This window comes from Salmo salar, chromosome 01 (assembly GCF_965601325.2).
Source record: "Salmo salar chromosome 01, fSalSal1, whole genome shotgun sequence".
Classification (NCBI taxonomy): domain Eukaryota; kingdom Metazoa; phylum Chordata; class Actinopteri; order Salmoniformes; family Salmonidae; genus Salmo; species Salmo salar.
In genome coordinates, this window is record NC_138291.1 from 34,482,767 (window position 1) to 34,626,945 (window position 144,179).

Below are 144,179 nucleotides of genomic sequence, written 5' to 3' on the forward strand. Positions count from 1 at the left end.
CACTACATTTACATTTTAGTCATTTAGCAGATGCTCTTATCCAGAGCAACTTACAGTAGTGAATGCATACATTTCATACATTTTTTCCCATACTGGTCCCCCGTGGGAATTGAACCCAAAACCCTGGTGTTGCAAACACCAAGCTCTACCAACTGAGCCACACAGGACCACTAAGTTGACTGTGCCTTTAAACAGCTTGGAAAATTCCAGAAAATGATGTCATGGCTTTAGAAGCTTCTGATAGGCTAATTGACATCATTTGAGTCAATTGGAGGTGTACCTGTGGATGTATTTCAAGGCCTACCTTCAAACTCAGTGCCTCTTTGCTTGACATCAAGGGAAAATCAAAAGAAATCACGCAAGACCTCAGAAAAAGAATTGTAGGCCTCCACAAGTCTGGTTCATCCTTGGGAGCAATTTCCAAACGCCTGAATGTACCACGTTCATCTGTACAAACAATAGTACGCAAGTATAAACACCATGGGACCACGCAGCTGTCGTGCCGCTCAGGAAGGAGGCGCGTTCTGTCTCCTAGAGATGAAGGTACTTTTGTGCGAAAAGTGCAAATCAATCCCAGAACAACAGCAAAGGACCTTGTGAAGATGCTGGAGGAAACAGGTACAAAAGTATCTATATTCACAGTAAAATGAGTCCTATATCAACATAACCTGAAAGGCTGCTCAGCAAGGAAGAAGCCACAGCTCCAAAACCTACGGTTTGCAGCTGCACATGTGGACAAAGATCGTACTTTTTGGAGAAATGTCCTCTGGTCTGATGAAACAAAAACAGAACTGTTTCGGCCATAATGACCATCGTTCTGTTTGGAGGAAAAAGGGGGATGCTTGCAAGCCAAAGAACACCATCCCAACCATGAAGCACGGGGGTGGAAGCATCATGTTGAGGGGGTGCTTTGCTGCAGGAGGGACCGGTGCTCTTCACAAAATAGATGGCATCATGAGGTAGAAAAAATATGGATATATTGAAGCAACATCTCAAGACATCAGTCAGGAAGTTAAAGCTTTGTCGCAAATGGGTCTTCCAAATGGACAATGACCCCAAGCATACTTCCAAAGTTGTGGCAAAATGGCTTAAGGACAACAAAGTCAAGGTATTGGAGTGGCCATCACAAAGCCCTGACCTCAAGCCTATAGAAAATGTGTGGGCAGAAAAGAAAAAGCGTGTGCGAGCAAGGAGGCCTACAAACCTGACTCAGTTACACCAGCTCTGTCAGGAGGAATGGGCCAAAATTCACCCAACTTATTGTGGGAAGCTTGTGGAAGGCTACCTGAAACTTTTGACCCAAGTTAAACAATTTAAAGGCAATTCTACCAAATACTAATTGAGTGTATGTAAACTTCTGACCCACTGGGTATGTGATTGAAGAAATAAAAGCTGAAATAAATAATTCTCTACTATTATTTTGACATTTCACATTCTTAAAATAAAGTGGTGATCTTAACTGACCTAAAACAGGGACTTTTACTGGGATTAAATGTCAGGAATTGTGAAAAACTGAATTTAAATGTATTTGGCTAAGGTAAACTTCCGACTTCAACTGTATGTACAGTCACTGTGAGTACAACGTCGTCGATGCATGTGGTAAACTCCTCAATGCCATCAGAGGAATCCCGGAACATATTACAATCTGTGCGAAACAGTTCTGTAGCTTAGCATCCACTTCGTTGGACCACTTCTGTATTGGGCGCATCACTGGTACTTCCTGTTTTAGTTTTTGCTTGTAAGCAGGAATCAGGAGGATAGAGTTATGGTCAGATTTGTCAAATTAAGGGCGAGGTAGAGCTTTGTATGTGTTTTTGTGTGTGGAGTAAAGGTGATGTAGAGTTTTTTAGCCTCTAGTTGCACTGGTGACATGCTGATAGAAATGAGATAATACGGATTTCAATATCCCTGTATTAAAATCCTTGGCCACTAGGAGCGCCCTGCTGGGGGAGCATTTTCTTGTTTGTTTATGGACTTACACAGCTCATTGAGTGCGGTCTTAGTGCCAGCATTGGTTTGTGGATGTGACTAAACACCTACCTAAAAATATAGATAAAGTCTCTTGGTAAATAGTATTGTTGGTGGATGAGATGAGTTCCCCCCTCTTACAATGTAAAGAACTTTGAAACAAGTAATTACAAGTGGACACCGATTGTATGTCAATACAATCCAGTTTATAAATACAATCCATTGACACTGGTGATCTATAGAAGAGTCGAGGTTCAGGGACTTTTTTGTAAAAGGTTTCAACTTGGTGGCTGCAGTGAGCCTTACATTATTTCCAATTCTGCATTAGCTCTGCATTACTGTATATAGTGAAAAGCTTACTTTTTATTGGATATTAAAACACAAATTCCAAGCCTTATTAACCTGTACTGAGAATCCCATGTGTCAGATCAGGGTGGTTTCCCTCACCGCTGCCCAGTCTGTTTAGTTTGGGCCCGTAGGCCAAAGGAAGTCTACAATCCGCTCTGAGCTGTGTCTCGTCTTGGCCCAATCTCCCCGCCGTTCCCGCTGTTTTATCTCTCTCCAACCAAGCTGCCAGATAGACTGCTGAGACAGAAAGAGCGAGCAGGCGAAAAAGAGAGACAGACTTCCTCAGCGGTCCTTGGTTATTTATGGTGAAGGAGCTCTGGCCTGAATCTGCCCCAGGCTTCGAGATGCTCTTCCATGGGAGTTTCCCTGCCTGCTCAGCCTCTCCCCACCAGGAAGAGATCCACTGCTGGAAATAAATAAGGTTTCAGATTGGCCCAAGCCAGGTCCAGAATAAAAGCATGTTTTGGAGATGGGTCGAGTAACATCAAGGGGAATCGGTACTCTCTCAATACAGGCCTCCAGTGGAAGATTTTTTAAATTTCACATTTCTGTTTGTTAACAGTGCCACTAATCAAAGTTTATTATTCAAAGAACAAGAATGACTCATGGGAAAAGTGAGATTTCAAGATTGACAGTTTGATTACTAGTTTGGTGGAGGCCTTATTGACAGGGTAGGGGGTTCCATGTGTGTTCGAAGGGAAGCTGGACAACGGTTACACATCCAGGTCAAGTGGATGAAAGGGGGTAGAATGACTCACTGACAATGTGGGACAAGTAGGGACACAGTCCTCAGCTTTGGGAGAGACCAGACGTGATAGGAGATCACATGCACCTCAACACTACCCAACGCTTGGCCACTAAAATATTCCCATTTCTGTGATGGCCTTAAATGAGCAGCTTGGTGTATCGGTTTAAGCCCTTCTGGTAACATAAGTCACTTCCTGTTAAAAGTGACCTCCAGTTAGTGGAAACCCAAATATCTGGGATGTGCATACTATGTTAGAACGTTGAAAGGTGTTGACTGGGGCTTCTTGCTAAGTGAGGTATTGAGTTTTAACTCGAGTGACCATTTGTAAAAACAGTGAGCTTGAGGTGTAGCCATGACTTCAAATAAATCCAAGACACATATTTGGAGTTCCTCCTTGTGCGGTGTCATACACTGTGTGTCTGTATGCATCGTTAAGGGCCATGATGTTTCTTTCAGGCTGAAGCTGATAAGCCGTACATCGCCATATTTACTGTGGCTGTATTTGCTTGTCGGCTTTGATTTGTCCCTTTTGCTGTAAATTGTATTGACGTGGAGGAATAAAGAGGAGGAGAAGAGAGAAAGAGACCTTTGATTGGAGTGGTGGAAGGAGTGAGGTTTGGTTTACGGTGGTGATGGAGAAAAGAGGGTAAGGGGGGTAGAGAGAGAGAGCCTGCATGGAGGCTGCAGCAGTAGCATTGCCCATCTGAAAGGTCAGACCCCCTGAGTGGCATTTGGACTCTGACAGAGGTGACCCAGATAGTGTGTCATCTCTCCTTCCCAGCGTGGGTCCAGCCCAGACCCGGTGACCTACCGGCCCACACCAATGCATGGGGGAAGGGAAGACGACTAGGGGGTGGGGGGGAATAGGTCTTTCTGACATTTTAAAAGTAAAAAAAAATGAGGTAGGAAAATGTGATTCTGGGAGGTGGAGGGAGGGGGGGTGAAGAGGTGATGGTGGAATCTGATACAGGAAAAACAAACGCGGGCAGACCCTCCCACTAGCCCTCCGATTGTGAGCGCCAGAGCCTGATGAGAGCTGTCACTGGCTTGTTATTATGAAATAAATATACTTAGGAGCTGGTGGAGGGGTGGGGGAATGATGCTGACGCCGATGGTGGCCATGGAGATGGGGGGGGGGTAGTAGTATTATGGGCTGTCTCAACCACAGGCTGTGATTAGTGACGATAGCAGAGAGCAGAGCCTCGGACCCGAGACAGAGCCCAATCAGAACCCGCTAATACTGTTGATAGCAGGGCCTGCCTCTCTCTGCGTACTGCACCACCCCACTCACCCCACTCACACTCATTCATAAATACGTAGCCTAGCTTTTGTCAAAACCAGCCCTGTGATCATTTATCAGTGTGTGATAAATCCTGGCCAGAGATCCTAACACTGAGATGAGACATTATGTACTGCCCCTGCTTCGTTTTGGAACTGTTTGAAAAGGCAGATGTGATTGGTTATTTTATTAAATTGTTGCCAGTGGGAACATAATATTTTTGTGCTGGAAAATTGTGGAAGGGCAAGGGTGGAGGGATGGAGGAGCGCTGGAGCTAGACAGGAGGCTAGCCGGAGGAGTGGAGACATGGAGGGAGGGGTGGGGATGTCTTTTTGGTGATGTTTTATGAGCATTTTGTTGGGCCTGGCTGTAGCGAACAATTAACTGTTTGGCTGCGAGCGTCGTGTCGGCTCCTGTGCTCTCCGTCTGAGAAATGGGGGCAGTTTGTCACTTTTACAACTCATTTTCAACCAAAACACTCCACCACCACTCTGGGGCTGGATCCAACCTCGCCACCATATCCTTGAGTTCCCCGTGACAGATAAATGAACACCACACCAACACATCCTGTATCTACTACAGTTGACTTATGGGAGGTCACCTTGCACAGGGATCACTTGTGCCATTCATTTTTAGAGATGCAATGATGTCACATTGCGTTGGAGGTTTATGGGCCTAAAAAGACTTGTTGCTGCGATATAAAATAATCACCATTACTGTTGTCTACATCTGGTTTTGTTTGCATATGCAGATAACGTAAACAATGGACGAATAATGAGATGTGAAGCATCTTATTCAGATGTCACAGCTCACTTAAACCCCATGGCCCTGTTGTAAAGGAGTTGTAATGGTCTGTTCCCAGTGGGTTAGAGAGAAACCCTAGCCAGGCCATTCAGGTGTGCTGCAATAAAGTGCTTTTCACTTTCTGAAGACTTCCTGTCTCCAGTGGCATCCTCCGTTTCCTCCCCCACAGTCAGACAACAGGCTTTCTATTGGCCCAGCCACTCTTTATAACAATGGCCTAGTCCCCCAGGTATTGCTCTACCTAGACACAGATAAGATAGCCTCTCTTTGCCAATAATAAGAGCTATCTGGATATTGACAGCAGTTGAGAAACAAGCCTGACTTGTTTGCCATTCATCCAGTTTTTTATCATTGTGGAAGACTGTGTGTTCAAAGCACTGCGCCCCTGTGGAGTGGCTGGAGACCCAAATAGCCTTAAGTCATAGTTTGGACATCCCCCGTTGCTATTTATTGCCACCAGCTGTGGTGATGGGCTAAAAAAAAAGTTATTGACACCAGCCATTGCTTTTCAGCGCTGGAGCTTCCGACTGCTAACAGGCTCCTGCTATCTGTGCCCTCGGCCTCCCTGCCTCCCTCGGACCCCACTCTACGCTGGTCCGCGCACACACACACACACACACACACACACAGGATGGATGTTGCAGATGTAGGTGTTTTTTTTCTGTCTATGACATGAATTAGCCATGCAGGATAACACACCTCTACAACAGTGTTTCAGTGACTAGATACATAAAGGATGTAAATTAGACCTAACATTACTAGTCATGACAGGAAAAATACACTGTCTGGGTTTTTTATTCAGGTGCTTTTTAGGCTACTGAGTTGAGAGAACCTGCTGCTGAATGGATTTGGCCTAAATAAACTGCTCATCATTAATGACTGAAGTATAATGGCACATTTATAAGGAAGTCGATTCAATTAATGAAAATGGGCAGGCCAGGGTTTTAAAAAAATACACCGAGGTTTTGCTGGTATCTTCTTCCACCTCCCAAAGTAACAGTATTTCCGTTGAGATTAGAAAGCCCGGCAGGCTGGGGGGATGCCTGCCCCGGCATAATGCATTTTCGATTCAATCACGGATTGTTTTGAGTGGACATGTCTCACACGCACGAACGTGGATGTCCTAAATTAGCGACCAGCTCACCCAAGTCGAATGACAGCGTTGACATGCTGATTTAGGGTGGGAAATGTCAAGAAATAAATTGATTGACATAGCATTTATTTGATCGAAATGATAAAACATATTAAATCAAATCTCATTAAGATTGCTTAGCTGCAAGAAGTTCTAAGACATTGAGGCTAATTTATATAGTGTGTAATATGCATCTATTTTAATGTTATCCGACGCATCCTAAATGTCATTCTTTAGGCCTATCTTAAACTTTCTGCTCAGTGTTTTCTAAATATGACGGGACATTCGATTATTTAAGCATTATCTTTTAATATCTTTTCCGGGGTTGTGTGCGGTCGTTAACTAAATGGCCATTCCTAATTTGACCAGATTTGTCTCGAAAATGTGTGCTTAATCTCGTTATGGAGTTCACCGCTGATTTTACCATTTCTGAGTATAACCGTTTTTTTCCCTCCGAGTGAGCAGGCAGAAATGTTGGATATGAAAGTACCCCCAAAATAATCTTGTAATATGCGTTTACACTGTTAATCTTTAGAGAAAAAAAATGTTCTAACAAATTTCAGTGGCTTTAATAAATTCATTCAGTAGCCAAGTGCACAATATCCGTATTCATTCATCTTTACCCTAAAATGTTGCTATATTTAAAAATAATAATAACGAATAATAATATGGTTAATAATAATAAAAAAAAAACGTGTTATTATTTCCCTTGGAATATTGTGTATTTAACAAAGTAATGAAATCAATTTATTCTCTCTCTATCCTTTAACATTTCCTCTCCCCTTAAGGAACATGTTGAAGAGGGAAATGTATAAATCAGATTGGGCATGTCCACGTTCAAGTGGCACCGACTCTACCTCTTCCTATCTGGTTTCTCTCTCCCCCTCTATCTTTCGCCTTGTTCGGGTACACCATCACTATGTTTTGAAAAATAAGGAGCGGTTTGTACTGCCATCCGAGAAGATAATGGTTACTGATTCCATTCTTTCAGTCATAATCTTAAAGTGTGCTAAGATTAATGGTCGTCGCGTTAGCTACTCGGCGCAGGGTGCTTCTGGTTCACTGCTGTGTGACTTTAGCCATGCTGTTTACTCTTGAGCCTGACAGTCCTGAGTAGACATGGCTCCTTGCCTGGTTTGGTTATGGTGTTTGAAACCTCACTAGAATACACGAAGGAAAGGGTTGGCCTACTACACACCGGAATGAGAAGCCTCGCATAAGGAGGTCTATACCTGTGAGTAAATAGATGTTAAGAGTCTTTAGGGGTCATCTATATGAACAGGATCGTCGTAGCTGTGGACGCTGAGACTTCAGATAAACCTATAGGCCTATTGACCATTGTTTTGGACAATTTTGTTTACGTTTTAATAAAACGTCATGGCCACCAAGAAGCAATATGTGGTAAGGATTGTGTGACAAAAATGCATCGAAATGCTTTGCAAATTAATGATAAATCATCAATCACGGGGAGATATGTGATTTATATGTAGGCTACGGTATTTGACTTTCCTAGTAAATGCTAAATATGAAAGCAAGCACCAGATTTAAAAAAAATACTAGGCTATAGCAAAGTACGCACTCTCAATAGGCCTATTTGCTATACACAAACATTGCAAGAAATAACTTTCCAAAATGTTGTCAAATTTTCGATACGCCATATTTAAATGAATCAAGATAACCTAATTGGAAACATTATAATAACATGCGTGTATGGGGAGGAAGAACAAACGCAGCTCAGTGCAGTATGAACACATTATTTTCTCTTCCAGAAGGGGTCGCCATGATGTTGCACAGTGCCCAGGGGTCCGCTTGTACTCTGTAAAGATGGGGGAAAGAATCTCTCTCTTTCTCTCTCTCTCTCTTGCTGCCTGTCTCTGCTCTCACTCCCTCTCTCCCCGTATCTCCTTCTCTCCTTTCTCTAGAAGCGCCATTCCATTGCCAGAGCCCTTCTGTTGTTTACAGTTGTCGTGAAATGTCTCACTTTGCTGCCCTAAACTCCCCGCAATATATTTTTTTAACCTTGTTTTTGTTCAAATAGGTGTAATAATTAACATAAATCCATGTTAGGTACACAACGACGAATTATCAACATTTTTCCGCCTGTTAGTTCCGCCAAAAGAGGCAAGATTTATTTGCAGAATCTTGAAGTCCTCGAGCTATGAACCACGATTATTTCAGTGGAAAACTGTTGAAATGTTGAAAACCTTTAAGCCCATGTAACACTCAGCATTACGGAAGGCAACCTAATGAGGAAATATCAGATCGTCCTGCCCGAGGCTTGCTTAATTAAATCTTAACTCGTTCAAATATCATTCAAATAACTCCCAGCTATTTCATTTTATTACGCTTTATTTATTCTCCACTCACACGTGCAAGTCCCTTCTATTTTCCCAACGCACCGACTGACCATTGCACTGCAGTTTTCGATGGCCAATTCTTCCCCCTTTAGCTATGTGATTTAACTAATTATACATTTTACATCATTGAGTTTTAGGGGAGAGGAGGAAGAGGGGGAGAGCAAAATATGTCATTCATTTTTAAATAGAGAAGCACCACTGGAGTGTAAAAAAATCGGCTCTAATTCAAAAACGCGACCAAGCGCAAAAAGTCCTCAACATTAGCCTGCTAGTTATTAATGTGATTTTCCCCTGAAACAGAATTCCCATCGTTAGTTTTCTCTCCTTTTCCACAACATAATTTGAATGCATGTTTCCACTCGCCCATAGATTATTAATGGCCTTACATGTAAGTATTTACTATTTAGGCTGCGTGCAGTGGGATGCAGGTTGCGGTATTGTGGCAGTGGTGAAGACTTGACTGTCTGATGCATCTCACTAGTCCATCTTGTCAATCACAATCATGCTTCTGAATTTCAATGCACGATTGGTGACATATATTTATTTATTGTTTTATTTATTGTAGAGTAATTTTATGATTTTAAGCACATTTCTAAAGAAAGGCCTATTATTAAAACAACTAGTACGCCTATTATTAACCATATCGTTATCATGAGGTATTATGATCAACGTTTTAATAACATTTTTATTTAAATTGTATTATAGGTTAGTGTTATTATTGTTTGGCCTACATTGCTGTATTTGAGCTTTCGGCTAGAGCTCTATTTCTTTCAAGTAAAAATGGCCAGTACATATGCGGGGTGTTTTCTTTTGGTTGCTGCAGGCAATGTTTGAATAAAAAGAAACGCTTCTATTCGGATACAGTAGTTGTGTGAAAATATAATTAATGATAAATAGGTTGTAGCCTATGGAGCTGTCTTCAGTAGACGCGTTCATCAAGGGTAAATGGGAGCTGGCAGAGACCTACGGAGAATTAGGAGAAAAAGTCAGCAACATTCCTGCAGGGGATAAGTTGTTGACAATTAAAAACACACACACACACACACACACACACACACACACACACACACACACACACACACACACACACACACACACACACACACACACACACACACACACACAGAGGAGAGAGATACATCGTATGTATGCTGATAAACACACGAGTATTTAAACACATCCTTTTCTTCCTTCATATCCTAACACTGTGTGAAATATGCGTAGGTCCATATTGAAGTTAAAGTTAACATACTGCACTATGCTGTAAAACAGCATTTCTGAGGCCACTGAAGGCTTCTGTTGTTCATCCAAATAAAATGATAGGCCTATGTGTGCTAGGTTATATTCAGTTGGGAAATGTTTAGTATTAGAAATAGACCCACTGAAAATGTATGCATCTCATTTTTAGATAAATCGACATTTTTCCATCCTCATGGAACAAACCAATAGCAGAGCCGATTAAAATATCTCCACATAGTCTAGTCGAGGCAAAGCAATCAAACAATATCGTCTCTACATCTCAAACGCTCCCTCTGTCAAAGTGAAGTTTGTTTCAAATCCTCCTCCAACTCGATATCCTTCCCTATTCCCCTCTAACCCAGTTTTATCAAACAAAACAACAAACCTCCCCTAGCCTCCACAATCCTTTTACGTGTGCTATAATAAACCATTTTCCTCGTGCTTTATTGATCAGTCAGTCCGAGCTAATGTAATTATCCTCATCAATAGGGGACTGCAGGGAGAATCATTATGCGGTTGACATTGATAAATGATCACCGAAATGCGGCCTTTTCTCCCGGGGACCCCCGCCTCTGGCCCGCTCACATACACAACGTAGTCATAGAAACACCTTATGGCAAAAATAGAGAACTGCTGAAATGTTCAAAAAGGAGGGCAACAAAAAAACGAAAACAGAGCGATAGAAACCCGCCCTAAATAAAAACTGTTCCCAAAGCAAGGCATTTTTGGGAGGCCAGATGCAAAGTGAAGGACGCGCGAAGCCCCACCACTCATGCGCTCACTTCCAATGCAGCATTTCGAAAGAAGAAAGCTACAAACTTCGAGCAATGAGGGTTTAACTTGACACACAACTGTGATTCTAAAATACCTAATTATTTGCACAAAACCATCTTAGTAGCAATGGCATTTTTGTAGCCTTTTTCTTGACTCACTCCAACGCGCCTCAAACTCTGCATCCCCCCAAAGCCTGAACCAGTGTTGCAGATCGAATAACCTACTGTGCTTTTCCAGGTGAAGAAGAGCCCATATTATCATAAGGTTAGGGCTTTATTAACATGTTGCGTGTGTACACATAGGCTGCACCCAGCCACCGCGTCGTGTTCTGCAGGGTATTGTGGAAATTTAATATCATCGTCTGAGAATGGGAGAGGAGATGGAAGGTGCCATGGAGGCCGGGTGGTGGTGTGTTGTGCAGAGAAAGCAGTGCAGCGGGACTATTCCTTATTTTATTCCTGCAGCAGTACCCGAACTAGTTTTGACAGGGAGGAGATGAAGGGGCGGAGTTGTTTAGCTCGGCTGGATCATCCATCATTCCTGTCACACCGAATCGGCAAAGGGAAGCAGCAGAGGCAATCTACCTTCTGTCTCCTCGAAAAGGGAAAAAGGGAGAAAAAAAAACTATTAATATTAAAATCCCCCCTCCACCCAACACCACCATCCACAATAATCCAGGCGTTTTCTCTCTTTTAGATCAGATCATCTCCACACAAAACGGAGGGCTTCTTCCGTTTTATCCACATAGAGGATGATAAAACATCTTATAAACTTTTAAACAATTCAAATGATACATCATCAAATGCGTTGTGAACGTGGATGAAAAATGAACAGTTTGCCCAACCTGTCGAAGGAAGGCCCAGAAAAGTGTTTTGTATCTTAATTTTACGCAGTTTTAAAACATTGATGTGTAGAATATTTTTGCATGTTTACTTCATTATTTTATTTGGTTTATGTTTCAATATATAGGCCTGCATATTTTATTCCTGTAATATTGAAATACTCATGAAACTATTTGTATTCTATTACCAATGCAATCTTCCATTTGTAAATGTTTTTTATTTTCACGTTTTCAACTGAAACTCTTGGATGCTGCACAGTTGATGGAATAAAATAGATTGACCAAACTATTTGAAAACAAAATAATAATAAACCTTATCAAAATGATTTTGGATTTGGAAACTTTTTTCTCTCGAGGATGTTGAATGATTAGAAATTAAATAAATTACTATCAAGCGATGATTATTCAGCGGATTGGAAAACTGATACAAAATATTGATAATCACATAAACTAATTTGTGTTTTTCCTTCATGTTTAAGATCATAAGGCATTTCGAAGTTTGTAAGTTGCAATGGAAGTGAACATAATTAACAGCAATATTTCCCTTTTCCACCAGCCCTGTGCTTGTTCTGGCGCAACAACCCAATATCCTATATAGTCTTGAAGTCACCTAGGCTACAATAACGGGTGAGCGGTAAATAAAAGGGAAATCCCTGTAGCCCTAACCGTTCTCTCCTATTCGAATAACAAAATACCACGTGTATGGTGTAGTGACAGTGGGACCTTCAAATAAGACAGCAAGTATTAAATAGATTTCCTGTAATTAAAAACATATGTATTATTATTTTGTATTATATGCCTATTATCAACTGCTTTCGCTGTGTGGAAAAGAATAACACAATCCACTATGTTTTACAATAGCATAATGGACAGGAGTGTAAAAATAAACCCAGTCCATTACAACACTGTTGGAGTTAAAGCCGCTATCTGAAGGGCAGAAAGATTTCTTCCTGCGAGACAGGGAGATTGTCATTTCTAGTTTAAGGCTATGACTTCTATGGCCGCGGGCAAACTGGCAAAGAGATATCAAAAGAATGTGAGTGAACCCGTGAGCAAGTCGGATTATGCCGGCAGGGGTCGCTGTAAAGCGGCGGAAATATCCACTTGCAGCACATGTAGTTGACTGAGGAGCTGTTCTCAGTTGGAAACGGCTGCAGCACAAGGGAAGAGACAAATGAATGTTCTATTGTTTGGAGCTAATGCAATTATTTGTCTGTGATAAAACTCAGGTGATTGTAAATAGGCCTATGTTAAACTTTATCTAAATCGATTATCTGTTTAAAACTCTACCATAAAGGCATGCAAATCATCTCCACAAGTCTTTGCACCTCCTAATTTCCACTGAAAAAAAAGGAAAAAGAAAACAAACCATTGCAAATATAATTTAAACACACATTTAAAATGAATATTAACTTATTAATTTGTTTGGTTGCAACAGGTTGCATTATGAAAATCATAAAATCACATTATGCTTCATTCGACTAAAGTGGCGCAACTCCCTTGGGGGTTTTGCAACTATAAGCCTTGACAGGTTAGGTAACCAAAGGGTGTGGAAATGCTCTGTCTTTAAATGCACAATTGAGTTTAGTAGGATTACCTTAATATTGATATTGCCTAGCTATTTAGCCAAACATTGTTAAACATTTTCTGTCAGCACCATGACAACTTTGCAATAATAATAATAATAATAATAATAATAATAATAATAATAATAATATACAACCTATAATAAAAAGTAAACCCACTACTACATAATTACTATTAGCCTACTCTTAAAGTTATGTTTAACACACAGCACACAAAAATCTAACAAAAATCAAAAATGAAATATTTATTACAGCATTTGTGACTGAACACCTTTTAAACATTACGTCACAGTCCTCATACAAGTATTTAATGTATTTTTGACAAAGCTTAAGGGAGACGGCATTTTATCATCTAGTGAGGAACACGTGCTGAAAAAGGAAGGAATTCATGGACATACAATATCAATGCCACAGCAGATCTGAAACTAGCAAAAACATTCTTTTTCAATTGAGGTAAACACATAGAATATCTAACATGAAACAATTAATAGACTGAACTCTGTACGAAGTTTGTTACAATATTCTCTTAGCTTTTTCCCAAAGCTTTGAGTTCATAATTTAAGTTCTTTTTTTTTCTTCTTCTTTGAAGTTTTAGGTTTTTGGGTGCATCTACCATCAATTGCTTCTCCCAGTGCCAAAGAATCCACCATTGTGTCAGTATTGTCCATATGGCAAGTATGTTGATCCAGAGGCAAAGAAGCAGAGTAGGATGCTGCTTTTCCACTATTACGTTTCCTTCAATAGGCTCTGTCAATGAGAGTCCAGGATACAAAAAAATAAAATAATAATCAAATAAAAATGTATAAAACCAACACAATCCAGTGCTTGGGCAATTCAAACTAAGAACTTTTTTGTATATACCTACAGGGTAACATTCATTCATGAACCAACAAAAAGAGGGGCATTAAACATGTTCAAACTGAATCTTCTGGAGAGATCAGGTGTCATTTAGCAGCCTTTTCCCATCATGCCCTGTTCTTTATGGGGGACAGGGCCTATTCTGCCTGTCGCTGTGGTTGGGAGCAAGTGGGCGTCCGTTGTTGAGATGTTCCATCTTTTCTTTTTAATAGTGCTGCTGCACTGCCGAGACAGTTTCTCCTCCAGGAAGGAGCACACACAGTGTGAGAGAAAGGGTTAACCTTTTATTCTACAACTAGCTCAGGAAATTGAGTGATCAACAAAAAATGCAAACGTTTTAACTTAGTTGCTATACTTTTTATACTACAGTAGTTATAACTCTTGGAGTCTTTTTGTCTTTTTCTTTTTTCTCTCAATCTTCCAGAGTGATTCCGTTTTGAAAAATGAGTTGAACGTGTCACTGGAGAGAGTGTGCGCTGTGTGTGTGCGAATGCGTGTGTCTTAAGTGTGTGCGTGTGTCTGTGTTTGCGCACGTACGTGTCTGTCCTCAAAACATCTTCTGTTGATCTTTAACAAAAGCCCAAGACTTTACAAAGTGTTCTTGTCAGCTTGGTCCTCCATTTGGATGAAAGTAACAAAATTGAAAAGTAAAAAAAAAACGAAGAAGAATCATCACAGCTCATCTGGAATTCTGTTTTTACGGTCTAATAATGGTCAAAAGGGTTCTGCTTTTATTCAGAAAAATAGTCTGAAGATATCTTTGTTTTAGGGTTGTTGATGTTTGTTTTCTTCTCTTAGAAGCTACTGTTGTTGTTGATGTTGTGGTAGTAAAGTTTGCTTATACTATTGGGCATGGATGTCCAAGCCTTGTCCTCCAGCGCTGGGGTCAATGGGGGTCAGCAGGGGGGGGGGCTCTCTGCAGACATGGTGATTCCTGGGTGAGAGGGGGGTCCTCCGTGCATCAGCATGGCGGGGTGATGAGGGTGGTGGGGGCCAGGCAGGTAGGAATGGAGGGGGTGTCCATGTCGAAGCTGGGAGGGATGAGGGGTCATCTGATGAGTAGGGTTGTAACTTGGTGGGGCCATGCTCATGCCCATAGGACCAGTCTGAGGTACGTACTCCCCTGGCATGCCTTGCAGACCTGAGAGAGAGAGAGAGAGAGAGGTTTAGAAACAAGCACTCACCATTTCTTACTACCGAATTCCATTAATGTGACTTTGACATAAAACAATACATTCATTTATACTTTGTGTAAAGTGAGCTCATCTTGTGGTGTAAAAATAAAGTAAAAAAAACATACTAGCTACATTTAGGATTACACATATCCCAAAAGCTACTTCAGAGATTTGGATTCAAGGAGCTAAAAAAGCGATTGTATCACTCTATTTTAGGTGATGGAGAGTCCTTCACAATGTCAATAGAATCATGGGCAGTTCTCAGGGTGGAAAGTGATCTCCAACCATCCAGACACTGTCGTTTTGGATTACGTATGGAGAAGCTAGCAGCTGTATTGATGTTAGCAGCACTAATACTTTTACAGGCAGAACAGTCAATTCCCCCACTGAATGTAGTGACAAATCGAATAAGAGGCATTTTCTCAGGGGGACGCGCTACTGGGAACATATTTGATTTAAAACCCCTTAAAGAAGTTATTAAATAATTTAGAGCTCAGTTAACTATCACAACATGCCAGTCTAAGAATAGCGTTCAAGGCTTTGCGTTTTCCCCCTCCAATAAGAGGCACTTTTAAACAAAACAAAGTGCTGCTCTTGGAATAGAGGGAGTGTGGGTTTAGGAGTATAATGACAACAACTGCTAAAGCACAGAGACAGCAAGAGATGGAGGCACAGAGAGATAAAAGGAGGGAGAGAGAGATGTAGAGCGAAAGACAGAGGGAGGGAGGAGGAGGAGGAAAGAGGGAGAGAGGAAGGAATATGCTGATGCAATACCCCTTGGTATGGAGAGTAGGACCCTGTGTTGATGTGTGTGGAGACCCCAGCCTGTTGGCATTCCCTCACACTGTGCCTGGGTGGTGGAGACAGAACCTGCTCAGTGTTGCCTCTGTTTGGGTATTCAGGGGGGGGGTTGTTGTCAACAGACCAGAGGGGAAGTAGTGGTGGTGGAGGAGGTGTGTGTGTGTGTGGGGGGGGGGGCTGGAGTTATGGGAACAGGCCTGGTCCAGAGGCCTGGACACTCGGGAGGGAACAGGCAGGGAAGCGCAGGCCTGGGCCTGGGGTTGGGTACTTCTGGAGCTGGAGCCAGTGGGTCCTGGACCAACCCGGCCTGCTTTGTAATGTGAACCCCTGGGGAATTAACCCTGCTGAGGAGAAGGGGTGGGGGAGGAGTAGCAGCAAGGTCACCAGGCATGCTCACTCTCCACATTCCTCCACCTTAATACGCCGCAATTAAGAAATGACACAAGAGGGCCCGGTGAGGGGAGGGGGAGAAGGTGGGGAGGGAAGGGAGAGGAAAAAGGACAGCAGAGGCAGAGATTAATGACCAATCTCATTGGCTGAAAGCCGGGCAGCCATTTTCTAATACTCGCTACCCCTACTATCCAGATCAGTTCATTGGAAATGCACATGTTTGTCAGAACGCTCTCTTAAAACCTCACTATTGGGGTCATAAAATAAGTAAATCAATCTGGGCATGCTGGGTTGGGCTGGGCCGGGCTGGGCCGGGCTGGGGTGTGAGGCGAGGGGTATGTGAGGGGTGCTCTCACCTCTATATAACCTGGAGCGCCTCCTGTTAAAAAGCCCAACAGATGTTTTGGACACTGTAAGCTGGTAATCTCCAGTCTTGTAAGCTGCAGTCATTCTGTTAAGTAGATCTGTGGCCCCCCCTTTATTAACAGGAGTGGTACAACCATATGAAGACAATAATGGTGACCAGTCTCTCTCTCTCCCTCTCTCTCCCTCTTTCTCCCTCTACCTGTTCAGTTCTGTCCTGTTCTGGCAGAGCAGGCCTGCTCAATGGCTTGCGATAATTAAGTACCAAATATACCATATTGTGTGGCAGCTTAATCGTATCAAGAGATGATAATATTCCTCTGTATTAAGCTATTAATGTTATTGGTCATGAAGCATAAAATATGTTATGTAATTAAATAGTCCAAAAATTATATAGCCTATATTAAGAATTAGCCAAGCTGAGCAAATGTTGTCTCTATCTGCCTGTTTTAGGGAACATTGCTTCCTGAAGGGTTTTTATCCCTGATGCCATTAACAAAGACAGGAGAAGAGGAGATGAGAGAGGGAGGAAAAAACGAGGGGTGAAATGGGCTCTGTCGATAGAATGGCTATGGTGACCCTATGGAAAATCCAGGCCCAATTTACATATAAAGGGTTCTTTTAATCAAGGTAAGTGTTATTATATTGTGCCTCATTGGGCAAAGGAGTTTGGGTGTTCAATAAAATCTCTTCTGCACCGCTGCCTTTGGGATGTGATATGTCTTGATTTCTCAAATGTCAGCGATGTGGTGCTAGCGGGAGGCAGAATGGCCAGGCTTAATCAGACGGCAGCCATTTAGTGTGTGTGTGTGTGTGAGCGAGAGATTCCTTCCTTTATAACACAGCCATTTAGAGTGTGTGTGTGTGTGAGCGAGAGATTCCTTCCTTTATAACACAGCCATTTAGAGTGTGTGTGTGTGTGAGCGAGAGATTCCTTCCTTTATAACACAGCCATTTAGAGTGTGTGTGTGTGTGAGCGAGAGATTCCTTCCTTTATAACACAGCCATTTAGAGTGTGTGTGTGTGTGAGCGAGAGATTCCTTCCTTTATAACACAGCCATTTAGAGTGTGTGTGTGTGTGAGCGAGAGATTCCTTCCTTTATAACACAGCCATTTAGAGTGTGTGTGTGTGTGTGCGAGAGATTCCTTCCTTTATAACACAGCCATTTAGAGTGTGTCGTGTGTGTGAGCGAGAGATTCCTTCCTTTATAACACAGCCATTTAGAGTGTGTGTGTGTGTGAGCGAGAGATTCCTTCCTTTATAACACAGCCATTTAGAGTGTGTGTGTGTGTGAGCGAGAGATTCCTTCCTTTATAACACAGCCATTTAGAGTGTGTGTGTGTGTGAGCGAGAGATTCCTTCCTTTATAACACAGCCATTTAGAGTGTGTGTGTGTGTGAGCGAGAGATTTCTTCCTTTATAACACAGCCATTCTTTAATGTCTCTGGTCCTTCAAATGGATCTGTGTGTGTCTCATGTCGGGGCTAGTCAATGCCCCCCTCGAGTAAAAAACATCCAAACACACGCCCCCCCCCCCCCCCCCCCCCCCATCACCCCCCCCCTACTCGCCACCCCCACCCCACAGTGAAGGATAGGCCATGTCACCCACGGCCCGTATATCTCACCCGGGGACTGTAATGTACTGCTGCGCTCCGTCTTTGCATATAAGATAATTTGGGCATCAATCGTTCCCCAGACAGATTTATGTCACTCGGAGGACAGTTTCACGTCTCCTTCTTTATTGCTTCACTGGAGCCTGCTTAATTTCTCCCCGCCAGACCCTGCCTCTGGAGATGTTATTTTTTCCTTAAATGTCCAACATTTGCATTGGCTGTCGGAGATGGGGAGAGCGATGGCCCTGTTGTGATAAATAAATGTGCGGCATCGGTACATGCCATGCTAGGCCAGGGTTGTTGTTTGGGGTGAATGTTTTCCTGTTGTCTTGGCTGGCGCCACAAGTCCCCCCCTCTCTCCCAAGGACCGACAGGAGAAAGCCTCACGACATGGCGACTATTCTCAGTCCTTCCATTCATCCTTCAGTAGCTAGCTAACCCCCCTTGGTTACCCCCCTTTCTCCCCTTAAAGCACCATGCTACACCAATCACACTCACTGGTTGTCGTGGGGGATGCTGTGGGGGAGGTTGTTGTAAAATTAGGGTGCGGATGGGAGAGGGATTGTGGTGGAGTAAGGGGGATTGTGGGTACAAACCACAAGCCCAGAGGTTTGAAAAATACATCCAAGGAAAAAAGAGCCCAGTTGTACTTACTTCCCCTTTTTTCTTTGCGTTTTACTTTACAAGATGGAGGTTACATGTAGTGCCATTGCCCATCCATGCCCATATTCATCCCCATTCCACTCATAGGCCCTAGAAGAGGGGGAAAACGCCAGAGAAAAGATCAGCAGAAGGTCAAAGGTTGAATCACAGATGGGTCAGAGCAGACAGACACCCTGGTAGAAGTAATGATTGGTTAAGTCTGAAGAGAAAACAACAGAGAGAATGGAGGAAGAGGAGGTGCCGTAGTAAAGAGTCTAAAACCGTTAGATAGTTCAAGTCCCAACAAATCTCTCCATTTGTTACAAAGTCAGATGGGCGAAAAGAGAGACAAGCAAGGCAGGCAGCAGGCAAAGGGTGATACCCAGGGGAGTTGGAGGGTGGAGTTGAATGAGGGGACTTTACTAGGGTGCAGTGATATCATCAGTAGTGTTGTGACATTGGTTAGTATTGGGTTGATGATGCTGTCATGTACAGTACAATAGTCAGTGCAGGGGTGATATTTCCATGGCTAGAGTGTTGGTGGGTGTTCCTGTCAGTCTACAGTAGTCACAAAGTAAAATGGGTTGCATTGGTGACTGTACACATACAGTCCAGTGACTGGTATGCAGGATAGGAGGGGGGGGGGGGGGGCTTACCAGCTGGCCGGATCCCCATGTGCTGCTGGCCATCTAGCACGAAGCTGCCCATGGGCTGGCCCTCCGGACTGTACGCTGCTCCTTGACTCACTGAAGGATCAAGAAGAAAACCTGATTGTAGTCAAAACGTGGACACAAAGGAAGGGAAAGAAAGAGAAGACACACCACACAATCAGCTTATTGTCCCAGCTCTGGCCCAAACATACTGCAACACATTGTGTCCCCGATGACTGATGCATGACATGCAAACACATACAGTATGAGTACACACACACACCAGAGACACACACACTTTAACACTAGAGAACAGAAGAGATTAAGCATTGTTCTCTAACAGAGAAAAGAAAGCATGCAGTTTGACGAGATCAGGGTGTTCTGTCAAGACCATCACCAGCCATTCCCCAAGCAACAGGGATGTTATGGACAAATATGGGACATCATTGAACAGGGCACAATATGGGACATCATTGGACAGGGACACAATATGGGACATCATTGGACATAGACACAATATGGGACATCATTGGACAGGGACACAATATGGGACATCATTGGACATGGACACAATATGGGACATCATTGGACATGGACACAATATGGGACATCATTGGACAGGGACACAATATGGGACATCATTGGACAGGGACACAATATGGGACATCATTGGACATAGACACAATATGGGACATCATTGGACAGGGACACAATATGGGACATCATTGGACATGGACACAATATGGGACATCATTGGACATGGACACAATATGGGACATCATTGGACAGGGACACAATATGGGACATCATTGGACAGGGACACAATATGGGACATCATTGGACAGGGACACAATATGGGACATCATTGGACATAGACACAATATGGGACATCATTGGACAGGGACACAATATGGGACATCATTGGACATGGACACAATATGGGACATCATTGGACATGGACACAATATGGGACATCATTGGACAGGGACACAATATGGGACATCATTGGACAGGGACACAATATGGGACACCATTGGACATAGACACAATATGGGACATCATTGGACAGGGACACAATATGGGACATCATTGGACATGGACACAATATGGGACATCATTGGACATGGACACAATATGGGACATCATTGGACAGGGACACAATATGGGACATCATTCGACAGGGACACAATATGGGACATCATTGGACATGGACACAATATGGGACATCATTGGGACATCATTGGACAGGGACACAATATGGGACATCATTGGACAGGGACACAATATGGGACATCATTGGACATGGACACAATATGGGACATCATTGGGACATCATTGGACAGGGACACAATATGGGACATCATTGGACAGGGACACAATATGGGACATCATTGGACATGGACACAATATGGGACATCATTGGACAGGGACACAATATGGGACATCATTGGACATGGACACAATATGGGACATCATTGGACAGGGACCCAATATGGGACATCATTGGACAGGGACACAATATGGGACATCATTGGACAGGGACACAATATGGGACATCATTGGACAGGGACACAATATGGGACATCATTGGACAGGGACACAATATGGGACATCATTGGACAGGGACACAATATGGGACATCATTGGACAGGGACACAATATGGGACATCATTGGACATGGACACAATATGGGACATCATTGGACATGGACACAATATGGGACATCATTGGACATGGACACAATATGGGACATCATTGGACAGGGACACAATATGGGACATCATTGGACAGGGACACAATATGGGACATCATTGGACATGGACACAATATGGGACATCATTGGACATGGACACAATATGGGACATCATTGGACAGGGACACAATATGGGACATCATTGGACAGGGACACAATATGGGACATCATTGGACATGGACACAATATGGGACATCATTGGACATGGACACAATATGGGACATCATTGGACATGGACACAATATGGGACATCATTGGACAGGGACACAATATGGGACATCATTGGACAGGGACACAATATGGGACATCATTGGACAGGGACACAATATGGGACATCATTGGACAGGGACACAATATGGGACATCATTGGACATGGACACAATATGGGACATCATTGGACATGGACACAATATGGGACATCATTGGACAGGGACACAATATGGGACATCATTGGACAGGGACACAATATGGGACATCATTGGACATGGACACAATATGGGACATCATTGGACAGGGACACAATATGGGACATCATTGGACATGGACACAATATGGGACATCATTGGACAGGGACACAATATGGGACATCATTGGACATGGACACAATATGGGACATCATTTGCACAAATATGACTATTTATCCCCCTGCAACTGTAATCATTTATCACTGAAAATTTAAATGACTTAAAATCTCCAAATTACAGAAGGTGAAAGGACTGATTATGATGATTATTTACAAATTAGATTCATATCACAATATTATTATAACATTATAATACTGTGTACAGTAGAAATGAAATTACACCATACTGTCCTATTATTAGACCTATTGAGTAAGAGCGTTGTGGAGTCTAGCGAACAGCATATTCCCGGACTAAACAGCCTAATCCGGAGTAATCTGTAAACCCTGAAGATTAGGGGAAGCTGTAAATCATGCTGTTTTTGGAGAGATTGCTGATTGACACACCCTAAACACATGCTCTCCCTTCTCTTTCTATCCCTCTTCTCTCTTTCAAACATTCCCAACAAACCACAGTAATTGTACTGGGAGTCAGTGCGATTTGGAAAGGCACGTCTCATTTCAATAATTGCTTAACTTCATTTGCACAAATCTCCTCCCCAATTTGTGGGGCTCTCTCTAGACTCGGAGCTAGCTAATCAACAAAAAGCTTTTCCCCCTCAGACATATTACTTGACGTTTTTTCATAGTAATGTCACAGTCGATGCGGCATAGGGTGGCTACATAAATTCCTGTACAGATTATTTGCTCAATTTCAGTGGCATGTTTATGACTCAATCTTTCAGTAGTTTTTGTTGTCTGACCATGGTAGATATGGAAAATCAATGCCTGATCAATTTACAATATGAACCCATCCTTAATCCTTTTCAGAGGAATGGACGTCTCTTCCTACGTAGGGCGGCCAGCCAGAAATCAGAGATCAATGGATCATATAAAACTCATTCTCATCCGTTAGATTGTTTTTCATGACCGGAATGAATTAATCGCCCATAATTACTAAATTGAAATGATGAAGTTCAATACAATCACATATATAGGACCCTTGATATTTCAAATCTGGGCTAAGTGAATACAGAGCAGCAGCCAGAGGACTGACACTGGAGGGAATTGAGTGAATTAAAAAACACAAAGTAGATACCAATTGAAACCCTCCTCTCTTCTTTCCCCCTACCTATCCCCCAAAAGCTGTGAAGGATAGAAGAAAAAAAAAGACTGAAAAAAAATACACAACAGCCTTAAAAGAAATCTAAATGAAAATGCTCCAAGCCTTCCTGGAGCTTCTCTTGTGTCCAATTAGTAACTCACAGAAAGGGAACGTATTGCTAAAGCACCTCTCAGGGTTAGATTGGGATATCGCCAATTACAGTTAATCACCTAACGACTCTTGTGTGTGTGTGTGTGTGTGTGTGTGTGTGTGTGTGTGTGTGTGTGTGTGTGTGTGTATGGTAATAGGGGAGTGGATTTGTAAGGAGTGGGTGTTTCTGCGAAGAGTGGAAGAGATATGTTGTATATTTAGTTGTTTCTTTACCTGCTCGATTTGACTGGTCAATCATGGGCTGTACTATTCTTCTCCTGGCGTTAATGAACCTGGGAGAGAGGAGGAGAGAGAAACACTTTAAATCACACAGCATTCATAGGACACAAGTAGAAGTATTCATTAAAAATAAAAACCGCTACAGAAACAACACCGTTTTGTATGACTTAGTAACAACATTAGCCACTGGCTAATCACAACAGAGAAACAGCAGTAACACAAGGGCAATTGTGAGCAGACTTGGGAACCCGACAAGGTTTTCTTTTAATGTCCTTATGATCTATTCCCCTTGTTTAATAAAGCTTTTGATTACATTTGGTTGCTATGGAGACCGAAGAGCCATTCTACAGGCATTAAGTGTGTGTGCTGTGGTGAGGCGGCGGTACAACTGAGGAGCTAGACCGCTCAGTATGTCACATCTCTCTCTCTCTCACACACACACACACGCTCACACACACACTCACATAGACCCTATAAACATGTTATTCCTAGCGTGTTATTGCTCATTAGAAATTCGAAATAATGTGCAAGTTCGCAAGGGGCAACATACAATTGGTTCCTTTCATTTGTCCACCCTCTCTCTCTCTCTCTCTCTCTCTCTCTCTCTCTCTCTCTCTCTCACTCTGGCCCTTCATTGCAGGGGGTTCTGCTCCCTGTCCAGCTGTCTATAAATGAGGACCAGGCATGGCCACTCGGTGCTTTCACAAGGTATTGTTATGTCACCAAGCCCATCAATTAGGCTGTGTGAAGTTTTATCACCGCCACAGTGGCGAATAAGTGCAGTTCCACAAAGCCTGCCCTCCCCGACTCTCCTCTCTGCTCCCACTGCTTTCCACTCTAAAGACAGAGGGGTCATCTGGAGGTGACTGCCAGCCAGGGCCAACCTCTTAAAGTCTGAAATGGGACGCAGGGACCCAGGGCCATGTCAAAGACAAGCCGCCTACAGCGCCCCGCCCCGGACCGGCTTTACCTTTACTGACCGAGTATGTCTTTCCATCTTCATCTAGTACCTCTCTCTCTCTCTCTCTCTCTCTCTAAGAAGTCAGAGAGGAGTGAGATCGCTAGCACTACAGGTACCCACATGTGGTTGATATTAGAGCGATGTTTCAAATCATCATGTGGTATTCCAGCATGGAGCCCTCTTGAGAAAAAAAAGACCTTTCTGGGAACGTGGAGAGGGCAACGCTACAGGACTGGTCATTAGATGGAAAAAGGGAAGGTTCTGGAACCAATTTCAGTTCCTAATCCCCCGTGAACCCCTGATACCTGCCCTTACCGTCTCCTGTTAACGTAAACGCCTGTAATCTGCCCGCTCAAAGTGCCATAGTTAAATGGACAAAACGCACGGTTGGGAAAAGAGATGGAGCCGTGCTCATTTGCAAGGGTGCACCTATAGTACAGGTAGGGTATAGGGTGCACCCAGAGTACAGGTAGGGTATAGGGTGCACCTAGAGTACAGGTAGGGTATAGGGTGCACCCAGAGTACAGGTAGGGTATAGGGTGCACCCAGAGTACAGGTAGGGTATAGGGTGCACCCAGAGTACAGGTAGGGTATAGGGTGTACCTAGAGTACAGGTAGGGTATAGGGTGGACCCAGAGTACAGGTAGGGTATAGGGTGTACCTAGAGTACAGGTAGGGTATAGGGTGGACCCAGAGTACAGGTAGGGTATAGGGTGCACCCAGAGTACAGGTAGGGTATAGGGTGCACCTAGAGTACAGGTAGGGTATAGGGTGCACCCAGAGTACAGGTAGGGTATAGGGTGCACCTAGAGTACAGGTAGGGTATAGGGTGCACCCAGAGTACAGGTAGGGTATAGGGTGTACCTAGAGTACAGGTAGGGTATAGGGTGGACCCAGAGTACAGGTAGGGTATAGGGTGCACCCAGAGTACAGGTAGGGTATAGGGTGCACCCAGAGTACAGGTAGGGTATAGGGTGCACCCAGAGTACAGGTAGGGTATAGGGTGCACCCAGAGTACAGGTAGGGTATAGGGTGCACCCAGAGTACAGGTAGGGTATAGGGTGCACCCAGAGTACAGGTAGGGTATAGGGTGCACCCAGAGTACAGGTAGGGTATAGGGTGCACCCAGAGTACAGGTAGGGTATAGGGTGCACCCAGAGTACAGGTAGGGTATAGGGTGCACCCAGAGTACAGGTAGGGTATAGGGTGCACCCAGAGTACAGGTAGGGTATAGGGTGCACCCAGAGTACAGGTAGGGTATAGGGTGCACCCAGAGTACAGGTAGGGTATAGGGTGCACCCAGAGTACAGGTAGGGTATAGGGTGCACCCAGAGTACAGGTAGGGTATAGGGTGCACCTAGAGTACAGGTAGGGTATAGGGTGCACCCAGTACAGGTAGGGTATAGGGTGCACCCAGAGTACAGGTAGGGTATAGGGTGCACCCAGAGTACAGGTAGGGTATAGGGTGCACCCAGAGTACAGGTAGGGTATAGGGTGCACCTAGAGTACAGGTAGGGTATAGGGTGCATCCAGAGTACAGGTAGGGTATAGGGTGCATCCAGAGTACAGGTAGGGTATAGGGTGCACCCAGAGTACAGGTAGGGTATAGGGTGCACCTAGAGTACAGGTAGGGTATAGGGTGCATCCAGAGTACAGGTAGGGTATAGGGTGCATCCAGAGTACAGGTAGGGTATAGGGTGCATCCAGAGTACAGGTAGGGTATAGGGTGCACCTAGAGTACAGGTAGGGTATAGGGTGCACCTAGAGTACAGGTAGGGTAGAGGGTGCATCCAGAGTACAGGTAGGGTATAGGGTGCACCTAGAGTACAGGTAGGGTATAGGGTGCACCTAGAGTACAGGTAGGGTATAGGGTGTACCCAGAGTACAGGTAGGGTATAGGGTGCACCCAGAGTGCAGGTAGGGTATAGGGTGCATCCAGAGTGCAGGTAGGGTTTAGGGTGCATCCAGAGTGCAGGTAGGGTTTAGGGTGCACCCAGAGTACAGGTAGGGTATAGGGTGCACCTAGAGTACAGGTAGGGTATAGGGTGCACCTAGAGTACAGGTAGGGTATAGGGTGTACCCAGAGTACAGGTAGGGTATAGGGTGCACCCAGAGTGCAGGTAGGGTATAGGGTGCATCCAGAGTGCAGGTAGGGTTTAGGGTGCATCCAGAGTGCAGGTAGGGTTTAGGGTGCACCTAGAGTACAGGTAGGGTATGGGGTGCATCCAGAGTACAGGTAGGGTATAGGGTGCATCCAGAGTACAGGTAGGGTGTAGGGTGCACCTAGAGTACAGGTAGGGTAGAGGGTGCATCCAGAGTACAGGTAGGGTTTAGGGTGCACCTAGAGTACAGGTAGGGTAGAGGGTGCATCCAGAGTACAGGTAGGGTTTAGGGTGCACCTAGAGTACAGGTAGGGTATAGGGTGCATCCAGAGTACAGGTAGGGTATAGGGTGCACCTAGAGTACAGGTAGGGTATAGGGTGCACCCAGAGTACAGGTAGGGTATAGGGTGCATCCAGAGTACAGGTAGGGTATAGGGTGCATCCAGAGTACAGGTAGGGTATAGGGTGCACCTAGAGTACAGGTAGGGAAGAGGGTGCATCCAGAGTACAGGTAGGGTATGGGTGCACCTAGAGTACAGGTAGGGTAGGGTGTACCCAGAGTACAGGTAGGGTATAGGGTGCACCTAGAGTACAGGTAGGGTATAGGGTGTACCAAGAGTACAGGTAGGGTATAGGGTGCACCTAGAGTACAGGTAGGGTATGGGTGCACCTAGAGTACAGGTAGGGTAGGGTGTACCCAGAGTACAGGTAGGGTATAGGGTGCACCCAGAGTGCAGGTAAGGTATTGGGTGCATCCAGAGTGCAGGTAGGGTTTAGGGTGCATCCAGAGTGCAGGTAGGGTTTAGGGTGCATCCAGAGTACAGGTAGGGTATAGGGTGCACCTAGAGTACAGGTAGGGTAGAGGGTGCATCCAGAGTACAGGTAGGGTATAGGGTGCACCTAGAGTACAGGTAGGGTATAGGGTGTACCCAGAGTACAGGTAGGGTATAGGGTGCACCTAGAGTACAGGTAGGGTATAGGGTGTACCAAGAGTACAGGTAGGGTATAGGGTGCACCCAGAGTGCAGGTAGGGTATAGGGTGCATCCAGAGTGCAGGTAGGGTTTAGGGTGCATCCAGAGTACAGGTAGGGTTTAGGGTGCACCGCTGGCCCCAGAGAGAGGACATGGAGACACACTAACACCGACATGGGAAATGACAGGGTAAAGGGTAGGTACACCGTATCAATGTTGATTTGGGGCTGTGATTTGTGATCTATTGAAGGTCGTGGTTTTGTTTGGCATATATCATAAATACTGGTTTAAACTGTTTTAAACTGTTTGTGGCTCTCACGCATTATGAGTAAGAGGGATATAAAAGAGCATCTTTGGCTGTCTATCGTTTATTGTCTACCTTCACTACGTCACTACGCCTGCAGTGCTTAGGAGAGAGACAGGCTTCCAGCATCAAAACCAGCTGAGCAAGTAAACACAGCAGAATGTCCCACTATCGCGCTCCCTCTCTGGGCAGGCTCACAGAGCAAGGCCTGCCAGAAATATATACCCTGCTTTTTATTTTTTCTCCCAAGACGGCACAAAGGATTGGAAATTATAACCATGTGGATTCCTACCTATTCTGGGACATAACCATAAACACATAAAATCAGGAATGTTCCTTGCAGGTGATAAATATTCCAATACCCGATCAGTGATGGGAAGCGAAAGCCTCAGGAATAACAAAGTGTACATGAAACAGCGTGTTTGTGCTATTGATCTATTTAGTGTAGAACCTGTTTTGATCTCATTCAACTCAACTGCTGCTCAGTATCTAATACTTAGGGCATTTATTGTGGAAGTTTACCTGGAAATATTTCCATATCAGCGTTGGTTTGCTGTCCACACTCAAATGTTATGCTGTTCTGACATGGTCATTGGAGTAGGAAAAACAGCTCTTTACAGCAGCATACACGGTTGCTGCCGAGATTGACTCCCTTCTTGTCAACACTGTCCCCATTGGCGGCCACACACACACACAACCCAACCACCATACACATGACAACAGGCTCTGTTTTTATTCTCTGAACAAGTTGCCACAGTAACGCGATTGGCGAGGTTGCGGAGGGAGGGGGGTTGCTGACCAACCAAGGCCCCCTCTATGACCCCAGATCACCTTTTATCAGTTTGAGTAAAGCCAATTGAGATTATCAGAGCCAGGCCTGATAACACTGTTTTCTCTTCTCACACATGGAGGGATGGGATGGATGGCAGGGATGGAGGGATGGCAGGCAGGGATGGATGGATGGATGGCAGGGATGGAAGGCAGGGATGGATGGATGGATGGCAAGCAGGCAGGGATGGCGGGAAAGATGGATGGGTGGCAGGCAGGCAGGGATGGATGGATGGCAGGCAGTAATGGAGGGATGGCAGGCAGGGATGGATGGATGGCAAGCAGGCAGGGATGGTGGGAAGGATGGATGGGTGGCAGGCAGGCAGGCAGGCAGGGATGGATGGAGGGATGGCAGGCAGGGATGGAGGGATGTGTGCATGTGTGGAGGTGGGAGGGACTACACTCCCAAACTTCCTGCTAACACATATACATCCACACATCAACACCATAGACACATCCACTGCCTCTACATGTCCGAGGGTTAACCAGACCAGTAGAGAGAGAGAGGCAGGTACACTAGGTACAGACAGAGGTTTCTCCAAAACCTCCAACCATGTTTTAGTATTTACCTCTGGTGGTTTCCCTTATTATGTCCCGACTCTGCTCAGTGTTACATTACCACACACCCTTACGGAAAAACCACATGAATTTCACGTGATCACATGATATTATGTGAAGTTAATGTGATAACATGTAATGCAACATTTGAGAACACGAAAACTACACATGTGAAAACGTGATCACACGGGAAGTCTTTCATGTGATTTTCCACATGTTAAATCGTGTTTTTTTTCTGTAAGGGACACACACACACACCAGACACACACACTGGCTCTCAGCATGGGAACTCCATGTTGTCTTCAAACAAATAATTCAAGTAAGGTTACGGGGTCATGGGGAGGTCATTTCTATGGATACCCCTCAGAATGCGTACATTACCCTGAGAGAGAGAGAGAGAGAGAGAGAGAGAGAGAGAGAGAGAGAAAGAGAGAGGCTGTGCAGTGCACCGTGCTTTACTAATCCACCCAGAGACACATAAAGAGTGGAAAAAAAGTTCCAAGGAATAAGCTCGTGTGTGTGTGTGTGTGTACTTGCTCATGCCAATATCCAGCATATGTGTATGTGCACACCTGTGAATGTAGCCTACTGTACATGTGTGTGTTTTCACATTCTGTACAGTGTAGCGATAATGGACCTCCACTCACAGATGCACTCCTTCACCCAGCACGTTTCTATCCACTAGGAACATAGTGTGTCTATGTACAAATACTCTGTCTGCAACAAGACCAAGAGGGTATCACTTTCAGTAGAAGTCCTATAGAGACTTGGATTTACTGCAGCTCTGGATGTTATTTTATATGGGGGGGCTTTGCAGCATAACACAATAACAGCAACAATCTGAGTGATGGAGTCAAGACAGCAGGAGGTCACTTGACCCTGGCTCTCCACTGAGCTGGATCAACACACGATCCCCAGCCACTAATTTCAGCTCACTCAAACAGAGGGGAGCCACTGCAAAGCAACCGTTTAGGTGTTAAATACCCCGGCTAGCGCGTTAGCACACTATGCTACGCTAACGCCAGACCAGAGACAGAGCGCGTGGATGAGAGGTGGGAGATTCCTGTTCTATAACAATGACTGCTGTCCCGTGTGAGCGAGAGAGAGAGAGAGAGAGAGAGAGAGAGGATCACCTTCAGAAGACCTTAGCCTTGGTATTCTCTTTCTTCCTGTGTTGTCACATGCTGTTTCTTCACAGAGAAAGAAAAGGCTCTCATAGAGATAGAGAGGAACAGAGTAACTTTGCATTTAAATCACAGCAAACCAGTCCTGCTGCTGAATATCAGAGTCTTGCCTCTCCTCTCCTGTTTTTTTTCTTCCCCTCCCTTCCTCCTCCTTTCAATCTGTCAGAAAGGCCTTGTTTCTGGTTAACTGACTCGCGGCCACACCTGGTAACTCGCTCCTGTTGTCAGCATTCCTTCCCTGAGAAAACCTCATGCCAAACCAACCAGCCATGGAGCGCAGCCAAGAGAGAGAGCGAGAGCGATAGAGCGAGAGACTCAACGAGCCAATCACAGGTAGACCTGAGGGAGCCCAGCCAATGAGGAGCGGAGCCACTTGTTTGACGAGTTGAAAGAGAGACACAGAGCGAGAGAGAAAGAGAGAGAGACATACCAAACATGGCCCTCCAAGAAACCAGGGCCATGGCTCCAAATCGAGCCCCTCCGGAGCGTGCTAAGAGAGGAGGGGTCCTTCAAATGATCGCGACACGGAAATAGTTGACAGTTTACTGCCTCCATAGCTGACCTGAACATGGCCGTTTGGAGTACCCATGCCAGAGTTAGAGTTAGGGGAGGCAGGGTTGGAGCGAGTTTCTGTTTGCCAGTCAAATTCTGGGCCTCTGCTTTTGCAGAAAGATTAGACGCGACGCAATCTGAATTGGAACAAGATTAGACTCAATCCCTGGATCATTGTTTGCCAACATCACTGTCCTCTGGTTTCTATTAAAACTCATTGCTTCCATACTTCCGCTTTCAAAGGCAGATAAACATTCTAAACTCTGAGTGAGTGGTTGAGTCACTCTTAGCTGGAATGAAAAAATGGAAGAAGAGTCTTAGAAAAAAAAAAAAGTCTGGAAAAACAGCTGATGCACTTTGACCTGAAAGTGTATGCAGATTAACTTGGGAGGGTGTGTTTAATACAAAGCAAACAAGTCCCAATTATCAGGCAGTCTGCAGGGCAGCCCAGGGTCCACTGAGCTGATACAAGGCTGATAATCTACTGTGATGTAAATACAGATGGAATCTGTCCACCTGGGCGTCCTAGACACACTGTAACTGTTTAAGCCAGCCACCAGATTGTAGCACCTATCTACGGATTTATCATAAACTATCAGAAATAATCTTTTCAAAAGCTACTCCACGAGTCGAGGAGGTAGGGAGGAGGAGGAGAAGCGGGGGAAGAGGAGGCGGGGCGATGGAACTTCCTCCAGCTATTCCTATTGGAGAGTCCCTTTCCTCTCTTCGTTTCTTCTTTAAGTTAAAACAGGAGTCAAGAGACATAAGCCGTGCAGCATTACCTCACCGCCGTGTTTGATTTAGTGCAGATGTGAAACGGAGCGAAGCTGGGAATTGCTTTTTTTGGGATGTCGGAGAGGCTGCAAAGGCCCACGTTTAGGGCAGCCACTGTGTTTACATAGTTTCTCTCTCTCGCTCTCTCTCTCCCGCCTGTCTCTCAAAATGGAATAGCTTCACCTTTAATTCTCCATACACTTCCACTGACCCGTTTCTCTTATTTTCTATAGCTTTTCTCTCATTTACTTTTGTAACATTCCTCTCTCTACAAAATATGAGCAGCATTAGCATTTCTCAACCATTTGTCTCTCTCTCCAACCCGCTAGGAGCCATTAAGAGTGGAGCGGTAAATCAGACAAAGAATTATATATTTGTTTTGCAAACTGACACGATTTAACGAGCAGCTAATTAAAATAAATCAATAGCACTGCGGCACGCTCTCTCTCTCTCCTTCGCTCTCTCTCTCTCTCTCTCTCTCTGGGGTGCAGACGTGGGGTAACTGACTGCAGATTGTGGTGCTTCACTGTTGGCTTTACCTCTGATATAACTCCCTATCAGCTATTTCCATCTGTATTATCATATCCAAATCACAACCAATCAGATGATTTATATCGGAGTTATGGGTGAGGGACCTCTCTATCAAATATATCTGCAATGGGGTGAAGTCATAAAAAATGGGACAGTGAGACAAATATTTCCTTTGCTCTCCACCAATACCTCGTCACAACTCAACATTCCCCCAAAACAAGCAAGTTTAAGGATGTCACCCCTGGACCGTCCCCCCTGTGTGGCAAGGCTGGTGTTCCTAGGGGGTAATGGGGCTGACCCCTGTGTGGCAGGGCTGGCCAGACCCCAGCTGCTGACTGTCTGTCAAAAGCACCTCCAGTGGCCAGTGGGCGGGGCCACAGGGCCAGGAAGCCCACGGTCGTCGCTATTTGGATCTGGCTAGCAGCTGCTGTTCCTGACACAGCCACGACTTTGTTCCTCCGTTCCTCCTCCCTTCTCCCTACTCTGTCTGTTTCGGGGCACGGAACAAAACCCATCCTAAACCACTGGAAAACCAGAGAAATATTTAAAAGAAATGAGGGGGGCAAAAAGGGAAAAAATGAAGAAAAAAAACCTCACATTTTTCCTCCCTGCAACGTCAACAAGCTCTGACAACTGCACCGGGGTTTTTTCTTGGCCCCAGCAGGGCTCTCAGGCATCTCCCTTTAACGCTTCGCCCTCCTTTCTTTTTAAAGAGATATGATAGTTATTGTTCAAATGCGGCCAAGCCTGCCCCGGGCGTCAACACACCTGTATGAAAGAGGCCTTATTGTAGCAACCTGGCAACGCTGCTAACCTGCACCTTGCTCTACCAGTTTTTAGGCTGTTAAGGAGGGGGAAGAGTGCATGCCACCATGTCTCTTTCTCTCTCTTTTGCTCTTCTCTCAGAAGGCACCCTAATCTTTTCCCTCATTAATTCCCTTTTCTTCTCCAGGCAGTCACCTTTGCTCTGGAATGTTTTTTACTGGTGCTATTATTTTTGATTATCACCGGCAGAGGAGAGATTAGGGAGAGGAGTTGGTCTACCTCCTCTTGTTGGCCCTCAGTCTCTTTCTCTCTATTTCTTTCCCCCCAAAGACAACATCTTAATAAGGTGCATAGGTACACTAAAGGTGTTCCTATCCCTGTCTGGGTAAACCGAGGCTCAGGGGGAACAACAGCTGTGTTTTCCCTTGTTTGAAGTGCAGTTGAAAACATCCAGCGCATGTCAATATTAGCCTCTGTCAAGTCTTTCTGGCGTGGGCGGCATGACAAGGGTCTTCAGTGCTGGAAGGTAACTCTTCATTCCTCAAAAGCCAGCCTCTCACCTTTAGGGTTGGCCAGGGCTCCCCGCTTTCATGCAGGGCCAGCACAGGCACACGCTGGCAATATAAATACACACACACAGCCACTAACACACATGAAAAGAACACATCCGAACAGAGAGATAAGTATACATATACTGCAGAAGGAGATGGTTTTAGACTTCTTTTGCTAGATGTCTCTCAGTATGTGTGCACCTCCCCCTCTCCCGCCTCCTTTTCCCTAAAGAGCCCCAGTGCAGGTTGGAGCCCTCAAAGCACCTGGGGCCAGTCAACTGGCCTCTGTCATTCAATTCCAGCCCAGCGACCAGGGGAAGACTCCACAAAACGTCTCAATTATCTGTCTTTTATTGAGTCCACAGAGAGATAGAAAGAGAGAGAGTCCTGCACTATCATTACTATGGCCCACACACACACACACACACACACACACACACACACACACACACACACACACACACACACACACACACACACACACACACACACACACACACACACACACACACACACACACACACACATTAGACCCAGCCTCCTAAAATGAGTAGGTGTTCGTGAGGTTGACCAGCTCCTTTTCTTTATGCAGCCGCCCCTGCCACCCCTGCTTTTCCCCACAATTCCCGGCGTGCTGGGGCCCTTTTGTTTGTCTCTGTGGGGAGTTCAGGTATAATCGCTGTTTTCCACGCTAACCGCCCTCACCTCTAATCGCAGGGCGCTATCGCACAAATATGGGCCTTTTTCCCCTCTCTCTCATTCTTCCGCTCTTCTCTCCTCCCTTTCATTCTGTCCCTTTCTCTTTTTTCTCTCTCTCCTCAGTAATTGAGAGAAAGAGATTCCGCAACTCCCCCCCCCCCTATTGTCAGATATCAAATGGGGCGGCTTTTTGAATTACCAGGGGAAACTGATAATGACATGATGGATGCGTGAGATTTCAAACAAAATTGAGTGTCAATTGACCGCATCGTCTAGTCAACACAAGTGTCTGCGGCATGCCAGCCAGACAGGAAATAAGGCCAATCTACTTCCTTTACTTCATTCAAATGTAGGATCTTAATTTGAGCCGGTTTGCTGCAGCAGGAAAATAATCCTGCAGCAACAGGAAATGTGAATTATGTGGATTATAATTAATGGACATTTTTTGTAGGGGTTGATACCTTTTTTCGTTAGGGAAAATGAAGTCTGACATTTTAAAGTGGAAATGACTAACTTTAGAAATCTTTTTCAACCACGGATACACTACAAGTTGCAAATTCTCAGCAACAAAATAGTGATAAAATTAAGATCCTACATCTGTATCAATCGTCTATTCTCCCTCACTGGGTTATGACACTATAATGGGCTCTCAGCTCAGGTTGCTTCTAGAAGGGGCGACCTGCAAAGAGGGGCTTCAACCCTGTGTGTTGCTCCTTATGCAACACTCACACACACGCACACACGCACGCACACACACACACACACACACACACACACACACACACACACACACACACACACACACACACACACACACACACACACACACACACACGCGCACACACACACACGCACAAACGCACACACATGCACACACACACACACACACATGCACAAACACGAAAGCGCGCACACATACTCTGATTCTCAAATGCATGTGGAACAGACAGAAAACCGAGCCAGTGGTAGGGTAGAAGGGTGCCCCCATTTAATTGTATTCTTTCTCCCTCTCTTTTTTTCTCACACTCCCTTGCTTGTAACCACGAATTTAGGGCAGTGAAAATGCACAGCAGTTTGAGCAATTAAGGAGTGACATCTAAACCTGTCTGGGGGACTGTGTGAGTTCCCTAATTCCAGGACTTTTCGCTTCTACTCCTTCTGCTCTCACGCTCTTAAAGAAGTATTGGCAGGGATGAGAAACGTGTGTATGTGTATGTGTGTGTGTGTGTGTGTGTGTGTGTGTGTGTGTGTGTGTGTGTGTGTGTGTGTGTGTGTGTGTGTGTGTGTGTGTGTGTGTGTGTGTGTTAGGAAACACTCTCCCACGGGTGGCCCACTGGGATGTCATCATCTCCTCATCATTGTGTCTGTGGTGTGTGGTAGAGAGTGTGTGTGAGACCCATATTGAGAGAATGAGTCTATGTGTAGCATTTTGTGTTAGTGGCCTTGAGAGCCATCAGTCAAGTACTGTTGGCTCTCCTCTGACTTCTCTCTTAAATAATTCATTGGACCCTCAATCACTAGAAACACACATATGGACACTCTGAGAAACCACTGTTTAGGGGTAAGAAGTCAGACATCAGTCTAGTAATATAAATAGATTTGTTTGCAGTGGAAGACTGCAGCAGCATTGACACTGTAGAGCAGTCAGACGTGTCCAGCGACTGCCAAATATCTCCTCTTCATTGCTTAAGGCTCAGAGATAAGCTACTGTCCGTGGATACATCTCATTATGTCTCCATATGTGACTAGGCCCTGAGTTTACAACCTTACAGCCACTAAAACCCCATTTCTACTGGCACTTAAATTCTCAAATTCGAGCTGGGTCGAGGGAAACCCGGGCCAGCGCAGCCCAGTTTCACAACTGGTGCCAGCTCGATTAGAATTCGTGCTGGTGACGCCGTTACTATGCAACCACCAGCTGATCACTGCTGGATGCTGACAACACGGTTAGCTAGCTCGCCTGGGCTTGTTGCTGTTAGCTAGCACATGGACAAGCAGTGCTGCAGTAGTCAGACATGACACAAATGACCACCATAGCTGGATCTTTCATTCATTTTTGCACTACACAATCAACTTGTATAAGAACAGTCAGCCCTCAAATGCTAGCTCCCTAACATTAGCTAGCAAATCAGAGTTGAAACAAGCTACCTAGCTAACGTGAGCTAGTAGGAGTTTTGGCTGGCCAGGTCGTATTGAAAGATAGCTAGCTAGCTACATCATATCAAACCTGTTGTCTGGTTTGCTTGGTTAGCTAGCTAAATACATGGCTCTGAGTCTGGTTGGCACTGGCAGGAGTATGGGGTAATGTTAGTTACAGCATGGTGAGGGGGAATTAATCACATATTGGCTACCTAGCAATATTACATAATTTCTCATTTCTGGAGTCAGTGGATACACAATTCCAGCTAGCCCACCAAGGCCAGCCCAACCCGGGTTGACTTCAAAGTGCCAATGGAAATGGGGCTTTAGTTCTCAATTCAATCAAACTCTGTAAAAGAATCACATATAAACCTATAAACCTATTTTGGTTTCTGTCAGTGACCGATCAATGGCCTCTTTATTCCTGATATTATTTATAGCACCTCGCTGACTGAGTATGAGGTAAATACAGTCCTAATGAATGAAATCATGAATACAGTAAGATTAAGAGATAGAGGGAGCAGGTGTTCTGCTGACACTGCAGATGAGCATGTAGAACAGAGATGAAATGATAGACAGAGAAAGAGAGAGGAAAGAGAGAGAGAGAGAGAGATTCAGGTGGAGAGAGTGAGCACTGGCCCCAGAGGACCAGCCAACCTGACAGAAAATGTTTGATATAATTAGTTTATCTGCTGGTTGGGGGAGATGGCTGCAATTGCGGTTGCAGTATGTGGAAGGGAGAGTTATCCACAGGCTTACAGAGGTGTGTTGGAGGGAGTCAGGGGACTGGGCGGGGCAGTGTGTGTGTGTGTGTGTGTGTGTGTGTGTGTGTGTGTGTGTGTGTGTGTGTGTGTGTGTGGTGTGTGTGTGTGTGTGTGTGTGTGGTGTGTGTGTGTGTGTGTGTGTGTGTGTGTGTGTGTGTGTGTGTGTGTGTGTGTGTGTGTGTGGAGGGTAAAGGTGACCAGGTGTGACAGAGTGGCCCTGGGGCCGTTGTGTTAGGGAGCCAGAGCGGACAGGAGACATACAGAAGCTCCTTCTTTACCTGATCCATCTAAACCCAGTGAACCTCAGACAGGTATTCTCTATCTGTCCAGGCCTGCTCTCGCTCTCTCTCTCTCTCTCTCTCTCTCTACCCCTCTCTCTTGCTGTCTCTCTCTCCTTTTCTCTCTCTCTCGTAAGCTGTCTCTCTCTCTGTTAGTCTTTCTCTTTCTCCTGGAATGGTGTCTCTTCCATAATTCTGTATCTACCTACCCCACCTATCATTCTTTCAATCTTCCTACCTCCCTCCCCCTTCCCCCTATCCCTTTCCTAACACCATTGTAACCACATCCACAACAACCTTAATATATTATTTTGATCTGTTTTGTGTGTGTTCTTTTTGAAGTAGTTATATATGGCTGGGTGCCCTATGGCTGCGAGACGAGGCCCATGCCAATAACCCCATCATGGAGGACCCTATAAATCAATACAGGCCTTTGTTTGATTCAGCAAGCTTTGCCAGGGTTCAGCTTGTTATGGATGAGGTATCAATAGAATAAGTGTGAAGCGCTGCACAGCGTGGGAGGAGAGTCCCCTAGGCTCCCAGTGCAAAGCAAGGCTAGAACAATCCACTTTTAATTGGAACGTGGCCTGAAAAGCTGGTAATTTGCAATTTGGGAGAGAGGTGAGAAATAAACGATGCAGCCCTCCCTTTCACCTCATTCACCCCCCCCCCCCCCCCACACACACACTCCTCGATGAAGTTATCAGAGGAAGCTGGAGGTATTAAGTCAGAACTATTATGCACAGCCAAGCTTAGTGAGAGAGAGATAGGCTCACAATGAGGCCCCTATCAGTATAATCTTGGATTTCCCCCCAGCCTTATGAATATTTATCTCCCCCATTATCACCAATGATGTTTCAATTGCACCTTGCACTGAGCATGTGCAGGATGGGATGCCACCTCTCCCGTTTACAGTGACTGCTGAGAGAGAGAGAGAGAGAGAGAGAGAGAGAGAGAGAGAGAGAGAGAGAGAGAGAAGGAGCAGGCATTGTTGTCCCTAGCCCCCAGACATCACTAGACGCTTTATTTTAGCCATTACTTGCAAGGGGGACATCCACATCAGTGTAATCTATGTTCATTAGTAAGGTCTGGTGAGTCTGATGAGGAGGAACAAAGCTACCTAATACATTTAGTCCCTCTGCAATACTGCATGCATGACATCAATGATTCTGGTCCCAGTGTATCAATTCCAATGCCTGTTCTATTGGTGCTTGACATTGGCAGCAAATGGTGGACTTTAGTGCTACATAACAGGCCAATATCCCTGGCCCTTCCAGCTGCAGTCTCTGAAAGCCCATGGAGAAACCATTCGTCCCAATGAGCTCTAAAGGCAAGTGGAAGCTCATAAATAGAGACTTGACTGTATAGACTTTGCATTTTATCTTTAAGCAGTTTCCACTTTTATGGGCCAGGGACCTCTCCAACCCAGGGAGGGAGAGAGGGGGATGGAGAGAGATAGAGAGAGGTAAAGAGGATGGAAAGATATAAAGAAAGGGGAGAGAGAAGAAATAGGAGAATAAGAATGAGGAAGAGAGAGAAAGAGAAAGACAGAGCAGGGTCACAAATCTTGCTGCTATTCTAGTATGTGGCATCTTCGCTCGTTTGCGGCTGCTCATTAACAAACAACACTGCTGTGAAATTGGTTTAATGACAAAGTAATAAAATTGCTATTCTGCTCACAGATGGCCCCAGGCACTGAGAGATTCTGCCAGGCTTACACTGGTTGCCCGGGCGCATTCAGCTGCTTATTCATGAAAAGGGCATCCTTCACTTTTTCTCTTTCTTTCTTTCTCTCTCCACTCAATTTTTTTTAACTCTACCTGCAAATGAAATAAATTAACCTACTTTTCCCCTTGTATTTTCCTTGAATTCTCTCTCCCACTCCTTTACTCTCTATGTGTGTGAGCCTCTCTCTCTTGCATATTCTCTCCATCTCTGGCGCTTGCTCTTTCCAGCTCTTACCCCGAACAGAAATTACCATCTTAAAATGAAAAGGAGGCTTGCCCACGCAAACGCAGCTCGACTTCATTTCAAACGCAGAGCCCTTGTTATTAAACGACCCACCAATAAAACCAAGCCATAGAAGAATAAAAGAGCCAAAATGAGATGTACAAAGACATTCTCTCTCTCTCTCTCTCTCTCTTCTCTCTCTCTCTCTCTCTCTCTCTCTCTCTCTCTCTCTCTCTCTCCCTCTCCCTCCTCTCTCCCTCTCTCTCCCTCCCTCTCTCTCTCTCCCTCCCTCCTCTCTCCCTCCCTCTCTCTCTCCCTCCCTCGCCCTCCCTCTCTCTCTCTCTCTCTCTCTCTCTCTCTCTCTCTCTCTCTCTCTCTCTCTCTCTCTCTCCCTCTCTCTCCCTCTCTCTCCCTCTCTCTCTCTCCCTCTCTCTCTCTCTCCCTCCCTCTCTCTCCCTCCCCTCGCCCTCCCTCTCTCTCTCTCTCTCTCTCTCTCGCTCTCTCTCTCTCTCGCCCTCTCTCTCGCCCTCGCCCTCTCTCTCGCTCTCGCTCTCTCTCGCCCTCTCTCTCTCTCTCGCCCTCCCTCCCTCGCCCGCCCTCTCTCTCTCTCTCGCCCTCTCTCTTTCTCTCGCCCTCTCTCTTTCTCTCGCCCTCCCTCCTGCCTTGTCTGGCTTCTTGTAGCATGTTGACCCCAACTCTGGAAAGGCTTGACTTGGTTACGGGAAAACTACTAAAAAAGGTCTTCATTTTCTATGATCAGCTGAGTGTGCCAGCTTTTCTTAAGGAGCCAACTGTTTTTCAGAACTCCCCTCTCACACGGAGGTGGGTACCTCTCTCGCCCCATGACCATGGCGTTGGGTGCGCACCTTGCCAGCCTATGACCCAATGTGGTCCTTCATGCCCAGACAAGTGGACAGGGTCTTGTTAATCTCACCCAACCATCATGGCTGGCACTGCCACCCATTACACACATGGGCAGACACACTGCCACACACATTCATCAGCTGTGACAGCACTTACTGTATGCATGTTACGCTAATATCTGAGTGTGAGAACCAGTAAATGGATGTGTGTGTGTGTGTGTGTGTGTGTGTGTGTGTGTGTGTGTGTGTGTGTGTGTGTGTGTGTGTGTGTGTGTGTGTGTGTGTGTGTGTGTGTGTGTGTGTGTGTGTGTGTGTGTGTGTGTGTGTGACTATGTGTGACTGAGCTAGACATTAGTCTCTCATTCAGTCGCACTTAGCGAAACGATTAACCAAATAAAACTGCAACACAGAGGGATTCTGTTCTGGCAAGAAGCAAAAATATGTTTTTCTCCTCCAAACATGGAAAATGGTTTAACTAAAGTGGGATTAATATTACAGCCAGATCAAATTATCCTGGAGGGAGGGGCTGTTGGTGGTGGTGGTGGGGGGGGGGGGTTGTTGTTGGTGGGAGTGAGGCACTTGGGATCTGACAACAGAGTCAATTCTGCTAATTAACTGCCAATTAGTGGTCCCTAAATGAGAGGGATCATGGTGCCCGTGTTGGCAGAGCCCGGCAAGCACACACATGCACAAACACACACACATACACATGCGCGCGCACACACACACACACACACACACACACACACACACACACACACACACACACACACACACACACCACACACACACACACACACACACACACACACACAGTGGCAAGAAAAAGTATGTGAACCCTTTGGAATTACCTGGATTCCTGTATAAATTGGTCATCAAATTTGATCTGATCTTCATCAAAGTCACAACAATAGACAAACACAGTGTGCTTAAACTAATAACACACAAATTATTGTATTTTTCTTGTCTATATTGAATACATCATTTAAACATTCACAGTGTAGGTTGGAAACAGTATGTGAACCCCAAGGCTAATGACTTTTCCAAAAGCTAATTGGAGTCAGGAGTCAGCTAACCTGGAGTCCAATCAATGAGATGAGATTGGAGATGTTGGTTAGAGCGGCCCTGCCCTATAAAAAATACTCACAAAATGTGATGTGAACCATGCATTTAACAAAAGAGATCTCAGAAGACCTAAGATTAAGAATTGTTGACTTGCATAAAGCTGGAAAGGGTTACAAAAGTATCTCTAAAAGCCTTGATGTTCATCAGTCCACGGTAAAACAAACTATCTATAAATGGAGAAAGTTCAGCACTGTTGCTACTTTCCCTAGGAGTGGCAGTCCTGCAAAGATGACTGCAAGAGCACAGCGCAGAATGGTCAATGAGGTTAAGAAGAATCCTAGTGTCAGCTAAAGACTTACAGAAGTCTCTGGAACATGCTAACATCTCTGTTGATGAGTCTACGATACGTAAAACACTAAACAAGAATGGTGTTCATGGGAGGACACCACAGAAGAAGCCACTGCTGTTAAAAAAAACATTGCTGCACGTCTGAAGTTTGCAAAAGTACACCTAGATGTTCCACAGCGATACTGGCAAAATATTCTGTGGACAGATGAAGCTACAGTTGAGTTGTTTGGAAGGAACACACAACACTATGTGTGGAAAAAAATAGGCATAGCACACCAACATCAACCTCATCCAACCACTAAAGTATGGTGGAGGAGCATCATGGTTTGGGGCTGTTTTGCTGCCTCAGGGCCTGGACAGCTTGCTATCATCGCCAGAAAAATGAATTCCCAAGTTTATCAAGACATTTTGCAGGAGATGTTAGCCTATCTGTCCGCCAATTGAAGCTCAACAGAAGTTGGGTGATGCAACAGGACAACGACCCAAAACACAGAAGTAAATCAACAACAGAATGGCTTCAACAGAAGTAAATACGCCTTCTGGAGTGGCCCCAGTCAGAGTTAAGACCTCAACCCGATTGAGATGCTGTTGCATGACCTCAAGAGAGCAGTTCACACCAGACATCCCAAGAATATTGCTGAACTGAAACAGTTTTGTAAAGAGGAATGGTCCAAAATTCCTCCTGACCGGTCTGATCTGCAACTACAGAAAACTTTGGTTGAGGTTATTGCTGCCAAAGGAGGGTCAACCAGTTATTAAACCCAAGGGTTCACATACTTTTCTCCACCCTGCACTGTGAATGTTTACACGGTGTGTTCAATGAAGACATGAAAACGTCGAATTGTTTGTGTGTTATTAGTTTAAGCAGACTGTGTTTGTCTATTGTTGTGACCTAGATGAAGATCAGATCAAAATTTATGACCAATTTATGCAGAAATCCAGGTATTTCCAAAGTGTTCACATACTTTTTCTTTCCATTGTAGATAGACAGATATAGACATCCCCCGGCTGCTACATCCTCCTGCAGTATATTTAGGAGTCCAGGGGACAAACAGAGAGAAAGAGAGAGGGAGAGAGGGTGGAAAGGAACTCAAATGCCTCTGTGTAAAACCCCAAAATGCTTAGATGAGTGAGAAGATATAAAAACACAAAACGAGGTTGGGCCAATTTCAAATTTTTACATTACATTTGGAAAATATTAGTTATTATTTAGCATTTCATGACAGCTCCTCATGCCAAGTCGGAGGGTCATAAAAAAATCCTACAAATCATAAAAAGCACTGTTTCTAAGTGTCTCCCTGGACTTTCTCAAGGGGGAGGAAAAAACTGCAGTAAGTGAAGTAACAAAAGCTAGCCTTCGTCTTGTTTTTTACCTACCCAGACACCACTATAGACACATGTTGTGTATCTAGTTATCCACACCACTAATAAGATGTTGCATGTGAATCTATAGCGGCATATGCCTCTCTACTGTGAGTCCAAGTCTGAGGGTGGGAGGGAGGGAGGGAGGGATAGCATACTGTGAAGGGAGTTCCACTGCAGTCAGGCTATATGCTAGCTAACACACTAATTACGGCAGGCTGATCTACAGCGAGCAGTATGGGAGAACAAATAGAGAAACTTTACTGATTGGCTGGATGGACAAAATAAACAGTGAGGCACAGTCCAAGACTGTGACATCACAAGGAGTAGATGAGGTGATTTGGAATTTGGACTTTCGAGGGGTGGAGACAGACCCCTGAGTCCCCCCTCTATCACCTAAGCTGTGCCTCTCCCTCTACCGTCTATGGATCCTGTCTAGCCTGACTATCTCCCACGTTGGCATCAATGGGTACTTGGCGCCATGGTCTGGAGGATATCCATCCCCTTATCATGTGACCTGTGTTCTGACAGAGGCCAAAGGTCGCCCCCGTGTCTTAATAACTCACTCATTGTATTCCTTTCTGCCGCTAATTAGAGCCTCTCCCTCTGTGTGTGTTTTCCCTAGTGCCGATCCCCAGTGAGGAGGTGGATAGGTAACAATAGAGTGTGGCTCAGTGCCCTCTTTATTGTTATTAGTGCTCCAGTGCTATGACGTTCAGTCATTATGGCCTCAGAGCCTCTCTCTCTCTCACTCTGTCTCTCTGTCTCTCTCTCTCTCTCTTTCTCTTTCTGTCTGTCTGCCTGTCTGTCTGTCTCTCTCTATCTTTCTCTGTCTGTCTGTCTCTCTCCTCTCTTTCTCTTTCTTTCTTTCTGTCTGTCTGTCTGTCTGTCTGTCTGTCTGTCTGTCTGTCTGTCTGTCTGTCTGTCTGTCTGTCTGTCTGTCTGTCTGTCTGTCTGTCTGTCTGTCTGTCTGTCTGTCTGTCTGTCTGTCTGTCTCTCTGTCTCTCTCTTTCTCTGTCTGGCTGTCTGTCTCTCTCTCCTCTCTCTCTCTCTCTCTCTTCTCTCTCCTCTCTCTCTCTCTCTCTCTCTCTCTCTCTCTCGCTCTCTCTCTCTCTCTCTCTCTCTCTCTCTCTCTCTCTCTCTCTCTCTCTGTCTCTCTCTCTCTCTCTGTCTGTCTCTCTCTCTCTGTCTGTCTCTCTCTGTCTCTCTCTCTGTGTCATGGAAATGGCCAACTGCCTGCCTGCCTGCCTGTGAGATGAGGGAATAATGAGGGGACGATTTCCTTCCTTTTTTAGGCGCTGTTGCTCTCCTCGGTCGTCTGTCATCGGACTCATCTCTCAGGGCTGCGTAATAACCCTGTGTGTGTGTGTGTGTGTGTGTGCGTGCGTGTGTGTGTGTGTATGTAGGAGTAAATAATGAATGGTGTGTTGATGGTAGTGAGCGGGGGCATGTCGTGCTGGGCCTGATGCTGAGACATGAAAGGATCCGGTCAGGCCCCATTTAGCCCAGACTGATAGAATAACACAGAGCTGCTGCATTCTGCTCACAATGACAACTGCAGCTGGATTCTACATTCTGGATCCTTGCCTCCAGTCCCCGCGCTGTTCCAAGGCATCTCTACCTGAGCCAAGGAAGGCCTGCTGATTTACCTCCTCTGCAAGGTGGAACCTCTAGTCACAACCCTCACCCTCCTTTTCAATCTCAAACGAATGTTTCAATGTTTTCCGACCACTGTTAGGGTGACGCTAATCTCCACACTGTAAGCAGAGCAAACAAGACGCTAACTAATGGTGAACTTATGTCCCCCACCACACTCTACACACAGTGTCTACTCTACACACACAGAGGGTGCAGTGTCACTCTAGCTATTAACACACACAAGGCCAGTGTTTGAGGAACAATTTACCCTGTCTCCTCCTCCTCCATTGCAAATCAGTGCAGTGATAAAGTGTACTTTAACCTGCACTGTTTGTTCCATATTAGCAACACTTGGCTAATGAGGTGTGAGCTGTATAAGCCAACAGGTGAGGTTGCAGCTTACAGTGACACTTATTAGCTACCCGCTAGCACTCAGCATATAGCTTTTAGCCTATTAGCTTTCAAGGCTAACACGTTGTAAGGCCTTGTCTTTCTAGGTAAGGGACTTGGAAAATAACCAAAGGAATACTCCACAGCTGCAATAGTCCTTCGGGGGGTAATACAGGTGAGGTGAGGGGCAGGTAAGTGTGCTGGGGGAGGTTGGTGGAGGGCTTGGCAGGGTGAAAGGGAGAGAGAGGGAGATGCGCCGTCCGTTGACACTACACAGAGCACCCTTGTGCCCTCCTCGGGCCGCGATTGTGCCGGTGGACAAAGCCGTGATTCAGGGCATCCTCCCCCAAGGGGGAGAGCTGGAAACTGAAGACGGTGGCCGTCCCTCTCGCTCTTTCTCTCTCTCTCTCTCTCTCCCGCACTCTCTTTTCCCTCCCTCCGTCTATCTCTCTGTCGCGGGCCAATAACCCGGCAGCGCCCCAAATCAAAGGAAAGCAGCACACAATGCACTCCCTCGAGCAGCCAGGAATTTCAGAGGCCGTTTTTTTCTGGCCCCATCAACAGGAATTTCATAAGGCCGAAATATCCTCTATCATATCCTGGGTGGAGGGATGGCCCATCTATCAGGGCCCTGGACCCGGGAGGAGACGACAGCAGACCAAAGAGAGAGGGGCCGGGTCCCAAACAAAGGGCCATTTAACTCTACCTCACCACACCGCCATGCCTGGTTATAAAAAAAAAAAATCTCATTTCATCCTGTCTATGGCTCATCTTTCGTGCACCGTTAAACACCAAATAACACGGTGCTGGCTCCCAACGGTTCTCCCTGCCCCCCTCTATCCCACAATGCCACCAGAGACACCAGAGGCATGCCACCAGAAGCCACTATAAGCCTCTCTAATGACTTTAATTGTGAAAACAGATTCCTGGTGTGTTTTTGTTAGCTAGCGCTAATGTATAAGTGAAACTAAGGCTCGGGCCATGGGTTCTGGCTCACGGTACGTCTGGGCTGGCTCTGGCTGGGAGACTGGGCTCGTGACGATGCATCCCGCCGAGACACATTTTCAGCCTGTTTATAAACAGATCGGCTGCATTTTTCTCTGATTCTATCTCTCTCTGTCTCTGTCGCTATTCCTCTCTCTCTCGCTCTCTCTCTCTCTCCTCAGTCTCTCTCTCTCTCTCTCTCTCATTCCTCTCAGGTTAGTAGACTATTTCTGCATTAATCACCATGACACAGGCAAGGCAACTCAATTTTCTGCTCCTGTAGGTAAGGTGCGTGGCGTCCCGAAACAGCGGCACGACGAGGCATGAAACAGGCAAGCGGGGGCTAATCTTTGGTTACTGGTGTAATTGAAATGCTATCCACACTGTAGGGTGCATTAAAGTCTGATAACAGCGGTTCCTGTGGCCAATTTAAGTAGCTTGACTTCCCTCTGCTAAAAAAAAAGGAGAGAGAGAGGGAAGGGAAAAAAAATGGTCTGACAGATAAGGCAGACAAACCGAGCTAATTCTCCAGGCATGTTTCTCATTGTGATCCCGGATAAATTAGAAAAAAAATGAATCAAGGAACCAAAAAATCAATTGACCCTCGGGTGTCTTGTCAGGCTGCGAGTGTGATAAACCTAAAAGCTTGGTTAATGTCGGCCTGCCTGTACCCAACAGATAGAGCACTTTGTAAATGAACCCGCTTTGATAAATATATTAAGGAAAGCTGTGAAGAAAAGGCAGAGACTTCTCATTTGTAAATAGAACCCTCGCTACATGGAATTAAAATGATAAAAATGAGGTTCCATGTAATTAAGTTTGTGTAAGACCTGAAATCCGTGCAAATACCTTCCCGGAATTCTGAAAGGAAGCTGTCAGTTCAATTAATCTGAACATCACCCCGAGAATGTGCTGAACAAAATTAAGCCGTAGATAAAACCTGGGCTAGTATTTTGATACGTAATTCCTGTATCATTTCTTTGCTTCTGTGATCATTTTATTTAATCCACCACCCCCAGTTATGTGCTAAGCCATCTACAAAGAGACTGCTGGCCAGGCCACTGAAACCTTAATCCACCATATAGCATGTGTAAAAAGGGGAGGGGGCGGCTGGTGGGTTTTGCTTGTGTGGCGGTGGTGGTGGTACTGGTAGTAGATGAAGGGGAGGTAAGGTGGGGGGTGCCATATGATCTCTCCTTTTTGCTTTAACCATATCCAAGTGAAAACATGTATATAAACAGACCGGTGACTTCGTGCTAAACACTTTGCTGATAAAGCCGCAACATCCTGATACCTTGCATCCAGGGATGCCACAGAGACAGAGTGTGTGTTCGGTGAGTGTGTGTGTGTGTGTGTGTGTGTGTTTTGTGTGTGTGTGTGTGTGAGATGAGGTGTGGTAGGAGGGGGGACTGTACATAAACGGTTTTCACACTTTAGGAGTCTTAGCCGTCTTGGCTGCCGGGTGAAAATGAAAGGCAGAGCGATGCTGGTGGCAGAGATAGGAGGACGTGAAGACTTGACTCACCAGTTGTTTACTTGTAAGATGGTCAGGCCTGTGTCTTGGGCTAGCTGCTTTTTCTGTTCTTCAGAAGGGTACGGGTGCTACAAGAGAAAGACAGAGAGATAGACCAGATGAGTTTCTTTGTTCAAAGAGATAAACATAAATCTTCCCGTGTCGTATCACACACAGAGAGAGTGAGAGCCGTGGCTGAGGGACGGATGTTGTATGACTATGTATTGCACTGTGTGTGTTGTGGTATAACATGTATTGTGTAGGTGAAGACTATACCTCCCATGGCCTACAACTAAGCCCGCCCTTCCTAATGTATAGCCCCCACACACACACACACACACACACACACACACACACACACACACACACACACACACACACACACACACACACACACACACACACACACACACACACACTAATGGGGAGCGCAAACCTGTCAAGAGGTGGTCGAACAAGTTTGTCAAAACTGCCAACTGCGATAACCCTTCTTCCTCATTCCATCCAACACACACACTGACAAGCCGTCAAACACACCATCCAACATGCACAGCCTCTCTCCCCCTCAATCTCCAGTGTCTTAGACTCCCGTTTGTAATACAATATAGAAAATGAGTGTGTGAAGATTTGCATTGAATCCATTTATTTCCTTGAATGTCTGAAGGGAAAACATGGTACTCTGGTTTCATAGAGAGGCCAGTGCAGCCCTGAGAGGAACAGAATGATAGGAAATGCCTCACCTCTCTCTCGCTCTCTATCTCAACACCTTTACCTGCAAATGGAATTCCCAGAGTGGAGCTGTAATGATACTATTTGTGTCAGCTTCAATATAGCAAACATGATATGATATAAATGGCAGACCTTGGGCCTGTTGTGTGTGTACACTGCTGTAGCTGCTATGAAGCATGACAAAACAACAGTGATCGCTGGTGACAGATGTCTTTAAGGGACAGATTAGGGGGAAGTGTACACGCAAACGCAACAAACGAGTCGCTATGCGTTTCATTCAGCCGCTCCGCACACACACGACACACATACATGTGTGGATGGCATGCACACACAAACACACAACAGACACGGGTTTAAAAGGTGACATCTTAATCCTACTCATCCATCGACCTTTACCCTCTCCCACCCCTCCTCCCTCCTTTACCCTCTGTCACCCCTCCTCCCTCCTTTACCCTCTGTCACCCCTCCTCCCTCCTTTACCCTCTGTCACCCCTCCTCCCTCCTTTACCCTCTCCCACCCCTCCTCCCTCCTTTACCCTCTGTCACCCCTCCTCCCTCCTTTACCCTCTCCCACCCCTCCTCCCTCCTTTACCCTCTGTCACCCCTCCTCCCTCCTTTACCCTCTGTCACCCCTCCTCCCTCCTTTACCCTCTGCCACCCCTCCTCCCTCCTTTACCCTCTGTCACCCCTCCTCCCTCCTTTACCCTCTGTCACCCCTCCTCCCTCCTTTACCCTCTCCCACCCCTCCTCCCTCCTTTACCCTCTGCCACCCCTCCTCCCTCCTTTACCCTCTGTCACCCCTCCTCCCTCCTTTACCCTCTGTCACCCCTCCTCCCTCCTTTACCCTCTCCCACCCCTCCTCCCTCCTTTACCCTCTCCCACCCCTCCTCCCTCCTTTACCCTCTGTCACCCCTCCTCCCTCCTTTACCCTCTGTCACCCCTCCTCCCTCCTTTACCCTCTGCCACCCCTCCTCCCTCCTTTACCCTCTGCCAACAACCTTTACTTTGTTTCTTGTTTCAGTTTTTCACCAGACCAATGCAGGTTATGCATATGATAGTAACTTCTAGCAATGTCATTTTGGCCCTATACTTTTCAGTATAAAATAACTTCAAAAGATAATCATTGCTCCATTTTCTCATTTACAGCTACAAGAATAGATATAATATAACTTGTTCTATCCTATCAGTAGAACAAACAGTAGAACATTTCTTCAGGTAACAATGCCTGTCTCAATGTGCCCTTTTTAATTAAATGAAAGAAGAAAAAAACATTTTAGGAATGTGCTCAATTAATAACAAACAAGGCTGGGATTGGACAAATAATGAATCAAGGCTGCAAGGAGGATTAATCTGATTTCTACTTGTGTATGCAGTCCCTTTTAATATGCTAAAATCATTAACAAAGAAAGATGATAATGCTTACATAGAAATACATTGTTTGATTGCCAGGTGCTGACATTTTCTTGGCTGAGGCAGACAGGTTTTTTTCTCTGTGTGTGTGTGTGTGTGTGTGTGTGTGTCCACCTTTATGAGTGTGTGTTTGGCTTTTCTCTTCTCATCCCTGCACAACAACACGTAATAAGACTAGGGACCTTTCCTCCCTCTCCCTCCACTCTCAGCTTCCCTGGCTTTTTCACATTAGCAATGACCACGGCCACCATCAAAACCCACACAAACACTCTGACATGAACACACACACACACACACACACACACACACACACACACACACACACACACACACACACACACACACACACACACACACACACACACACACACACACACACACACACACACACACACACACACTAATGGGGAGCGGAGGTGAGGGGAGAGGAGCAGACAGGGCCAGATTGGAAATGGGAGTGGGTCATTTACATTGCATTAAGGCTTCCTCGGCCTCTCGGGCTCAGACCCGGTCATCAATCGCCCCACTGTCAGCCGGGCCGGGTGATAAATACAGCGGGCCGTGGCACGCCGTGGCCAGCAGCACCACATAATGAATGGTTTGAACAAACAAGAAAGATGTCTCATCAAGGAGAGTGGGGATGTTAAAGCCCCTTGCAGCAAAAAGCCCTGAGTAAGGAGATTTACTCCTAACCACATTGACACCACACAAAAAAAAATCCTATTTCACTCAGCCTCCCTCCCTCCACCAGACCCCCCCAGCCTCACACACACATACAGTATATATACGCGCATGCACACACACAGTAAACGTGTGCCTGTGTCTTACAGCTTATAGCCACCCCCCTCTCCACTCCTCCACCTCACCTCCTCATCTCTCTCTCTCTCTCTCTCTCTCTCGTTCTCCCTGTTTCTACGAGTGAGAGTCTGCAGGCCACCCACAGCTTTACATTGTGGCAGGACTCTAAAGCATGAGAGCTCTGAATATCATGGCCAGACAAAATGGAGAGTGCTGCGGTCTAGGACCTAATACAGGCTGGGGTGCTTTGTACACACAACCCAGAGAACTAGGCCATCATGGCAGGCTAGCGGTTACAGGGCTACAGCAGCCGTGAAATTGGAGGAAGGGTATTTAGCCTTTTGAGCAACCTCTTCACGTTCATTTCCTCCGTAAAAAAATCTAGGGCAGTAAATCACCAATGTCAAAGAAATAATACGAAAACCCGAGATAGATATACTCTGAGTGAGAGACAAATGTGTTAAGTCGTAAATAATAAATCATTCAGTGTTTTTGATTGTTGATTGTTTTTTTTCTTTCCTTAAGATGTCTGTCCACCCTCAGAAGCATGAGTGTGACATGATTTCTTAATGGATGCAACACAAACCAAACCCACAGAGATCAAAGAGGTTATTGAAAATCTCCCTCTGCTAGCTTTGAATGGAATCAATAGAGCGAGTTACAAACACCAAAACCAATATCCTGAAAAGGGGAATTGGCCACAAAATCTAAAGCGCTCCATCCAGTCTATAAATAATTAGGCCTAGAAATGAGCGGCGTGTTTTATTGCCCAGTACAGTGCGGGGCCGGCCTCTTGTGATCGAAACAGCTCTGTTAATTACGCGGAAGTCCACTAATGCCACAAGCATGCGCTATTCCGCCACCACACTCCTCTAATTTCTACTATCTGACCCACAGATACACCCCCCACTACACACACACGCACGCACACACACACGCACGCACGCACACACGCACGCACGTACGCACGCACGCACACACACACATACACACTCGTGATGGAGACATGCTGAGGTGGATGGTGTTCTACCAGACTGCAATGTGTGTGTGTGTGTGTGTGTGTGTGTGTGTGTGTGTGTGTGTGTGTGTGTGTGTGTGTGTGTGTGTGTGTGTGATGGCTCTGTTGGCCAGATTACAGGGTGTGATGCTCTCTGTGCTCTCTGATACTGCTGAATGTAATGGCTCCTGTGGTTGCAGCACATTACCAGCTGAGCTAGGCTTCCATCATTCCTCCCTACACACTCCTCCTTCAGCCCCAGAGAATACCCTGCCAGACCAGCTTTTCCACCTTACCCTACATCCATTAGACCACTCTTACCCTTATCCCATATCCATCCACTCCTACTGCACGCCCATCTATTCAAATATACTGGATGTCTTTGCTATGGATCAAATTCATATAAATATACAGTGGCCATTCTTACAACACTCCTCCCTAATGCGACTGTCCAGCCATTACCCCCCCCCCCCCCCTCCCAACTTCATCTCACCCCCACCGCTTTATCCTCCTACACCCCCACCCCTTCACCCTGCGCCTACTGCAGACCCTAGCTGATGGATGACATCATCAGCGGCAGGGCCAGTGTGACATGAATTATAGTCCCAGGCCACAGGGTTGCAGTGTCCTGCAAATCCATTCCATGCTAATGACTCCCTCCCTCCCAGGAAATCACAGGCCATTGGCTGTTTACCCCCAACGCCATGGCAACACACCGCCAACCAACCTCCCATTTGTTTTGTTTTCCTCCCTTGTGTTGATTGGTGTAATTTGGTCCCATCGATGTCGCTATAAGCTTATTAAAACCATATATCCTTTTGATCTTTATTTAAACAATATTTAATAAAGACTCCACTTAGCAAACTGACATGATAATTGTTTGAGTGTGAAATATTTTGGACAGTATTGCTTATTGTGTTGATAGGACCGTACTGTGATAATGTGTACTTGGATCTTCTATTCTGCTTTATGCAGCAATGTATTAATCAAATGTAGGATTTCATATATTTTCCAAATTGATTGCAATCTTATTTGTTTTTTACTCAAAGTGACTAGCAGGGATAATAATAACACTCACAGTCTAAATAAAAAGAAGCAAATGAAGGCATGACATTTTAATATGTACTCTGCATAAAGTTGGAGTAAGATTATTACAGTTATGAATGAGATTGAGGCATTTCTTATAGATCAAAAAGATATGCCATACATATTTCCAATGGGACTTTTTAAAGTTATCCCTCATGACTTGATTACCGTGCACGGCACGATAGTTTTTTCCATTTCATAATGAAAGCCCTTTTCCTTGAATTGTTGGATTTAGTTCATCAGTCTGACAACATCAAATGGTCTGACAATTGACAATCTTACACTATAGCTATTTCATTATAATCAATGACCATTTGACTGCTGAAACGTAGGCCCGTATTTTTTTGAAACCTTGCTTGTTGTTGAAGCTCAAATACAAGGTTTTTGGAGACTGCGTGTTCCTATCCTCCTCTCCCTCCCTGTGTGTGTTGTGTGTGTGTGTGTGTGTGTTTTTGGGTGGGTGGAGGGGTTTGGAGGGGGGTTAGGTTCGTGTTTGTTTTATTTTCCTGGGGACTAAGCTGCTTCCTGACAACAGGGAGAAAACAGGCAAGAATGCCACATGACTCAATGACTCAACCTCTGTTGCTTTCAACTGCCTGAGACTGTGCCAGACACACACATACACACACACACACACACACACACACACACACACACACACACACACACACCACACACACACACACACACACACACACACACACACACACACACACACACACACACACACACACACACACACACACACACACACACACACACACACACGTGCACACATGTAATACACTCCCACACAACCATCCACCAACAACCAAGCCTCCATACACACACACACACACACACACACACACACACACACACACACACACACACACACACACACACACACACACACACACACACACACACACACACACACACACACACACACACACACACACACACACACACACACACACACACACCCCTAGACTGTTCTCTGAAATAAAACAGTTATCATGTCATAGACATCAAAGTGGTGGCCAGGCAGCCCTATTGTGGAGCATTAGCTTGGCTGCCAGGGCTCAGTAAAGTAGCACTGCCTGCTGCAGCAGTACCGTGGCAGCGGCCCCAGCCCCCCCTCAACTCAGCTCAACAATCACTGGCTGGCCTCCTGCATGGGGCTCCTGGCCCCCAGCCAGTCAGACTGTTTGCTCTACACCATTCATTTATGTTCATTGGAGATGGTGCAAGAGCCTGCCAAGCAAACTGTTGCCCCTGTGAAGGAGGGAGGGAGGGGAACCGGCAAATGAGGAGGTGTGGGAGTGGGAGGGGAGGAGGCATCTCTAGAGGATATGCGAGATCTGGGCTTAAATGTCCATGAGGCTATAAACCAATCACTCCCACACTCTCCGAGAGCAAGCGCAGGGACTGAGGCTCATGGGTAACGGCCTACACCCAGCAGCCAATCAGAGGAGAGAGATGTTTACGGTGAACTGTACTGTATGTCTCCTGGTGTATTACTTTTGATAACATCCTTATTATCAACTATCTAAGAAAATATCCACCGTGGGGAAGGTAGAGCTTAGTGTTACCACAGCCTTGTACTGTTTATGGTGAGCAGGTGGATGGAGTGGTTTGGGAGACCCTCATGTGAGTGTGTGTGCGTGTGTTGTTTTCCAGTCTCCGGTCTCAGATGTGGCCCGCAGCCATAGAGATGGGACTGTTTAATCATCAGATCAAGTTCATGGCTTCTCTTTCTACCACACGGCCACCCCACCGCTTTCAAGGGGAGGAATATGATCCCCTTATCCTTACAGAGGGGACCTGGTCTCTCTCTCTCCCCTTCTCTCTCCCCTTCTCTCTCTCTCTCTCCCTCTGTCTCTCTCTCTCTCTTCCCTTCTCTCTCTCCCCTCTCTCTCTCCCCTTCTCTCTCCCCTTCTCTTTCTCTCCCCTTCTCTCTCCCCTTCTCTCTCTCTCTCTCTTCCCTTGTCTCTCTCTCTCTCTTCCCTTCTCTCTCCCCTTCTCTCTCCCCTTCTCTTTCTCTCCCCTTCTCTCTCCCCTTTTCTCTCTCCCCTTCTCTCTCTCTCTCTCCCCTTCTCTCTCCCCTTTTTTCTCTCTCTCTCTCTCTCTCTCTCTCTCTCCTCTCTCTCTCTCTCTCTCTCTCTCTCTCCCTCTCTCTCTCTCCCTCCCTCCCTCTCTCTCTCTCTTCCTCCATACTCTACGTCCCCGGCGGCTAAACTCCCCACACTCAACACCAGCCAGTCTGGACTCTTCTCTTTCTTCTCCTCTCCTCCTCTGTACTCTTCTCTTTCTTCTCCTCCTCCTCCTTTCCAAGTTTCCGCTCACACTTTAAGCCAGGTCCTACAGGGCAGGAATTTGGCCTGGTTTTCCAGACCAGGCTCTTTCAACTGGTTTGTTGTGGTAACTGGCTGCTGTGGGGCATCGGAGCTCAGAGCTAGCCTGATGTGGGGTGGCAGGTAGACTAGTGGTTAGCGTGTTGGGCCAGTAACCGAAAGGTTGCTGCGTCAAATCCCCGAGCTGACAAGGCAAAAATCTGTCGTTCTGCCCTTGAACAAGGCAGTTAACCCACTGTTCCCGGTAGGTTGTCATTGTAAATAAGAATTTGTTCTTAAACTTCAAAAATGTCAATACTTGTACTGCCCCGTGAAAACATTTATCAATGGCTTTACATGGCAAAATTGAGTTTACAGTCATTTTTAATAATAAATAAATAATAATAATGTTTCTATCGTGTTTAATTGCAAGAGGGATTTTATAAAGACTGTACCAGTATTCCAGTACAGCGTGAGCAGTCATCTTTGGTTTTGCACAGCTCGCAGCGGGTGGTGTGAAGTAATTCATGTATACTCTTTGAAAGTGACTTTTAGGGTCTATAAGGTAGTCATTAGCAGGCTGGTACGGTCACCTAGGGCCAGTGAAAAAGGAAAGGGCCCATCCCCCTGGCCCATCATTCAGGACCCCCCATATCCACACCACTTGCCACTATTGCCTGTCATAAAGTCATTGGGAGCCTCTGCTTACACGCTAAACGGCCCAGTCCACTGCTAGCTGGATAAACACCGACACCACTTTAATGACCTGAGCACACATTGTAAAGTGGCGGCAGGTAGCCTAGTGGTTAGAGCGTTGGACCAGTAACCGAAAGGTTGCTAGATCGAATTCCCGAGCTGACAAGGTAAAAATCTGTTGTTCTGCCTCTGAACAAGGCAGTTAATCCACTGTTCATAGGCTGTTATTGTAGATAATAATTTGTTCTTAACTGTTAAATAAAGGTTTCATTTTTTTTAGAAGCAGGGAATCGGTGAGCAGGCTAACAGGCTAGCAGGCTAACAACCTGGGTCGAAGCTTCCAAGGTCTAAAGACATAGGAGGAAGAATTTGGGCCTAAACGTTCTCACGTTAACTTAATGGTGTCCAGATCCACCTGGCTATTGTAGCCAAACGGTGAGGTGAGAGAGAATCTGTTCTAGCCTCCGGCAAGGATAAAGGAAAGGCGAAGATGGCCCTATAGAAATACTGAATCCTTCACGTTGTAAGAGACAGGCTTAACTCTTCATGTGCTGCTACAGTGGCACACACCTTTTGTAACTTGGATCTTTCTCTGGGAGACTGAAAAGTCTTACAGTACCAGTACAGCTGGGACTTGTAAGTCACAAACCCTAGACTGCACATGTCCCATGCATTACACCATTAGGCATCTAACTACCTCTGAACAACCCCTGCTCCATTATCTATCTCCCCCACCGTCCCTCTCCCCAGGGCCTGAACTTCCCTGCTCCATTATCTATCTCCCCCACCGTCCCTCTCCCCAGGGCCTGAACTTCCCTGCTCCATTATCTATCTCCCCCACCGTCCCTCTCCCCAGGGCCTGAACTTCCCTGCTCCATTATCTATCTCCCCCACCGTCCCTCTCCCCAGGGCCTGAACTTCCCTGCTCCATTATCTATCTCCCCCACCGTCCCTCTCCCCAGGGCCTGAACTTCCCTGCTCCATTATCTATCTCCCCCACCGTCCCTCTCCCCAGGGCCTGAACTTCCCTGCTCCATTATCTATCTCTCCCACCGTCCCTCTCCCCAGGGCCTGAACTTCCCTGCTCCATTATCTATCTCCTCCACCGTCCCTCTCCCCAGGGCCTGAACAACCCCTGCTCCATTATCTATCTCCCCCACCATCCCTCTCCCCAGGGCCTGAACTTCCCTGCTCCATTATCTATCTCCCCCACCATCCCTCTCCCCAGGGCCTGAACTTCCCTGCTCCATTATCTATCTCCTCCACCGTCCCTCTCCCCAGGGCCTGAACAACCCCTGCTCCATTATCTATCTCCCCCACCATCCCTCTCCCCAGGGCCTGAACTTCCCTGCTCCATTATCTATCTCCCCCACCGTCCCTCTACCCAGGGCCTGAACAACCCCTGCTCCATTATCTATCTCCCCCACCGTCCCTCTCCCCAGGGCCTGAACTTCCCTGCTCCATTATCTATCTCCCCCACCGTCCCTCTCCCCAGGGCCTGAACTTCCCTGCTCCATTATCTATCTCCCCCACCGTCCCTCTCCCCAGGGCCTGAACAACCCCTGCTCCATTATCTATCTCCCCCACCGTCCCTCTCCCCAGGGCCTGAACTTCCCTGCTCCATTATCTATCTCCCCCACCGTCCCTCTCCCCAGGGCCTGAACTTCCCTGCTCCATTATCTATCTCCCCCACCATCCCTCTCCCCAGGGCCTGAACTTCCCTGCTCCATTATCTATCTCCCCCACCGTCCCTCTCCCCAGGGCCTGAACAACCCCTGATCCATTATCTATCTCCCCCACCGTCCCTCTCCCCAGGGCCTGAACTTCCCTGCTCCATTATCTATCTCCCCCACCGTCCCTCTCCCCAGGGCCTGAACTTCCCTGCTCCATTATCTATCTCCCCCACCGTCCCTCTCCCCAGGGCCTGAACTTCCCTGCTCCATTATCTATCTCTCCCACCGTCCCTCTCCCCAGGGCCTGAACTTCCCTGCTCCATTATCTATCTCCTCCACCGTCCCTCTCCCCAGGGCCTGAACAACCCCTGCTCCATTATCTATCTCCCCCACCATCCCTCTCCCCAGGGCCTGAACTTCCCTGCTCCATTATCTATCTCCCCCACCATCCCTCTCCCCAGGGCCTGAACTTCCCTGCTCCATTATCTATCTCCTCCACCGTCCCTCTCCCCAGGGCCTGAACAACCCCTGCTCCATTATCTATCTCCCCCACCATCCCTCTCCCCAGGGCCTGAACTTCCCTGCTCCATTATCTATCTCCCCCACCGTCCCTCTACCCAGGGCCTGAACAACCCCTGCTCCATTATCTATCTCCCCCACCGTCCCTCTCCCCAGGGCCTGAACTTCCCTGCTCCATTATCTATCTCCCCCACCGTCCCTCTCCCCAGGGCCTGAACTTCCCTGCTCCATTATCTATCTCCCCCACCGTCCCTCTCCCCAGGGCCTGAACAACCCCTGCTCCATTATCTATCTCCCCCACCGTCCCTCTCCCCAGGGCCTGAACTTCCCTGCTCCATTATCTATCTCCCCCACCGTCTCTCTCCCCAGGGCCTGAACTTCCCTGCTCCATTATCTATCTCCCCCACCATCCCTCTCCCCAGGGCCTGAACTTCCCTGCTCCATTATCTATCTCTCCCACCGTCCCTCTCCCCAGGGCCTGAACAACCCCTGCTCCATTATCTATCTCCCCCACCGTCCCTCTCCCCAGGGCCTCAACAACCCCTGCTCCATTATCTATCTCCCCCACCGTCTCTCTCCCCAGGGCCTGAACTTCCCTGCTCCATACTTGAATATATTTAGTCTGCGTGAAACAGGACATGGTTATTACACGCTGAGTGTCCCAGGAATCTCTAAGCTCCTTCAAGGGGCTTCTGGGTAAGCCAAGAGCAACAGGGTCAGGCGACAGGGGTACAGTGCCGGGGGTACTTCACCTCCTAGACTCTCATGGTCTGTTGTGAATGACTCGAGTATTTACATGAAGAGTTTGTCTATGTTTCCCCCTTCTCTGTTGTGTCCTCTAAACATTGTTTAACTTTCACAAGAAGAAATAGAGTGGGATTTTATCTTGGAGCTGTGGCACAGGTTCATTTGTGTGTGGGGGGAGGGGGAGCGTTTTGTTCCCCTATGCTAGATGAGGTCCTGAAAGTGGCCCTTGATGGACTCTCCTTCCACTTGGGTATTAAGTTAATGAGCGTAAGTATTTAAGTATTCATACACAACCAGGACGTCTCCATTCTGTCTCTCAGAAAGACACTCCATGTTGGCCTCAGAAATGTCCACTATGTTATGCTATAATAGGACACAACGAGGACACAACGACAACAGCAGAGTAACCACTTAGTGTAGGCTAACAAAAACCCACAGGGCAGGTATGTAATGTCAAGCCTATTTGGAGATGTTATAGCACATTTGTAATGTCAATTTATTTGTTTTTGGGAGGGGTTCAAATATCAAAGCAGGATAACATTTGTCCATTACAGGGGGTGAAGGGGTTGAGGAGCTGCTTTCAGAAACAGCTGCAGGGGACATTTCCTGTTTGTTAATGACTCTAAATGTGTTCAAGACAACCATGTCAAGTCCTTGTTTCTCTGAATGGCCTGAACACTGCTGGGGTGAGGAGTAGCAGTTGTCTTAACACTGACAGACGGATGGACAGACATTCAGACACTCAGGCTAAGGCCCCAGTCAAGGAAGTGCTGAGAGTAAACCACAAGTTTATTCATCTCAAATCACAGGCACTTTGAGCGACTCAGGTGAAACAAAGACAGCCAAGCCCTGATCAGTCACCATACCTGTTGTGTCTGTTTAGGTTGCAGGATGCCATTTCTGCCTTTCACAAACACACGTCTTTTAGAGAAGCCCTTTGATCTGGGACGGTTGCATGACTCAAGGAAGCTATTTCCCTGTCAATCATCAGTGTGTGTGTGTGTGTGTGTGTGTGTGTGTGTGTGTGTGTGTGTGTGTGTGTGTGTGTGTGTGTGTGTGTGTGTGTGTGTGTGTGTGTGTGTGTGTGTGTGTGTGTGTGTTCACTGACACATGCCCCGAGGATCTTTCACTTTCTTAATGTTCCACGAGAGGACAGAGGAGTTAAAATGCCTGTATAATGAGCTGAGGAGAGAAGAACGGAATGGAGAAGAGAGGAGTGGTAGCTTTTAGAGGTCTAGGCCGGCTAATCGTGGCTATACTCTTAAGTGCATTCTACCATCCTCCCTCCGTCCGTCCATCCATCCATCCATCCCTCTCTCTCGCTCTCTCTCTCTTTCCCTGTAGTGCTTTCTGGCCTGATCCTGCCCTGGGGCCGTACTGACCTTTGACCTGACTGGCCCAGGCTGGCTACAGGCCCCTCGTTTGTTACAGGCTTTATCCACTGACAAAGCAGGCAGGAAGCTGGCAGCCACCCAGCAACCCCATGGGAGGATGACCATCAGCTAGCTCAGCTTACCGCTTATTAGACCAGGGTGGGGAGTGTGTGTGTGTTTGTGTGTGTGTGAGGGTAGGAAGTATGTGTAAGGGTATGGAGTGTGTGTGTATGGAGTGTATGTGTATGGAGTGTACGTGTGTGTGTGAGGAGCAGGGGGAACCTAATCAGAAACGATCGTAACTGACCTTTTTTTTCATGCATGCCGCCGGTTTTCTTAACTAATGAAACGCAAAGAAGAAAAAGCCTGGAAGCCACAAACGTCCCCGTCTCTGGGCTAACCCCATCAGCTACGCATGTTAGTGACAATCAGGCAGGCGTCCAGGCGAAGGACTCAGGGGACCTTGCAGCGTATTTCTGTTCTGACCGCTCATCTCATGTCTTTCCCTCTCCCCTCCCTCTCTTCCTCTTCTCCTGCCTCAGCCCAGTCATCTGAGTGGCCGGCAGAGCTCACTAAAACGTTAGATCAGACTCTCCAGTTCCCTCTCAGCACTCCATAAAAGCTGGGTAATTCATACTTCATTTAAATACATTGCCATTAACAAAGCTGATGAACTTTTACTCCTTAAATCTAATGGGCCATTTTGCCTGGCTGCTGGCACTCTCTCCTCTCCCTCTCTCTCAATCTCTCGTTCTGCCATTGAGAGGCCTATGTTAATCCACACGCAGTCAGTCAGTGACTCAGTGTATGACTATCCACTACAGTGATTGAGGTAGGGGGAAAGAAGGGGATTTGGAGGCTTTTGTCTGACCTCTGCCACAGACAAGCAATGACACACACCCTATTCTGTGGGACTGCTGGGAGATTTGGCGGTCTCACTCTCTGTCTCTCACACACACACACACACAGACCCCAAAGTGCAGGGGAGGGTCATTAACCACTGGGTCTAGAGCGAGGCACGATGGCTCCACGGCACGGAGGCTGTTGACAAGCGTCTGTGTTCTTTTCAACAACTCGTTGAGCCACACCCCTCCCCCTCCCCCCACTTCCTCCTCTTCTCTCCTCTCCCCCTCCCTCACCCCTTCCCTTCTCAGGAATGTAACACAACCGCTCACTGAGGTAACCCAAGCCCCTCCCTTTCTCTCTTTCTCGTTGGAGAGAGAGAGAGAGAGAGAGAGAGAGAGAGAGAGAGAGAGAGAGAGAGAGAGAGAGGGGCAGACTGGAGGTGTAAGACAGCTGTTGTTGTTTTTTCTCTTGCCCTCCCTCTGTCTTTCTCCCTCTCTGTCTCTTGCCCTCTTTATATTTGCCACCACCCCTCTGCATGTACTGTGGAATAATTAATGAGTCAATTGAGCTGTGGAGAGAGAGAAGACTTTGACCAGCAGGGGCAGGGGGTTTTATGAAGCTATAGTAATGCCTCCAGTACAGTACTGACTGTAGCTCCACTACCTATTCTTCCAATGGAGAGGGGGCATCCAAAGCACGACCACCACCCCAAACCTGGACTTCCAATATGGGAACTCCGCTCTTCGACGCTCTCCACCTAACTGGTGTTTTCTACCATTCCAGTCCTACTCCACCCATCCCCATCTCCTCTCCTCTCCTCTCCTCTCCTCTCCTCTCCTCTCCTCTCCTCTCCTCTCCTCTCCTCTCCTCTCCTCTCCTCTCCTCTCCTCTCCTCTCCTCTCCTCTCCTCTCCTCTCCTCTCCTCTCCTCTCCTCTGTTCTTCTCCTCCCAGCCCCTCCTGATGGCAGGATCAGGGGCCTGACTAGCTGACCTGTCTGGTGATTGATGATAATGTCTCAGGAAGTCATTTTCCCCCACAGCGCCCTGCCTGCCGCCCGGCTGCCTTTCACCAGGCAGGCTGAACCACTACAGAGGTGACCCAGCCCAGTCCATCACAGACACAGAAACAGACACACAGGCCCACTTTCAACTTTCCGCCTGCTCAGGTCCGCCTGGGCCCCCACCAAAAAGCAAAAAGCCCCCCTTAGACAGCCCCCCCCAGTTCAAATACTGGTGGAGGACAACGGCTGTAGTCAATACCAGGATCAACAGTGGAATAAGTGGGGTCGGATGTTAGCATCCATAAAGGATGACAGAGGTGGATGAAGGATAGTAGATCGTGGATTGGCTTTGGGATGAGGGTCGATGGGAGAAGGCCTCATCTGCCTGACCATCTTGTTGTTAAAATCAACAGTGGACATCTTGAAGCGGACCAGGCGGGTGATGGTGATGGCCCCGGCCCCTAACTCTGGGTGCTGAGGATGGTTCCATTACTGTCTGTGGTTACCAGGTCCATTATGGCAATTAGGAGCCCTTCTAACACTAGGAATCCCTCTGCCTGCGCTGCAATTGCTAACATCTGCTAACATCAGCCTCCTTCCATGTTCGGTACGGTTTTCTTTGCTTAAACACACATCTTTTACAGTCGCCGCTGTATTTTTCTTCTTTCTCCACGGCGCACTCCACTTTTATTTACTTAATTCCACTCAAATTGTGCCTTAAAGAGATCCCTCTCCGTTTGAATCCAAATAACTTAAAATGACCCGTGAAGAGAGAGAGAAAGAGAGAGAGAGAGATGCTTTTCCATAGGCTCCATTATTTTTTCATATGGTAGCAGGAAGAGAGAGAGGGGAGGGAGAGGAAATGGCGTGGAGATAATCAATGGAAGAAGGACCGCTAGCCTATTCATCTCCCCCAAACGATTGTGGGTTAATACACACTCTTGCATAGGCAAACAGGGCTGTGTGGCGAGCACATCTGTCTGCCTGGATGGGCTACTTAATGAAACAAGGCGGCCTCTGGGTGCAGAGATGAATGGCTTTCCTTCAACGAAAATTGACTCTTCTAACAGTGGCTGAATCCCAGGCTGAGATGCAGGTCCAGATGACAGGGCTCTATACATTCAATACAGTGGAGACCCCAGCCTGTGTCCCTGAGAGACAGGCTTTAACAAAGAGGGTGCCAGGTAGGAGAGAGGACATGGCCACCAGAGCAGCTCCCCACGGTGATCATATCAGGGATCCCCTAATGCGAACAAGAGTTTGACTGATCTGGGAGAGAAAGAAGAGAGTGAGAGAGAGAAAAAGGAGACGTACAGTAGAGAGATAAAGAGAGAGAGGGAGGGAGGGGCTGAGCCACCTGGGGCTGATGAGTGGGACTTGATGTGTGTGTGCGTTTGTGTGTGTGTTGTGGCTACCACTGTGTGTGTGTGTCTGTGGTGACCCCTGGTCAGGGAGTCTTGTAACAGGAGCTCACCTCCGGTTCTCCTCTCTCCTCTCAGTTTGCTGAACAGGCACCTGAAGACAGGATTAGCCATTGTGACCCAGCCCCAAAGGTAACAGAGATGCACCACCGGGGACGGGCCTGAAACACACACTCCCACGTGCTGCAGGCAGGACCCAGCCAGATAGGCAGGAAGACAGGATGACAGAGGGGAAGGAAGGAGGAGAGGGGAGGATAGAGATAGGAGGGATGGAAATACAAACACAACAGGACACTAACAAGGGGAAGATAGTAGGTATAGTATAGTGTGGTATCAGCCTGGGTTTGCTTAAGATGTCGTCGTTAAGGTTTTTGTCACAGGGGAAAACACAAAAGCAGTATATAAGAAGATTGTGGATCCTGTGCTGAGTTAGCGCCCTGGGGTGGCCGAGATCCTGCCTGTGTGGAAATTGATGCCTGTCACTGTGTCTATGATTCACCCCTGCCAGTGTGTGTGTGTGTGTGTGTGTGTGTGTGTGTGTGTGTGTGTGTGTGTGTGTGTGTGTGTGTGTGTGTGTGTGTGTGTGTGTGTGTGTGTGTGTGTGTGTGTGTGTGTGTGTGTGTGTGTGTGTGTGCGCTCTGCTGTGACGAATGAGCGCCACTTAATTTGCTCCTGATTATGCGGGTTGCTGGTCCTCTAAACCTCTTTGAACTTGTAATTGCCGCTGGTTTCAATAATGAACATTAAGGAAGGATTCAGAAAAGTGTGGATAATTACAGGTTTCCCCCCCTTTTTACTTCGTCATGCTGGATAAGGAAGATGAGGTTAAGGAGGAGGAGGCGGAAGAGGTATCGAAGAGAAACAACGAGAGAGGAGGAGGTGCAGGGTTGCGAGGCATGTGGTGTCGCGCCAGGCTCTCTTTATCTAAATAATTGTACAAGCACGGTTTATGAGCTTTAGCAAGAGGGTCCAGCCCTGGGGATACGGGTGGTACTAGCTCGCTCTCCCCCTCAATCAATATTCACACAGATTCCCATCTGGAGCCAAGGCCTGCTCTACTTAGATTTGGATTTATTTAGTTATTTTTATTAGATTTGCTTGCCTTCTTTCCTCAAATCTTTTTTTTCTTGGGTATCTGGGCTATTTTCTGATACAGCAGGTGGCAGGGCTCTGTATCGTATGCGCTCATCTGTGTAGACTTACATGATCTTAGGAGATGAACTAGGCCTGCTCAATAGATAACAGATACATGGCTACATCTACACAGGCTCAGATTCACATGGCCTTATGGTGCTATAGATGGACCAATCCATTGTGGGTAAAGGCGTGACACATGGGGGATAGGCTATAAAAATCTGTCAAAAAAAGTCAGAGGGAGGAAACCGCAACAAATTGACCCACTCACTCAGTTTCCATCCTCCACATAGACTGTACATTGGCGGATATGAAACTGCATGCCCATGGTGTCAAAGCGAGCTGTATTATTGAATGAAAAAGATGAAGAGGGGAGGAGCGCAAGGGGAGTTGAGGTGAGAACAAGAGGCTTGGCTCCCAGTTATAAGGACCCCACTGTGAAGGAATCCCCTGCCTGGAATAAGCACATAGCAAAACAAAAGCAATGGAGGAGGGGAGGGAGGAAAGGGGAGGTGGAGGAAAGGAAAATCACACAACAAAATGTCAGGAGTGGGATTTGGTAGACTCAGGGTCCCATGACAAACCAAACAGAGGAACAGCACCAGGTCTGTTTTTGATTTCTGCCAGATGCATCCATCCTTTAACCTCACCCTCCTCACCTATTTGTGCTTCTCCTTTTCCTGCATTTCCTGGTGTGAGATAAATACCAAAGGGGGAGGGGGTTATGGTCTGCTCTGAGGCCTGCAGCTTAGAGGGGAAAAAACTACAGTATCTCATTTAGCTGGTCACCACCAACACATCACAGGCCCATGATTCAACTGACCAAGGGGGCTATCGATAGAGGGCAGGGGGCTTTTCCCATTTTTCCATTTTCCCACAACCCCCTCTGGCTTGGTAAATTGTGTGGCGCAGAGGAAAATGTGATAGGGGAGAGGGAAGACAATGTGAGGTTGGGAGAATGAGAGGTCTGACAAAATTACTCAGAGAAGATCCAAAAGCCTCAAACCCATTCCTCTAACATAGTCTGCAATGGAGAAGATAACCACATAGAACAAGAACAAGGAAAACCTCAGATAATCTGGGCCTCTCCATCTGTAACAGTGCCAGTCCTGGTTTTGAGTTTTCCCACCATTGGGGCACCGCATACAGTAGCGCAGACTGCCCTCCTTCCTCCTTCCAAGTCCATTACATCATTCACCTCTTTTTACCAAAAGAGTAAGCTAGGCCTGGCCTTAGCCAATGGATCCAAGTTGACTGCAGCAGTGGGTTAGGCCAGTGGGAGGGAGGGAGGCGCAAGGGTTGACGGGGTAGCTGAGGCCTGTTTTTGCTGACGTGTGAGGCCTTAGAGGAGGCAAGAGGAGTCTCCAGCTATGGAGCAGTAGTTTATAAATCCTTCACTCCTCAGCTCTCCTCTGTTTGTCTTCTGCTCAGGTCAGGGCATGTGCAGTAACCTCGACAGGGTATGGGTCCCTGGTCTTGCACAAAGTGGCCCCTAGCACTGTAAACACTCATCTGAATGTGCTTCAGATAGCCCCTGGCTTCTCTTTAAGAGATTAATATTAACTAAAGATGCACTGAACTAACTAGCTTTATGTCACAAATTGGGGCATTTCTGAGACAATTCAAGCTTTCTCAAATAGGATTATGTAAAAAAAAAAATGTTATCAGTGGTAACATACATGCATGGGCCTCTTGCAATTTGCATTTGTTTTCCTTTTGTTGTTGTTTTGGGGTGTTGTTTTTCTTTTTGGGAGAACATGTTGAGGGTTGTTCTTTTTGTTTTGTGTTGGCAGGCGCTGCAGAGTTTCACATGGCTTAATCACCTCCTAACAGCGTCAACAACATGTTGTAAACATCCCCTTAGCGAAAGCGCTCATTTCTGCTACTTCATTAAACAAGGAGCGTTAAGGCACCAACAGCAGGCCTGAGCATTAACAACAGGGAGGGACGGAGGGAGGGAGAGGATGGGAGGAGAGAAAGGTACGAGAGGCTGCCTGTTAATAACAGGTAGGGTAAACGAATAAATAGCACACAACACTGTTTACCTAGAGAGACAATAAGGATCTATGTGAGACATTGACACAGATATACAGTAGGTGTGTAACAACTGCGAGAGTTGTTACACTGTGCTGTATTCTGTATTCTCTATCAGTGCCACCCTAGATTGTGATCTGTGAAGTGGAACTATGACAGATCTAGATTAAGGGGGCCAAGTGAAAATGTCTAATGTCGGCGCGTGACACAATTCATGACGATGACCCCCTAATGCTCCACTAAACCTGTGGAGCAACCAGCCAGCCACAGACTACATGGCTGTGCGTACTGTAAACAAAGCTTTGTCAATCACGACACACCAACACCACTGGGCATTACTGTAAAAAGGCTCAGACATGAAACAACCAAAGGTTGATGTGGCTTGTCATATAATTATACAGCCCAGAAAAAGGGGAGTCACTGGATACCGCCTTCTGAACTTTCAGGGAGTTTTTTTTCTCTCTCTCATATGAAAAAGGTCTCGCTCGTTCTTGTAAAACCCTGGTAGACAAAAAGTGTTTCCTATAGTTGAAATCAAAACATTTGTTAGGGTCCAGTTTTTAGTTGTCATGGTTTTATCTTCTGGTGGAAGGTTTAGTTCTATGTCTTTATCAATGAGGACTGACTGGCGGTGCAGTGGCTTCCCAGCTTCACAGGCCCATGTGAGAACCAGGCTAGCGAGGAACAGATGGTAGACTGAGCTGAAGTGACTTGTGTCCTCGTTCCAGGGTCGCTGAGCTGAGCAGCATTAGTTACAGGAACAAACTGTGGAACCAAAGGCCCCTCCCCACCATACCTGAAGCTCCCCTTCACTCATTATTCTTGACTTCAGTGACTTCCAAAATACAGCCACTCTCCTCTTTCCTGATGTATTGACACTTCACTTTAGTTTTGTAAACTTCAGATAGAGACTCCATATATATACACTTAATATGGCAACTCTCGCTTTCTTATAGGCGTATAAGCCTGGGGTCATGTGGTATGTGTAAGCATACACACACACAGGGTTATGCAGTGGCGGTGAACCAAACTGTCACCTGGGTTGCTACGGCTGACTGGAGAGCTGACTTCTTGGCTCCGAGGCAAATGAGCACATGACAAATTAGTGTGTGGGCCTCCTTCAGCCCTGAACCTCCGTGACCCCTTAGGAACCCCCATCAACCCCCCTTTCTCCCTTACACCCCCTTCTGAACCTCACAAAACACAAAACAAGAGAAAATGAAACCACTACCGTCGCAATGAATACCCAGAGTCGTACAAAACATACTCTTTATCTCCTATAAACATACAAAATCGTGGAATAAAAATACATTGTGTAGGCAGCAAAAATATGGTATAAACAGTTTTAAAAACAGTGCTGTAAAATGAGAACGGTTGTGTATTTCAAACTGTTTGCAGATGTGGGATATACCAGTGAAATGGCTCTAGTGGTGGCCCTAACAATACACACGGATTAGAAGGACTCAAACAGACAAACAGACATACAGACAGGGGACACTACAGAGAGAGATGTTTAGTCTGCTCAAACACAACCGGCCGCCCTCTCTTTTTTGAAGGCAGACTAGTGCACTTGTTTATCGTTTGGGACAAACACCGGTTACCAAGCTTGGCCAACTCTTCCAAGCCCATGACTCCAGAATGACCTTGCTAGCCAGGCTGTTTTATGTCTCTCTCTCTCACTCTAAAGGGCTGGTTCACAGAGCCACTCCCATTGGGGCTCGACCTGGAGATGACACCCGTCGCCATGGAGACTAATGCTAGGATGAGGGGGAGATTATACTGTGTTCATTTGCTAGGGATGCTTGTGGTGCTGATGTGATGCACTCATGAGTAGTGATGGTATCACTACTCATCACGTTATCACTACTCATCTACTCATTATCTACTCATCATGTCATCACTACTCATCTACTCATCACGTCATCACTACTCATCTACTCATTATCTACTCATCACGTCATCACTACTCATCTACTCATCACGTCATCACTACTCATCTACTCATCACGTTATCACTAATCATCTACTCATCACTACTCATCTACTCATCACTACTCATCTACTCATCACGTTATCACTAATCATCTACTCATCACGACATCACTACTCATCTACTCATCACATTATCACTAATCATCTACTCATCACGACATCACTACTCATCACATTATCACTACTCATATACTCATCACTACTCATCACGTTATCACTACTCATCTACTCATCTACCCATCACATTATCACTACTCATCTACTCATCACGTTATCATTAATCATTTACTCATCACGTTATCACGAATCATCTACTCATCACTTTATCACTAATCATCTACTCATCATGTTATCACCACTCATCTACTCATCACGTTATCACTACTCATCACGTTATCACTACTCATCACGTTATCACTAATCATCTACTCATCACGTTATCACTAATCATCTACTCATCATCTACATATCACGTTATCACTACTCATCTACACATCACGTTATCACTAATCATCTACTCATCATGTTATCACTACTCATCACGTTATCACTAATCATCTACTCATCATGTTATCACTACTCATCTACTCATCTACTCATCACGTTATCACTACTCATCTACTCATCACGTCATCACTACTCATCTACTTATCACGTTATCACTAATCATCTACTCATCATGTTATCACTACTCATCACATTATCACTAATCATCTACTCATCACGTTATCACTAATCATCTACTCTCATCTACTCATCACGTTATCACTACTCATCTACTCATCATGTTATCACTAATCATCTACTCATCTACTCATCACGTTATCACTAATCATCTACTCATCTACTCATCACGTTATCACTAATCATCTACTCATCACATTATCACTAATCATCTACTCATCATGTTATCACTACTCATCACGTTATCACTAATCATCTACTCATCACGTTATCACTAATCATCTACTCATCTACTCATCACGTTATCACTACTCATCTACTCATCACGTTATCACTAATCATCTACTCATCATGTTATCACTACTCATCACGTTATCACTAATCATCTACTCATCATGTTATCACTACTCATCACGTTATCACTACTCATCTACTCATCACGTTATCACTAATCATCTACTCATCTACTCATCACGTCATCACTAATCACTCTCACGTCACTCCATCCGTCCTATCACTACTCATCACGTTATCACTAATCATCTACTCATCTACTCATCACGTTATCACTACTCATCTACTCATCACGTTATCACTAATCATCTACTCATCTACTCATCACGTCATCACTAATACTCTACTCATCATGTTATCACTACTCATCACGTTATCACTAATCATCTACTCATCTACTCATCACGTTATCACTACTCATCTACTCATCACGTTATCACTACTCATCTACTCATCTACTCATCACGTTATCACTAATCATCTACTCATCACGTCATCACTACTCATCACGTTATCACTAATCATCTACTCATCACGTTATCACTACTCATCTACTCATCTACTCATCACGTTATCACTAATCATCTACTCATCACGTTATCACTGATCATCTACTCATCTACTCATCACATTATCACTAATCATCTACTCATCATGTTATCACTACTCATCACGTTATCACTAATCATCTACTCATCACGTTATCACTAATCATCTACTCATCTACTCATCACGTTATCACTAATCATCTACTCATCACGTCATCACTACTCATCTACTTATCACGTCATCACGTCATCACTACTCATCTACTGATCACGTCATCACTACTCATCACGTTATCACTAATCATCTACTCATCATGTCATCACTACTCATCTACTCATCACGTCATCACTACTCATCACATCATCACTACTCATCTACTTATCACGTCATCACGTCATCACTACTCATCTACTGATCACGTCATCACTACTCATCACGTTATCCATACTCATCTACTCATTACGTCATTACTACTCATCTACTCATCACATCAATACTGCTCATCTACTCATCATGTCATCACTCATGTTAACTCCTATATTGACAGGGTTGATACTATAGGTGCCATCTCTCTACTTCCGCTGTTGTTGCCTATGTTACCATTGATAGTTATGTTTGTGTAACCAATTTTGCTCTGGATCATGGCAGTCACCATGTCACAATGACATGACACTCATGGCATTCCTACCCTGCTGCATCTGACTTACAAATGTTTTCATACACTCATGATTGTAGGAGATAAAAATACCCATGATATAAATAACTCATTCTTCTCAATGACACAAAGTTTCACAACATTCAGTCACACTTTTTGACCGTGAAAGACACCAGTCATATCTAAGATTCCAGTGAATATGCAACAGGGCTCTATACGAAACACAATTCAAATGAACCCACGTGAAAGTGTTTGGCTCAACGTACGACCCCCAAACTGACCCTGGGATATATCACTTCCCTTTCAGACAGCCCAGGGTTGCAATACACTTGGCTTAGCAGCTTAACAGCATTTCCCCAAACACCCCGGCCAAAACGGTGCATGGCCCAGCACAAAACCTGAGATGCTTGATGCCTGCCTGAGAGTGCAACCCCTTCCTTCATAGACTGCATTACACTTATGGGTGAATACACGCACATGCACGCGCGCACACAGACACACACACAGACACACAGACACACACACAGACACACACACACACACACACACACACACACACACACACACACACACACACACACACACACACACACACACACACACACACACACACACTAGCCCCACTAGGTCTGCTCCTGAGGTCCCCTATTTATTTTTATAGGTCTTTGAGGATTTAGGTTAGTCAAAAGACAAGGCCAGGCCGGGAGTGGTATCTTTGTATCTGAGTGCTTCCTGTTTTCATTGCCTGGTCGACCCTTGCCTTAGCAGGTTCTATTGGGGGCTAACAGAGGGCTAGCAGGTTGCTACAAAAGCGGTAGGCTGAGGGTACCAAAAGGCTAATTAGGAGAACTTCGCCAAATGAAGGGGCAGCCCCTTTTACTGCTATGGAAACGCCCAGGCTAGCAGTTAGCCTAGCAACACAACCTCATTCTCTGTCTATCTCACCCTGCCTATGTCTTCCCTTTTCTCCCTAGAGCCCACCTCTCTCTTTCCCTCTCCTCCGCTCCTTACATCTATCCTATCTTCCTGTTTCTCCATCCCTCCCTCCCTCCCTCCTTCCCTTTCTGCCTCCCTGCTTTTGAAGCGCAGTTGAACATTTTACCCCTAACAGTGAAGTTTACCTTTCTGATAACATAATCTCCCTGTAGTATTGAAAAGCTTATACCAACAGTCTGGTATTTCACTTCCCTTAATGTGACTGGAAGACATCCAGAAACTCAGGAAGACGGAGGGAGAGAAAGGGAGGGAGGGGAGAGGGAGAGACTGTCTCTGGCCCTCTAGAGCTAGCTTACGCCAGCTGATCTCAGCAGTTTGCCAATTCCACACAGGGCATTAAAAGATGCCAGCTCGCATGCTTTCTGCTGCTATATGAATACATACATGAAAGAGGCTGGGCTTATCACAATAACTCAAACAAATAATTGCCGGCGTATTCATTACGTATAGAAGATATCAGATCTCGTCTGTCGCACACAAAACGCTGCATTTCATTCTCCCTGGGCTGACTGAAGGCTGACTGAAGGCTGACTGAAGGCCGCCGAAGGACTGCGGGGCAAGTGGCAATTGAAGCAGGCCTATTTTCCATATCTGATTGTGATGAAGAAAGCCGCCCTGCGATTTCTCCCATGAGAGTGTGAGGTCAGGGGGAACCCAGGAGGGGGGCGAGGAGGGAGGGGAGGGGGGGGCGATTTTGTTATTCTGAATCCGAAAGCTAACAATTGTTACTGTTGGCCTGTGTTGTTTTTCGTGGTGTGAAGGGGGTCCCGTCCTTTTGAGCTCTTTCAGAATAGGTGACAATGGCTGGATGTAGAGAACATATGTAGGGAGACCCCTGTGGTCGCTCTCATGGAGGAGAAGCTAGCATGCTGGAGAAAATACAAGCCCCGCTACCTTTCACTCTCTGCCTCAGTTAATGAATGTGTCAATGGAAGAATGCTGCAATAGGCCATTCAGGGGCCAAAGTCCCCAAGAATTTGCCCCTGCACAAACGCATCCTGAAATGGAAAGTACATTTGCCTAACAAATTAAAAGAAAAGGCGAATGGGTGTGTGTGTGTGTGTGTGTGTGTGTGTGTGTGTGTGTGGTGTGTGTGTGTGTGTGTGTGTGTGTGTGTGTGTGTGTGTGTGTGTGTGTGATAGAGTAAAGTAGAGGGGGATAATTCAATTAGTTTTCTTTTTTGACTAAGAAAAAATGAAGTTAGGTTAAAAGGGAGGGATTATTGCTTGTACAAGTCTGGCCTGGGCGTCTCACAACAGACAAATCAAGATTTGAGAAAACATCTCAAAGCAGGAGAGGTAATAAAGGAGAGTGGGAAAAAAAAGGGATTTTGAAAGCTTTACTTCTCTGAATTAGACCAACTGCCCCTGGATCCAATCTCTTGGGTCTCCCCTTTCCACTCTTTCAATGCAATTTTAAAACAATTCTAAAGGAAATTGGTGGAGAGGCTGCAAAGCTTTCTTTGCTTCTTTCTCTGCTTTTTTGGAGCAGGGGAGCATTGGAACTGTGAGAGGCCTTCAAACTGGCATTCCTCGAGTCGCCAGGAAAGAAGCCTAATGATCCCTCAATAAAGCGAGAAATGTCTAATTACACTACATTGCCAAAAGTATGTGGACACCCCTTCAAATTAGTGGATTCGGCCCATTTCAGCCACACCCGTTGCTGGCAGGTGTATAACATCGAGCACACGGTCATGCAATCTCCATAGACAAACATTGGCAGTAGCATGGTCTTACTGAAGAGCTCAGTGACTTTCAACGTGGCACTGTCATAGGATGTCACCTTTCCAACAAGTCAGTTAGTCAAATTTCTGCCCTGCTAGAGCTGCCCCGGTCAACTGTAAGTGCTGTTTTTTTTAAGTGGAAACGTCTAATAGCAACATCATCTCAGCTGTGAAGCGGTAGGCCATACAAGCTCACAGAATGGGACCGCCGAGTGCTGAATCGCGTAACGCGTAAAAATCGTCTGTCCTCGGTTGCAACCCCCACTACCGAGTTCCAAACTGCCTCTGGAAGCAACATCAGCACAAGAACTGTTTGTTGGGAGCTTCATGAAATGGGTTTCCATGGCCGAGATCACCATGCGCAATGCCAAGCGTCGTCTGGAGTGGTGTAAAGCTCACCGCTATTGGACTCCGGACCAGTGGAAATGTGTTCTCTGGAGTGATGAATCACACTACACCATCTGGCAGTCCGACGGACACATCTGGGTTTGGGGGATGCCAGGAGAACGCTACCTGCCCGAATAAATAGCACCAACTGTAAAGTTTGGTGGAGGAGGAATAATGGTCTGGGGCTGTTTTTCATGGTTCGGGCTAGGCCCCTAAGTTTGTGAAAGGAAATCTTAACGCTACTGCATACAATGACGTTCCAGACGATTCTGTTCTTCCAACTTTGTGGCAACAGTTTCCTGTTTCAGCATGACAATGCCCCTGTGCACAAAGCAAGGTTATAAATGGTTTGTCGAGATTGGTGTGGAAGAACCTGACTGGCCTGCACAGAGCCCTGACATCAACCCCATCGCATACCTTTGTGATGAATTAGAACGCCGACTGTGAGCCAGGCCTAATCGCACAACATCAGTGCCCGACTTCCCTAATACTCTTGTGGCTGAATGGAAGCAAGTCCCTGCAGCAATGTTCCAACATCTAGTGGAAAGCCTTCCCAGAAGAGTGGAGGTTGTTATAGCAGCAAAGTGGAGACCAACTCCATATTAATGCCCATGATTTTGGAATGAAATGTTTGACGAGCAGGTGTCCACATACTTTTGGTCACGTACTGTAGTATGAGTGCACCAAATTAACTAGGAGACGTGTGTGTGTGTGTGTGTGTGTGTGTGTGTGTGTGTGTGTGTGTGTGTGTGTGTGTGTGTGTGTGTGTGTGTGTGTGTGTGTGTGTGTGTGTGTGTGTGTGTGTGTGTGTGTGTGTGTGTGTCTAACCACTCTGGTAGGTGGCCCCCCGAAATGTTCAACCCTCACTATCTTCCCCTTTTTCCCTCCTTCACGCACAGAACAACCATCTAGCCATGTAGCCTAGCCATGAACAGCTGTGAAGTCATTTTGATAATGATGAGAATAATAAGCTCTGTGCTGTGTGGTGCTGCTGCAAGGCTAAGGGCTGTGCTGCTGCAGCTCCGCTGCTCTTGAATAGATAAAAGTGATTAAAGCACTCCTGATTATCCCTGACCAATATGTAATGGATTTACAGCCCTTTCAATTAGGCCGTATTTGCTAGCCACTCATTATTTGGGCTTTGGTTAGGTAATCAGGGGGGCAGAGGCTTTGGGAAAAGCAGGCACAGGGAGTGGGGGATCAGGATCATCCTGGGGTTCTGACCTGCCCTGGCTCACTACCTTCCTCCCTCATTCTTCTTCTCCATTCATACATCTCTCCTTCATCCTATCACTCTGTCCATCCTAACTAAGCCACGTGGTCAGCAGACACCAGCTTGTGTGTCCCGTCCACCTCTCTGCCTGAAATCAGACCTCCCTGTTAAAAATCAATACAGACCGCCGTTCTGATAATGTTCTGACATCAGAGAGGGCGGTGGGACATGACAACCCCAACCTTCCCAACCCCCACTATGTGACCCCCCCCCACCCCCACCGCACACACACACTCCCTTCTCCTGGACCATGCTGCCTGGCTAGCTGCATCACCTCAGTGCACACAAACACTGTTCAGTGACTCCTGACTCTACAGTGGCTTTACAGGGACCCTCGCTAATAATAAACACAAGCACGCACACACACACACACACACACACACACACCACACACACACACACACACACACACACACACACACACACACACACACACACACACACACAGATATTAATTTCTAAAACTATCCACAGAATGAACGTGTCCTCTGAATATTTAGCGTCACTCTTTGCCTACTGAAGTGAATGAGCCGTTGTCAGATGTTGTCTGATTTAAGTGTTCGGCAAAGAGAGAGAGAGTGAGGCAAACAAACAAGCTTCTCTGTGTTTTGGCGAGAAGCCAGCTTAACATGCAACCTCTCAACCTCAAACAACGGACAGAATATAGAGGAAATATAACAACAGACAGGTACTGTTTATACTTAAGACATACTGTAAGTGCTTGAAAAACATCTCACATTTTTCCTTTTAATGTAAAAGCCAATAGTAAAAATGGCACTGACATAGCACGCATATTAACCTTTCCACGCGTGAGTTCCAAATATCTCTAACGGTCGCTCCCAGCATGACTTGTTTTTATGCACATGATGTCAGAATGCACTCACTGTTCCAAAATGTGATTGTTACGCAACAGGACAGTAAACACGTGCTACCTGCTAATTATCTATAGGCAATGTTTCAACTTGTCAATTTCAAATTATTTTCTAACAAGTTTTATTTTCTAACAGTTTGAACTGAGGTGTGTTCCGTCTCCTCATTAATTCACATAGAAGTAGCCCATTTCACTGTTGCGGACAATTTATGTTTGAGGCTTTACTGAGCCGGACAATCTTCTCTCTTCGAGGGGAGCCCAAGCACTTCCCCAGTATTTCCGCAGATCAAGTATGTAGACATTTGCGCAATCTTGAATAAACTTTTTCTGGCTGGTGCTCACATTGCCTTCATTGTTTGTTTTTAGAACAAATAATAACTTTGGACATGTGTGCGTTCCTATCAAAGTAAGTTCCTTATTTTCTGTATATTGTGTTGGCATTTCTGCTGTACAGTAGCATACAGTATGTATGTATGTATGTATGTATGTATGTAGTTGTATGTATGTATGTATGTATGTATGTATGTATATATGATGTATCTATGTATGGAGCATAATGTATTTACAGTTTTATTCACATGTTTTCAAATACTGGTGACAAATAATGCATTCTGATTATTGCATAGATTGTAATGGACACCTATGATGTGTATAAAATGCTTTTATGAAGGTTGTACTGATTATGATGCGCTGTGCTGTTTGCCAGCTATGTGTGGCGCCATGTTGACATTATACAATGCATTCTGTGTGTCACGTAAACGTCTGTCAGACCAAAGATGTTTTAATGAGGTGAAGGAATGGTTCACTCATCTTTCGACTAAACTTCCGTAAGTGAATGAAGGGAAATTAATGATCATAGACGACACACCCCCTTCAACATCCATACTGCAAACAGACCAAACTCATCTTGTCTCCTCTTCTTATCTTCGGTTGACGCGAAAAAACAAACATGGTGGCGCGCACAAATGTCGGATTAGTTTAGATTTTTATTAAGTGTTTTACCCAATTATTTCGATCAATGGAGAGATCACCTGTGATGTGATGAAATGTAAATAGTAATTGCTATTAGCTCATTCAGATTGTGGTTTCTGTCAGCCAAGACTTAGTTAAATATGACTGCTTGTGTTACATCAGTCTTTCTTCAGTTAGAGCTAGGACTGATGTAGGCTACATTTTCCGGTTTGGATGATGTTTGTGCAAAATGTTTCTATGAAAAAACAGTGTAGCTGTCAGTGTAGAATAAACACAGAGCCAGTATTGTATTGAAAGGCAATGTGATGTGCAGTATGTCCCAAACCAGTGGACAGGGCTGCTGACGTTCCACTAGCTAGGCGTCAGCACTACCTCCACATCTCAGAGGCTCTTCAGCAGAGCAAACTGGCTTTGTCTGATTGAATTGACCCGGTCACTCTGGACCAATGACAGGTGAGTGACAGGCGAGCGTGACAAGTCAGTGACAGGTGTGTATGTGTGCGTATGTGTACGTGTACATGTGTGTACACTTGTTTATATGTGTGTCACAGGAGCTTGCTGACGGAAGCACGGCTCATAATAATAATGTGTGTGATGTATTTGATACCATTCCACTTATTCTGCTCCAGTCATTACCACAAGCCTGTCCTACCCAATTAAGGTGCACCCAACCTCCTGTGATGTGTGGGCACTAGGGCTGTGACAATACCGCACATTTTATTCCATGGCAAAAATAAAAACAAGAAGCAGACCAAAACTCTTTGGTCCTTTAAAAACCTGCTGTATGTAAAATATTGTGAGGTATAGCTTGGAAAATAAATGAATGTGACTCTGGATGACAACAGGATGTTTGTTTCCAACATTAGGGCTGTTTTCCTAAAGAAGTGAAATGTTTCCTTGCCAAAATACTAACGAGTATCGTGATATTGGTATTGTTCCGGCTAGGGCTGTTACGGGTGACCGTATTACCGCCACACCGGCGGTCACAAGTCATGAAGGCAGTTAAATTCCACATGACCATTTAGTCACGGTAATTAGGCTTCTCCAAGCTCTGATGCTGCTGCTGGTCATTAGTAGCCTCCCAAACTTACTATCTGCCTGGTACTCAGCACTCTATTGTCTCTTTAATCACTCTGACATCAATGCAAATGTAATTCAAAATCAAATCAAGCACTTCAAGAGAGCCCATGAGCTCATTTTGCGCAACAATTCTGTAGGCTATGCAATTGCATGAGAAAACAGAGTTTTAAGGGCCTCTAATAAAAAGAGGAGGATCCCGTCAGCTTTCTATAGGCTTGGCCTACAATATTTATTTCTCAACTTTCCTAATATTAAGCACATTGCTTCGCTTTACTACCTGGCTGGCATGAAAATAAACCACAGGGAAAAGCGTCCTCCATTCGCTATTTAAGTGCATAGATGACATGTATTTTTCCCCCTGCCCCTGTTCTGAGACAGGTGCATGATAATGGTCCACTCTAAATCAAAACTAATTTCACACATATAATATTTAGTATATGTAAAGAGAAGATTAAATCAAGAATACTCTGATGGGTGACAATATTAGCCTATCACTTATGAATGATATATTATCATTTTTAAATGATGCTCAGCTTGTGTGCAGTAAGGCAAAAAACAGTGCATGCCTTTTTTTGGCAACTTTTTCAAATCATTGTCCCACACCTCATGTAGCCTAGCCCATAGGTCTATATGTTTATATGGCTTGTATCACAACTAAAGTGGCCAAATAACTTCTTAAAATGAAACACATTAATCCGCTTTACAACCGGTGTAGATCCTAACTGGCATACATAGGCGGCGCGTGAGTTTCAAGTTTGGGGATGATCATTTTCACTATAAAAATGCACCTTTATAATAAAGCATTACATGCATAATCGCATATGTGATACATTTTGAGAGTGTTTTCCCGCTAATTGATTGCATTTTGGAATATTCGCGCTTATAGCCTACTGCTGTGTGCACATTGCTGCGCTTATAATGTAAACAAATAACCTAATAGTTTATCAACATTTTAAGCTAAACGTTCTGATCTGTTGCATCAGCCTCACTGCTTTTAAAAAGAAAAATTGGGAGGCGAGCGGTTGTATTAATTTGGGATCTATCGCATCCCACAACTGTCCCAGACTATGTTTGGAATGTTTATTTCTCACACAGAAGGACAAGACTAATAGAATAGGTAAACTTTTGAACTATGGAGGAAAGTAGATTGACATAGGCTAGTGCTTTTGCTGTTCGTTAGGCCAACTCATCTTATTGGCTGACGAAAAGTAATTGAGGACAGTTCTTCTAACATCTTCAATATGCTCCTCGGAATTCGATAACAAGGACGTGCGCAGGTGCATCCCCAATGTGTCTGTCTTCACTTGTAGCCTACTTCGGAGCTGAGATAGGCGCGCGTGTGACAAGAACCCGATCACATGACGGACATTGGCTAATAAGAATTGAGATATCTGAGAGAGCCATGTGAGTGATAGGTGCTTCGGAACACACAGCCAGGAGAAGGGAATTATAATTATTATATACAGCCCAAGGGCACAGCGGCCATGTTCTTCTGAAATATACTACATTTTCTTTATATCATGTTTCTTTAGACTGGTCTAAAGGCTATTTTAAATAGATTTATTAGAATTTTTCAAACGTAGATGTTCCAAAGGTCTGCATCAGTGGCTTGTAGGCTATGCGTGGAAGCCAGGAGATGCTAAATGTGTTTATGTTCATTAACGGTCAATTACCATGAGACCGACAGTTATTTGCTTGATAATCACCGGCTGACAGAATTTCATAACTGCCACAGCCCTAGTTCTGGCCCCAGTGTGCAAAGGCTGCTCCACTATGTGGGTACTCACCGTGAGATGCTGGAACAGCCACGCCCTCATGATGTTGGTGGCCACCTTGGGGAAGATGCCGCGCTTCTTCTGCCTCTTCTTCTCCTTGTCCGGGTCGTCATCATCCCCTGTGCCAGGAGACGCCACGCTGTTCTCTAAACCATCTCCTAGGCAGAGACAAGACACAGGGTTAAATAGCAGCCTAGGACAGAAGATGGACCAATAGGAAGCCTTGACATCCTTCACTAATGCCTGCATAGAAGTAGTGGGATTTAGGCACAGAGGGAGAGGGGTTTGCTGTAGACAGAGAACTAGAGGTAAGTTCTCACACCCAGAACAGTAGAGAGGAATGGATGGGGGTTAATGACTGTGTTTTGGTTGGAAGCAGAAACACTAGGCTCCTGATTCCACTCCAGATTGTTCAATAGGAGGAGAAAAAGGGAGAGAGCGAGGGAAAGAAGGGAAAAAAAATGACAAGGAGGCTTCAAGATTGGGGCTGCAGTACATTAAGTCAATTAAATCCACAGGCTTGACATAATGTCATGCTTTTCTTCTGATCCAAAGGGTCTGGATGGACTGAGAAGGGAGTCTTATGAACACACACACACACAAACAAACCCACAGAAGTTGAACATTCGGGGGCACCCAATTGAGTAAGTTGTGAATTAAAGTGGGGTGTGCATTGGGTTTGTTCATTGTTGCAGTTTGATGCACATAATGGACAAGAGTTGAACCTCCCCCTTCCTCCAGCAGATTAGCATGGCAGGCCAGTAGAAGGGCGGCTCTCTCTCCCTTTTTTTGTATTTAACTAGTCAAGTCAGTTAAGAACAAATTCTTATTTTACAATGACGGCCTACCTCGGCCAAACCCTCCCTTAACCCGGACGACGCTGGGCCAATTGTGCGCCGCCCTATGGGAATACCGATCACGGCCGGTTGGGATACAGCCCGGGATCGAACCAGGGTCTGTAGTGATGCCTCCAGCACTGAGATGCAGTGCCTTAGACCGCTGCGCCTCTCGGGAGCCCTCCCTGCATTAATTTCCAATAGTGTTTGATTTCGGGAGGAAAACAAGTGCATATCAAGGCAGTCTTTCTCCTTTAAACCAAAATTTCCATCTTTGTGCCCTCGCCTTTTCTGTCTCCTCTTCTCTGGCCATTAATTGTGCATTAGCAAAAATGATTTACTTTTAACAGTCATAGTTATTTTTTCTTACCCTCGGGCACAAATGCCTTGAAAGCCTTCCTTGAGGGCATCTAAATTATGTATCTGAAAAACTCCTTCACTAAGGCTGAGAAGGACCCCGGCATTCTCAAAATTCAGACTTGCATGTCCTCCTGTTTTTGGGGAGGCATCAATCAGGGGCACCTATACAAGCCCTAATTTTGCATAAATATTTGAACTAATAACACTAAAAAGAGAGGAAAGAAAACGGATCCGACTGGCGGCATAGTCAAATGCAAAATAGATGAAGAATACAAGGACATGCAGCATAAAGGTCTGTCTCCCCCTCCTCTCTCTCTCTAATTTTCCCTGTCTGCCTGCCTGCCTGCCTGCCTGCCTGCCTGCCTGCCTGCCTGCCTGCCTGCCTGCCTGTCTGTCTGTCTGTCTGTCTGTCTGTCTGTCTGTCTGTCTGTCTGTCTGTCTGTCTGTCTGTCTGTCTGTCTGTCTGTCTGTCTGTCTGTCTGTCTGTCTGTCTGTCTGTCTGTCTGTCTGTCTGTCTGTCTGCCCATCTGTATGTCTGTGTTCTGTGTTTTCCTTACACATTATTAGTGTGGGAGCCACACGAAAGAGGGAAACAGAGAAGTGGCGACTTTGCACTCCTTCCCTGCGTGGCGATAAAGACGTGGCCGGGCCTTCTGAAGGACATATGGGTTTAGGGGACGCGTCCGGCCTGGGAGCGTTGTCACTGTAGAATGGACATTCATTAGCATCAAATTCCATAAATCCCACGCTAAGTACGAATCCTTGTTCAGGAAAGACTAAACCAATATACTGGGACCTAGCTGTATCCCCAGCGTGACTGTGTGTGGCTTCCTGGGAAAAGTGACCCAGACGCAGGGACTAGTCTAACTCCTCCAGTGTTGCTTTCCACTTCAATAACATAACCAGCAACCAGAGTGCACCCTACAGTCCTCTACACTTCACAATGCTGCCTTTTGGGTTAAATAATGTTACACTTGAAGTTGTTTTTGTATTTCTAGTTTTTGTTGTTTTTTCAGAGCTAGTTTCCAAGTTAATCTCCTGCTGGGAGTCATCCGGCTCATCCTATAGAGTCACAGTGGCCAAAAGGCTGGCAGATTCATTTTATTGACGTTTCCATTTTCACTGCAATGCGATAGCCTCCCCCTGGCTGGGGCGACCCATGCGTATTTACAGACTGACCTGTCACTTCATTACCCTGCCTGCTCACTCCCTCCTGCCCCGGCCAGCAAGGGTGAAATCAGACTCCCAGGCTTTCAAATCCTCTCTCTCTCTTTCACATGCGCATACATACTGTACGTATGCCTAATGCACACAATCATGGAGTCTTACACATGAGCTGCTCTTTATGACATACATAGAAAAACATGTAAATATATAGTACATCTGCACAATGTGTACACAGACAACGCACACAGTAACCAGAGAGAATGTGAAGGCTGGCCCAAAGAGGTGGAAATAATCTAAGAAATTATGATTCTGGATGAGAGGAGTGAGGAAGCAGAGAGAGAGAAAGAAAGAAAGAAAGAAAGAAAGAAAGAAAGAAAGAAAGAAAGAAAGAAAGAAAGAAAGAAAGAAAGAAAGAAGAAGAGAAGGGCCCAACTTACACAACCTCATTACATCTAAAGGAGAGCTGGTGATTTACATCCTCCCCCACTTCTTTCTTATGAGCCAGAGAAGGAGTGCTGCAGGGCAAATTGTCCCAAACGCTAATGGCTTCTGACTGTTCCCTGGCAACTCTGGCATTTTAACCTGTGTGGATGTGCACTCTGCAACAAAAAAAATGTGGAGAAAAAAAATCAGCTGCCCGTGTGACACAGATGGGGGATGGCTATTAGGAGGCGGGCAGAGGGCCTGGGGGAGGGGAGGTGCTGGAGTGTAGCCCCAGGCACTTTTGGAAAAGCAGCACCCTTGGAGACGGGAAAAGACATCCCCTCTCTCTCTCTCTCTCTCTCTCTCCTCTCCATTTCCCCTCTCTCTCTCTCTCTCCTCTCCATTTCCCCTCTCTCTCTCTCTCTCTCTCTCTCTCTCTCTCGCTCTCTCTCTCTCATGACTTAAAGTGCTAACAATGGAAGTATGTGCACGGCTAGAGAGAGAGAGAAGGCTGCAAGGAATGTCCGGATGTGATGAAGAGCGAGCGCACGCGAGTAAACAAACCAAACACAGAAACAACCGTGCAGGCTTAGAAAACATTACGGTCAGATCAAGTCTCTCATCAGCAATGGGCGGGTGTTAAAAATGCATTCAGATATCTCTCAGGGCTGAGGTCATTAACGAGCTGCGAAAGGACTGTAAATATAAATATATTACTACCACCACACATATTTACTATTATGTATTGATTTGTGTCTTACATTTTCTCACTCTTTATGCGATGCGCACTGCAGAGAACACTGGAAAAAGAATAATCATTGAATTATCACAGTGAATTATTGTTTATGTGTCAATTATTATGGGATGGGTTGCCAACCGGCGATTTGACACGAAAATACAATTTCATTCATTCATTCATTCATTCATTTCATTAATTGTTAGTATGAATAAGAAAATCTTATTCAGGGTCTGGGTCTTCGATAGCAGGTGTACGCAGTATAATGGGTGTCGTACACTACACTATGTCCTGCAATCTGCTGAAGGCTACAATGACACCATAGAACAGTCTTCATGGCTAGAGGGCATTAAGCACTTCAGGGAGGCACTAGGGGCCAGGACTGAGAACACTATGAAACCACTAGTTACACAGGTTGTGGCCCTATCAATACTACAAGAATGTCCTACCCTACCATTCCAGTCCACCCACACTATACATGACTGAGTAATAACTCAGAAACCACATTCAAAACCACACATTGTGGGCTTCTAAAATAGCGCACACTTATTTGTCCTCAGCGCAACGCTATTATTTATACTCATGCAGATTGCTCCTGATAATGGCTAGATTGGCAGCGTGTATGCTTTGAGAGCCTGACCAGAGGATTTATGCTGCTGGGCTCCGGTGTTTGTTTCAGGGTAATGGAGCATGAGTGTGGAGGCAGTGGCTTACGGAGGCTGTGGTTAAAGTGACTAATTACAACGGACCCCTCCGCCCCCCCTGCAGAGCAACGCTACTCAGGCATGCTCACCCCGACTCGGCCACACCGGGGAGGGAGAGAAGGAGAGGGCGAAGTGGGTGTGGGGGACTTATGGTAGAGACAGGGGCTTCCTTGGTTAACAGGCTGGGCCGAGATGGGCAGCTTTTTTGGGGGTGCCCCAGGGCACAGTGCTCGGGCCATTGGAAATAGAGGGACACAAGGGGAACAACAGGGGCCCTCTATGCCTCCTTTACCTTGGGTCTCTACAATGCCTGGACCTCCAGCCCCTCCCCACACCCCCTCCACCCTCACAGGCTGGGCCAGAGAGAAAGGAGAGAATAGAAGGCGGGATTTAATGCCTTCCTTTCCCCTTCTTTTTCTCCTCAACTTTTCAGCCGGCATAAGCGACGTTTAGCACATTCAGTCCCCCAAATGGCTGTGAATAAGGGAAGCGGTGGGGGCTCCTCTTTTGTCCAGCCTTTCCCCCTTTTATTTACTCAGGATTTACGCAGGGCCCTCTACGGCAGTGGGACCACATGTTCCTGACGCACACACGCACGTGCACACGTGGGCACACACACACACACACACAGACAGACACACACACAAGCAGCGCCTCCGTTCACACTCCAGCAGGCAGGGGTATAGCTGGCCCTCTGTCGCTCTGTTCCTGCCCATGGGATTACAGGTTCTCTAGTCCCAACTGCATGCTAGCAATATGCTAACGCCTCAGATAAAAAAAACTACTCCAAAATTCTAGCAATATGACAAATCCCTTAAGCAAAACGTTTTTTGTTTTGACGCTTCTATCCTCCTGCTCCTATGTAAAATGTTTTTTTTTTTATATATCCTTAAAAAGCCCTATACATCCCTCTCACTCAGAACCATACTATAGATGAGATGTCTTACTTGGAATTGTTTTAGTTTGTTGGCCACTAAGGCCAGCGATGTTTTAGGGTGATTATTCCCTGATCTCTGCTTAAACAAGCACTGGACCATAAAACAACAACTTAGTAAACACCAAGCACGGTGACAAATTGGGAGCGCCATTCCAGGAGTCATTAACAGCTCTAAAACCTGTCGCAGCAATTACACTCTCCCTCCTCTCCCTACCGCCCTCATCCCTTTTGAACGCCAAAGTCAGGTGTCGCCTCGCTGCCTTTGACCATTTTACCACTGGTGAACACCAGGCCAGAGTGACCTGGGATCTGTTTTCCCCCAGCGTGTAGCCTGTATACACACCTAGAGGAATAAAGCTAGAGTTTAAGGCGGTTACATCTGGTGTGTGATCTGACAGTTATGACTGACTGAGTGGGTCCTTGTGCATGAGGAGTAATGTGCAGTTGTCTCTGCAGAAAAACACATAATGAAGTGTTCCCTTAAATGAAGTGGAATACGAGCTTTAATTAGATGTCTTTTTCCTGAATGTGGGAAGACAGGCTGGCAGGCTGGAAAACAGGCAGGAGAGCAGGCGAGGCAAGGCTGTTGGGTTGCTCAACTCCTGCACCTTCGCCTCCCTCTCCGCTCTCCGCTCTCCTGGCCCCCAACCCTGCCATCAGGTAGATACCTCTCGGTCATTCCAGGAATGCTGCAGGTAACTATCGTCTCTCCACAGATACTGGGCCTCTCTCTCTCTCTCTCTCTTTAATTCTCCTCTCACAGGGCCAGCTCTTACTCTGGCCCACAGTGCACATCTCTCTGTACTTCAGAAGGCGGGGAAAGGGATGGAGTGGAGGAGGTAAGGTTGGGGCAGGGGAAGGATAAGAGGAGGGAGGGGCAGGGAGGGAGAGGGGGTAAAGAGGGAGTTGGGGGGGACAGAGGCCAAACTTTTTAGAGCCAGTGAGGCTCATTTACTTTTTACTCAAAATAGGGGCTAAAAGCAAAACTAGGCACCCTTCCTTCTCCCCCCCCCCCCCCCCCCCACACTCTCCTACAGCTTCTCTCCTGGTGCCACAAAGGAGAGTGCACTCTACTTCCTAGTGCCGTTGGGGCCTAATCATCTGCCAATATGCCTGATGTTTGGGAGAACCGGGCTATGCATATTATCAAAGGCTCTGGGCTGGGGTTAATTACCAGTGTAATGAAGTGTTGTTACAGGTAGAAGCTTCTCTCATTACATCATAAATAGGGCCTTTGAGAGGCTAACAATGGCTCTTGCTCCTGGCCCTCTCTCTGATTGCGACTCTGATTTTTCCAGCAGCCCTGACCAAGATCTCTGCCTCTACTATTCATTAGTTGGTTAATCACTTGGTGCTGATGATTTTAGGAGTCAACAAACCTTGCATTTGTGCCGAGCAAGTCTTTAGGGCCACTTCATCAACAAGTACAGCTGTGTGTAAACGTTTCCTGCAGGATGATCAAGGACTCCTATTTGTTTATGTACCTTAAGGGGGAATGTTTTACAGAAACCTAGCTGGATTCCTTCGGTGTGATAAAAGGTGATTATCTGCACAAAGATATCACTGAATCTATATAAAGAGTACTCATATAACATCCTGTAGTCTCAGCCTGTGACTCCAACTTGGGCCTGGGAGGAGTAACGCTACTCTCTCATGGAGGTTTCTATAGTTCCTGTCATCCAGTCAGGGTGGGAAAGGAACATCATTTGGAGAGAAAAAAAAACTATCAAAAGAAAGGAGATGGAATAAAGATGTGTAGAAGAAGGAGGCAGGCTGTTGCAGATGTCAGGATCCAATTTGCATGAATGGCAAAGGGGACGGGGAGCGGCCCTCCAAACCACCCGCCCCACCGCTGCTCTACTCTTTTTTTTGGGGGGGGGGGGGGACTAAAAGGGTGTCTTGATGCCCATGACTGCCCCTACATCGCTCCAGAGACAGGGATCAGTGCCTAATGAAGGGCCTTGGGTCTAGACCAAAGATTTCACACTCGCTGCCTCCCTGACAACTCCACCCTTTTCTGTTCCCCCTCAACTTCTCTCTGTCTGCACTGTACACTGCGCCGCTCGCACAACAACGTTGTGAATACTCTTCTCTTCCCTCCTCAGCTTTTCCCAAATCAGATTGCTGTAATTGCTCCCAGAGGTTATCTAGGTGCATCCCTTGACTTTTAAAGATCAGATCTTTAGAAGCCTTGCTGCCTTACCAGTCGTTCCCCTCCCCTTCTCAGCTCTGCTCTGTCCTCCTCTTCTTCCCAAAGCTGATCTTGGCACGGCGGCGCTATTCTCTCCCTGGTTGGTTAAAATGACATATGTCCTCTCTGCCCCTGTTCAGCTTTGATATCTTTATTACTGTAGCAGAAAACTAAATAACAGGCCATGGTGCCTCAGCCTCTGAGCTAGGGACTTCATCTCTTCCAAGGGTAGGTCTTGCCCCACCAAGGATGGGTGGCTGGGTGCCCCCCGGAAGCAAAACTTGGTCATGTTCAATTAATTGGAGAGGATGAAAATTAGCAAAGCAAACTGGATCCATTTTCGCCCCCAAAATAGGGGGTGTTGCTGCACCTTTCAGCTCTGAATAAGACTGTGAACTGAGAGAATAGAGCAGGGAAATATAAAGAAAATAAAGAAAGGGAGAGAGAGAGAGTGGGAGAGAGAGAGAGAGAGAGAGAGAGAGAGAGAGAGAAGCAGCTCATCACGTGGATGTATTGTTTTGCTAGCTACGGGCTATATGGCTTTATTAATCCCTAGTAGAACCATATCAAAGTCTTCTCCAAAAAAACAGCAGGAAAGAAATTCAGTGGAATGAGGAGTTCCCTATTTTGGCAGAGTGCCGTTTGTGATACAGCACCGCAGATCACTCACCGTGTTAGAGGCAGCAGGAGGATGATGATAGCAACATGGCTAGTGATTCTCTACCCCCAATTACATCTCAGACTCAAACAAGCAAATGCAGCTAGTTTGTGTTGGGAGTGCAGGACACCTTGGAGTTATTACTGGCTTGCATGGCCTGCCACACCCCACGGACAATGGCATCAAAGTGCTGGGCTTACAGAGATTGGTGGTGGTGGGGTAAAGAGTGGGGTATGGGTGCGAAAATGAGTTAAAAGATTTATAAATCAACAAGTCAACCATCAGATTGTAGCCTCTACTCTGCAGCCCTCTCATCAGCCGACTGCCATAACGCTTTTTTTCTTCACAAATGTCCTGGAGGCATGGAACAAAGCGAGCAGAACTGATTACTGTGCCGCTGCCCTGCTCTGCCAGTCTAAACTCTGTTTGGCTTCCTAATGAGCTCACTAAAAACCCAATTCATCACCCATAACCCCTTCTCAACCCGCCAAAACATCCCCCCTTTATGGGAGAGGCAGGGGCAGCCGTTTACAGGGCCGAGATACTGGGTGGAGGGGTGATGGGATAGGGGGGAGTTTACAACCCTGGCGTGGGTACCCTGACGCCAAGGGTGTTCCCTCTTCGCCCCCCAAAGCGCACAGCCCCCAAACACGCCCCCCTTAAAACCCAACAGCAGGGGTGTCCCAGGCAGCCGGGGTACAGGAATGTCCGGCCCGATGGCTCCAACAGCAGCAGGAATGGTCCTTTCCCGCCTGCTTTCACGCCAGAGATTTCCACTTTAATAACCCCATCTCCCATCCCTGGGAAGACAGGAATTTAGTGGGAATGTGGCTTGGAGGGGAGAGGGGTGGAGTGGAAGGGGTGGGGGGAGAGATAGAGCTTGGCATAGGATGGATGGAGGATGGGCGAAAGGGATATAGTGGGAGAGGAAGGGTAGCTAGCAAGCTAGCTAGGTGGATGACAAAAAGCTGAAGAGGAAGGTGATTGTGAATTCCTACCCAGTTGGACAGGGGTGGAGGGATAGGAAGAGTGGAGTTGGGGGATTGGAGGAGGGAGGATTGAGGGGAAACTCCAACTCCCACAGTTCCTCATTACATGGAGTCGGAATGATCCTCCTGGCACCTGAGCTGTAACCAAGAGATTACTGAATTGATGAATCCTCGCTTTAAAATGCAGCTGTTTTATTCTGCTTTAGTAATTAATTCTTTTTCCAATAGCGTATTGATTAAGCGTAGCCCCTGATAAAGTTCAAACTGAGAGGAATCCCCCCCTGGGCCTTGGCTTGTCCTGCTCAGGAGAGTCAATGAAAACTTCCTCCGGTTCTTCCCTCCTCCACCTGACTCTCCCTCCCTCAATCTGTCTCTCTCTTTTGCACTCTCTCTCTCTCTCTCTCTCTCTCTCTCACTTTCGGCAGTACAGTTTGCCCTCATAAATTAGTCAGGCCTGTGAGGAGCTCTGTTAGATGATCGCTGCTTTTGTCTCCCCTCTTGCTGACTCTCTTCTGTACAGGGCCTTTTGTATGCTACTAACACACACACACACACACACACACACACACACACTGTACCAACACATACACACAGATGAGCATACCATAAGCACCGGTATATTATGTCTCCACCACTACACACAAGCATATGCGTACACATTGATGCACACACACTCACCAGGTAGTTGTGTGGTACATTCCCTCATGCTTTTCGCACTGTATCACTCGTATTCCCTCTCTTACATGGCATAACAGTACACGGAAGAAGAGCATGTCTTTCAGAAAGCTACTCTTCCATTATTTTCATCCTCTGATTTTCCATACAGCTGTGAGTGAGTAGTGAGTGGGTAGTGAGTGGGTAGTGAGTGAGTAGTGAGTGGGTAGTGAGTGAGTAATGAGTGGGTAGTGAGTGGGTTGTGAGTGAGTAGTGAGTGGGTAGTGAGTGAGTAATGAGTGGGTAGTGAGTGGGTAGTGAGTGAGTAGTGAGTGGGTAGTGAGTGGGTAGTGAGTGAGTAGTGAGTGGGTAGTGAGTGAGTAGTGTGTGGGTAGTGAGTGAGTAGTGAGTGGGTAGTGTGTGGGTAGTGAGTGAGTAGTGAGTGAGTAGTGAGTGGGTAGTGAGTGATTAGTGAGTTGGTAGTGAGTGGGTTGTGAGTGGGTAGTGAGTGAGTAGTGAGTGGGTAGTGAGTGAGTAGTGAGTGAGTAGTGAGTGAGTAGTGAGTTAGTAGTGAGTGGGTAGTGAGTGGGTAGTGAGTAGTGAGTGAGTAGTGAGTGAGTAGTGAGTTAGTAGTGAGTGGGTAGTGAGTGGGTAGTGAGTGGGTAGTGAGTAGTGAGTGAGTAATGAGTGGGTAGTGAGTGAGTAATGAGTGGGTAGTGAGTGGGTAGTGAGTGAGTAGTGAGTGGGTAGTGAGTGAGTAATGAGTGGGTAGTGAGTGAGTAGTGAGTGGGTAGTGAGTGGGTAGTGAGTGAGTAATGAGTGGGTAGTGAGTGAGTAGTGAGTGGGTAGTGAGTGGGTAGTGAGTGAGTAGTGAGTGGGTAGTGAGTGAGTAATGAGTGGGTAGTGAGTGAGTAGTGAGTGGGTAGTGAGTGAGTAGTGAGTGGGTAGTGAGTGGGTAGTGAGTGAGTAGTGAGTGGGTAGTGAGTGGGTAGTGAGTGAGTAGTGAGTGGGTAGTGAGTGGCTGATCAACAGAAATACATACAATACAGGATTGTGTGCTCAGGGGAGCCAACTAGCAGAGAAATCAGATTCTGGTGTATAACAGAGGAGCCACTTGTGTCTTGTCAGGACCACTCTCCTTCTCAGGACGCCTCACTCCATTACAAGTCAACAACCAGCGCCTGGTGTCCTTCATTGGGCCACACAACACATTCATTATCATTTAAGGAGAAGGGGGTGGTATACGAGGACATAGTTCTATAGAGGTGAGGAGTTGTACAGGCCTTGGAGTTTCCATGGAACAAAGCCCAAGAGGACGACCGATGTCCTCACAATGTTCACACTAGCAGTAGCGTAGCCAAAATAACCTGATCCTATATACTGTACCTGCCTTGTGGGAACCTTAACAAAGAGTCCTCATTGAGACCCACATCAGTGTACCCAGAATGCTCTGTGTCCCCATTCAGACAGCATAGTGCTTAGGCAAAATGTGAAATAGTGGAGGGATTAATGAACAGAGAAAATATAATTGGATGATGTACGCAGTGCTTAATGCATTTGCAGAGACTATTTCCCTTCCTTAATGGGAGTGGCAGAGAGGTTCTGACGGGCCTTCTATTGACTGTCCCTGATCCTGAAGGTAAATTCAGCAGGTCATTTCATTATAACCCAGTCCTGCCACTAATTTAGATTCTGTTGTTGCTGGTGCTCCGACACATTTTTTACAGAACATTATAATACAACATTTCCCATTGCCAACAAAACAACATAACCTCCCAGAAAAGCCAGCTATCGCCAGGATGAGCCTTACTCCTCTTTGAGCTTGTAATCGCGATGCCCTGCAAGTTAATATGCAGCCTTAAAGTTCCAGCTCTGTGGAGAACCCCCCCAAAAAAACTATTCTCCTCTGATGCCATTAATTAACTGTGCTCCATGCCTCTCAGCTTTTTGAAGGCTGGATGCCATCTCCCTTTGTTTCTACTCTTCTGTTTTGCAGGGCTTCATTATTGACTTTTCAATTTTTCACTCGCATCCACCCCCTCCGCCAGTGGTAGCAACACTGTGTGTTTCTGTAGCAGGAGCAGCGCGGTGCAGTACCTGCCCGACAGTACCCCCAAGCCCACTCACTGAGACACCGGCTGGGGAGCCCTTGGAGCAGGGGCGGCCCACAGCTCATCACCATCCCAGCGCTCACACCCCAGGAGGCCAAAATCAAAGAGAAAGGCCCTTAAAATGTAACCATGGGTAATGAGGGTGCTCCCCTCCTGAAACAATAAGCATATACAGCACTTGAGAGAGAGAAAGGAAGGGAGAGAGAAAGAGAGAGAATAGGAGTGTGGGAGGGAGGAAGAAAGAGAGAAAACTGGAGATATAGGAAGAGCTCGGGCCAAGCTGGATAAGGTTGAATTAGGGTTGAACTTCCAAATGCTGAGAGATGTGAGAAAGAGAAGTGAAGAAGAAGGTGAATGTGGGACACAGAAAAAGAGAGAAGGAGAAAAAGGGCAAAAGCCTCCAGCCAGTGGTGATGGTAGCCGGGGCCCCGCATCCATCCAAGCACGTATCTGTGGTGGTGAAAACAACAAGGAGGTCTGAGGGCCGCATGCCTCAGGAGCCAAACGGAGCCAAGGAGAGCACGACTAATTTCTTCCCAACAATGGACCCTGGATGGGCGCCCACACAATGGCAGGTGCTTTGAATAGCAGCAGGACCCTTGCAGCAGAGGGCTTCTCTCCTCTCTCTCTCTCCCCCTCTCTCTCTCTCTTTCTGTCTTTGTACCAAGGGCCTCGATGCTGGTTGGCTTGCGTAACCTTTCATTTTCAACTGGGCTTCCTTTTGACTTATAAAGGATGAAAACGATCTCATGGGGGGCCAGAGGAGGAACAGGCAGCGAGGCCTGTGGGGCAGAATCCAGACCAAGTCCTACGCTCTGGTCTCTCTCTCTCTTTCTCTCCTCCTTGGCACATGCCTGGGCCCCTTCAGTCTTATTTTCATCTCTCTATCTCTGTTCTTTTTTTTTTGTTGCACTTCTCGTTTGTTTTTGTGTGTTGGTATGTTTTTAATAGTTGTGGAGTTTGTTCTCCAGTGGTGCTGGATGGGCTGTTCTTCGGGCCATTTAGGGGTAAAGGCAGGGGTAGTTCCCCCCCACCTTAAGAGCATTCTTTCCGGGGTCATAAGGTCAGGCTTCACAGATGTCTACTGCAGACAGTTGTCTAAGGACTGCATCCCAGGGAGTAAGCATTCGTTCCGAACAATGCAGCTTTTCCTCCTCACTTAGGAAATATTTGAAATGTGATTTTCTTCTCTCAATTTGTATTCTTCCTTTTTTTGTAATAAAGTGTTTTATTTCCATGGTGGGAGTTTTTGTTTTTAGAAAATGTAAAGAAAGGACTGGCTATCGCAAGATAGCAATGTTTTCTTCTTTCTTTCATTCTTATAAACCCTCCCTTCTTCCTTAGCTTCCTCCGATTGTTCTAATGGGGCCTTAGTCATCGTTGCCTGATGGCAGACGGAAAGATGCTCTAAAAAAAACGTTTAGTTTTTTTCTCCGAAACATCGTTGCCAGTGGAGAAAGACAAAAACATGCAAATACTACACAGCAACTGTCATAGTGCACGCACACGCCACACACACACACACACACACACAAACCCTTGACTAGGCAGGGCAGAATACTAACAAAAAGCAACCATAAAATAGGAGAAAGACAATATTTGAAGTAGAGCATCGCTGGGTAGCCTCAATCACAACAAAATGGCAGAGAGAAGTAAATTCCCAAACCAAACGGCTTTCATTAAAGCAAAATCAAGCTTCTGCATTTCAAGGGGGTCGGGCAAGACACTGGAAAGAAGGAAAAATATGGCAGCATTTAACATGCATGTTCCGCCTCAGAACATGGAAAACGGTGTAATTGGAACAGCACTTAAAAATACAGGCGCAGACCTCCCTCTCCTTTTATAGCTTGTTTCTTTTTTTATCTCTCTCTTTTGATATGATATTTTTCCTCGCCCCCTTCCAAACATCTCCCCTGTATTCTGAAATTGATAACCTTCTAAATGAATGATGGTAAATGCATAATGAACGTTTTCTCACCCTGAGCCCTGAAGCCAGCCAAGACGGTTGCATCTTGTTTGGCATGTTGATTTGTTTTGTTGCGCATTTAGCCCTTCTCTTCCTTATGAGTGCTGCTTGCTCACTGCTTGGGGCATGTAAATAAGAAATTATCCTTGCTGACTAATACTCCTAATACCTCCTTGGGGTAATAAAACATTATTCGACGCTGGCTTCCAATAAACAGAGCTATTGGCACTAAAGCACTGTCAGATCTCTCTCTCAGTCTGCCCCCTGTCCCTTAAAATAGAGGAACAAAAGTGATCAAGTGTGGTAAAGACACACTGACTATGTGTAGTAAGTAGACGACCATGGGGACTTCCATTCTACCCTAAAACAAGCACCCTTTTGCTAGAAGACTCATTAAAGCATGTAGCAGAGTGGGAATCAGACTAGAAAATGAGCTTATCTCCTATAATGCCCTCCAAAGATTTGCATAAACGTAAAAGATGTGTGCGTGTAAAATCGGGAGAAGAACTCAGATCGTAACCAAATCATCTCTTTATCGTCCTCCCACTCTCTTGGCAGCAGGCTGCGTAGTTACAGCTACTACCTGTAGGGTATAGCTGCTCTAGTCAGCTCTAAATACTCAGGGTACACCCACCCTTACACTAGACTAGACCACAGCACACAGCTAGCGTGCTATAGCGAACATGCTAGCTAGCAATACACTTACCCTCAACTATGCTTTTTTTTTAGTGGGACTCTAGCTCTGAGGTGGGGTTAGGAGACGGGGGTGGGGTGGGGTGGGGGGGGGATTAGAGAGCCAAGGGAGACAGAAGAAAGGAGAAAGTAAAAGAGAGCAAGGCCCATTGGTCAAACACAAAGAAGGGAGCGAGGGAGGAGACCCTGGGAGTCAGGGTTAAATCCCAAATAAGCACACCTTAAACAGGGCTGGCTGAGCAGCTACGCAGGGCACCGGAGTCCCCCCGCAGGTTTGCCTTTGACAGACGTGGCCTCCCTAACCTCTCTCTCAGCTAGAATGGGGACCGGGGTCAGGCCAGACATAGCCTGGTGCTGCCTATGGCACCTGCCTGTCTCTGGGACTCTCTCTCTTTCCACCTCACTCACATATAAACACACACAGAGACAGAGACACAAAGACACAGAGAGAGAGACACAGAGAGAGAGACACAGAGAGAGAGACAGAGAGAGACAGAGAGAGAGCGAGAGAGAGAGAGAGAGAGAGAGAGAGAGAGAGAGAGAGAGAGAGAGAGAGAGAGAGAGAGCACCAGGCTGTGGGTAGAAAGCCAATCTGGTGGAGACTAGAGCAATTGGATTATTATCACCTCTTAAGGGTGACTTCTTGGATGACCCCCTCAGGGGCGAACTGCCTGCTAAAACAAGACTGGGAAAACAGTATCCCTTTAAAGAGGTCGAGCAGCATTGTCATCCTTGTAAAAATACAGCAGCAGCGAGTAAGCGGAGGCATTAATGGACACGGCAGTGCCCTTGGGGGGGCGTGATCTCAAATCCCTTTTAGCCATATTACATCAGGCCCCGCCACGGTGTTCCACATCGCCACGGTGACGGGAGTAATCAGCTAGGGGACCAGGAGTGTAAGCTCTCCGTGTTATTTCTCCTGTTATGCCTCTCACTCTCTGTTACTCTCTCTCTCTTTGTCCTTCTGTCTCTCTCTTACTGTATTTCTCTCTCTCTCCTTTGCTCTTCCTCCTACTTACTCTATATCTCTATTTACATCTTACTGTATTTCTCTCTCTCTCCTGCCCATGAGGTGCAACAGAGAAAAAGTCACCAAGTTCCATATAGTTCAATCATGATTGCTTTCCTGTTTCCCCCCCCCATCGTTTCCTCTCTGTTTTTTAATTACACCCAACTCACGTCCAGAGAAGCTGGTCTTCATCTACTCAAAGAGAAGACAGAAAGAAAGAAAGGAAAGAAAGAAGAGAGAAAGAAAGAAAGAAAGAAAGAAAGAAAGAAAGAAAGAAAGAAAGAAAGAAAGAAAGAAAGAAAGGAAAAAGCGTATCCCCAAAGCTTTCCCCTAATAGCGCATAACATACATTCTCTTCAGCTGCTGTCAGAATAATTCTGGTAATTTTTTCCCTATGTCCAGCAAACATTAGTTTGCACATTAGCCTGACCCAGTTACTGTGGCTTTGCTGCTGCGGAGAGAGAGAGAAAGAGAGGGAGAGAGGACCCAGTCTCGGGGTTGATCAGAGCCGGGCGGGCCAGGCTGAACTGGGCTGGCGGCCTGTTCATGATTATGGACCAGAGAGACCTAGCCTCAGCCAGAGAGGGAGAGACAGAGAGAGAAAGAGAGAGAGAGAGACTGAGGAACATCTGAGAACCAAAGGGAAAGGATGTGAGGAAGAGAGGAGAGGATTGGAGGGGAGAAAGAGGAGAGTGCTTGGGGTGCAAACTGGAGGGGGAAGCAGGGAAGAGGAGGAGAGAGGGGGGGAGGGAGGGGGTGAGAAATGACGTTATTGGAAGTCCTCTGGTTGACTTACTGGAGGGCATTAACACAACTTTTTTTTTCTTTTTGATGTGTGTTTTTTTCTTAATCCACAGATTTGAGCATGTTACGCAGTGAGAGAGGGGGAAGGGGGAGGGGGAAGGGGGAGGGAGGACTGGAGAAAGAGAGGGAGCTGATCATTCTGTTTAATCACCTTTTGGAAGAGGGCCAGATAGTCTGTGGTGCTGGAGTGAGTGAGTAAGTGAGTGAGCGAGGGTGAGAGAGGGAAAGAGAGAAAGAGAGAGAGACTAAAAGACAGAGGGGGATGAGCCTGAGAGCTGAGCCCTTTGAAACAGCTTGGAGCAAAGCAGCACGCACGCGTGTGAGAGAGTGTGTGTGTGTGTGTGTGTGTGTGTGTGTGTGTGTGTGTGTGTGTGTGTGTGTGTGTGTGTGTGTGTGTGTGTGTGTGTGTGTGTGTGTGTGTGAGAGAGAGAGTGAGGCCCTGTTCCCGTAAATGCCTGTGAATGCTGAATCCAGCAAGAATCTGGCCTCAGTGCAGAGTGGAGGGAGCTGAGGGAGCGGGAGGGATCCATTTTATAACTATGTGCATTAACTATACTTTTCCCCATAGATTAAGCACTCGGCATGAATAATTTAGTCACTCTTATGCTAATGGGATCATGAAAGTATCCCCTCTGTTCTGTGTTTTCTTCCCCCTCCAGAGCAACTATTCTCAGCTTTCAACAATAGCCCTGCCTCTTCCGAACAAACCCAGTGACACTGACAATGCTTTCACAACAACGCCACAGACACCTGACTAGCATGGCCTGGACATGTAGTGACACAGGTTACAACACCTTGGAGACCTCTTCATGTACTAACCTTATACATGTAGGAAAGTGATACGATGTAGTAAGGTCATGCTGTAAATTTTACGGCCAGGCCTGTGTAGGAAAGCTCTGGGTTTATCTGACGTCAGTCTCCTGCTTTGGCTAGGGTGTCACTAAGATGTGTGGACACAGTGATTGATTGCCCAAATGCCAGTAAAAGCCACAGGCGGAAAGCACACCAGACACATCATGATAGCTCTTCATTTATTGTTAATGTGATCATTGTTGCCATTTAAGTGGTTTTGTAAGCAATCTACTGAGGGCAGGCTCCTCTTCCTAAACCTTTCATCCTGGCTGCTTCTGCCCTCACCCTGGCTGCCCTCACTTCATCCACTTTCTATCTCTCTCTCTCTCTCTCTCTCTCTCTCTCTCTTTCGCTCTATCCTTCTTTATTCTTTCCCGGGATAGCCTGCGTGTTTACACACACACACACACACACACACACACACACACACACACACACACACACACACACACACACACACACACACACACACACACACACACACACACACACACACAACACACACACACACACACACACACACACACACACACACACACACACACACCCTTGTTGCTGTGGTGGTGTGTTGTGGTGAGGTAGGGCCAGTGTGTAAAAATGATCAGTCCTCCAACAGCTGGGAGTGATGGCAATGAAACAGCAGGTCCAGACTCTGCTTTACTGTTTATCTGTTGTTTATGGGCCAGTATTCAGCTTTAATTACTACTCTAAATTAAATTTGAACAGGCACCCAGAGACAGCCAGCTATTTCACTCTGGGGCAGAAACAGCAGCCACAAAAACGCAACAAGGCTTCCATCTTGCGTTTTAGCTGAGTCCCTCGCTTCCTTTCTGTTGTGGTTTCATGATTATTTTCTCTCCTCCTCTCTTTTTCTTCCCTTACTTTTTTTTTTTGGCGGGGGGGCTCGTTCAAGCACACAGAAAAGCTGTACCCAGGCCTTGAAAAGAGAGAAGAAGAAGCCAAAGGTCCAGAAACTGCCAGATTCAGCAGGCCTTATTCGCACTGTGCTAGCTGGGGCTTTCTGGATTTGGCCAGGGAGTCCTGTCCCCACCAGGAATGATCCCCCTCTAGTTAGCTCAACCACAATGACCCTGCCTAGAGGGGCCCCTGGCCAGGGCTGGGTGAGATGCACACACTCCAACACACACTGAAAACACACACACCACACCACCACCAAGGCTAACACACTCCCGCCGAGCCTTTACCACTCTCTCTTTCTCTTCCTCAACCTCTCTCTCTCTTTCTCTCCCTCAACCTCTCTCTCACTTTCTCTCCCTCAACCTCTCTCTCACTTTCTCTCCCTGCACCTCTCTGGGGAGTCTGTGTTTCTGCAGAACATGGGGGATTGTTCAATTGCTGAGAAAATGTACAAAACGTTTTATCTTTTTTTCTGCTGGGCCTTTTGATAGTAAAAGGGGGGAATAGTGTGGAGAGGCCTTTTACTCACCACTCAAGATGTCAAAATGGATTTGCTTTTCGTGCATAGCTAATAATTACAGGAGCGGTCTAAAGAGAGAGAGCGAGAGAGAGAAAGACAGAAAGAGAGAGAATGAGAGAAAGTTTCCCTACCTTGAAGTTGTATCAGTAGTGAGGATGTTTCTGATATCTCAAGATAAGCTCAGAAGAAATCAAAAGAGCTGCTAATCCACCGAACTGTAAGCCGAGCCAACGCTGATAGTCTGATGGTGGAGAGCAATGAGCTGCAATCTCTTCAGGAAAACTATTGAAACTTCTCCCATGTACCAGTGCTGTTTCTTAACCTAGCACACCGGAAGTCCTGCTCACAGTCAGAAAGTCAAAATGCTAAATTTGCTCTGAAGGTGATAATACATATTTGAAATAGTGTTTTTTTTTAAGTGTGTGAGGGAATGAGGTGGAGAAGAATGAGGCACAGGGAGTTGGGGGTTAGCAGGCCTGTGTGCTGTACCCAAACCCTCTTTACAATGTGTCAAAACCTTAACTGGCAATCTCTACTGACAGCTATGAGCATGCTTCACCTTGCTTTACTGCTTCACAGTAAATTATTCCGTAAGAGGGGCTACACATATTTTCTCACTGGTTAAATAGTTTTCTGGCAGGGGTTCAGAGCACTGCTCAGTGCCGAGATACAAGCCAGAGATTACAAATGTACATTTTGCTCACAGCGACCATCTCGAGGCCTGTATCCACACACACACACACACACACACACACACACACACACACACACACACACACACACACACACACACACACACACACACACACACACACACACACACACACACACACACATACACACACACACACACACACACACACACCACACACACACACACACACACACACCCAGACACACACACACACACACACACACAGACACACACATGCACACACACTCTCTTTCTCTCTCTGTAAGGAGGGAGAGGTATGTGAGGTGTATACTGTAATGTACATCTACCAGCAACTCTAAACTGTCAAAGTGATGTCTTCATTAACAGGAGGAGGAAAACAAGAGGAGAATTCACACTCGCCAACGCATCCACTCAGCCAAGGTCAGAGACCCCCTGTGTAGATCTTATATAATCAGGAACATTTCAAACACACGCTGGGAAGCACAAGACCCAAAAGTGTGTCCTTAAGACTTCTCCTTTAAAAGAAACGGAGGGATTTTTAAGCCCCACACACCTTTTAGAAGTGTTTGCAGAAAAAGGTTGACTGTTTGTTCGTTTTTTTTTCTCACAGAACCCAAAGAACTGGAGCTCTTGTCTTTCCTTCCGCCTCCCTGACTCTCTCTCTCTCTCTCTTTCTCTCCCTCCCCTCTTTCTTTTTACCTCAACTAACCTCCACCCCTTTTAATAGAGGCTAACCTGTTAAATACCTCATTAACCAAGTAAGGCACACATTTAGCTCTTTCACTGTGGGCTTATGTGTTCCGACTAAGGAGTGTATTTTTGTAATGTGAAAATATGGTTGAGATGGGAAGCCTGTCCATGCGTGAAGTGGAGTGGATAGGAGAGGGGACTCTGTCAGAGTGGAAGGGTCAGAGTTGTGAGTCAGGGAGAGCTTCAAGCGTTAACGTAATTGCAAGAATGTGAAAAATGAGGCGGCTGGGCTCCTGAGCGGAGCGAAAGGTCAGAGCGCGCCTCACACAAAACAACTGGCTGGAGAACGGCCTCATTAGACCATTAAATCAGCGGCCCCCTCTCTCTCTCCTTTCTCTCTTCTTTTTTCTCATTCACACTCTTTTTTTCTCTCTCTGTCTTGATTTCCTCTCCTCATTTTCCCAACTCTCTTTTTTTCTACACATTTCTCTTTCTTTTGCTCTCTCCCTCTCCTCCATCTTTTCCTTGTGTCTGTGGAGCTGTGTACAGTATTTAGGCTCTTTTGGTCTTGGACAGGGAGGCCCGGGTCCTACTGGGTCCTCCTCGGCCTAGTGCTCAGCGTCGTACGGTAACTGTCTTTGCCTATATTGATCAGCTGTTACTGGATCCAGTGGAGAGGAGTCGATAAGTGCTCTGTGGATTACAGGTCACTTGTACTTATGTGTGTAAAATAATCAATAGGCAGTGCATTTCTCTACTCCCCTGTTCTCTCTACTCTCTCTGCTCTCTCTGCTCTCTACTCTCTCTGCTCTCTCTACTCTCTCTGCTCTCTCTGCTCCCCTACTCTCTCTGCTCTCTCTGCTCTCTCTCTGCTCTCTGCTCTCTTTGCTCCCCTACTCTCTCTGCTCTCGCTGCTCTCTCTTCTCTCTCTGCTCTCTCTGCTCCCCTACTCCCCTACTCTCTCTGCTCTCTCTACTCTCTCTACTCTCTCTTCTCTCTCTGCTCTCTCTGCTCCCCTACTCCCCTACTCTCTCTGCTCTCTCTACTCTCTCTGCTCTCTCTGCTCTCTCTGCTCTCTCTCTGCTCTCTGCTCTCTTTGCTCCCCTACTCTCTCTGCTCTCTCTTCTCTCTCTGCTCTCTCTGCTCTCTCTGCTCCCCTACTCCCCTACTCCCTCTGCTCTCTCTACTCTCTCTGCTCTCTCAGCTCCCCTACTCCCCTACTCCCTCTGCTCTCTCTGCTCTCTCTGCTCCCCTACTCCCTCTGCTCTCTCTACTCTCTCTGCTCTTTCTGCTCTCTCTCTGCTCTCTGCTCTCTACTCTCTCTGCTCTCTCTGCTCTCTACTCTCTCTGCTCTCTCTCTGCTCTCTGCTCTCTTTGCTCCCCTACTCTCTCTGCTCTCTCTGCTCTCTCTTCTCTCTCTGCTCTCTACTCTCTCTGCTCTCTCTCTGCTCTCTCTGCTCCCCTATTCCCCTACTCTCTCTGCTCTCTCTACTCTCTCTACTCTCTCTGCTCTCTCTACTCTCTCTACTCTCTCTACTCTCTCTGCTCTCTACTCTCTCTGCTCTCTCTGCTCTCTCTACTCTCTACTCTCTCTACTCTCTCTGCTCTCTACTCTCTACTCTCTCTACTCTCTCTACTCTCTCTGCTCTCTACTCTCTCTACTCTCTCTGCTCTCTACTCTCTACTCTCTCTGCTCTCTACTCTCTACTCTCTCTACTCTCTACTCTCTACTCTCTCTGCTCTCTCTGCTCTCTACTCTCTACTCTCTCTGCTCTCTCTGCTCTCTACTCTCTCTGCTCTCTCTACTTTCTCTGCTCTCTCCCTTTCCCCCTTGTGCAAACCTCTTTTCTGCACTGCTTAGTCCCTTCTACTACTAGCTTTGCAGGAATGACAAACAATGAATATAAAATAAACCTGAATATAACAGAAAAGTCATTTGACAGATGTACCTACACTTACTTCTATAAATGGGGCAAATGTGGGTTAAATCTTTGAGCTAAATCTTAGAGCTACTTTCCACCTTGCAAATTCGCAGTGCACCTCGTGAGCTGGAGTTACTGTCACCGTCAAGCCCCTTCCGCTCAGCCAGACAGCTGCCTATAATGCAACTAGTCCTGACACGGGACCACCACAGGCCCACCTCTAGGAGTATCTCTGTGGTCAGTAATGGTTCAGCAGCACAGCCACTCCAACAGGCCCACAGACTCAGACAGACTCTATGATTAAACCAGCACAACCACAGAACAAAAACACACACACCATCGATACATTTTATTGCCTATTGGCAAAACGATAGCTGTGATTGGACATGACAAGCGTCTGGCGTCTTGTGGAGATAGACTGTGAGAGAGAGAAGAGTGTGTGTGTGGTGTGATGAAACGCAATGTAAACCCCGAATGGAAATGGACACAAACAATAACACACACTCGTGCACACATTCACACACACACTGCCGCCAGTGAAAGGAGATCTGACTGCAACAGAGAACACTGAAAACAAGGGCAGTACAAGAAAAGAAAGGCTAATGGCTAATCAACACTGTTGTCTTAGCAAAGACACTAGTAAGATAACAGAGTTGGATCACTTAAGTTTGTTCTGTTTTGGTGTTGATGCATTGTGTTGATGGCTTTGTTTCAATACTTCAGCAAATGTGAATAAAAGAAAATCTAAACAGTTTAACTATCCAAAATGCAGACTCACAGACATGACTTGCATTATTGGTTGGCCCTCGCTTCATATTCGTCGCCAAACCCACTGGCTCCAGGTCATCTATAAGTCTTTGCTAGGTAAAGCCCCGCCTTATCTCAGCTCACTGGTCACCATAGCAGCACCCACCCATAGCACGCGCTCCAGCAGGTATATTTCACTGGTCACCCCCAAATCCAATTCCTCCTTTGGCCGCCTTTCCTTCCAGTTCTGTGCTGCCAATGACTGGAACGAATTGCAAAAATCACTTAAGCTGGAGACTCATATCTCCCTCACTAGCTTTAAGCACCAGCTGTCAGAGCAGCTCACAGATCACTGCACCTGTAGATAGCCCATCTGTAAACAGCCCATCTATCTACCTACCTCATCCCCATACTGTATTTATTTATCTTGCTCCTTTGCACCCCAGTATCTCTACTTGCACATTCATCTTCTGCACATCTATCACTCCAGTGTTTAATTACTAAATTGTAATTATTTCCCCACTATGGCCTATTTGTTGCCTTGCCTCCCTTATCCTACCTCATTTGAACACACTGTATAGACTTTCTCTATTGTATTATTGACTGTATGTTTGTTTATTCCATGTGTAACTCTGTGTTGTTGTTTTTGTCGCACTGCTTTGCTTTATCTTGGCCAGGTCGCAGTTGCAAATGAGAACTTGTTCTCAACTAGCCTACCTGGTTAAATAAAGGTGAAATAAAACAAATGATAACTGTAATAGAATGTATGCATTATGATAGGCAGGCTGGCAGTCCAGACTATAAAAAGCACAAGCTGTTCTGAGCTGTAATTGGGCTTGCAGAGCTAGCAAAGTTAATATGTTTTAAATGCTAGTGAGACCTGGCAGAAATATCCTATTAACCACCAGCTTTCTTAGCACTCTGTTCAACTCTACCTCTAAATAGCTACAGTTTACAGCAGTTAATAAGCTGCTCTGTGTGTAATGTGTGTGTGTGTGTGTGTGTGTGTGTGTGTGTGTGTGTGTGTGTGTGTGTGTGTGTGTGTGTGTGTGTGTGTGTGTGTGTGTGTGTGTGTGTGTGTGTGTGTGTGTGTGTGTGTGTGTGTGTGTGTGTGTGTGTGTGTGCAAGTGAGAGAATATTAACACTTTAACACTATTTCTAATGAGCAGTAATTGTAAATTTGATCGTCTCCAAAAGTAGTGTGTTGGCAAGTCTTTAAAATATTATGTTGCATGTGTGCTTGTATGAGTGTGTGTGCATGTGCATGCCTCTATGTGTGTGTGTGTGGGGGGGGGGGGGGGGTGCTGGCTCACCTAGTTCGCTGCTGTTGTCGCCGCTCTGTGAAGCGTGGCCCCCGCTGGAGGGCCCTGGCGTGCCGGCCGAGTGTGTGGAGGTGGCGTCATCGTGGTCTCTCCAGGAAGCTGGGTTCTGCATGGGTTTTACAAAAAGAGAGAGAGAAAAAGAGAGAAGGATCCATCCATCCGTCCGCATTCCCCATCCAAGCCGCAAACCAGGAGTGGAGAGCGTGGGGAGAGAGAGAGAGAGAGAGGAGAGAGAGAGAGAGAGAGAGAGAGAGAGAGAGAGAGAGAGGGAGACCACATGAGTATGTTGGAAACATGAGAGTGACATCTGTAAGAGTGTACAGTGCAGTGAGGATCTCTTAGACTGCTTACATTTCCTGGGGAAGCAAAGAGTTCCACTCATTTTGCCCCTCGCACACTATCAATAATGCCACTACAATCAAAGGCCGAAAGAAAAAAGCCTAGCGCATTAAACCGTCTGGCACTAAAGTCTCAACTCTGCAATCAAACAGCTTCATTAATACATAGGAGCACACAACACAGCGACGACGGTTAATGTGCCGTCTGATTTTGAACGTTGCAGGCAGGGCGCTCGCTGAAGAATTGTCTAAACACATATGGCCGGGCCCCGTGGAGTTAGTTTATACCATAACCAATTGAGACTTCCGTGTCAAGTGAGAAATATCGAGGTAAGAAGCCTAAATACACCACAAGAGCTATTCATCATTAGCACTGTCAGAAATGAAAATAAGATATGACAGTGATTCTCCCTCTAATCTGCCAAAAATGCACACACACACAGATAGAGACATACACACATTCACACATTCACACACACACACACATTCAGAGAAAGTACAGAGCACTCCTACAGAGCAAACTGGCTCAAATACTGGTGCAGTAATAGTTTTCACAGAAAATATATAGAGCTCATAAGTAGAGTTTTTCCTTCCTCTCTCTCCTTCCTCTCTCTCCTGGTCTTTCCCAGGTCCCTGCAGGTCCGGACCGGGAAACAGGAATTCTACAGTACTGTACAGGAAAGGCTTTATCAGTGCCACACGAAGGCAGGCTAGAGGGGGAATTTCCTCTGCCATTCACACCACAGAGAGACGGACTGTGAGACACCCCTGTACACACACAGCACAAACAGACACATGAGTCACACACACACACCCACACAAACACACAGGATAGCCTAGTCAAATATAACTCATCACCTGAACACGATGACAAAATGTTGGCAAATGTTGGCCCAACGTTGTCTGGGGGCCTGGAAAAGCAGCCCCTTGAAAGGAGCCCAAACCAAACAAACACAGGCCTGCACCAAGGCTTCCCACAAACCTCAGCCCACTTCTCCCCGCTTGCTTTTTTCAGTCTCAAACACACAAACACACATACATATATGAAAAGTGGGGGGGGAATACACGGCACAAAAATATTTCAAAAGAGCCCGTTTTTTACCATTCTGCTTCAGATCGGTAGCGTTGGCGCTGAACTTTCGCCTGCTAGTGAGGCTGTCCCAGTTTGAGTGAGCTGTTCTGGGGGAGGACAGACAGGAGAGGGCCTGGAGAGGAGTTCACGAGGAGAGGCTATGAGACAGCAGCACAGAGCGGTTCGCTGACTGGCTCGCTGGTTCCCTTGGGTGCCTGGTCCTTATGTGCTGCTGCTCCTGCTCCAGCTGTGCCTCAGCTCAGCAGCCCTCCTTTTATCTGGTACGTTTTCAGGGAGGAAGGCTGTGTTCTCAAACAGCTCAGAGCGGGGCGGCGAACAGCAGACAGACAGAGGCCCTTCAGCCCCAGCCACAGCGCTCCACTACAACCCCTCTCAGCGTCAGCTGTTCACCGGATGGCAATCAGATAAAGAACTGGGAGAATTACCCAGAAGAGGAGAGGAGGTGGGGGGGAATAAGGCTGGCCGGACCGAACAATAGCCCGAACAAGGGTTTTAGCCCTTCTGAACAAGGGAAAGGAAAAGAAGAACGTCTCCACTTAATTAAGAGGGGACGGATGATTGGGATCTACTGCTTACCTGGGCTATTGATCAGATACATGGGTTGAGATGGGCTTTGATGCGTCCAAGAGCCTTTGTTTACAAGTATCGGTATATTTCTTTACATAGAGCGTAACATCGCTAATGTTAGCCATCTCATAACTCTTCAATTAAGTCTCACGAGCAAATGTCATTAAAAAATGTAAGTGAACGAGAGAGAGAGAGAGAGAGAGAGAGAGAGAGAGAGAGAGAGAGAGAGAGAGAGAGAGAGAGAGAGAGGAGGGAAAAAGGCATCAAGAATCCCAGGCAGTGTATGATGTATTTAGCCAGAGCCAGACTCCAAATGGCCTCTTGTTGTTCTAAGGGAAGAAAATGACTGGGTTCCACTTCCTGACACTGAAACACCCATTGCCGGCCAGACTGGCCTAGAAAGCTACTATATATTACAGTACGTTAACTAACTCTCTCTCTATATATTTCTCTTTCTCTCTTCACATCCACAACACTGCAGCCAGCCAGGACAGCTTCTGATCTGACGGCCAGCTAGGCCAGGGAACCACATGGATTTAATGCAACGGCTGAATCGATAGGACTTCATTTAGCTATCATTGCACAGTAATGTGTCATTTTTAATGGCTCGGGTACTAAATTAAAATCAGAGACACCTTAGCTAATGGTGTTAAAGGGAGTGATATTTGGCACTGAATTGCTAGCCAGAAGTACAGTAAATGGAAGCTTGGCCAGGGATCTAGGCCTGGACTAAACTAAGCCTAGTTGGTCACTGTAATATAAGCAAAGACCAAACAACGGTAAGATTATTATGTAGGGCCAAACATATGCTTTCATGTTTTCATTTGGTCAAACAGACGCCTCAGTGTGCATATCTGTCGCTCACCTCTCTTCAATAACCGCTCTCGCACAACATGACAAGAAATATCACAACACCGGCATTAACTTTCCACACTCAACAAGGTTAACCTTTCTGAGCTAGGAAGGGTGTTTGAGTCCATTAAACAAGCTGGAGAAAAAAATCCCTACGTCACCGAAAAGGGTCTTCCTTCATCAATCTAAAGACCAAGAGCACTACAAAAACAGAAGAAGAAGAAAACAAACAAAAAAAAGCCTGCAGCACCACGTCATGTGACTACTCCCTGTAGCTTGGCATAATTACGAGTCAAAACATGGTTCTCTCCATGCTCTTCTCTTCTCTTGTGTTAAAGAGCACTGTTACCAGGAGGAGAGACCAGAGCAGCAACGAGCAAACACAACACAACACAACACAACACACAGCGCGCGCAGACAGGCAGACAGACAGGCAGGCAGGCAGGCAGGCAGGCAGGCAGGCAGGCAGCACAATAGATAGACTAGATGGAAAATAAGATACAAGGCAAGCCTGGTCTCCCGGGACTGACTTCTCTATTTGCTGGGGTTAGCGTCTCACAGCTGATAATGCAAGTTGTAATTAATATAAAAGCAGGAGACAATATGGGGGAGAGGCTTGTAGTGCATCAGGGCCACAAGAGAACAACTCACTCCTCTCCTCCTGTTCTCCTCCTTTTCTCATGTACACACGGCTGCCATGCCCATCGCAGCAATTTCACCGGCTTTTTTCCCCTTGGAATTTCAAATAAAATTGATTTAGCACAGTCATTGAATTTTGTTCAAATTCCCAAGATACCTAGGGGGAGGGGGTGTGAAAAAGAAAAGAATGCAGAGTGATTCAGGGGACTACACTGGTGTAGTGTAGTCTCTAACACCACTGCATTCAACGGCTCAGCCTGGGAGGCTCCTGTTCTGAACATGTCCCATATTGCTGACACACTAGAAACATACAGATTCATTAATCATAGCCGGCTGACATTCCAAGACGCATCTTGCCACCCCTCATAAGCAGTTAAAGTCCTCGGCCATTTTTGACGATTTTAACACGTAATTATAGAGACACGCCAAAGAAAGATGTTAAATGTGAAGGTACTCTTCTGCTGAACAACTGAGCATTTTACAACACCTACATTTATCCTCCGAGAATAGAAAGGAAACATGAATGAAGTATGTAATAATTCACTGTTGTGTGTTTTAAGAGAGGCCTGGGTGACTGCCAGAGTGTATGGTGGGGAATTTACTTCAGGGCGAAATAAGTCTCATTGCACTGAATGGCACATTACATGTGCAATCATTCTATCAGAATGCACAGATAAGAACGTGATTCCACTCCATTGAATGCTATGTGATTAACGACATCGACTCATACAAACATGAGAACATTACTCATCAGTCTGACAACTGATCGATTCAAAGAGACATCTAGACCACAGATAACAACATCTTAGAATACAACTGAAATATTTCAAATGACAAAACAACAAGAAAAGGTATTGCGAATACACACCCCTGGGCAGTAGTCATTATGAATATGCATGGTGCAATAGGTGTAAAATGCAAATCATCTGGCGGCTAATAGAACTACAGCTTTAGAAATGTTTTTTTCAGCTCAGTTGTAGGTTGCATCGGTGTCCATTGCATGGAGCTAGGAGGGAGGGACGGGTGAGTAGGGATTGTGTGTATTTCTCTCCCTACTACCCATAGTGATTAGACATGCCTGCCAACAGGCCCCTGCATCTGAACACAAATCAAATAGGAAACATAGGCCCAGACCTTCTACCATCACAAAACAATTGTCTGGAACAGTGCCGTCAGGTCACTCAACTACATATTCTTTTGATGGGGGATCCAAACAGAGACAGTTGGGTCGGCGAGAGCTAGTGCTCCTTAAATTAGAACGTCTTCCAAAATGGAGAAATTCCATGGTTCGACAGCAGCGGAAGCCCCGGGGGCTAGACGTAGGCCAACACAGGGAGGCAGAGTGTATGATTATGGAGCAAGGAGCGTGTAGTGCTAAGCATAGGAACATAAAGAAACAGGACATATATTACATGTCCAATGATAACAACGAACGTCATTGTACGTTGTACAAGATGTCACATTATTGGTTTGAATCCTTGTCATCATCACTCCATCGGATCAATGGGTTTTTACGGCCCGAGCCTTTACCAGAGAACCAAATGTAAACACTAGTGTTTTCTCTCTGGCCGTGCAGTGCTAGGATAACCTGCATAACCTTTGTGGGAACTATAACCAACAGCCCTCAAGCGTTGAGTGAAAAACTGAGAGTGGCAGAAAACTCAAATCGCACAATATTTCTTCATAACAAGCTATGCACAAGTCGTAAAAATGATGTCTATAGCATGTGCATGTGTTGGAGGATAATTCAAATCTTGGCCAATATGTACAGCTTGGTGGAAAAAGGCTGTACAATAGACACGAGGAGGCACAAAGAACAAATTCATTAGAACAGATCATATTCAGCAACCATTCATTCTAGACTATAGGAGATAGAAATGTCATTTCATTAATTAAAAGACATGCGAGTACAGCAATAGTCATAGAAATCCAACGTAAGAAATCAACAGTGCCATAAAGGCCCCCTCTGACAATGGTATAATCCAATCAGCGCTGACAATACAGCATTGAAGTGTAAATAACAGAGCACTTATTAGGGTCTACTGTCAGGTAGAGAATTGAGGGGGCTAGAGAGGGAGAGCAGCCAGGTCACATCAGATCGACTTCAGTATTTGACGTTTGTCCTGGTCCCCAGGACGTTGGGAGATGCCTTCAATACCGTCCACTAGGGGCAACGTGAGCACCTATTACCATCTAGTAGGCTTGCGTGCTCTGGCTCCGAGGATCGCGGGTTCAATCCCAAACCTTAACTCTTACCTTAACCCTATCCCAAACATTAACCCTTACCTTAACCAGTCGGAATTAATGCCTAAACTTAACTGTCAAAATTGTACGTTTATCCCCTGGACAAACGTTGAATACTGAAGTCAGACCATGATACCTTGTTAGAGAGAGAGGGAAAGGGAGAGGGGGAAAAACAAGCTCAACGGGCTGTCTCCGTGAAGAGCCTCATCATCTCCAGCAAGCCCAACTTTCACCAAATGAGATGTAGCCCTGGGCTATATATTAAAAATGCATATCAAAGCAAAGAAAAATGGACGTGAGAGATTCTAACTAAATAAATTAGCATATCTAACTATCAAATTGCCTTCCCCTCTCCAACTAGAAGAGAGGATAGAAATGAATAATAAAACAGAAGCAAAATAAATAATAAAATAAATAAAACAAAACAAGTGTAGCTGCAACTCAGAAACACAACAGTAGGCCTACACACACGTGTTGCTCTACAAATTTTTTCAATATTGTGTTGAGCTCATTATATTCCTCATCGTATTTGAGGCATATACAACTCAAACTACTAAAATATGATATGGAAATGAGTGAGCATAATGTTGGGGACATAGTCATTAACTACAGGGTTTTAGGGCCTGGTTAAGCACAGGGCACTATAATATACACTCTTCTGTTGTATGCATCCTGTATTCTTCATGAACCTAGACCTATAGTTTTAGCCATACTGTTTTAACTTTTATATCAGCAATTATATTTTGCACTGCATTTCACATTACTGTCAAAAAGTATAATAAAAAATCGATACATGTAAGTGCAACAATAAATATATGATCAGTACACATTACGTTTATAACAACGTAACAGTCAGTGTACGCTACACTGCACACCTTATTTTATACTGCACATATATATTTTTTATTTTTTTACATTTGAATGAAGATCATCTGAGAGCATGTACATTATTAGCCTATATTCACACTACAGTTCAGCACTATAGCCGCTCAGTAAACAACATATAGAAACGCGACGCATCCTCCTTCCGCTTTCGTAAGGCTGAGCACAACAATTAGCTGCAGTAAAATGATCATTGCTGCCACAAGAAAGAAAGAAATCGCTCCAACCTAAATAAAACAACTAATCAAGTGGTCAGTGTAAACGACCCCAAGATAAATGACTTGTCGTGCACCTTCGCGTTTGTTTACTGCTGGTCCTGATTTTCTTTATTGGCATATTTAATTACCTAATTATCAAAATAATATTTCTCACAAGTGTACCCGATGACAATTGCTTAGGTCTAAACATTGCGAGGGATAAACATTGCGAGGGAACATTGGAAATTGGCTTGAGTATCAACCATCTGCCACGAAACTAAACAGGCTAGTTTATCTAATCTCTTCAGTATAAACAACAGAATGCCTCATTTCTACACTTAGCCTATTCCGGAGAGGAGCTCCACCATATTGAGCTTTAACCGTTGCTCGGCCCCACTTTGCTAAGGGCGTTAATTGTGTTTTAATTCACTTTATGCGTTGCACTCTGACTGCGCAACTCTGAACAACGCGCCGGCTTTTCAAAGAGAATCAGCCGCTATTATAGCTAGACCCAACAGTTGCAGCGCAGTGACTTTGAATAATACTTAAATCTGCTTTCATTCCTAATAGGCTTGGGCTCGTGCTGCTCAGATATAAACCAGTCACTCTGTCACGAAATACACACCTCGAATTCACCAAAACGTCACCCCTACAACCTATTTAATAGGGATATTAGATCTGATCCCAGATATTAAATAAATAATGAATTATCAACGTTAGGCCTTAATACAATGCACCAATTATATGCAGCGTCCCGTTTTTACACCGAACAAGACGCGTTTAAGGCACGGGATAAATCTTGAAATTTAAAGGCACTGTACTTCAGGTGTATGTAATTTAATTCATTATTATGGAGCCTCACGGCCATAAAATGGGGGTGCAGAGGAGAGAGAGAGCCACTGCAGAGCAGAACCACAGGGCGATCAATAAGAAACAATTAAACACATTAACATCAACAGCAAGTAACGCCATTACTGCACTGCCAAGCCGTGAGGTAGGCCTAATACCACATTATGAACTTGACATTGATGGTAGCCCATACTGAATATCCCTTTCCCACTTTCTGCAGCAAAATCCGAAAGCTTTTTTACGCACGCCCCAAATCATTATAGTCTCTTACACTGTCTCCCGAAATTATGCCCTTGCTTTTTTTAAATCATTAGTCCACTCCAACCAACGTGCTATTCTATTGTAATTTTGATCAACATTTAATCGCTTTCACATTCAATGTCCAACAATCCATATCCCCCCAAAAAACAATCCATACCCCCCAAAAACATAACACACATGCACACACTCTCGCCTTCTGTCACACACACGCTCTCTATCACACACACACACACACACACACACACACACACACACACACACACACACACACACACACACACACACACACACACACACACACAGTAATTATACACACATGAATGCCCCTAATCAAAAGACTAAAACAATAACTCACTGCATTGTATCACAAATGACTTTTGACCTAAAAATATCGATTTCCCAAATGCATCTGCAACATGCAACAGCACCAACAGGCCTACTGCTGAGGACATATACCACAACACAGGCTAAACGGTGACTATAATGACAGTTCACACCATGTAAAACAATCAACAAATTACACCGTTAGTAAAATACATTTGAAACAACTTCTAACGGCAATAAATGTCACAAATTACTATTTGAAAACGTCTACTTCGATACGACAAACTACAAACAACACGCACTCACAACAACGACGCCGTAACAGGCCTCTATAACTTTCTGATAAAACTATTATAAAGATAGAAAAGCTTATTACTTACGTGATCGGCTAGGTTGGTCGAAGATCCTGAGAGCTCTTCGTGGTCTGACTTCGAGCTGCCATCCCGCTCGTCAATAACTAGATCTATTGGCATTTTTCCTTTCAAACAACTGATGTACCGGTGGCAAAAATTGTCGCAGAGCTCGTGCACCTAGAACAAGGAGAAAATAAAAAATTGTCAGGATGTGGAAACGGTGCAGACAGTCCAAGAATATCTAGCCTACAATTAAGGGACATTATCCGCGCAAGGAAACAATAGTGACATTGTTGCAGCGCTTATTATTCTCTTGAGACCAGGGCAACAAGTTGAACGGGAAAAAATAAACACCAGGCGTAAGCTCGACATATAATAACCAATTGAGGCCAAATCTCCAGCCTTCAACCCTGTGATATTACCATAACAATAATGCCAAAGCATTATCAATACGGTCAGTGTATTGTATAGGCCCAAGAGTGTGAATTCAATCCAATCACTCGGAATTATTTTATGAGTCTCTTTATGACAATTAAACATTATAGTATTTTAATAGTTGAATATGAATATGTTTCTCTTAATAATGTATTACATCACATGCAATATAAACTCATTTTCAGCTCAATTCAAAAACTGTCTAACTTTCACATTTGTGCAACAAACTAGGTTACTTACTATACGAGTTATATAAATACAGGGTCACATGCAGAATCTAAAGCGGATCACGTGTCAAACACTATAAGCACACAATAAAAATATGATTTGTAAAAAAAAAAATACCTTTTCTAATTCCAAAAGGTGAAATCGTAATACTTGTATGGCTTGTATCATCTGAAAACAGGAATAAACAATAATAAAAATCAACATTTTTGGAGTCTTCAAATTATGAAAGTATAATGGAATTGTAAGCATAAGGCTCCACATTGTTATTTTCACTTCATATAACAAAAACACACTCCTGCATTTTCTTGAAGTTTAGACTATGGGGTTCTCGAGCAAAGTTATGCGTCCCACATTTGTCGTGGTGTGCGATACTGTATTCGCTATTCATTTAACATTTGAAAAATAAAAATGTAAATATTATCTAACAACTGAATTAGGCAAGACACATTTGGTCAACCGAGCCAATTGATCTGGGCTACATAGGCAGCGATTTAAACGGCAAAATCCTGCTCCATTGCTCCCAATGAGTGACCATGGCGCAGGATTCGCCCAGTGAGAGTCCCAGCGCTTTTTAGCCTAATCAGAGGCTTCCCTCTCGGCCTCCTGTAGGCAGCGTAATGCTGTGCCACTCGAGACCCCTCAGAGCTTCCCCTTGTTCACTTCAAAGAAATCTATCTAACATCTGGGTTGTGCTTTTGCATCAAATCCTTACATGTTTACTTTGCGATGCTGAGAACACAAGAGCGTGGTTTAAGTAAAAAAACAAGCTACGTAGGAGTAACAGTTACACCAAAAATGGAATTGAAAAGCAAACGGTCGTGCATAGTGCTTACCAAATTGTCCAACTCTGGATTTGATGAAAATAAAGGTTTTTCTGCTCGGACCTAGAATAACACCAAAGATGTGGGGTTAATTCGACTACTTCTTACAGGCGTTGAATGCATTTATAGTCATGAATCCATTCCAAAATATATATTTGACTTTAGTGCAACAATGTTGTATAATAAATAAAACACAATTCAAAGTTATATTATGTTTGCATTTCATGCTGTGTAGACATTAATGAGTCAATATTATCAGTGAATTTGCGTTTAAACTTCGAAATTATATAACCTAACAAACACACTTTTAATTTTCAAATGTTCAACTTTAACTTTAAAAATCAAAAGAGTGAAATGTGTAAAAAGTTAACAAGAAGATACGTGTGCTACGTGTGCCATGAGCACTTGGAAAATCCTATTAGGTGTTTAGAAAATATATAAAAAGTGACCTGTTTGGCAAAGACTGCGATGTCCTCATTGAAGGAGTCGGAGGAGCAGACATCGCCGCCTGCTACCCCAGGCTCCCTCGGAGTGCACGTCGCCAGTTCGCACTTCTCAAAAACCAACGCGAGCAGTGGGAATAATGGGTGACTGCAAGAGGGGAAACAGAGCCTGAGCACAACCTGGCAGCCAGCTCCTCCACACAGGCTTAACACAAGCTAATAACACGGCGACACAGCAAGTTAAAGTTGTGCGTAAAACTAAAGATCCCAAGGAGTGTAAATAGTGAAGAATTTGTCAGAATTAATTTAAACTACTATACCTTCCAAGGTTTTGACTGAGATAACATTTGAAACGTATCTCCAAATTCTTCCATAAAGTAGATTACGTTTTAAACATTTTATGAATAAGCTATGTGCACATCAATGGTAAAATGCATTGTTTACAAATGACATCATTTGTCTTACATTTTTCCAATGCATTTTACGCACGGACACTAAAGCATTAGTGTTGACTATTCTAATGTTTTGGCGATTATACCTAATATAAACTCGGACCTATCAACTTGTTTACAAGTATCCATAACCATACGTTGCAGTGTGTGTTTATCTCCTTGTTACAACGTGTCAATAAGATGCATCCTTCTATTTAAAGCAGGTTTAGTTTTAATTGTATACTATAATGGTTAACCATATTCTTTTTAAAATGGAAGTGATAATATCAGATGACTGATAAACATAGACCTCTAGGTTTTGACAATATTTTATTTTTTTAGCTAAACTACACTTCATTTTGTAAACTTGCTAATGCATATAGGCCTACGCTGGGTTAACTTTTGCAACAAGTAAAACGTCCATAAGTCAAAACACACTGAAAGCGTAAAATAGATAAAAAATAAAGTATGTAATTATAGTCCACCTACCCATAGATTTGATCTTTATCCCTCTTTAAAACATCGTTGACAGCGGAGCCCATGCTGTTGGGCATAACGCTGGGATGGGGTGCATGAGCACCGTAGTGCTGGCCATGGAGCGGTGGTCCATGGTTCAAGTGATGGACTTGGGGTAGCGGCCGTGGAGCATGCGGGTCTCCGTACATAGACGCCGGGACCCCGACTCCGTCCATCCCACCATAATGGGCCAGCTCATCGTACTGGAATAAAACAACAACAAAGTCAAAGGATAGAAACTCACGCCTAACCTGGCCAAAATGTACATATAGGCTAGTTATTAGGTAACATATAACTGAAGTCATAGTAGGCTATAGTCAAAGCGATATAGTAAAACGAGGCTACTACACCAGCATTTGAAAAAAGTAAGCAAATCCTTGTGCCATTCCTGTTGCTTCGGCAGAAAAAGGCAATCGCCATGACTAAACTACCAAGTGAATACATTGATAAGGTTTGTATTTGTAATTACCAAAAACATTTTAAAGTTCTGAATCCCCGAAGGTGGGTTACTTTGGCAAAACACCGAATTACTTAGGAGTCCCTTTAAAACTGCTCCACGAATGCTGCGGAGACCGTCGGTTAAGCAGAGGCTTTAACTCCGCTTGAAGAGTAAAGGTAGCCTACTGCACAAATGTCAAATAAAACGGCTTAGATATGAACAATTTATAAATAAGCCGCCACTGACAAGAGGATAGCGATATGGAGGCCATCCTAGAGTGGATTTGTATAGGTTAGTGTTGGAGATTTAAAACCTACCCTTTGCGCCATCAGGCTGCGCTCCAATAAACTCCTGGATGTGTCGTATATTTAATATCCCAGTCAGGTTAGAAAGTGATTTAGTGGTAAGATTCCTTTTTCAACCAACTTTGCGAATTCTCCTATTCTCCAATGTGGTAGAGTGCAAGCAGAAGCATCAGGAGGAGTTTTGCAATTTTTCTTGTTTTCCTCTTTCCCCCAAAAATAAAAAAAAATGTCAAGCACCAAACTGAAGGTTACAATCGGCCCATCAACAACCTGCATGTAACTAAACTGTCGTGTCTCGTGGCTTTTTGCCACTCCAGCTGTCAATCAAAGCCAGGGGTTGTCAAGGTAATGAATGAATGATGGTTGGTGATGATGTTCAAGAGAGGATGAATCTTTTCAGCCCGTTTTCATCCAGCAAGTCCGCGTCCTCTTTATGCCTCCGGATTGCTATCTTGTTTTATTATTACTGTAAAAAGAAAAAGCAATAGAAATTAAGAGATTGCAATTCAGATCTTTCCTTTCCCCGTAGGTATTTCGTCTATCTCGCGGTCTGAGATGAGTGAGTGTCAGCGAGTGTTGGCAGGTTGGCTGCTAGCTTGCTTATAGAACAGAGTCAGTTTGCTGCGCTGATCGGCGGGAGAATGAAATGACGGAACCCGGAAGTAGCGGTGGCCATAGCCAGTCCTACAGCAGCTACAGAAAGAGAGGAGAGACCAAATCCTGTGATATGCAGAGTATGCACGAGGACGGCTTCAACTCCTCACGGGGGGAGCCAAACAACACAGATTCTACACTCCCAGGCAATTCCCTTCGCTGATAAGTGAGAGGCAAAAAGAAAAGCAAAAAAGTGAAGTAGCCTATTTGTGTTAATCTGCTATGCGTTTAGATCCGAAGCAGCGTTTTCCTATACATGCCAACGCGGACCTATAGCGCTGTGTACTAAGAGTAGGAAAAGCCCGAGCTAAGGCGCACGACTAACTTGTTCTAGTTTCACTATTGCAAATAGTCTGAAAGAAATACGCGTGGCACCTCGTACCATTCACGAGTCAAAAAAGTTATCATAAATATGATAAATAATGAACAGTAGGCTATTGTTCACACATCACCACTCATACTTATTGTTTTCACTCAAAAATATTCTAAACTAAGACTCCGTCACGCAATCAAAACATGATATCTAGTCAAATCATCTATAATGACACTGTAAAGATACCTGATTCGTTTTGAGTTGAATTTATGAGCATGACGCTTACTTGTTAACGCTTACTTGTTATCTTGTGTTGTGGTTATAGCCGGTGTGCCTAGTATGAAATATCTCCGTAATACCTTTTAATCGTACTGCTAATTATGAACGGGGCTGTTTAGCAAATTAAACGATATGGCGCACCCCTTCTCAGTCCAGAATGAACTTTTCCAAAAAGAAAAAGCTTTTGTAGAGAAAGTAATTTTGTATGTTTCTCTCGTCCAATCCCCTCTCTAGATAGAAATCCGTGCCTTACCTCAGAGTAGTCAATTATCAAAGCTCCACAAGATCATCAATCATGTCTTGAGTTTGAAGTTTAGAGGAGGAGCAACGCTCCGGCCATCGATTGCGCTGAGGCTATAGCCCTTTTTCCCTGAGCCCAAGCTTTTTTACGCACAAAACCGAAACAGGCCATCTATCCCTTTTAATATTTAGCTCCATCATTGATAATATACACTTTTGCGCAGATGGCATCATCGTTATATTGATATGTTTTCACATAAATTGATACATTTATGGCTCGGTGACATTTTTGGTGGTTGTCGAAATTAACCATTCATAGGTTGGATGAGCTAGTGGGTTGGATTCAGCTGTAAGGTCAATATACTCCCAACAAACAAACGCGCCATACGGTTGCTTGGGATGACAATAGAAATAGCAATTGAAAAATATTTTTAAAATGAAGGACTGTGACAACAATTCTGTTTGTTGGCATAAGGGGGTGGGAAGCCCTACAAGAAAAAGTAGGACTGCAGGGTTGACGAACGGCTGTGTGGACAGTTCAACGTGCAATAGCCCGAGAAGGAACTACAGTGTTATGCGCAGAGCGGCATGCATCGTCTCCAAATACCTCTGACCGATGTTACATTCTGTGAACAGAACCAGGGGCTGGATGCGTGAGCTTTTGAAGACATGGGTTTTTGATATTAGCCCGACTGCTATATAATGATATCGTGCACTATGACCTGTACACTAACCCTAGCGTTTTTCTTCCGGACAAACATGGTAAGTGAATCATATTATGTCCTTTGTTGTGTCTCGTAAAACGGAAGGTTCTCCAACAGTGCAGTTGTGGAAAGTCAGGCTAAGTAGCTGATATGATTAGGCCTATTCTGTGAATGTATAAAATGATTCAGTCGCATTAGAGCTATCCAATCCCAAAAAATGTAAGTAACATTTTAAAGCGTTGGATAAGTAAAAAGTGACACATTATTACGTCATATGGTCAAAAACGTATACACAGATTTTTTGGAACAAATCTTTTATCTTATATATATTTTGGCCTAAAGGCGGGTGATGTACACATTCAAGAGCTTGTGAAGCTTGAGGTGGTGGTTATGTGAAATAGCCTTTTCCAAAATGCACCTCAACCTTTTCAACATTCAAAAGTTGTATATTTTATCAAATGTATATAACACAATATGTTAAATGTTTATGAAGTTTATTTGAGGTATTTTACTTATAGTTCTTGGTACAAGTTAAGGACATGCTATTCATTACAATGCAATGCAATGCAATGGTGAATCCAAAATATAGCCACTATCAGCATTCAAATCTAACATAAATCCGAATAACATCAAATAAATCAGAATCCTGTTAGTGAGACATTATATTTTAGTTACGGCAATAAATACACTTTTATACACTCTAAATCCTCGTTCTGGATATTGTATTTCAATCCTAATACTTAATAGTCTTAATATAATTCAAATTAATATTTAATAATACGATTAAATTAGCCTTGTAAAACCTAGAACATAGCCTAGATTAAATGGAGGATACCTAAAACATGTTCTCATGGTTTTGGAAACATGCAAGTGTTTGCAAACCAAGACCTTTCAAGTGTCCCATATCATGCCCAAGTACCCATTATGTTTAGCACTACATTTTCAATAAGTGGATTTCCCATTGTGTGACTTTTCAGGTTGAGGACTCATATGGATAAGGATACATATGAACAAAATCTGTGTTCAAGTAGAAGTGCATCTCCGTCAACATGCGGATCCCTCTCTTCTGCAGAAGATGGCATTAACAGGCGGTAACATTTCATCTGGTGGTGTCAAATTGAGGTCAGTTTAGGGTTAAAGCTCTCGGTGTCCGTGTGGGACATGGCCAGCTGCGTTTGGATTCATTAGGGGGCAGCGGATCCATTTCAAGGAAAACACTACTGAGACGATCACGAGGCTAAAGATCCACTCGGTGTCACATCCTAAAAGTGCACCTACTGTAAAAAAGTAACCCCCAAACTCCCATTTCAAAACAGACACCAATATCTCCACTTTGCCATGGCTTCCTCTAAACTAGCCTGGTAGCTTATCTTGTTGCTAAATATGGAGAAATGTTTTGTTGATTTAATTCCTTCAAAAAGGTCACTGATACGAATCGGGGTTTAAATCCTCTTAGTGACCTTAAATACTTCTTTAGAAACAATCGCTGCTTAACCACAGGAACAAATAACATCGGCCTAATCTTGTTTGTTACTTTGTTCTGAGTTGGCCCGCCTTAGTATTTGAGATTATGCAAATAGGAAAAGCTAATGTTGGCAATAGAAAGCCCACAGATAAGAGTAGATCATAGACTTTTCTGAGGGGGACAGAAAACCAACACTTTCATTAACCTAAAGGTATATTTAATGTATGGTTATTTTCTGAAGTTTTATAGTAGGCTTTTGTTCAGTTGATGTTCAGACAATATCAATACTCGAATGTATATGTTCAAATCTAGTGATTAACTAACTATTCATTTATATAGGTTTGTTTATCTTAGTGTTTACATAATCTAGAGGGACGTTTTTTTTTGTTTATACGTAGCCCTGTCAATGTTTTCCTCATGCAACACATACGGCATTACCTCACCAGGCTGAACTCTTTCTGACCCCACGTGAAATGTGACTAGGGTCCCAGAAAGTGGAATGAGCAACTCAAATACTTGTCAAAGTTTCGCGGCTAACTGTAAATTCTTCAGTTCCAAAGCCGTATTTTCCCCTCTATCGATTCTCAGATTCTGGTGTCTGAGGAGGGTGAGAGAGAGGGGGTGGGGTGGGGAGCTACACAAAATGTAACTGTGGCGTTCTCCCTTGAAAATCCTTGGGATTTGTCTCAAAGACACTTAGCATGCCTAATGCGTAAAATATGCATTCCTCTAGCGACATCTGGCGGATTGAACAAACGCCAAACGTTGAATCGCGCCACTATTAAGAATTATGAAAAAAATAGGTAATCTTTAGGAAAAATCTAATTTGCGTGACAACGAATAATATGCATTATAAATTGTGATCATAATGAAGTCATTATTATTTGAACCATATATGTTTTTAAAGTGCAATTGAATATATTTTACGGTTGAAAATAGGCTTATTTGAAAAATATTTTGTGAGGAGAGAGAATGGATTCGAATGCCGATGTTATCAATATATCAAGCATCATTTGTATCCCAACAAACAATTTTTCTGTGTGAAATGTGAACCACGCAGGGTGCTGTGTAATATCAAAAATAACGGTAACCAAAATTGTACTATTTGTCCAAAGATTAGGAGTAAATAGAAAAACCCAGTGAGGAAGTTGGGACCATCATTAGTTCTGGTTTCTGGCTCAATTAATGTAAAGGAATTTACTGGTACACAGGCCATTCATCTCTCAATGCAATTACTCAAAGGTGTTTTTCTGTACATGAAAGCTCCTGCGAAATAGATAACTGGTGGAATTAAAAATGACACATGAAGCTCTGATTATTATATTATTGTAATTATTATTATTTGCCTGTTATTATAACTGTTACAATCCGTTAATGTAGGCCTAATATTTGACAGTGCTGTTAATTCAAATTAATAGCAAAATCACAAGCAATCAGTTTCAATGTTATTATAAATCATAAAAATATGTCTGATTTATTTGGACATAAACACGTTTGAATTAATGTCATATTTCGTGAAATAAAGATATTTTAGAATGTCTCAGCAATCTATTATTTATTCCCGGTCGATATCGTCCAAATAGATTAATGTTGCCCCACTCTATTATTTACATTATGATATAATAGAATCCCCTAAGGTCAATAGATATTTGGTAATGTTTAAGGTCAATAGAAATTTGGTTATGTTTAAGGTCAATAGAAATTTGGTAATGTTTTGTCATACTGTTTTGAATTCTCCGAAACGAATTTCAAAACCAACCACAATTTATCATAAGGACACTGAGGTTTTCTTGCAAGAACATGCGATCATACTTTTTCCATAGAGGTAGTAGTTGTCTGGATCATTACCGAGAGCTGAATGAACATCCCTCCCGACGTAGCACGGTTTCCGTCAGGTATGGTGAGACTAGTGACCGTGGCGAGGACTACGGTCATATGCATCAAATGCTGCTGAGGAGCTTGTATTGTGTGTTTATCCTGAAACACTGGGTGTGCAAGAGTAGCCTAACTATAGCCTAATAATTTGTCCTTGTCCCCTTCGTATCGAACTGTCTGAGCAAATATAAAGAAATGTGTAGCTAGACTATCAGTTTACCGAGCACTTTGGGGGGAAGGTATGCATTTTTATTTTGGGATTGAGGAGGTGGACACGTAAAGGGCCCATCTCGCCACATTACGACATGTAATAGAGAGAAGTTTAAGTGGAGCCCGAGAAACTGAGAAGTTAATAGCGCTGACCCTCTCGCGGTGCCTCTGTCGCTCATCATTTCTCAGACTTAAGGGGCTTAAAGAGGCAGTAGGCTATGGGCCCACCTTTATTACATATGAAACGCTCTCTTCCTTATCTACATAATAGGAAATACATGCATCGTTGCGTGTTATGCGGATTTGGAAATAGAAACATGTCCAATAAAGTCGCCCTCCCTAGCTGATCAAAGGGGAACATGGCTTTAGGCACCAAAGAAACTACCCCGACCATTTAAGCCGTTATTAAATTGTATTAATTCCCCTCTCCACTTTAAACTTTACATAAATTCCACCCTTGAGTTGTTTGTCCAGTACAGAGGGGAACAATTTAAGTGTTACATTTTCATGGTTGCATCATGCCCCGGAATTGAATTCAATTGGACAGAATAATCAAGAACGCAAATAGAATGTGTTCGGTTGCCCTCTGGACAATTGGAGATGTTTTTATGCCAGCCTTGATGGCAGACGTGTCGAGATTCATAATTAGGCATGCAGCTTTAAACCTCGGAATGTCTGTCAGACACACATCCAACTTAACAGATAACCATATCTTATCTTAACGCAAGCTTCTGACACTGCACGGAAACCCCACTATGTATTTAAAGCTATTTGCAGACCTTCAATTGTTTTCAAATGTGAGAATAGGCCATCCACGTAATGCACCCTTTGCGAAAAAAAAGTCGATGGTTATCAAAGTTTCCTTCTTGAAATTGTTCAATGCTATTTTATATATACGCTTTTTACGAGTTACGAGTTATAGCCTTCAGAAAAGCTTTATTGTCTTTTACTTGGTTGAAAAGTCACTACTTTCAATATAATGCAACACTAATAATTATAGTTTTCCTACAGGAACATTTTGTGAAAGTGACATACTGTAGGCTACTTTCAGATTGCTCTGCCTTCATGTGCGTGGTAATATTTTTTGAACTCGCCAAATTGTCTTATCAAATGGCAGGTGAATATAGCCCCCCATGTGTCTATACATCTTAACAATTATGGACCTGTTATGGGACTTTTGTGTAGCGGTAAATAAGAACAGTTAAATAAGAGGAAGTTTTCATTTGGATAAATGTGTATGTTCAGCTGTCATATACTAGCCTATTGCCCTGCTACTTTGTGAAATGTGTGAGATGCTTTATGTTGTACAATAGGAGTGTAGTTGAACTGAAAGAGAGGCAGGAGTGGTTGTTTCCACCAGGGTGGGGAGTTCCAGTCATGTCGGTTACAGCTGCATTACATTTAGGCTAGGTAGGCTAAAGTGAAAGACTGACTAGAGATGAAAGTGAAATGATGAGAAACGCTACTCTGTTGTTCTATAAAACACTATTGAATAGGCTTTCATAATAAATATGAACATTTAATACATTTAGTTAACAAAATAATCTGTAATAATGTTCTTGGGTAATGTTAAATGCTCATTCTCCAGTTGAGCCACCTGTGCAATCATTGTTTACTCTCCCATGTGTGTAAACTTCAAGTGCCCTACATGCTGATAAATAAGTGTAGTATGGCAGGCTCAACAGTCAAGTGTTGTAAAGATTCTGAGGTATCTTTGTGTGTATTTGTATCTGTCCTTAAAGTTTTGATACAATTAATAAATAAGCGTGTTTTATAATTGATGATATGGTGTTGTGGTGTGATAACATTGAATGTATTCTTTATTGCATTCTAGATTGTTCTGTAGTTTATTTGAATTTCACATAAGCCGGGTGTAGACTTACAGATTCTACAGAGAAGCACGGCATTGTTAGAATTTTGATTAAAGGTATAATTTTGGAATAAAACCAATTGAAACAAACTATTGACAGTCCAGCTCACCTAATGACAACCTGAAGTGATTAAAACAGCTATTAAGAAATTCAAGACGTTTCATGATGTAACTAGTGAAGGGTCACATATGAATCCAAGAGTTTGCTCTCTCAGTTTCTAACTACTCTGAATGCAGTGAGCGTCCTGTGTATTGCATATGATGTGTGGTTCCCAGGTGACATTCCCATTGGAAACCCTCACTGACTGACCTGATGGATACTCACCACACAACATAGGCCTGCTAGATTACAAACGCCGGCTGGTATACATCTGAAAACACACACCAACCGACCGGTCTCAGTTAACCTAACTCACACACATCTCAGACGTGACATCTCAGACAATTGTTAGAGAGAAAGAAAAAAATTAAAGACGCAAGTTAACAAATGCAGATGGCATGGTTGTTCCTGTTTTGTTTTCTTCCCGCTCCTTTCTGTTTATGTGCCCCCCCCCCCCCCCCGAAACCCCCCTCGGATCTGCAGGAGTTCACATGATCAAGCAATGTACCCAGGTAATTACCGCACATTGTCAAATAAAGCGACCACTGATTCAAATGAGGAGTGAAATATCAAAGAGCTGCGTTGCCTTTGCAGCCAGCCACTTATCCACATAGGAGACAGAGAGGAGATCTGAGGCGCAGGGGGACCTGCAGAGAGGAGAGGCACTGACAACAGTCAGACGCCAATTCTTTAGATAAATATCACCGTAACCAAACATGCTGGAGTTCACCTATTATATAATAATATAGCATGTACCACAAACATTCTAGACGTCCATTATCAACACCTCATATCCTCAGGGTGACCGTGAGAGCAACCTTACCAAGAGATATTCAATACATTTCTGATTACACTTCTGGTTCACGATCCCATGAGTCAACTCAAAGGTCAAAGGTTGTCAATCTCACCAGTCAGTCTGGTTGTTGTGGTGAAGCAGTGCCTTCTGGGCAATCAATTACTGCTGTATCTGAACATGACAGGGTAGTCACACAACATTTTATGGCATCTTGTCACATACAAAGTTATACCCATGTAAATATATGATTTACTGGTACCTAGGTTTTAATAACTAAATTATAAACAAAAAAGAGTAAGTAGATAAATAATTGTACAAAAGCCCTGTATTACAGAGGGACATTTATGGCCTAGATTCTTTATATTTCAATTGAATGGTGTGACGGATGCAGGGAAAGCAAACAACCAAATAGTTGTTTACCAAGTTCTGTTGTCATGCTATCTTCCCCAGAAATGTTGCGTTTAGGAAGAGAATTGCCGGCAACAACAAGGAAAAGGAGCAGCGAGACATTCCTGAATTGTAAGTCTCCATTCCATTCCATGTATCTCATGATATTACCTCAATTTCTGCACATCTAACACATTGATTTGCCCACATCTTTCAAGAAACCTCATGAACCACAAAATGAGTGGTAGGTCAATTCAATGATGAATGTAAATACTGAGTAAATAAAATCAGACAAGCATCTTTTCTTTTCCCTTTGAGTTACAAATAGACAAGCAGTGTCGTGGGATTTCAGAACTGTGTTCAACCGGAGTACCTGTAATTTGACTTGCCACGTCTAAACGGAAGTTGAATGGGTTACATTGTGAAACAACAAATAAAATACTTGCAATGGTTTAGTGGGTGTTTTCCATGGTTGCAGGCAAAATAGGGTCTGGAACAATGTTTGAGTGTTTAATATTATAAACACACTTCCCTCCCTCTGGCTTACTGAGGGCTCATAGGGATACTTTACATGTAAATATTCATAAAGCGATAGGCTGGGTCCATTAATTATTAAGTACAGTAAAGAAGTGTAATACTTCAATGTTTAACATATGAATCTTGTATTTTATTAGATGAGCTTGAGGATGAACAAGGGTGGAAAAAGCCATATCTCACAAAATGCCTTGGAATAAGCCCGAGGAACACAAAATGGAGGGAATAGAGACATGCTCACTATATCTCTCCCAGCTCCTGGCCATTTGTAATGTAATTCAAATGTAATAATATCTGCTTGGAGCCCTGGAACATGCAGATGTTCTGGAGGATGAAAAAATATAGCGTGTGTGTGTATACACACAACTACACTATATGACCAAAACTAAGTGGACACCTGCTCGTCGAACATCTCATTCAAACATCATGGGCATTAATATGGAGTTGGTCCCCCCCTTGCTGCTATAACAGCCTCCACTCTTCTGGGTAGGCTTTCCACTAGATGTTGGAACATTGCTGCAGGGACTTGCTTCCATTCAGCTACAAGAGCATTAGTGAGGTCGGGCACTGATGTTGGGCGATTAGGCCTGGCTCACAGTCGGCGTTCCAATTCATCCCAAAGGTGTTCGATGGGATTGAGGTCAAGGCTCTGTGCAGGCCAGTGAAGTTTTTCCACACTGATCTCGACAAGCCATTTCTGTATGGATCTCTCTTTGTGCACAGGGGCATTGTCATGCTAAAACAGGAAAGGGCCTTCCCCAAACTGTTGCCACGAAGTTGGAAACACAGAATCTTCTATAATGTCATTGTAAGCTGTAGCGTTAAGATTTATTTTCACTGAAAAACAGTCCCAGGCCATTATTCCTCCTCCACCAAACTTTACAGTTGGCACTATGCATTGGGGTAGCTAGCGTTCTCCTAGCTTCCGCCAAACCCAGATTTTCCCGTTGGACTGCCAGTTGGTGAAGCATGATTCATCACTCTAGAGAACGCGATTCCACTACTCTAGAGTCCAATGGCGGCGAGCTTTACACCATTCTAGCCGGCGCTTGACATTGCTCATGGTGCGCTTAGGCTTGTGTGCGGCTGCTCAGCCATGGAAACTCATTTCACGAAGCTCCCGAAGAACAGTTCTTGTGCTGATGTTGTGTAACCTACCACTTCGTGGCTGTGCCATTGTTGCTTCTAGACGTTTCCACTTCACAGTAACAGCACTTACAGTTAACCGGGGCAGCTCTAGCAGGGCAGAAATGTGACGAACTGACTTGTTGGAAAGGTGGCATCATATGATGGTGCCATGTTGAAAGTCACTGAACTCTTCAGTAAGGCCATTCTACTGCCAATGTTTGTCTCTAGAGATTGCATGGCTGTGTGCTCGATTTTATACACCTGTCAGTAACGGTGTGGCTGAAATAGCCGAATCCACTAATTTGAAGGGCTGTCCACATACTTCTGTATATATAGTGTATATGAGGGCAGTTACACACACACACTCGTACACACACTTTTGAAACAGGCTATCATCAGGAACAGCAAAGTAATAAATATGTTTTTCATAAATTCATATTGTGTCTATATTAGTGTGTACATAATGTAGCCCCCAACAAATATTTACTACAGTGTAACAACGCAATTGTGCACTAAATGCACAGATAACAAGGAAAACACTTTTTCTCTGAAAACAAACTTGCGGATTGTTTTATTTGTATAAGGTTTACATGTCACAGTTCATTCTAGTAGTGCTTGATGTACGTTTATACTTGTCTTAATGCTCTATGTAAGTTTCCAGGTGAACTGTGTCCAACCGCATTCCTCCGGCCCTGCTCCTCAGGGCAGCTCTGGGATCTGTGGCTCCACTCATGGCATATTGTCACAACTTGATGAAACTCGAGCGGGGCCACCAGTGAGCAATAGTTAGAAAAGAGTATTGACATGTAAGAAGAATATTGAGACTGTCTGTAACCTTAGGTTCTACTAAAATAGTGTTCATGTCCTGAATACATAAACCTCAATGCAATGGTGATTTTGAGAAGCAGAGAAACAATGGCAAAGTGTACTTCTCTTGTCAATACGTTCTTGTAAATGATACAGTATAGAAGCCCAATATTCTGTTTTATTCCCTTTGAGTCGCTTCATTAAAAGTTCAAATATTAAGTTAGAGAAAGTAAAATAATAAATGAGTAATTCAAAATTTCCATTTCTGTTATGATTTCATACACTTCTCTCATCATACACTTCTCTCCTAATACACTTCTCTCCTCATACACTTCTCTCATCATACACTTCTCTCATCATACACTTCTCTCCTCATACACTTCTCTCCTTATACACTTCTCTCCTCATACACTTCTCTCCTCATACACTTCTCTCCTCATACACTTCTCTCATCATACACCTCTCTCCTCATACACTTCTCTCCTCATACACTTCTCTCCTCATACACTTCTCTCCTCATACACTTCTCTCATCATACACCTCTCTCCTCATACACTTCTCTCCTCATACACTTCTCTCCTCATACACTTCTCTCCTCATACTCTTCTCTCATCATACACTTCTCTCATCATACACTTCTCTCATCATACACTTCTATCATCATACACTTCTCTCATCATACACTTCTCTCCTCATACACTTCTCTCCTCATACACTTCTCTCCTCGTACACTTCTCTCCTCATACACTTCTCTCATCGTACACTTCTCTCCTCATACACTTCTCTCCTCATACACTTCTCTCCTCATACTCTTCTCTCATCATACACTTCTCTCATCCTACACTTCTCTCATCATACACTTCTCTCATCCTACACTTCTCTCATCCTACACTTCTCTCATCATACACTTCTCTCATCATACACTTCTCTCATCCTACACTTCTCTCATCATACACTTCTCTCCTCATACACTTCTCTCCTCATACGCTTCTCTCATCATACTCTTCTCTCATCATACACTTCTCTCATCCTACACTTCTCTCATCATACACCTCTCTCATCCTACACCTCTCTCATCCTACACTTCTCTCATCCTACACTTCTCTCATCATACACTTCTCTCATCCTACACTTCTCTCCTCATACACTTCTCTCATCATACACTTCTCTCCTCATACACTTCTCTCCTCATACACTTCTCTCCTCATACTCTTCTCTCATCATACACTTCTCTCATCCTACACTTGTCTAATCATACACTTCTCTCATCCTACACTTCTCTCATCCTACGCTTCTCTCATCATACACTTCTCTCATCATACACCTCTCTCCTCATACACTTCTCTCATCATACACTTCTCTCATCATACACTTCTCTCCTCATACACTTCTCTCATCATACACTTCTCTCCTCATACACTTCTCTCATCATACACCTCTCTCCCCATACACTTCTCTCATCATACACTTCTCTCCTCATACACTTCTCTCATCATACACCTCTCTCCTCATACACTTCTCTCATCATACACTTCTCTCCTCATACACTTCTCTCCTCATACACTTCTCTCCTCATACTCTTCTCTCATCATACACTTCTCTCCTCATACTCTTCTATCATCATACACTTCTCTCATCATACACTTCTCTCATCATACACTTCTCTCCTCATACACTTCTCTCATCCTACACTTCTCTCATCATACACTTCTCTCCTCATACTCTTCTATCATCATACACTTCTCTCCTCATACTCTTCTATCATCATACACTTCTCTCATCCTACACTTCTGAGTAGAATTCTGACTACTGATATCAGCTCAGTTTTCCCTTAATGGTTGCACTTTCCATTGTATCATTGTCTGAAATGAAGTAGTGATTTGTGTCACTTCTATAGAAGCAAAGAAGACGCTCTTGCCATTATGTAAAAGACCAACATCCCACTGGGCACAGATGCCAATTCAAAGTCTATTCTACGTTGGTTCAACGTAATTTCATTGAAGTGATTTGGAAACAACGTTGATTCAACCAGTGTGTGCCCAGTGGGATGTGTCAAAAAGTCAGTATTATGGGAGTGAAATTGAATTAAGAATTCCCCTAGCTAGCTGGTTTAGCCTCTTACCATCCTCATTATATGCCTGAGTATTGTATCTATTACCAAATCCCTTAGTGGAATGAGGATTCTATGTTCATCCTATCATTACCAAGTGGTAATATTGTAGTCAATTAGTATGAATGAGCTCATTTTCCCACTTACTAATTAACCCAGGAAAAAAACAAATAGGACAAAATCACATACAATTTTGAAGTGCGTGGTGCACAAATTGAGACCATGCTACATTATGGTTAACCAACTTGATTTCCACAGTGGATCGTCAATATGTATGAGCTACATCAAAGAACAGAATCAGAGATGAGGCCCTTCACCAAGGCACAACCCACTTCTTAATAAGAATATGTAAATGTATTGATTTTTGTTGTACTCTAGCATATGCATAACAGGATTTTATGCTGCTTGTATACAAAACACATCCTCGCTTTGGGATATTTTCCTAATATGCAGTTCAGTCACAATATACATTAAGTTTGCTGAAGTATATTGTAGTTACATTGTATTACAATGTATTTGGTAAATGCATGCGTATTAATAACTATGTAACTACATAGTACTTATCCACTGAGCGTATTCCTTAACGGTCAGCTGTTACATGTTACTGATTAGTAGTAATACACAAGGTAACACCATGCTGTAAGGTAAGTAATTTCCTGTGCCATGGCCATTAGGACTTGGTATTTGGACATCAGCACTCTATCTGCCCAACATTGTGACTATCCTCACATGGAGTTGGATGAATGCTGCGCAACATAGCTTCAAAATAATTAGAGAAAAGAGTCAAATTGCAGCAACAACCATATTAGCTTCCTTTTCCAATGAGACAGTTGAGGAGTGGCTTGTAACACGAAAACATGACAACCATACCGAATGTTTGCGAATTGCTTGTGTTACTTAAAAGTACGTTTCCAGGGATTTCCTGTCATGGCGATTCATGGATCAATGTCCTGGAAATATGAATACGCCTTTTTTACAAACAGCAATGACCTAATGTCTTCAGTCAAAATACTCAACTAATATATCAAAATACTTTGTTTATTAGATTAAATCTTAGTGACAGAAATGTAAGACACAGAAAAATTGTCTTGGCTATTCACAAACTCTCAATTCAGACCTTGGGATGTAGAGCTGTCAGACATTCAAATGAAAAGTAAACTGCAGAATCATCATTTTTGGTTGTTAACCACCCAGTTTCAGGGTATAAGAAATGCCCCAAAATAGCAGGCAACTTTGGTACCACAGCTATATTCTTTGTTCCTTGCTGCTTTCAAATTTGAAATGTAGTGCATTTTTTTGTACGTGATATCCTCCATTCTCCTTTACTTTCACTGGTGGTTAATTATTAAAGGTATGTATTTGAATTATAAATATACTAGTTATACAGAAGTAGGCAAAGCAGCCATATAGCCCCAGGCTAAACCCTTCCATTACCCATTATTTTCCAGCCTCCTGCCTCCATCTCCCTGCCTCCTCTCTCTATGTCATCTCCAAAAACAGCCAGGCATTCCTTTGTACTTGACTACCCCCTCCCCACTTTGGCCACCACACCAAAATAAAATAAAAACCACCCCCTCGATATGTATGGGTGCAGCCTGCTTGAAGTAGGATGTCACACTTGTCTTAAATATAATGAATCGCTACATCTTCAAGGCGTCCCGGCTCCCAACCTGCCTAGTCCTCCCCCGTTCCCAGCCCCTTCCCAACCATCCTACATGTCACAAATCATCCTACAAGGAGGGATTTACAGTAAATCATTAACATTGTCAGAAATGACATGGCCAAGACAGGGAAGAGCCCAGAGATGCAGCCCAGAAATATGTGGAATAGGAATAAGGAATGGTAAACAAAGAAGCCATGCTGCCTAGTATGGCCCCTATCTCTCTCTCCCTTGCTCCATCTCTCATCATGCCTCTGTTTGCTACCCCATCTCTCTGGAATTTCTGAGTAGGAAGAAAGGTATGAAGGGAAGAAAGTCAAGAAACTGTCAAACAACAAGTTTAAAAATCTATTTTTATGGTTTGGTTGAATTTGTGGTGTGTTTGACGGTTGTATTTTTCTCTTGCAACCAAGTAGAAGCTGGTGAGATATGGTGATGTTTATTTTAATACAAATGATAAATCCAAAAATGTATATGACCCATTTACCCCACTAACACTTGACCTAACCACTTCAGATGCTTGTGCTTCATACAGTACAATGCTACTTATCCACTTGATATCCTTTTAATAACAGGTAGCACACATATCGTAAGGATATACTCTTACCTATGCTGTCATCCATCAAGCAGATTACTCATTTTCTCTCAATTTCTGCTGCTCTCTTAAGAATCTCAAGAATGATTGATAACAGAGGAAGGAGAAGCACAGTGGTACTGTTTTTAACCTTGCTACAGTCATTAATCCTCTTTATGCCCACGAAGGTAATAAAGGAGACAATGAATTAGTCATTAAAGCACAGGTCAGTTTATTAGAATCCCTGATTGAACTGTAAAATGACTTCTTCTCCCAGGCTGTTGCCAGGACCAGGATGGAAATCTTCAGCGAGAAGGAGAAAAAAGGACCTGAGACAGAAGATGGACACAGTAGAAATCCTGCATTAGAGCTTTTTTTCCCCTTCCAGTAGGTGATAGACAGAGAGACACCAGCAAACCGGGAACATTCCCAGAACATTAGCTAAGATTCCCATTAAGTTTTAGTTACGTTTTTATCTAACACCAGGATGATAATGTTTTTGATAACATAATTTTTTTAAATGTTTTAATTGACGTCTAATAGAAACATTGTAGAATCATCCGCACAACTGGACAATTCTACAATGTTTCCCTGTAGTCTTGGATACCTTGTAAAAATGAAGACGTATATAAAGAGGATGGGTGAAGTGATGGTGAATAACCCAGTTACCAGTATTTCCCTGGGTTTGTAATGTCTAAGATGGCTAAAAAGGAAGTATGGAATTCCTGATTGACCATACTGCCATGGCTATATACTGAAAAAAGATGTAAGAGAGGTTTTTAATTGAAATATCATTGGAATGTTCTCCTAACATTCACTAAAATGTTGTGCACAACATCTGTAACCACCACTACAGAACATTCCTCAAAAGTTCTCATTTGGTTTCCAGCTAATAACACAATTACCAGTAATGTTTTCCCAGCAGGTTGCGGCAAATGTTAACAAAAACTGTCATACTCCTGATGTTGCAAAAACATTCTCTGTTCTTTAAAGGTTCCCAGAATGCTTCATTAGCTTGTGGGAACAGTCTGGTGGGAACATTGTGGGGATATGTTCCAAAAACACAAAAGATTGTCCAGATGATTCAACAAATGTTTCTTTTAGGTGCAAAAAACATTCACCTGAGATTGCAAGAACGTGCTTAAAACACATTTCATCTGTTCTTTAAAGGTTCACAGAATGTTTCTTAAGGTTGCAGAAAAATTGTGGGGATATGACAAGAGATAGGTTCCCAAAACATTAAAACTGTCCAGTTGTGCTGACATTCAGATAATGTTTGTATCAGGGTGCAAAAAAAGCATTCCTTTGATGTTGCAAGAATGTTGACAGAACAGCCTTTCTGAGTTCTTTAAAGGTTCCCAGAACATTTCATTAGGTTGTGGGAACAGTGTGGATACATTTCGAGAGATTCACAAAACACAAAATATGCTCAGTTGTGATGACATTCAAACAATGTGTAGATATGGAGAGAAGTATAATGGGGATGTATTCCAATCTGCTTAAACTAGCATGCCGAGAATGTTGTGGTAATACTAGGTAAAACTTAAATATACATTTTTTTAAATGATCTCAAAATGTTCTGAGGACCTCCAAGACAAGGTAAAATGTATATTGCGTGAACATCAATGGGATATTATGTTCAACCTAAAACAAATAAACTATGAACGTCATAAAAACAGACTTATTTGGAAATTGTGCGACATTCAACGTTGTGGGAATATCACTCTTGCAACATTAAGTTAGGTTGCGCAGGACACTCCCTTAATACCTTTTACTGCGGTGGGCTAAATCAGGGTCAACACAGAGTTTCTTGGTAGTCTTAAACAAATCTACTTTGAACACCTCACACACGGTTATTGGCTTTAAAAAAGAAGACATCTGTACCATGTCAAATATAGAGTTGAAATGTATAACATTTTGAGTTTTCATACCGATATTACACTTTATATACAACAGAGGAAACTGAAATATGACAAAACCGCTTGACATAGAAACACCGTATTTCCGGTGTTAAAACTAAATACATGTTTATTAACTATGAAATTATGAAAAATATTAATAACATTCCACCCATGACGCCACTGTCCTAGCCATGTCTGAATCCTGGCTTAGGAAGACCACCAAAAACTCTGAAATCTCCATCCGTAACTACAACATTTTCAGACAAGATAGAATGGCCAAAGGGGGCGGTGTTGCAATCTACTGCAGAGATAGTCTGCAGAGTAATGTCCTACTATCCAGGTCTGTACCCAAACAATTTAAACTTCTACTTTTAAAAATCCACCTCACCAAAAACAAGTCTCTCACCGTTGCCGCTTGCTATAGACAACCCTCTGCCCCCAGCTGTGCTCTGTACACCATATGTGAACTGATTGCCCCCCATCTATCTTCAGAGCTCGTGCTGCTAGATGACCTAAACTGGGACATGCTTAACACCCCAGCCATCCTACAATCTAAACTTGATGCCCTCAATCTCACACAAATTATCAAGGAACCTACCAGGTACAACTCCAAAGCCGTAAACACGGGCACCCTCATAGATATCATCCTAACCAACTTGCCCTCTAAATACACCTCTGCTGTTTTCAACCAAGATCTCAGCGATCACTGCCTCATTGCCTGCATCCGTAATGGGTCAGCGGTCAAACGACCTCCACTCATCACTGTCAAACGCTCCCTGAAACACTTCAGCGAGCAGGCCTTTCTAATCGACCTGGCCCGGGTATCCTGGAAGGATATTGACCTCATCCCTTCAGTAGAGGATGCCTGGTTATTTTTTTTAAATGCCTTCCTCACCATCTTAAATAAGCATGCCCCATTCAAGAAATTTAGAACCAGGAACAGATATAGCCCTTGGTTCTCTCCAGACCTGACTGCCCTTAACCAACACAAAAACATCCTGTGGCGTTCTGCATTAGCATCGAACAGCCCCCGTGATATGCAACTTTTCAGGGAAGTTAGAAACCAATATACACAAACAGTTAGAAAAGCCAAGGCTAGCTTTTTCAAGCAGATATTTGCTTACTGCAACACAAACTCAAAAAAGTTCTGGGACACTGTAAAGTCCATGGAGAATAAGAGCACCTCATCCCAACTGCCCACTGCACTGAGGATAGGAAACTCTATCACCACCGATAAATCCACTATAATTGAGAATTTCAATAATCATTTTTCTACGGCTGGCCATGCTTTCCACCTGGCTACCCCTACCCCGGTCAACAGCACTACACCCCCTACAGCAAATCGCCCATGCCTTCACCCTTTCTCCTTCTCCCAAATCCAGTCAGCTGATGTTCTGAAAGAGCTGCAAAATCTGGACCCCTACAAATCAGCCGGGCTAGACAATCTGGACCCTTTCTTTCTAAAATTATCTGCCGAAATTGTTGCAACCCCTATTACTAGCCTGTTCAACCTCTCTTTCGTGTCGTCTGAGATTCCCAAAGATTGGAAAGCAGCTGCGGTCATCCACCTCTTTAAAGGGGGACACACTCTTGACCCAAACTGCTACAGACCTACAGTGAGGGAAAAACGTATTTGATCCCCTGCTGATTTTGTACGTTTGCCCACTGACAAAGAAATGATCAGTCTATAATTTTAATGGTAGGTTTATTTGAACGGTAAGAGACAGAATAACAACAAAAAAATCAAGAAAAACGCATGTCAAAAATGTTAGAAAATGATTTGCATTTTAATGAGGGAAATAATTATCAGCAGGGGATCAAATACTTTTTTCCCTCACTGTATATCTGTCCTACCCTGCTTTTCTAAGGTCTTCGAAAGCCAGGTTAATAACAAACAGATTACCGACCATTTTGAATCCCACCGTACCTTCTCCGCTATGCAATCTGGTTTCAGAGCTGGTCATGGGTGCACCTCAGCCACGCTCAAGGTCCTAAACGATATCTTAACCGCCATCGATAAGAAACAATACTGTGCTGCTGTATTCATTGACCTGGCCAAGGCTTTCGACTCCGTCAATCACCACATCCTCATCGGCAGACTCAACAGCCTTGGTTTCAAATGATTGCCTCGGCTGGTTCACCAACTACTTCTCTGATAGAGTTCAATGTGTCAAATCGGAGGGCCTGTTGTCCGGGCCTCTGGCAGTCTCTATGGGGGTGCCACAGGGTTCAATTCTTAGGCCGACTCTCTTCTCTGTATACATCAATGATGTCGCTCTTGCTGCTGGTGATTCTCTGATCCACCTCTACGCAGACGACACCATTCTGTATACTTCTGGCCCTTCTTTGGACACTGTGTTAACAACCCTCCAGACGAGTTTCAATGCCATACATTTCTCCTTCCGTGGCCTCCAACTGCTCTTAAATACAAGTAAAACTAAATGCAGGCTCTTCAACCGATCGCTGCCTGCATCTGCCTGCCCGTCCAGTATCACTACTCCGGACGGTTCTGACTTAGAATATGTGGACAACTACAAATACCTAGGTGTCTGGCTAGACTGTAAACTCTCCTTCCAGACTCACATCAAACATCTCCAATCCAAAGTTAAATCTAGAATTGGCTTCCTATTTCGCAACCAAGCATCCTTCACTTATGCTGCCAAACATACCCTCGTAAAACTGACCATCCTACCAATCCTCGACTTCGGCGATGTCATTTACAAAATAGCCTCCAATACCCTACTCAATAAATTGGATGCAGTCTATCACAGTGCCATCCGTTTTGTCACCAAAGCCCCATATACTACCCACCACTGCGACCTGTACGCTCTCGTTGGCTGGCCCTCGCTTCATGCTCGTTGCCAAACCCACTGGCTCCAGGTCATCTACAATACCCTGCTAGGTAAAGTCCCCCCTTATCTCAGCTCTCTGGTCACCATAGCTGCACTCACCTGTAGCACGCGCTCCAGCACGTATATCTCACTGCTCACCCCCAAAGCCAATTCCTCCCTTGGCCTCCTCTCCTTCCAGTTCTCTGCTGCCAATGACTGGAACGAACTACAAAAATCTCGGAAACTGGAAACACTTATCTCCCTCTCTAGCTTTAAGCACCATCTGTCAGAGCAGCTCACAGATTACTGCACCTGTACATAGCCCATCTATAATTAGCCCAAACAACTACCACTTCCCCTACTGTATTTATTTATTTTTCTACTTTGCACCCCAGTATTTCTACTTAGCACATTCATCCACTGCAAATCTACCATTCCAGTGTTTTACTTGCTATATTGTATTTACTTCGCCACCATGTTTATTTATTTATTTTGCCCCTTTGCACCACAGTATTTCTACTTTGCACACTCATCTACTGTCAAATCTACCATTCCAGTGTTTTAATTGCTATATTGTATTTACTTCGCCACCGTGGCCTTTTTATTGCCTTTTCCTCCCTTATCTCACCTCATTTGCTCACATTGTATATAGACTTGTTTTTGTACTGTATTATTGACTGTATGTTTGTTTTACTCCATGTTAAACTCTGTGTTGTTGTATGTGTCGAACTGCTTTGCTTTATCTTGGCCAGGTCGCAGTTGTAAATGAGAACTTGTTCTCAACTTGCCTACCTGGTTAAATAAAGGTGAAATAAAAAAAATAAAAAATAAAAATTGGACTACAAGAAAGGGCTACTGGCAGTTCACATTTGAAGATGGTATTGTAAGGCCACTGCAAGGTGATAAAGACAAACAGCATTTTGATTTAATTCATAGGACATTTGAACAGCATTTAATCATACAAACACAACCATATTTTATAGACTTCATATGTTCACAATTCGCACATGTGGGGTTTGAACAAGACAGGTCTTTTATCCTCTGTGCCCCCAAGGAATCTCTCGTACGTCTGCTAACTGGGTTATTCACCATCGCTTCACCCATCCTCTTTATATGCTGCGTACATCTGGGCCCATATTTACAAGGTATCTGAGACTATGAGTGCTGATCTAGGATCGCTTTTGCTTTTCAGATCATGAAAAATAAGACAAGGGGGACCATTCCAAGCATCTCAAAATAGGAATTATAATGTGTGCGGTTTTTAAAAGTTTTTTTTTCTACAGTTAGTCTAAATTCTACAATTCTGACTGGATTTAAACATCTGGACAAAATAAAGACTTCTTTTAGTACAGCCTAATTTTTTTCTAAAGGGGATTGAACCTGCAATATTCATATCTACAACCAGCTCATTAATCCTCTGCAACACCAGGGGATTGTTGTGGCCTTGTTTTGTGTGTAATATGGTGAATCAGGCCCTGGATTCTGAGTTATTAACATGTTCCCATCCCCATCATATGCTGTGTACTTGTCACACTCTATTTTATGATTTAGCTCTTTACTATTGTGCTTTTTTGACAGAACAATTTTAACTGAAAACAATCACAGTAAGGTACTTAATTGTTACCCATAAATGATTTGATATGGAGATAAAAACGGCTGCATTGGACCTTTAAATAAATAAAAGATTATTGTATTGAACCTGCATTTGTTTTTGTATATTTATCTATCATCGTTTCAGAATGGGTATTGCATGCATTTATATCTGTTTTGATTGAAATGGAGAAAAGGTCCATCTGTTTTCTTATTTAGTTTGAAGGTTCTGAGCCTGTATTTAAGAACCATATGAATACACAAGAATACAAGGTATTTACAGAAAGCTCTATCCAACTAAAGCTACATTTCATAAGACTTTCAACAAATGTGATGAAGAAATAAAATAATAAAATACAGTGTTACAAGTACACAGCATATGAAGGGGATGGGAACATTTGAATAACTCAGAAATTGTGTTCTCGGTCCTGATTGACCATATTACAACAACAACAAAAAAGACAAAAGGTCACAACTATCCCCTGGTGGTGCAGATTAATGAGCTGGTTGCAATTCTGAATATTGCAGGTTCATTCCCACATATTCTTCAACCATATTAATTTTGAAAAAAATAAAACTGTGAAATTGTGGCTCAGATAGACGCTACTAAAATAAAGAATGTCTTTCTTTCACCCAGATGTATAAATCCAGTCAGAATTGCAGAATTTAGACTAACTGTAAAAAAACATGTACAAATTGACTGTTCAACTTTAAAAAAAGGTTGATATGCGCCCCCCCTAGTCTTGGATACCTTATGGGCCCAGAAGTATGAGCACAGTATATAAAGAGGATGGGTGAAGTGATGGTGAATACCCCAGTTACCAGTATTTCCCTGGGTTTGTAATGTCTAAGACGGATAAAAAGGAAGTATGAAATTCCTGATTGACCATACTGCCATGGCTATATACTGAAAAAAGAAGACGTAAGCGCCCTTCCCTAGTGGCGCAGATGATAACAGACCTGGCTTGGGAACCAAACATTGCCGGTTTAATCCCCACATGTGAAGCTTTATAACATATGAATTATAAAAAAAAAAAATGGTGTATGATAAAATGCTGTTCTAATGTCCTATGAAATGCCATGTGTCTTTATATCACCTTCGAATGTGCATTTCCATTAAATATGGAGAGAAACTTGATTGGGATGTATTTCAATCTGCTTAAGGAGCTACACATTTGCATGCTGAGAATGTTGTGGTAATATTAGGTAAAACTTAAATATAACATTTTCTAAATGTTATGTTGACCTCCAAGACAAGTTCAAATACAGTGGCTTGCAAAAGTATTCACCCCCCTTGGCATTTTTCCTATTTTGTTGCCTTACAAGCTGGAATTAAAATGGTTTTTTGGGGGGGTTTGTATCATTTGATTTACACAACATGCCTACCACTTTGAAGATGCAAACATATGTTTTATTGTGAAACAAACAAGAAATAAGACAAAAAAAACAGAAAACTTGAGCGTGAATAACTATTCACCCCCTCAAAGTCAATACTTTGTAGAGCCACCTTTGGCAGCAATTACAGCTGCAAGCCTCTTGGGGTATGTCTCTATAAGCTTGGCACATCTAGCCACTGGGATTTTAGCCAATTCTTCAAGGCAAAACTGCTCCAGCTCCTTCAAGTTGAATGGGTTATGCTGGTGTACAGAAATCTAAGTCATACCACAGATTTTCAAATGGACTGAGGTCTGGGCTTTGATTAGGCGATTCCAAGACATTTAAATCTTTCCCCTTAAACCACTCGAGTGTTGCTTTAGAAGTATGTTTAGGTTCATTATCCTGCTGGAAAGTGAGCCTCCGTCTCAGTCTCAAATCTCTGGAAAACTGAAACAGGTTTCCCTCAAGAATTTCGTTGTATTTAGCGCCATCCATCATTCTTTCAATTCTGACAAGTGTCCCAGTCCCTGCCGATGAAAAACATCCCCACAGCAAGATGCTGCCACCACCATGGGGATGGTGTTCTCGGGGTGATGAGAGGTGTTGGGTTTGCACCAGACATAGCGTTTTCCTTGATGGCCAAAAAGCTCAATTTTAGTCTCATCTGACCAGAGTACCTTCTTCCATATGTTTGGGAAGTCTCCCACATGCTTTTTGGCGAAAACCAAATGTGTTTGCATATTTTTTTCTTTAAGCAATGGCTTTTTTTCTGGCCACTCTTCCGTAAAGCCCAGCTCTGTGGAGTGTATGGCTTAAAGTGGTCCTATGGACAGATACTCCAATCTCCGCTGTGGAGCTTTCCAGCTCCTTCGGGGTTATCTTTGGTCTCTTCGTTGCCTCTGATTAATGCCCTCCTTGCCTGGTCCGTGAGTTTTGGTGGACGGCCCTCTCTTGGCAGGTTTGTTGTGGTGCAATATTCTTTCCATTTTTTAATAATGGTTTTAACGGTGCTCCGTGGGATATTCAAAGTATCAGATATTTTTTTATAACCCAACTCTGATCTGTACTTCTCCACAACTTTGTCCCTGACCTGTTTGGAGAGTTCCTTGGTCTTCATGGTCCTGCTTGATTGGTGGTGCCCCTTGCTTAGTGGTGTTGCAGACCCTTTCAGAACAGGTGTATATATACTGAGATCATGTGACAGATCATGTGACACCTAGATTGCACACAGGTGGACTTTATTTAACTAATTATGTGACTTCTGAAGGTAATTGTTTGCACCAGATCTCATTTAGGGGCTTCATAGCAAAGGGGGTGAATACATATGCATGCACATACACAAAATTGTCCAAATTGGTGACGAGAAATGAAAAAAAACTTGTTTAAAAAAAAGAGAGAAAACTGGTGCATTTATTATTATTTTTTATTTATTTCCCCTTTATTTAACCAGGTAGGCCAGTTGAGAACAAGTTATCATTTACAACTGCGACCTGGCCAAGATAAAGCAAAGCATTGCAACAAAAAACAACAACACAGAGTTACACGTGGGATAAACAAAAGTACAGTCAATAACACAATAGAAAAATCTATATACAGTGTGTGCAAATGGAGTAAGGAGGTAAGGCAATAAATAGGCCACGTCATTATGATTCGACCTTGTTTTTTCCCAGTTACCAGTTGTTTTGAAAGCACCATAAATCCACAGAATGCATGTATATCGAAGAGCTTTCATTGTCTGCTTATATGCCCCCTTAATTTATCCTACGGTTCTGACTTGGTGTACAGGGAGAACACTGTAAGTACTGCCCATGTTCTGAATTCTATTGCTGTACATTTCAAATATTATATTATGTTAATATTATGAAATATTATTATATTATTATTATATTAATATTATGTTAAACCTGAACAGTGACGATTTTAGCATGTAAACCTTGGTGGGGCAAGGCTGGGATGCATGCCAGCAAAGCCACTACACAACACAACACTAAGCAATACATTAATTGCACAATAATGGTTACAAACGGTGCCCACAAACTGTTAGGGCCTAGATAAAGCTGTCCCAACAGCAGTCCCAACATCTTACTACTGCTACACCTTGTCTGGCAGCGAAAGCCTTGTCTGGCAGCGAAACAGTTCAATCAACCTCCTTTACTGTCTTTTAAAAAAACATAGCTGATATGGCCGACTTGCTTAAACAAATGTGGTTTCTACTGACAATTGAGTTATACAAACTATGGCATAACGGGACGACAAGTGGATAAGAGGCTATCCGTAATTTCAATTAAGACATTAATGAGCGAGCAAGGACGGACGTAGGAAATATAACTATTTGTTTAGCATTTTTGAAATGTACAGGAACAGAACTCAGAACATGGGCAGTTCTTACAGTGTTCTCCCTGTACACCAAGTCAGAACCGTAGGATAAATTAAGGGGGCTGACAATGAAGGCTGACAATGAAGGCTCTTACAATTTTCGATTGATTTAAATTTCTCTAAAAAGGTTATATGCTACATGTGCACCACCAAGTCAGAACAGTAGGTGAAATTAAGAGGGGTAAATAGACCAAATTATTCGGGTGAGGCACATGGGCTACTAACATCTTACTACACAACATACACTTAGTATTACTTTCTTAGCTACAGTATACATATCTCCCTGGCATATTACATAATTTATGCAGCAGCATACAAAATGTTTTTGGACTCACCTTGTTGTGCTGTGCTCACTTGAACAGGAAGGTGACGCGGCCGTCCTTCGTGGGCATATTTTGTCATCAAAGTCTGGCATTCTCTGGATTTATGGTGCTTTCAAAACAACTGGGACCTCAGAAAAAAACAAGGTTGAATCATGAGGACTTCATTGATCTTCAGGTCGTAGCTTTAGAAAGAGGCCGGATTTACAATTCTGAGTTGGATGACCATTCAAAACGTATTTTCCCAGTCGGAGCTCATTTATTTCTGACTTCCCAGTTGTCTTAAACTCACTCAAGTCAAGTTTTAGCAGTTCCGAGTTAACAATTGTTTTGAGCGCAGCACAAATCATGCTTCATTGACAGCATGGCCAATGTTGAATGTATATCATTTTAAACTTGGAAAAGACCCCTTAATCCCAGATTTCGGACCACGCAGCCACTGTCACTAATTCCTTCCAAACCACTCATTGTTGAATTTGCGATTTCCAACTTGTTGTGTATTGTTTATGTCCAATGGCCGATGAGCACCGATACATTTTATCTATAATTTATCTTCATTATTTCTCTTCATTTGACAAGGATTAAAAATAATTTGCAGTAGATTGTCGACTTGATTCATGATGATGACTGCTAGCTAAGATTTTGAAAGTAGGATGTTGACATGATCAGTCCAATCAAAGCTACTGCACATATAATGTGATTTAACATAATTTTATCTGTGGCCAATGACCTTGAGCCTTTTTGGATTGGCACTTCTAATGTAACTCTATGGCAGCACCCAAGGGACTAGAATTTTTTAAGTCTCCCCTTAGACTTGGCGGTGACGTAGTGTCCCCATGAGTGACAGAACACTGATCCAACGCTCCGTATTTTCTGCTGGCTTGCCCCACCACCACAGAAAGCACTGAACTAGGCTGAAACACCTGCATTTTGGATCTGCCTTGCTGAAGAAAACAAAAAAGAGACCATGTTTGTATTCGGCTTTATTAACTCAATGATATATATTTGTTTACATTGTTTTCAAACTGATATGTGACACGTATTAATGCCAAAATAACATGCAAAACCGGCAAGCCCTGCTCTACGCCACCTGCCCTGAACGATGGGTTGCCACTGAACCTAAAACAAATATGCTATGACCGTCATAAAAACGGACTTATTTTGACATTTTGGAACATTGTGCAACATTGCGGGAATGTCTTTGCAAACATGAATATCACAAGAATATTCTTGCAAAATCCCAGAAAATTCTCATAACTTAATTAAATGTTCTGGGAACCTTTAAAAAATGTATACCAGGTGTTCTGTCAACATTCTTACAACATAATAAGAATGTCGTGTGCAACCTTACTTAAACATTGTATGAATGTCATCACAACTGAGCATATTTTTGTTCTGGGAACCTATCTGTTGTCATATCCCCACAAAGTTCCCACAACCTAAAGAAACATTCTGGGAACCTTTAAAGAACAGACTAAATGTGTTCTGGGAATGTTCTTGTAACATCAGGTAAATGTTTTTTGCACACTTAAAGAATCATTGCAGAATCATCCGCACAACTGGATAGTTTTGTGTTTTGGGAAGATATCTTTTGTGATGTTCCCACAATGCTCCCATCAGACTGTTCCCACAACCTAATGAAACATTCTGGGAACATTTAAAGAACATATTAAATATGTTCTAGGAATGTTATTGCAACAACAGGTGAATGTTTTATACAAACATTCTATAATCATCAGCACAATTGGACCGTTTTTGTGTTATGAGAACATTTGCAACGATCCAGCGAATGTTCTGGGACCTTTCACAGAACCAATATTGGTTTGCTGGGATGGACTATTAGGTCAACTGACAAATACAGACCTGTCTGGCCACATAATCTTTCCTCGGCACCTCCAAACAATCAGATGTACAGTAGCTTCATATGACTGAGATAATGTCACCATTACTGATCAAAGCTTCAGGCTTCAGTTTAATGTTGGACTGTAGCCTGAGTTGAGTTATCTGACTGTCACAGTGCTAAACTAGAGGGAGGATGAAGATATGGTGACCCTCTCTTTAACATTTTTTTAATAAATAAAAGCATGGATGGCTAAATGGTCAAACAGGCAATCAGCACCCCCCTACATAGAAGCCTAATAAATAATAGAAAGATCTGAGGTTGAAAGGCAGAGTATATTAATTTAACCTTTATTTAAGTAAGCAAGTCAGTTAAGAACAAATTCTTATTTACAATGACGGCCTACCTCGGCCAAATCCGGATGATGCTGGGCCTATTGTTCGCCGCCCTATGGGACCCCCAATCACGGCTGGATGTGATACAGCCTGGATTTAAACCAGGGACTATAGTGACACCTCTTGCACTGAAATGCAGTGCCTTAGACCTCTTCGTCACTCGGGAGCCCTGAGTAACCATAGACAGACAGTGAATACCACTTTATTTGGATATGGAAGGGTTAGATAAAGGGACTAAGTGGAGGGTTATACCATAAAAA

At 44.5% G+C, this 144,179-nt stretch overlaps 1 protein-coding gene across 11 annotated transcripts; it reads right to left on the minus strand.

The window, feature by feature from the left end:
* Nucleotides 1–13,306: 13,306 nt before the first annotated feature.
* On the minus strand, nucleotides 13,307–118,513 carry meis2a (Meis homeobox 2a). Of its 11 annotated transcripts, none has more exons than XM_014193696.3 (13): nucleotides 116,851–117,081; nucleotides 115,596–116,049; nucleotides 114,813–115,042; nucleotides 113,899–114,040; nucleotides 113,462–113,512; nucleotides 112,746–112,796; nucleotides 111,993–112,142; nucleotides 103,358–103,472; nucleotides 79,494–79,639; nucleotides 47,464–47,540; nucleotides 23,371–23,429; nucleotides 19,576–19,686; nucleotides 13,307–15,075 (listed from the first exon to the last, which is right to left on the minus strand). In XM_014193696.3, exons 2-13 carry the CDS (start codon nucleotides 115,605–115,607, stop codon nucleotides 14,831–14,833), a joined length of 1,389 nt encoding a protein of 462 aa, XP_014049171.3. In that variant the 5' UTR covers nucleotides 115,608–116,049; nucleotides 116,851–117,081; the 3' UTR covers nucleotides 13,307–14,830. The 11 variants fall into 11 exon arrangements, with proteins under 11 accessions (XP_014049171.3, XP_014049166.3, XP_014049177.3 ...); XM_014193691.3 differs by having other exon boundaries at nucleotides 116,837–117,081; XM_014193702.3 differs by having other exon boundaries at nucleotides 116,910–117,076.
* Nucleotides 118,514–144,179: the final 25,666 nt, after the last annotated feature.

Bases quoted from the DNA above. Each gene is read 5' to 3' on its own strand.
- meis2a (XM_014193696.3), bottom strand. The intron at 19,687-23,370 runs GTAAAGAAACAA...GACTACAATCAG, and splicing joins TGACCAGTCAAATCGAGCAG to GTTTTCTTCTTGATCCTTCA. The intron at 15,076-19,575 runs GTAAGCCCCCCC...TCTCTCTCTCAG, and splicing joins CATGGGGATCCGGCCAGCTG to GTCTGCAAGGCATGCCAGGG.